This window comes from Rattus norvegicus, chromosome 12 (genome assembly GCF_021556685.1).
Source record: "Rattus norvegicus strain SHRSP/BbbUtx chromosome 12, alternate assembly SHRSP_T2T, whole genome shotgun sequence".
NCBI classification, from domain to species: domain Eukaryota; kingdom Metazoa; phylum Chordata; class Mammalia; order Rodentia; family Muridae; genus Rattus; species Rattus norvegicus.
Window position 1 is genome coordinate 4,669,446 of NC_141545.1, and position 144,179 is coordinate 4,813,624.

Below are 144,179 nucleotides of genomic sequence, written 5' to 3' on the forward strand. Positions count from 1 at the left end.
AGAACAGTCCCACAACAGTCACCTGGATAGTTAATACCTTAACCAGAGCACTAAGGTTTGGAGAATGCCCATCTTCTTGTTCTTTCCCCATTTTCCTCCCTGGAACCACAGGACTACAAGATACTTCCGAATATCCAGGAACCATCACCATCTTGGTAAGCTCGAGGCTTGTCCATGTAGCTCAGCAAAGAAGCAGTGAGTTTGTATCAGGCACGTGGTTTCCTTTAAAGGTTTCTCAAAGTCTCCTCTCTTAACTCACACAAATACACATGGGCTGTTACTGCTCTTTCCCCATTTTATGGAGAGAAATAAGGAGTCAGGATTATGAGTGTCCTGACAAAGAAGTAAGATCTCTCTTACACTCTGGAGTAGCTTAAACCTCACCCTACTCTACCAAAGACATCTCCAATCTCTGAACTCACAGAGAAGACTCAGCTGCCTCCTCCACTCCTCCTGTATTTAAAGGAGTGTGAGACTTGGACTTCCAGGATGATGGTGGGATGTAATTAAGGCAGAAGGATTCTGGAAGAAAAAGATTAAAACCAGAGCTTCCTTTTACTCCAGCTGCTCCAAACTAAAGAACTGGTGGGGCTTGAGCTCGGTCCCATCTGGTGGACACCTGACCTCAAGCTCCTCTGGAAGCAACAAGGGAACATTTGAGATTAAATGAAGGAGACACAGAGAGAACTGCTTGTACTAATTTCACCCTGTTCGGGGAGGAGGCTAACGAGAGAACTTTCCCCAAACTGCCTGCCAGAGTCCTATTTCATTTAGATGATGCAATGGCTTATCTAGGAAGTCCAACAAAGTATCTCCAATCAGCCTGTGACAAAATGTACCTCAGCAAGGCCATTGACTGCACAGGGTTGGCTACATGACTCAGGCAGGAGGGCTCTCTGCAAAGGGCAAGTGCTGAGATGACTAAGAATCCCAGGACACTGAGAGCAGATGATCAGCAAGAATTAAACTGAATGCTGAGAATAGGAACCTATGGGTGGGTCATAACATCCTGGAAGCTCCCTCTGTAAGCACATATGGGAACAGCAGGGGACCCTGAGAAATATGACTGCAGGTGAAGGCACTATAATATATGACAGAATCTTCAGACAAATTGAAAAGAAAGTCCACGGCTGACAGGGGAACAGGAGAAGTAAAGCAGACTACGCAACATATGGAGAGTATACAGAGAACAAAGGGTTAAAACATGCTCTTTAGTTACACAAACTAATTGTATATAGAAATAGACAAATGCCCTTCTGCTGAAACAAGAGCATGAATTCTATGACAGCATATTCTCCCATTACATTTACATTTAAATAAAAAGAATAGTGTTCTACAGAGACAAGGTCAGAAAAATAAAAGCCAATGTTCCACACTAGTCCTCTCAGAAGGAAACTGGAGTAACAACGAACACAGATTAACTCTGTACCCAAAATGCCTAGCACGGAAGTAATGAGCCAAAACACAGTAAGAAAGTAAAAACACAATCATATAAAGTAATCCAACACAAAAGTAGTATGCATTCTGACAAACCAGGACAAACTGGCAGACTATTAACCACTAAAAAACAGCAAAAAGGTACTGTGATCAGTGAAAGGTTAAATTGATTTTTATTACATTTTAAGAAACACTGTTCAGTGTTAGTTATTCAGCTTAGTGGTAAAGGGTTTGGCCTGGGTTTCATCCCCAGCCTGCAAACAAAGGAACCAACAAAAAGCCATTATTCTGAGCTGCAAGTGACTGACTAATTGATTTAATAATCATGCTTTCCTGACTTTGCACAGGCATGTAATAAAAACACAGAGTCAGAAACAGAAAACAGTTGGGTGAGCTAGGTGACATTTTCGCAGTACATTAGTTATAAGTTCTTTCAAAGCTTTTAAAAAATAAGTCATTCCTATACTACTTAAATTGCTCTAAGATAAAGTTTTAAGGTACAGCATGCTTTCTTCAAAACGGTATGAATTTTTGGAGCCCCAACTTCATCATAAAATTAAAAAAGCTGAGTAACATTTTACAAGTAAAGAAGAAGAGAAGGGAACCCATCCAACAGAGAAACAGTCGAGATTCTCCCTGGAGTAGAGTGTTTTTATCCGTGTACTTGACTATAAAAAATTAGCAACACAGGTATGGCTCCTTCTACACCAACTGCCACTAAGTACCATTTGGACATTCCATCACAATGTTCTCCAGAAGAAAGATTGCAAACAAACACAACAAAGAATGAAATTTAATATCAATATCTTTTTTATCAGGCTGGAGAGCCGGCTTGGCGGTTAAGAGCTCTACTTCTCCAGTGCTCCCAAGTTCAATTCCCAGCAACCACATGGTGACTGACAACTATCTTTAGAGGGATCTAATGCCCTCTTCTGTCTGGTGCTCTCTTCTGACATGCAAGCACACTCGCAAACAGAGTGCTCATGTACATAAATAAATAAATAAATCTTTAAAAACTAAAACCTTCTAATCAAGTTAATGTATCTACCTCTAGAAGCTAGAAAAGGGTCACAGCAATATTAAAAATAATTCAGAAATGGTAAAGGGATATAAGGGAGTCATAAAATTCACTGGGCAAGATGGTGTATGCCTGCAATCCCAACACTCACAAGGCTGATGGTGGTGAATTGCCTTGTGTTCAAGGCTAGCCTAGACTACAGTCTGAGACCTTATATTAGAAAACAAAACAATTGGGGAGGAGATGGAGAGAGAGACAGAGAGACAGAGAGACATAGAGACATAGAGACATAGGAGTGGGAGACAAAGACAGAGACAGAGAGAGACAGGGACAGAGAGACAGAGACACAGAGAGAGACCTCGATGTCATTTCTTGCACTGATGACAAGCTGCTGAAGAATGTGAATGTCTCCTACCAAACACTGAGATAATGCTAATGACAGAATGGGTTTCTTATTAAGATACCATGAAATGTAGATGGAAAAGTAAAGGAATGTATAATGAATAAGAGACAAATCAGACATTGGAAAGCCTAAATTTAGAAGACTATGTATGTTTAAGTCATAGGGGAAGGGATGAGATGATGTGGGGGAAAGAATAATCGGAATAAATTGTATATGTGTATGAAAATGTTAACTAAGAGCAACCAATGGACAGAGAAAAGCAGGTTTAATTTACAGTGAAATTGAGTTCCCATATGACACTATGTAACATTTTGTAAATTGATTATATTATCTGCAGTAAAAATCAATTGTTATTAAAGAGTGGTTGTGTTCATATGAATTTCAAATATTTTAGATTCTTTTTATTTATTTGCTTATTTATTGATTGATTTTTTAAGATAGGGTTTCACTATGTAGACCAGGTTGACCTCAAAAAAGAGATCCACCTGCCTATGCCACCCAAGAGCTAGGATCAAAAGTGTATACTCACCCATGAAATTTACATTCTGAAAGTGATAATAAAATTACAGCTATCAACTTGGTACAATTACTGGACAGTGATCAACTGAATAGAAATATCAGAAACACATTTAAGGCATTAGGTTACAGTTGTCAAAAGAATCTTGAACAGCACATATAATTCAAATCATCCAGGAGACATATTTTGAAGAAAAAACAAAATAGTGGGTAAAGATAATTGAAATATTTTTCATCTATTAAACATTTTAAAGTGCATTCGATATGAAGGCTGTAAGTGATATACTTCACATTTTTGCTTATATACCATCTTCAGTTTTATGTGTATTCTGCAAATATTGTCCATGTTTATTCAGGCTCTTACTATTTCCCCATGACTGATGACATTCACAGAAATCAGATTGAGCAAACTGTATATGTTGAGGTATAATAGAATTGGATTCTAACAGTATAGCATAAAAATATGTATATATAACTTCCCATTTATGTGTATATACATATGTAAATGCCTAAAGAAAATGAGTATCACTATATCATTGTGGTAATATTCTTGTCAAAATCCTGAGAACGTTGGAATGGCATCAAATAGTGACCAGATTGGCAAAAAAAGAAAAAAAATCCATAAAGTAAAACTCTTATAAAGAATCTAACAATACTAGCAAAAGATACAAAAATATTAAAGTCTCAATGAAATACTTTATAGTATTTTTTCAACTCTAGAATATGTATTTTTGTACAACTATCAATAAAAGGCATGAATTTTGAAGAATTCAAAAGTAGTGCAGTATAATTATGCAGTGGTCATTACTGTTGCATACTATTTTATATAGAGTTGCATGCACTCTCTTTCTTTTGTTCCGTGGTCTTGCGATGAACTTGGGTAGATTTATGAGGAACCATTGCATTGTAGACTTAAACTGGATTAATTTAGGGGATAGTAAGTCATATTTTGGTAGAGTTGTTTTAAAAATAAACCTTTGGATATTGGTACAACAAGTAATTCTCCCTGAAGGAAAATCCAGACAGCAGGAACCTAGACCACTGCTGTCCATGAGTAATTTCTAGATGATAGAAATATTCAATATCTGCTGTGCTTCTGGCTATGGATTCTGGCTGGCTGTTTGCCTCCTGCTTTGCCTGCTGTGACTAAAGAGGAAGATTTTAGTTCTAAGTTTAGTTCATCTCAAATAGCCATGTGTGAGCAGTGGGTACCATTTGGACAGTGTAGCCACAGAAAACTGAAGCAGTGTAACCAAGGACTCACCTAGGAGTCAGTTGACCTCCTAGAAGTGACTTGGGAAAAGGTTGGCAATGACAGCCTCTTGGGGAGCTTACCTTTACCAAAAGCAAACTGTGAATCCTTTACTCTTCTGCAATAGTCAGAATGTAACTGGTCTCACACCCACCCCAACCCTCACCAAAGACACTTGATAGGGAGCTTAATCCACTGTGTCCTTTAGTATTCAGTTTAGTAAGCACTTCCTTCAAAGTGGAGCAGACTGAGATTGCCAAGTCCAATGAAGAATGAGATTGGACACATATACTTGGGGAAGGCTGGGTCCAAGGGCTGGAGAAAATGCAGTATCCCAGAAGCTAAGCATGTTTATAATATAGTTGGCCAGGAAGCAGGATTGTTGCACACAGCAGCAAGGAGGTGGGCATTACTTGCAGATAAACAAGGAGGGGAGGACTATGTATATGTAAATGACAAGGGGCAGATTTAGCTAATCGCAGTAGGAGCAGTCTCTGCAGGGAGCAGTCTTCAGGCTGTAAATATCCAGATGGGGCCAGGGAGAAAGGTAGAGTAGACTTTTTCTGCACACACTATCAACACCATCCTGAGAAGGATTTAGCATGTGTCTGAGCCTCAAGGGGCATGGGGGCCTTTGCCTTTTCCCCATGGATAAATGGCTTTGTGTCCTTGGCATGGACATGCTCATGCTTACTGCACACATCCACTCAGGGCTTCACTTCCTTGGGGCTTCCTCTGCTCCCACAGTGAGATCTCAAAAGAAAAACAGAAACCAAAAAAAAAAAAAAAACAAAAAACAAAAAAAAAAATGCAGTGAAGTGGTTAATTCTCTAAGGTGTACAGATCCAGTGTCCTAAATCTAGGACTTCCTCACAGGCTACAGAAAATCCTGTGGACCTAAAATAAGAAAGAAAAATTAAATAAATAAAATAAAATACAACAACAACAAAATCACCACCTCCAACCACAACAAAAACAAAATACAAACAACAAAAAAATAAAAAAAAGACCCATGCTCCCCCCCAAAAAATGAAAGGGAGAAAAAAATTCTTAAAGTTTTTCATAGAAAATTGTTTAAGCAAAACACACAGGAATTGTACATAAAAGTGTTAGTGTGCTGAGATGTGAGGCCCACTCACAGCATGCAGCAATTGGAAGTCTCAGACAACTTAACAGAAGAAGACTCCTGATTATTCTTTGTGACCACTCTCCACATACTACTTACAGCTTAATACTAACCTTCATAATTGAGTTGGGGACAGTATTCACCATAGCAGCATATTGAAGCATTAATGCACAAAGACACACACACACACACACACACACACACACACACAAACACACACTCACACACATGCACACACATTCGAACACACACACACTCACATACACAGTCACACACACACACAAAACACACACACACACAAAACACACACACACACACACTCAGTAGCACACAGGAGAAATGTATATTCTATGAAGTTTCTTGGCATATTTTTATTTGTAAGCCTCAATGCTGGAGTAGTCTTGTTATTCCTTAAAGGGGGGGTGGGGTCAGGCTTCATTTTCCCCTTTTTGAAATGACAGATATCTGTGTGTTTAACTTACTCTGATGGCTGTTAAGGCTGCCTCAGCCGATTTGAAAGCATCCAGGTCACCTTGGTAAGGACAGTGGTTGTTCTTCTTATTGGCAACTGGTTTGTATCAGAAGAGTTTTTCGCATCCTTACCAATATTAGAAGTTTGGTGACACAAGCAGCTTGACAAACAGTAAAATTATTGTTGTTTTGCCTTTCTGGAGGACATTAAAATTTACATGTTTTGGATATCGCTTTTTTTTTTCTTAGCATTTAGTCCGGCTTTAGTGCTGTTCAAATGTGGCCATTCAGCCAGCATCCCTTTGCTCCAGGCACTCAGCACCCCTTTCTAGTCACTGATCTGGTGCATACTTGGTCCCAGAGATGGACAGCAGAGGGACTAGACACACAGCATCCACACTGCTCATTGCTTTGCTTTTTGTAAATTCTTTACAATGGCTATTTCTTGATTTATAATTACTATGACCATGACTTGTCTTGATATTTCGAGATAGGATCTTATTATGTGGCCCAGGCTAATGTTGATTTCCCAATTCTCTAGCCTTAGTCTTCCACCATTCCCTGATACTCAGTTTATTATTAGAGGTAGTTGTAAGGCCCTATTTGTTAATCAAATGTTCTTCTGGCCTTATTACTTTGCCCTTTCCACAGACTTTTATTAATTATGCAAAGTAGATGGTATTTAATATTTAAATACTGGTACATTAACTCATCAGTCCCAAGACAAGTCTGAATTATAGACTCGTTTTCATCCTCACCGTGCAGATAAGGGAATTGAGTCAAACACAGGTAAAATAACTTCTCCACAATTGAACATCTAACCGGTGTGAGAGCCAAGGTTTGAGTCTAGCTACAAAGTAGATTGGCATATAATGGGTTGGTCTGGTCCCGCTGTATATTCAAATGCTAAATTCTGTACCCTAAGGTCTGGTTGCTCCAGGACAAGGAGATCCTCAAGTATACCAGATTTTTGTTTGTTTGTTTTTGTCTCTCGAGTTATCCCTTACTGGTTAATAAAAATCCCTACAACATGGGCTGGGCAGAAGAGAGGGGACAGAGCAAAGTTTTCCAGGGCTTGGGGGCTCAGGCAGGGTCCACGAGGAGAAGAAAAGGACATGGGAGGAGAAGGAAGGAGATACCACCCCATAGGGTAGGTGGATCGTGAGTATATTTCCATGAGGGCCAGCCTGTTAGAACAGGTGTGGCCCAGGAAGGGCATGGTAAGCCATAACTCAGGGTTATTGACAGGGAAGCAGGAAAAATAGCACAGAGGGTTGATGTATGCCCAGTTCTAGTACTTTCAGGCTTCTTATAAATCTAAAAGATTTGTGTCTTTTATTTGGGAACTAAATGACCTATGGTGGGGGAGAAACCCCCTAATAATATTTACTGTGGCAATGGCCACTCAATTATTGTGGTTTTAAATATAACACACGTTGAATTTCACAGTTCAGATGAGAGGCTTTTTATACTTCCAATGTGACTGTACACCTGAGGTCATGTCTAGATATAGAGAAGTAACATGGCAGAAATACCTAGAACATGTTAAGGTCACCACACCGACCAAATGAAAGCTACAGGCAAAACAGACTATGATGGATGAGGAGAAGGCTTAGTACTCTCTAGGAGTCCCCTTCCCTAGATTTGGGATAATACTACCAGTAAGCCAAGACTATATTCCTCTTTCATTTCTCATGGAGCCAGTGGTAGACCCACATATATGATTTCTTTGCCTGCAGTGATTTTGTTTTCGAAGCGCTGCCCTGTTTGAGGACTTGGAAATGGTAAGCACCATCAGAGGAAGGCCAGCATATGAATTCTGTGTAACTCTGCTCTGACAGCATATAGTACAATCCTATCAAGTACTGGAAGCCTTTCGAGAAAGATTAATAAACCTCTAGGATCAAAAGGCAGCAACCCGAGGGCGACATGGCTATAAATCAAGTAGGAAACCATAGCCCAGTATGGAAGTTCAGCCTTGGATTTTATGTCAAACAGCATTAGCATCCAACAGAAAAACAAAAGTGAAATGGCATGGTGGCGGGTAATGACCTCATAGCAAGGATATCTAAGTCATGTAGAAAAATCCTACTGCAAAGACATCTAGGAAAGACACATATCCACAAAGCTTTCACTAAGAATCCCTATTCTGTGTTCTACAACATTATATATACATACACAGAGTGAATCCTCATTTATGGTCAGATATGGTGATTGATTCTCTGGGAACTTAACTTTGAGATAGAAATAGATGTATTTGACAAGTGCTCTTGAGGACCATGGCTGTGACAAAGAGGAGAGAAGAGGATTGGGCAGAGAGCACTCTGCCTCTATTGCAGTCACAAGAGTATGCCGGCAGCGCTGTGTGGGGCTCAGGAGAGTGGCCTGACCCTGAAGTCATAGCCTGAACTGGAACAAGCAGGAGACCCAGCCTTAAATTCCCCATTGGCTAAGGACTAGGAACCTGGTCAGAGGACATAAGCTCAGGAGAGGTGACTGCCCTTGGATCGCATTCCCAGCAGCTGAGAGAACATGTGCCCCAGTCCTGATAACAGAGTGAGTTATACATGATAGTATATTCCACTTCAGCTTTCACAGGCTATGTATGTAGAAGAAACACATGCTGCTCTTAATATAAACCTACAGAGAGAGGTCACTAGGTTATGGAGTTCTTCCCTATAATAAAAAGCATGGTGGAGTTATAAAACCAAGCATGGCCTTGCATGCAACTCAGGAAAAGCCACTTATGACCACATAGAAAAAGCCTTGTCCTTGGAAGCTAGGAGCTCGGGCTTGATCAAGAATGTTTTCCACATTAGAATGTAGAATTTTGATCTGGCATCAACATAGGTACAACCTGCCCCCACATACAAATCCACATTCAAACAGATACATAACCCATCCCACATGCATACACACATACAAATAAATAAGTCTAAAAACAAGGAGGAGTGTGATTGAGGACACCTGACTGACCTCTGACCTTTACACACATATGTACATCTATATATGAAGAAGAATGCACGCATACATCATACCACACATATTCATTAAAATAATCTTACAGCTTTTGTTCCCTTGCAGCGGGTTACAGGCTGAGTTCACCAAAAAGATTAAGCTCATTCTCTTCATTGCAATGTGCAAACCTGGGTATGTTGGCTGGCAAAACAAGGTTCTCTTGTAAACTTTCAGAGGGAAAGCAGGACTCATAGATGATCTATACTCACCAGTCTAATGTTGGAACCATAGCTGAGCTCACTACTAATCAGCAAACTGAAGAATTTAAATATCCTGATCAAAGCAGGCAAGATGGCTCAGTGTCTAGGGGCTTTCAGCCAAGTCTGGTATCCTTACATCAATCCCTGGACCCACACACAGGAAAGAGTTAACCAACCAACTCTTCTAACCTGCACATTCAGATGAAATGTAACACATGTGTACATATGATGTGCACATATATATGTATATATGGGCATATATCCATATACAGATAACATGTTACACACACATACACATACACATACTCACATTCAGAGCATATATAACACATATGTAACGTTCAGCTCTATAAAATTTTTGAGGACCAAAACAATTGGATTTAATTCAAGAAAATAAAAAAGAATAAAATAAAATTTAGAGACTTCTAAATCACACCGGAATGTACAAATTACAAAACAAAGTTCACCGTTTGTGGCCAGTGGAATATTTTCATTGACCTTTTTGGTCATGACAAAAAATTGAAACCCCCAGAAAAGTGACAATATGAATAACTACCTAGTGTGTTTTCATGCATATTCTGACCTGGAGTGAGGCAAGCCAACCTCGTTTCCTGCCAGCGGAGGATGTTGTCCACCTGTTCTGAGGTTACTGTAACCCTAGGTCCCCTCTGTAATTTTCACCCAGGTAAAAGTGAGATTGACAACAGTTCGCTGAATCAGAACAGTTCATCGAAGCTAGGTGCTTAACTGAGAAAGTACTGGCAATGAGATTGTTCATGTTCCCTTCAAAAGAGGGTGCTTAGGAGTTGACAGGCAAAGTAATAACTCACCACCTTATTAAAAAACAACTAGCCAGTCACCCCTTGTCAGTAAAGCATTTATAAAGCATAAAACATAGCCTCTCATTCCACTCTTCTGACTCAGGTACCTGCAGAGATCACCTCTAAACACCGTTGCCTTGAAAAACACAAAAAGCAGGGTGTTGTGGCATAGCTGCCCTCCTGTTTTGTTGGGTTATAAACCACATTTATCTGCATTTTCAATAGTCTTCATTTTGGGAGATGTCTCTGCACACATAAAAGTTATGCTATAAATGGACTCACCCTGTGGGTTCCTCTGAATTAAACAGTCTCTCGACAGCTACACATAGAGAAAAAGTTTCAGTACCTTACTGTTTTCTACCAGGAAAATACTTCGTGTTATTGGAGTAAAATAGACCTGTAATCACCTCTATTGAAGAGTCTGCCACTGTAGCTTTATGAGTAAATGTTCATAACACTGTTTCACTTTTGAATATGAAAAGAGAAACAATGTATAAATGTCCATGATTAGAACACCAGTGCCTGACATTAGTAGAAGTCTGTGTCTGTCACTCCAGCTCAAGGCTACCTACCTCCTTCTGGGAAACATTTCTAAACAGTTTTCTACTATGACTCTCCCTGTTTGAAGTTCAATGACAACTTCCTGTTGCTCCCTGCATCTAGGCTCTCAATTATACCTGTCTTCTCTGTGAAGTTGGAACCAATCAGAGCTGAGAATCTTAGCATGCTCTTCATCAATAAAATGAACATCAATCAAACTTCCCTCAAAAGATTACTGAAAGGCTTGGTGGGCTAACTGATCCAAAGTATTTATCACAGGGCTGGCCTCTTAGGCTGTCTAAACTGGAGAGTTATCACTAAAGTATTAAAACTGTGTTATAAAACCTAAGTTGTGGTGTCTGTGTGTGTGTGTGTGTGTGTGTGTGTGTGTGTGTGACATAGATCATACATATATGCATACATGAACATGTTAAGGATGAGGTGACACAGTGCCTATAACTGGTTCTTGCTTCCTTGTACTGGGTTTAGACCAGGCATCCAGACAAGTGCTCTACCACGATTACACTTCCAGCATCTGACTTCTAAATGGTTCATAGAAAAATATATATTAAAAAAATCACAAAATTAATAACTGGTAAATGAGATGAAACTGAAATAGTATTTGATTCTAATTTCTCACTTATTTGAATGTTTAAAAACAAAACAGTAGGGAAGAGGTAAACAAGCTTAAATGATTTCCTGCTTAAGTGTTAAACAGAACTTCTTTGTGCACACCCAGATTTTCATCTTTCTTCTGAGGATTCAAACACAGACACACCCAACTTGAGTGAGAACAGGACAGCTTGTCACCATGGTAGCACTCTCACAGGTGGCTTGCAAGGTTTCCCATTTTACTCAGGACTTCCTTCTCTTCAAACTTAAACTCCACCCCCACCCTCTTCAAACCTGCCTCTCCCCTGAACCCCTGCCTCTGGCTCTGGCTTGCCTGGATGCTGTTTTGTGATTATGCTGATGAGAAATATTTGAATGCAGCACTGGAATGCATAGTTTTCGTAAAATACAAATTGCAGTCTGCCCTGAAGCACATGAAGAAAACACAAGTCAAATTTCTCTTCACCTCAGGATCTGCTTTCTCAAGACAGCCCCATTTGATCATTTGATGTCTTTTTTTTTTTTTTTCCGGAGCTGGGGACCGAACCCAGGGCCTTGCGCATGCTAGGCAAGCGCTCTACCACTGAGCTAAATCCCCAACCCCTTGATGTCTTTTAAAAATGGTTTCCCATCCACATTCAACAAGCTTTATTTCTTTTTTGTGCATTTTAAAAGCACATTTTTTTAATCTTTTAAAGATTTATTTTAAGGGCGTGTGCGTGCTTGGTGCATGTGTAAGTGTGTATGCACTCACATGTCCACACGGGCACTCATTGGTCCGTGAGAAGGTAAATCAAGGGTGGTGGATTCCGTGGAACTGGAGTTACAGCCAGTTGTGAGCCACCAAGGTGGGTGCTGGGAATTGAAATCAGGTCCTCTTCCATAACAATACGTGCTCTTCATGACTGAGCCATCTCTCCACTCCATATTCTCTGATCTTGCTGCATTGGATGGGACTTCTACAACAATGAAAAAAATTGGTTGAGAAAAATCCTTAAGTTACTCCTGGTTCCCCGTTAAACTTTGTTTCCATTTATTTACTGATTGGTTGATTGATTGATTGTGCAGATACACATCACAGGTCACGGGCAGCCAGATGGTCAATCTTGGCAGCATGTGCTGCCAACAACCACCCCATTTTCTTTTCCCCTTAGAAATCACATTCTCAGAATTAAGTCCTGTGTCTTCGGACAGTCCTTGCCAAGATGAGTTCTCATCCGTTGCATTATATCCTCAGTTAGGTTTTTTTAATTCCTTAAAGTAAGGACTCTCCCTTCTGCTATATTTTTTGATGACTTAGTCACTGCATTTTTACTGTTTGTGCTTATTGGATGAAAGGGTTAATTAAAAATTACCTTTTCCAGGAAATGGATTCAATTTTTCTGCAGATCAGTCTGGGTGTGCTAGAAGTCCTCGTGATTGTTCTGGAATCATTGCTGTTGGAGGCCAAGGCAACAAAAGGAATATTCTTACTCACACAGCTTTGGGAACAGTAGGCTTGCTGTGGCTGATGATTCGGCAAGTGCTTTACTATAGATTTCCCAATTGAAGATGCACCTGAGAAGCAGGCACCATCCCTGTAGGCTTAAATGACTTCTCACCACCTAGGAACAGGTCCCACCTTAAATTCCTACCTGAGCCAAGTGCATATTCATTTATACAGTTGAAGGCCAGAGTTCACATAAGCCATGCCTTTAGGAAAGACCTACTGAGGCCATGCTAGGCCATAATGAATTTTCCTCAGGGACCTGTAAAGTACTGATTGCCGAATATGTTCATGCAACATTTAATGGTTACTCTGTACCAATCCCTATGGTATTGGTGACAATAAAATCATGAAGGCTACAACCCTTCCTGGCAAAGACTTTATATTCATGGCTTATGTTTGTGAATGATTTTAAAATTTAATTTCAATAACCTCTATTTTTATTGCACATCATTTTACAATGTGCTTACATTTTCAATGTCCTTATATCCTGACAAATCTAACCAGGCCTGAAGATATAAGTTAAAGGCACATCTAATCCAGATGCTGATCAGCGTAGCCTGTCTTTCCTTCTTCAGGCGTTCTTCTTTTTTCTACCCATTAATCCCTGTTTCAACCCCTAACACTAGAAAGGAGAGAAACACGGAGAGAGGAGAGAGAGAAATTAGGAAAATCTCTGCATCTAAATTGTTTCTTCTTGACCATGCTACTAAAAAACTTCAACCAACCTCATTAAATGAACAACAGCCACCCTCCCCGCCTAAAGGAGCTCTAGCATTTCTATACCCTCTGAAAACTTCCTAGAATTCCAAACATTACACAATTGTAGAAACTATCTACAGCAGGTAAAACCTTGCCTCTGCTAGAGCATGAGGCAAATCATAGTCAGCTGCTGTGGACAGTCCAAAGAGGTTCCACATCCCCACAACTGGAATTAAAATACAAACATAGTCTTATAATATTCCTGTTTTTAAAAAAGAAAACAAAACTGTCACTACAGATTACCATAGCTTATACAACAGTCTACTGTAGAATATCAGTTGCTTATCCTGGTGGTGCCACGGGTGACTGTGAGCTGCCCTGCCAACTGCCCAGCACTGGGAGAGAAGAGAGAAGAGCTCTGGGAGAGAAGATTTCATGTTATGAGTCAGAGAAAGTATCATCAGGAATCAAAGTTCAAAGCACAAGATGTATGGAGATCATTTCATTTCTGCTTTGTCTTGTTGAAATGATATTCCATGAACTATCTGAGGTTGTTGTCAAGTGTTCACAACTGAAAGGCACGAAGCAACAGTAAATTTTACCTTTGCTAAAATGCATTGAATCAGTCATAATGGAAGTGAGTCTTTCTAAAGAGCTTCCACAGTATGTCTATTCTGTTTCCTTTATTCCTACAAAAGATAAATGCTGTGACTTTATTAAATAGAGTGTGCTCAGTGTAAGATAAGTAACCCGTAACCCTTGGCTCACTGTGATTCACACAATCCAATGAATTAGGCAGCGGCAGCCATGAAAACTGAATGCATAGCCCCCAGGTTACTGTGAATGGAACCAAGTAATATAACCTGAGTAAACTGATGGTTGCAAATTTCATAAGGACATGAAGGCCCACTCCCACTTCTTTATAACAGTCTTGTGAAATGCTCTCAACTAAACATCAAAAGGTCGGGATGCACTGGGCTGAAGAAAATGCAACCTGGTTTGTTTATCCAATGCTTCAGGAACAAAACTCTACAAGATTCCCAAGGTGGGTTTGGTGTCGATTAACTGGCTGCTCTTAGCCACCTTGTTCTCCAAAGCCCATGTGGTTTAGGATGCGGTAGGGTAGACCATGAGCTGCATGTTACTTAAACATTATCTCAGAGGTTGTGGAGTTGACAACTGGGAATCTGTAGGGCAAACCATCAGGCTGATTTCTTCTCCAGGAAGGCGTGGTTTGGCTGTTAGTGTTAGCTGAGGACCAGCCAGATTTCAAGATGATTTTTCAACACTTAAAGTGACCTGATGTGTACATCTAGGAAAGACCCTCACAGCAAGACTTAGATGAATATCTGGGTATTATAGCCTACCCAAGTCAACAGATAAAATATACTGGATACAGCTACTTCAGGAACTGTGAGCTAAAACAAACCCTTCCTCCTCTAAGCTGCTTTCGCCAGTCTATTTTATAATAGAACAGGTATAAAACTAAAGCAATGAGTTTTAACCAGCTTACATCTTATTTAATTTAATCAGGTTAAAATCTTACATATGATGTCAAAGGACATCATAAAGAAAGTAAAAAGAAAATTGAAGGATAATATGCCTAAATTAAACATCTGGTAAGAAAATTGCATTCAGAATGTGTAAAGAATACATACCCCTTGATTTGACAAGATAACCCTGTTTTAAAATAGAAACTACCGTATGAAAATATGATCAACATTATTATTCATCAAGGAGAGGTAAATCAAAATCACAGTGAGATACGATCTCATCCCTGCCAAGGTGGCTGAGATAGAAACACAGACAATAACCGGTATTGGCAAGGATGTGGAGAAATAAAGTCCCATGAATTACTCAGAGATCCGTAAAGCGAAACAGTGATTTTGGAAAATGGTTTTTCCAATTTCCAAAACATCGAAATATAAGTTCACCCTGCAAATCACTTCCCCAAATCAAAACCACACACACACACACACACACACACACACACACACACACACACACAACTTATAAAAGTTTTTACTTACCATACTTCATAATAGCTAACCAGTGGAAACAGCCCAAAGGTTCGAAAGATGAATGGTAAAATGTGGTATACATGCAGTGTGGTAATAAGGAATGAAGTATAAACTAAACCATGGATGGACATTAACATGTCTGTGCTAAGATGCCGTCACAGTATATGATTGCATTTACATGAGAAATCCATGATGAAAACATCTTTAAAGACCAGAAGTGGGTTGGTATATCAGGGGCTGTAGGGATGTGGACTGATACTGCTAAGAGGTATGGGCTTTCTTTGGGAAAGATGAAAGTCTTTGAAATCAGTATTGAGCACATGGCTGTGAAAGAACTAATACCCACTGAATGGCTTATAAGAACAAATTTTGTAGACATGAATTATGACTCAAATCTGTTTGGGAAAAAATGAAGTCTGCATCCTGCTGCAGCTTTATTTTTGTGATGGTTTTCAAAAACGTCAGAAATCCACAAAATTTGAGATTTAAAGTTATTTATCTTTTCTTGAGACACATCTGCTCCTAACAGTTACCCTTTGGTTAGTTGAACGAAGACTTTGAACATCTCTACCTTCAGGCGAGGCAATACTTTGTGGCTAGACAGACACTGGACAAAACTGCCTGTTTCATCTCCAGACTGATACTGTCCAGAAAAGGACAAATTATGCAGAGGGGTTGACTGATAAGCCCTGCTGACAAGATGGGGTGATCAGCCCTTTCGAATCTGCATTTCAACAGTTGGTCAGTTGATTTTGGGCCAGAAGGCTGAAGACTTGAGCTCACATGTTGCGAACAGGGGCCTGTGCTAGTGGAGATTTGTCTCTACAACCTCTCAGTTGTGGAAGCCGTGTGAGGCTTCCTATGTGTATAGCTATTTGGTCGTTCTGAGATTTCTGACAGGGTTGAAGACTGACTATAGACTCATAGCCTGTCAGGCTGTTTAACTCTGAATATGCATACTTTATTGGATGGTTATCAGATAGTATACAAGCTATCCAAGATATAATATAGATTGTAAGCCTTTCTGAAGCTGGAATGGAAAACCAAAAGTTCTGTTAAACTGATAGAGTGTATATGTATATTTGTGTGTGTGCATATGTGTGTGTCTGTATGTGTGTGTGTCTACATATACATATATATATATGCATGTATATATATACATATACATATATATATATATATTGCAACCAAAATAGATAAGATTTATGTGGCTAAGGAGTGCATGAGGACAGGAGCCTGCTATAGAGATCTACTGGGAGGCACACACAAATCATGTCAATTACAGAGGCGAATGCTAGCAATAAATCTTTGAGGTGAGAACTGGACCCAATATGGAGGAATTAGAGAAAGGGTTAAAAGAGCTGAAGGGACTTGCAACCCCATTAGAACAACAATGCCAACCAACCAGAGCTCCCAGGGATTTAACCACTACCCAAGGACTATACATGTACCGACCCATGATCCAAATGCTTATGTAGTAAAGCATGGTCTTATTGTGCACAAATAGGAGAAATGATTGGTCTTGTTTAGGTTGGACCCCCAGTGTAGGGGAATGTCAGAGGTAGGGAAAGGGGGTCAATGGGAAGGGAACACGTTATAGAAGAAGGGGAGTGCCTGGTATAAGGGGACTTATTTCTGGGAAAACAGGAAAGTGAATGAAATTGAATAACATTTCAAATGGAAATGAAAAAATATCCAAGAACAAAACAAAACAACAAAATAAAACAAAAAACAAAAATCGCATTTACAGCTTTAAAAAAAAGCCACAATCAGGAAACATAGAATTCTATGACTTTGGATTTCTTCAAATAATTTCGGGATCCAGTTCAGATCTGGGTCCAGGCTGGACCAATTAGGTTCCTGCCTATGTATCCGGAGGCACTGTCCAGTTTCCTCTTGGGCCAGGAATGTGGGCAGAGGTAGGCAGAAGTGGCGTTCTGTCCTGTGGTAAGGATCGTCCAAACTTCTGGGTGTTCTGCTCTCTCCAAAACAAAATTTGGGTGCTGGATTCCTGATTGCTTTTAATCTCCCTTATCCCATGTTTTTATTTCCTGGGAAATATTACAGAAAACCTGATGTATATCCCATTAATTTATTCAACACTGTCATCCACAAAAGAGCATAATTAAGTGGTACCTAAATATTTGACAACAAGGATTGCATGATGAACATGGTATTCACAGAGTTGGCAACACAGTCTACAGAGAAAGAATAATTGCCTTTGTATCTCAGTCTGACTGAGAAGTAATTATGATGCCCAGTTCCCATGAGAATGCAGAGATCCATCCCTCTCTGACAGCTGTGGGACTTCAGATGGTGACACCACACCTCAATAAGGAGGTTCTTAAGAGTGAAGAGTTTGAGATCACTGTTTTATTTAAGAGAATACATCCAATATACTCAATTGTAACCAGATGCACATAGGAAATGTATACAGTTTATATCCTTATCAAAATAGTGAATCAACTGCAAGAATAAAACAAAAACAAATAAATAACAAAATTTCAAATGAATACAAGAAAAACCAAAGAACCAAAATAATCAAAACTCCAACCAAAATATAAACAGAGGAATTGTGCTAAACATTCTTTTGCTGCTCATTTTGCAGAACAGACTTATAGCCTGTGGTTGACCTTGGAACATAGTAGACAAGCAGTTACTGATGGTAATAATCTTTTCAAGTGGAATGTAAGGAGGTCTCTTCTGTTGGAGTGGGGTATGAAGGACAAGGCCATCCAATACCGAGTATAAAATACATTACAGTCTTGGTCTCAACGTATTTCCAAGGTTCTGGACTGATCTCCTTGAAATTCTTCTGGATGACCTATCAGGACAAGTACAAAATTGGATAGGTAGACTCTTCCTAGATGCCCACCATCTCTTAATTGATGTGCATCAGGTCTTCTCAGAGTCCCTCCAAATGTGCACTCTTTCTGGGGAGAGGTGAGATGAAAGGACAGTCTATTCAATCCAAAGAAATCAAACTAAAGGAGGAAAATGCAGGCCACTATTGCGATGGATAGTAGGGATGAGATGCAATAGTGGTGTATTTGCTGTGCACATTTAGTACTACTCATATAGCACTTCTCTCCAAGGGAGAACTTGTCCTGGTCTGTACCATGTTTGACTTTCTGCTGGAGAATTTCAGACCTAGCAGAGCAAGGGAAAAAGGGGTTACTGAGGGATTGTCTATTCAGCTCTCCCTAAAACAGCAGCTCTATTCAGTTGGACAATCCAGCATGACCTGTCAGCTGAGGTCATTCCCTGCATCCCCAAGTGTCATAGAGTACCTGGGCTTGGATTTATATCTCAGCTTTTAAAAACTGCTAGAAACTGGACTGTGAACTATACACTGTACTAGTATTAAAAGAAAAATTAGCATATTTTTCAAAGGTCCAGGTATATTATGTTGAATAATAACACTGTAACTATGCCTGAACCTGAGTTCAAGAGAGATATGACCAACCTAGAATACAGTTTGGATGCATTAGAGAGAACCTGACTAGAATTGAAGTGAAGATTACGATTATTTTGGCAGTGAAGGAACCTGCGTACATCCCATTTGTAACCGCTCTATCTGCAAATACACAGGAAAACCATCTCACATCAAATCCATGGGCACTGCATAGATCCTGATATCACTGAGAATGTTCTCCATGCATATCTTCCAAGCATACACATGGAACATTAAAGGTGATTGTGATGTAGAAACATAACAGCACACCTGTAAGACTATCATTATTGTAATGCAATTTGTCAGAGGACAGAGGAGAAAATATCCCCAGATCTTATCAGAGAGTTCACAGGAAGAAAGAAGTACAAAATACGAAGAAATCCTGAGGATCATACATATTGTTCCATGAACAAAATTCACATAAACTGTTCCAGAATAATACTCTGAGTAGTTCTTTAGCTGCCTGAGGGTGAAAACCATGTCAGTGGTCAGCCACCCAAAAAGGATAGTTGTATAGGGACAGGAAATCCAATTGGCTACTTTCTGCCAGCCTGTGTTCCTACCTGATCTCAAAGATATCTGAATGCTTCTGCATTGTTTCTCCCAAGTCACTTTCCTGGGTGATCAGTTCTTTCTGCTTCAGAGTGTCCTGCATTCTTTCCTCTAATCCTTCCTTATTCTGGTCATCAGATGAGTGTACTGTCAATGGAACCATGCATGCATGTGTGCACACACAAACACATGCACAGACACACTAATACCAACTCTCAAACACACAAGACAGTTGTGTTCACACAATATAAGCATAGTACAATGCAGTCAAGTGTTTACTTTCCCAGTTAATCTTTAATGTAATGATTCCCCAGGATACTCTGGAAGCATAAAAACAAATATTGAGTGAGATATGTACATAGCGGCCGTAGCCTATACACAGCTCAGTCAGTGATGTATTGTCATCTCATAAAATGACATAGAATTCAGGTTCTTGCATATTGCCCAATCTGGCTTATCAAGTTCCCAAGGCTGTGTAGAGCAGGTTGTTTCCCAGCAAAGAATCATATATTCGTGGACTAGACTTTTGTTTTTGTTCACTGTTTCAGACTTTCCCCAAAGTGTGCAGCTTCTTTTAATAGGAGCTCTCATTACCACAGCCTGACTGACTTCATGCCCAAAGCTATGCCCCCAGAATCATAGGAAATCTCCATATCCAGAATCCAAATGAACAATTTTTCTCCCTATAATGTGATTGTGTCACAGATATTTGGGTTAAGTAAGTAAATGCTTACATGGATTTTTCTTACACTGAATCATAATCCATTGAAGGGCTCCAACCTATGTTGCATTTTCCCTCCTTGACTGACGGACATCTGGAGAGTTTCTCCTTCAGGGCTACACTAGGGATCACTACAACCCTGATGTGCCCTAGTTGCAATGGCAACACCTCCTCCTTGACGTGGAATCTCTGTGTCAACTAAAACTTCTGTTCCACTTTATGAACATGGCTTCTCATAGGCCTACCTGTTCTTACACTCCCAGACCCATCTGAAGGTCCTCATTTCTCCTAACCCCATTGAGGCTGAACTTTACTCAGAAAAAATGATTTTGATTAACAGCACTTGCAGAATGCTACACAGATAACATAGGGGAGTGCTTTAGATTATTTGTGCACCTAAAGGGGCTCCTGAAACTGCCCTGTTCTTGTACCATAGCATAGCTATGGAACTTTTGCTGGATGACCCATACAACTCCAAGCAACTGAAATTCTCAATGAATAAAGTCCAAGCCAAACTCCCAGCTGAAGTTGTAACTGTGCCAAGATAGCTGGAAAGAAATGGTAACAGGCAATTTGGAAACCAACCTTGGAGAAGACACAGTGAGTGACATAAACTTCCAGTCACCTTTCACAATTAGTGAAGAAAAGAGAAGCAACATAAACTCATGGACTTTATAGAGAAGTCTTGCCCTTACCTCCCTGTATTCCATTCCTTTGATGTGCTCCAAAGGATTTCAATACAAATCAGTAGTTTTGCCCCTAATCACTTGAAAATCTAAATTTACAGGTGTTTTTGTGCCATTTCGGGGGGGTTGCTTTCTAAAGGACTTTATTGTCCTACTTCTATACCATAATAAAAAGGGACCTGCAAGTTCCAGGACTGTACCATTTGTTAACACTGTGAAACACGACTCACTTGAACATATTTTCCACCCTCCCCCAGACTTCACAAGATAAACATGTTACAATTTTTTGAAAACTGAATAAATTACTAACTTAAGGGTCCTTTTGCTGTACAGAGCTAGATGGAGATGTCAAATGATTAGGTAGCTGCATTTCATGTTTCATGGATGTAAAGTGAACACTTAGAGTACTTTTCTCATTAAACGTGGAAATAGAGGGAAACACACGTTCACTACTGCACAAACACACAAACATGAACAAGCATTCACACACTTACACACGCACACAAAAACACACAAACACAAACACACACACATCCACACACACTGACAAATGAAAACTTTGCTTTTATGCAGCATATTTCTGTTGAGTGAGGAATTAGTGGGAGCTACGCTGTGTACAAGTCTTTTAGACTTAAGCAGGCTGTGCTGCCCTGGCCTGTACTCATTTCCACTTCAGGAAACCTTTCTATGCAGATACTTGGCTGGTCCTACAAGTAAGTTACATGTTCTGCGCAGATAGCCTAAACAACACAACATCAACTTCCCAAGAGAGAGATTTCTAGGAAAAGACTCCATCAAGCTCTATGTTGACTCTTCGTAGGCCCCTCACTAACACTACCCTGTTTCCTTCATAGAAGACTTTGAAAACATCAGAAGAAAACAGTGACTTATAGTCACTTACCAGGAACTTTTCATCACATTAGAGTTCAGGTGATATTAAAACAACCTCAATGGCAGTCAGAAAAAGGCTAGAGAAATAACCTACACTGACTTTTCTTAAATGCAGCACTGTGTAAAATATTGTGAGGGAATCTATTCCTAAAAGAATGCCATGCCCATGACATAGTCAGCAAAGCAATGTCAGCTGAGGGATGCACTACAGGATTCCATGCATGATTGTCAGCGCCAGCACCAACACAGTACCGAAAATTGGGCGAAAGCCTACGGGATGAAAGAAACACACATACACACACACAGGTTATCGTGTCAAGCCAGGAGAGGAAGAGAGAGGAAGAGAGATAGAGATAGAGAGAGAGACAGAGACAGAGGAAGAGTGGAAGAGCGAGAGTGAGGAAGAAGAGTGAGAATCTCCTGTAGCTTTATTCACCACTTATATACCCAAGTCTCCAGGTAGAAAATAACTGGGAAGCACAGTGGGAAACCCTGGCTCGTGACTACCTGGCTCGTGACTTCGGTAACAAAAGACCAACTAGGAGACCTGAATTAATTAGGGAGAAATCCAAGAAGATCAGCCTAAATCTCAAGGATAAAGGCTGAGGAAGCAAAAGGCAGAAGTAAATTGACCACCACCCAGGTGTGGTCCAGGTGTGTCAGTTCCACATGCATCAGCCGGGCTCAGCAGAGGTCATGCAGTGGAGACACCGGGTGTTTACTACTTGGTCTTTTCTTCCTGTGTCATAAACACATGGGAGAGGCCTCTGTCCAACAATCCCATGACTTTTACTGTGGCCATGCAGTTACAAAGCAGCCAGGCCCAAATCCAATATGGCTCACTGCATCTCCCCCGTTATTCTTTTATAAAAGACCATTAGGTGGAAGTAGTGGTCTGAGAGAGATCAGACATGCCTCACAGAGTGCCCAGCTCGGCCATGGCGAGCCACTCTTGCAGTTAGGACTGCAACCCAATGGCTATGAATGAACTTATGCTGTAACACACCGTTCTGGGCTATACGTGTGTGTTTATTGGGGGAGAAACTGGGCAGAGGAGCATTTGACTGGCCCGTACATTTAAACGGGATGTAGCCACCTCTGTCTTAGGATCGACCTCTCAAACCCCAGCCTTATCCGTCATAGGATCACCTTGTCACCCCCAAGGTTCCTGTCTTAGATTAGTCAAGGGTCAGAGGAAGTTGCTCTTCCCTGAGGATAGCTACATTGGATCATCCTCTCATTCCTCTTACTTTACCCCAGGGGCGAAAGAGCAGGGGCCAGATGGCATTAATTTAAGAGATTGTGGAAGTTGAGCCTCTCCCGATAAGTACTGGGCACCTCATCTGGTTCTCCTCAGCTGCTACCACCAAGGGCTGTAGTCAAGCTGCTCCTATAATAAAATTTAGAATTCCCAATTGTTAGCAACTACTCCAGAAAGTTCACCCACTGTGCTTGCCTAACAATAGATTGGGGGAGGGTAACTCCAGACACTGCAGACACAATGGCTGCAGCAGTAATGGCTGCTACAATAGCAGCGAAAATGCCAAGGTCTTTCCCAGGACAGTTCAGGATCGGTCATTCTTCTCTGGAACAACCAGCAGACAATGGAACCATTTCTGAGATCTGCACAACCAGGGCAGAGTTCCCCAGTCCACAGCAGCTTCACACAGATGGCATTCCTGTGAAGCTACAGACTGCAAGATAACAACACCAGTCAAGGCAGCAAGAGTCACCAGGGGAATGAGGGGGGCAGGGGTAACAGCTGGAGTCCAGTCTTCTCCAGCAATCAGCAGTGCACAGAGGGTTGGAGCGCAGGCCGCAGTGGGACGGGACACAATGACTGCAGCAACGCCAGAATTTCTGTGATGACAAAAGATGAGGGGGAATCCTCCGTCTTCCTCTAAGGGCACAGGAATGACTCCAGGAACCCGAACCATGAGAGCTGAATCTTCATGCTCCCAGGATCAGCATGTCTCACCAGCCACTCAGGCAGCTGGCACACTCCTGTAGCATCCTGTAGAAAAAACACAAAGATTCCCTCTTCCCCATATAAAATACCTGGACAGGATCATGCCAATATGTGGATCTTTCTATTTCACCTAGGCAGAAGTATGCCTAGTTGTAGGGTGCCATAAACCTTGGCATTCAAATTTTAAAATTGAAATAAAAAGAGTATTATTTAGCATACAGGGATAACTCCCCCTTTTTATTTATTGAAATTTTGTTAAAATATTATTTATTAAAATAAGTCCTCGAGGATTAAATTGAGGACACTGAGTATTTATAAATTGACTTGTTTACCAAATTATTGTTTTGGTGATATAAAGAATGAGATTTTTTGACTAATTGTTTCTATGTAAGACCTATAATCTGCCTGGTATCATTGTCCTCCCTTGCTAAGGGGTCCAGGCAATCCAGTTTGAGTTCTTAAATGGCCTATAAAGGAACAGTACTTAGTGCTCTTAACCACTAAGCCATCTCTCCAGCCCCTCACCAGCTTTATTTGCCTAAACATAAGCATTAATTAGAAATGTCAAATCCTGTAAAAAAGGTCCAGATTTAGCCTTATTTAGAAATCCCTGAGTTGGCAGGGTGAGGCTGGGCATTGAAAGTAAGCAAATGGAGTCTTCCTCTTTTCGTGAGGGTGTGTTATCAACTCCATTACCATTTTCAAAGAGCTGGGTCTATGGTTTTGTTTAGTTCTCTGAGCCAGACCACTGAAAGGACAGTGAGTTGTCAGACAATTTACACTGAAATCATCACTCACTGATTTCATGTAGAAAACTTGCCTCTAGCAAAGTATTAAGTAATTGAAATCAATTGTAAACCACAAGCCACACATTGGCTATCTGTATATGAATTGAAAGCTTGATTTTTTAACATTTAAAAACAGTGGCTACAGGACATAATCTAATAATCTGTGCTGAAGCAGCAGAAACTCAAGAGAATAAACAAGTGATCCAATCATAAATGTAGCCTTTTCATTAGATGAAACACCTATAAATACAGTAAGCGCATTTTCTATGGGTTGCATGAACAATTTACAGTAAATCCAAAAGCATGCAAAGAGTAAAATTATCAATTTTGCCTGAAAAATTTGTATAAGTGATAGGCCAAATATCAGTATTTTGTAATAACCAATTTGATTGATGTTTGGAATAAGGTATGTTTCACCAGGTTTCTTTTTAAAATACTTCCATGACTCTAGCCTACAATTCTGTATTAACACAACTGAAGCTATATCTCCAATGAGGAAAACAAAGTTAAGTCCTCTGGTAAGGTGAGGTACTTTGGCAATTAACATATCCTTAGAAGCTTAAAATTAGTTTTAAATATTCTTTTCTGGAGTAGTGTAACAGCTATTCCCCAAATATTAAAGCTCATTTTGAGAGCAAAGATTTGTAGTAAAAATTTCCATATACACTGAAAGATTTAAAGTTCTAACTATTTACATTGAAGAAGCGACAAAATTACATAATACAAGGCTGTTAGCAATCCTCTAAATCTATCTTGAAATGGCGGTTGAAGTAAGCAAACAGGCTGTAATGCTCTCACAAGTTCTAAAACCTCATCAATCCTTCGTAAATCCTGTAACAATCTCTACCTGTTTGATTTTTTTCTCAACTATAAATAAGTTTGAGTTAGTCAATGTAACACTGGCAATCCTTAATCACAATCCTTAAATTCTCCTTGAAACACCAGAGCACAACCACAACTTTGGGAAGTCACCAGAGTTCTGAGTATGTGACTAGGCAGCTGTCCTTGGGGCAGTGGAATTAGCATTAAAATACAGATAACTTCAGGGCAAACCACAACTTTAGAAAGCAAAACTCAACCTCTAACAATCTAGTCTCCAAAATCCAGTCTCCAAAACACCGAGTCTATCCTTCATGCTACAAAGTTTGACTGCCAATTCCTACATATGAATGCACGATGGTGTGATCTCCAATACCTCAACAAAGAGACATTGTCCTAAATTCTTTTAGAAGCCTGGTTTCTAGAATAAGAGTTCCATAAAAATATTTTCTCAATTTAGACCTATTTCCCTAGGTTGGCTCAGGCTGCATGTTGTCTAGAATGACTTATCCAAATTACCAGCTTTATGTCAACTTTTTGGTACTGACATTATACCTTTTTAACCATATCCTATAACTTAAAAGCCAATAGTCCATAACCAAGGCATGTAGAGCATATTTAAACATTTAAAACCAATAAGAAACAAAATTGAAGTGGCTACACATATCTTTAATATTTAGACCAAGCACCATTTTTACTTTTTCTAGCTGTAATATTAAGAGATGCACCTTGTCACCTGCTAAGAATAAGTCAGGGATTTTTCTAAGAGAAACAACCATCCGCTCCCTTAACATAGAAGCTGAGGAGCTGCTGGCGCCTTTAAGATCAGCTCATGTAGACGCTCACCCCCGGGCAGCTTCTCCAGCTGACCTATGCTCCTAGCTACAGGTGCAGGGCTCTAAAGGCCGATTGAAACTGCTCTTTATTCATTTTTTCCTTTTTGAAACGAGTTAAAACCAAATCAAGATGTGAACGATTGACAGATAAAGTTTTTACCATTTTTTCTTTTGAACATGAAACATAAAACATTTAAACAAGAGAAACAAAAACCACAGACATAAACTGACAGACATGGACAGCTTGGTACACCAAGGACAGACAATAGACATAAAGGGAAAAAACTAGATGGTGTCCCACCGAAGGGACACACATATCCTACCTATGGAACCCAGAACCAGAAATAAGCATTTCTCCAATAGGAGCCAGCAGAGAGGTAGGACGTCTCCTGCTTTCCCTCTGTTCCTAGGAGAGCTCTGAAAAGGTTTTTCTCTTTCTCCAAAGCAACCTCGGAGAGTCCGGGAGGACTGTTTTTCCCAAACCCATTCTCTCTCATGTCTAGGGTGTAAACTATCTCTAGTCAGGGTCCAAAGACCAAAATATAACTCTAACAGAACGCATATGCAAAAACACTTTACCGTTACCTTGTGCCTTTTTTATGACAAGATTTACTGAGGCTAGCCCAAATCATCCTGGCCTTTTCTGGCCCATCTTACCCCAATCCGTCCCTTCTCCTATGCCGGCCGTGCTCCAGGGACGTCCCGTAGGTGGTACCCCCTTTCTTCTCCGATCTCGGTGGGACCTCCATTTGTCGGCGCCAGCACTGACACTGTACCGAGAATCGGGCGAAAGCCTACGGGATGAAAGAAACACACACACACACACACACACAGGTTATCGTGTCAAGCCAGGAGAGGAAGAGAGAGGAAGATATATATATATACACACACATATATATATATATATATATATATATATATATATATATATATATATATTAGAGACAGAGACAGAGACAGAGACAGAGGAAGGGTTGAAGAGTGAGAGTGAGGAAGAAGAGTGAGAGTCTCTTGTAGCTTTATTCACCACTTATATACCCAAGTCTCCAGGTAGAAAATAACTGGGAAGCACAGTGGGAAACCCTGGCTCGTGACTACCTGGCTCATGACTTAGGTAACAAAAGACCAACTAGGAGACCTGAATTAATTAGGGAGAAATCCGAGAAGACCAGCCTAAATCTCCAGGATAAAGGCTGAGGAAGCAAAAGGCAGAAGTAAATTGACCACCACCCAGGTGTGGTCCTGGTGTGTTAGTTCCACATGCATCAGCCGGGCTCAGCAGAGGTCATGCAGTGGAGACACCGGGTTTACTACTTGGTCTTTTCTTCCTGTGTCGTAAATACATGGGAGAGGCCTCTGTCCAACAATCCCATGACTTTTACTGTGGCAGTTACAAAGCAGCCAGGCCCAAATCCAATATGGCTCACTACACATGATCATGGTGAAGCCAATGAGACACACCAGAATCTTCCAGGGGGATACCTCTATTCAGGTAAAGTGAAGGAATCTAATCCATATTTTTAAAATAGCTGGATGGTTTAAGGGTGTGTTGAGACAAATAAGAGAAGGGGCTCCTCCTGGAACAGGACAAGTGATGCAAAGATTGCTTTCCGGCACAAAACAGAAAGCTTCATGTTTGTGGAGAGATCTAGCTCAAATGACTAAGGTAGAGAATGACTGGACAAAATCACATGTCATTAACTGGCCTCCCCACATGCCCCTGAAGATGCAGGTCCTCACAGCAATGCACCTTTCTTAGTGAGAATTGGGGGTATATATGAATAACTTTTTTCTTGAAGTCACAACTCTAATGCCAACCCTCAGCCTTTGAGAAACCTTTTCCACATCCCTGCTCTTCTAACCAGCTTCAGGTTGTAAGGCCCAGATATAAACTCTCCAGGAGCCCTCAAATGAGATAGAAATGACAGGCTGCTACTCAGACTCTGTCAGTTATCCAAGATCTATGAAGCATGAAGGCACCATCTTCATATACGGGGAAAAAGGGGGAGGAAGAACAAAATCACAATAAACACCATCTCTTTGGCATTTCCACCATTCTCTCCTCCTTACAAACTACTTAATTCCTGGATTCTCACACGATCTCTGTTAAGAAAATGAGCTCTGGGCTTTTTCTTCATCCCTCAAAGCCCTGTGAAAGTCTAAAGAGAAGCTCCCACATAGCACCCTCCACACATAATGACATGTAGTGTTGTGATGTGTGATCAACCTATCTTCCTAATAAACTGCAGATTCTCAAAGAGCAGGAGCATTTGCTTTACAAACATGCAGTTTCTTGAAAAAGGGCTATCTCCACAGAAAGCCTTGTAAATTTTCATATAAATGAACACTTGGATGCGACCTAGGTCAGTCAATAGACGGTTATAATCGTTTGTCAATGTTTATGGTGAACACGAGGACAACCTGACCCTGAGACCTAACCCTACCTGCTGTTGCTTGGCACTGTGGACACAGATGTTCATTCTGGACTCTTCACAGAACCCCTTTGCCTCCAAATAGGATGCTGGCAGTTCAGACTGCTCCACCAGCAGTTCTCTGTTCTCATTCAGCAAAATCTGTATATGGTTCTTCAATTGAGTTTGTTCACACAGGAGCTGGGAGTGCCTGATGCTGAACCAGAAACAAAAAATGGTAAATCCCAGCCAGCTTCTATGTACCTATCACTCTTGCCAGTACAATCATTACTTCAAGGATCCTCATCCCCAGATATCCCCAGAATAACAGTATACAAGTTAGCACCAATTACAGGAGGTCAAGTCCAGAATCCACATTCCACATGAATCAAAGTACTTCTGAAAATCCTGACACTAAGAGAGTTTATATGAATCAAGGAAGAAGAAATGGTCCATATGGGTGCTTATATGTCCATGGTATGCTAAAACCATCTTCACATAGTGGGGAAATCACCTCTGAGGGGTAATTGAAGACCCAATAGCTATACAATCTTTCCATGTGTTTCTCATGGATCACAGATCTTTAAATCTCCTGTCAGAGACCTAGAGGTTCACAGTTGATTGATATTCCCATCATGGTGCGAACCTCTTCTATGTAGAGGATCATTAATGTGGAAAACAATTGGAGGGTCTTAAACACTCTTCACAGGTAGGACAACTGAGTCCAAGAGCTACAAATCTAAGACCCTTGCCAGGAGGCAGGTTTCTTGTTAAGAGTCAGACACTACAGAACCAGAGCCCTGACTTTTGTTCAAAGTCATACAGGACAGAAGCATTCCCTGCCTAGTGCTGGGTTCTCATCTCTGTCAGTGACTCACCGGTAGGAACTGTTCACTCATATGAGCTCCTTGTACCTCTCCATAGCATCACTTATTGAGTTGGTTATCATTTGCAAAGCCATCATTCTCATCGCATGTTCAGATTGAAGTATTGGCAATTCAACATCCAGACTGTGTTAGGGCATGGCCCAAGGAACAAATAACCATTTGAACCCATGATTTCAGAATTAGGTGAAATGTAAAAAAAAAAAAAATTCCAATAAAAAATTCAAATTTAAGAAATGAGAGGGGAGGGAAGAATGCGACAAACACAAAGACTGGAGTAAAAACACAACAGTGAGACTCCAACAACAATTCTTTCAAGGAAATATTTCTGCGCAAATCAGCAAACATTTATTTTGAAATAAGGACTCCTAAAAAGGCTATGGAGATGTGGTTCTGCAAAGACCCTCTGTACTGGAATGGGTGGAACCTGTGAAATGCCTGTTTGGGAACAACAAATGTTCAGAATTTGTTACCACAATCACCATTTCTAGGTCCGTTGATAGCTTAAAAAAAAAAAAAAAAACTATAGAGTCAAAAAAATAATGAAGTTCAAATCAGTCAAAAAAGATTACGTGAAATCAGACTATTGACTGGATTACTTAAACCCAGTTTATACCACATACTTGCTCCTTTGAACTGGGTCCTATTTGTGCTGATTAAACTTATTATCCTGAGCACAGGACAACAGAGCCAGGTTACCAATTCCAAGGAACTGACTTTCAAGAGTTGGCCAGGTAAGCATGAAGGCATTGACTAATTCTGTAAGAAGTTTCCTCCAGTCTGTGTCACAGCCTTGGGTCCAGCAGATAATTATGATGAGATTTCTTTTGTTTGAAAACAGGGATTCTCAAACCTTGTTTCCTATTCTTACCTGAATTCCCAGAGGGCATAACTACTTTGACAGGGAAGAGGATTTGTAACCCCTCCTTCCCTCAGGAGAGTCCTATCTACCACCAAAGTAAATAGAAGATGCAAAGAGTTCTGTTGATCCATGTGGGCTTCCACACTATCATGACCTGCAAACTGTCCATCAGACAGATCCTTAGATCCCATCAAACTCCCCACACTCCCTGACCGTAAGCATAAAACCCACAAATACTTTCACATACATATATACCATCCCATATACAAACACAATTAGGATGCCAATTACATCAATGGAGGTGCCATAGAATCTGTGTATAATGAACAAAATCAGAGTAAAAGAGTGATGGCATACAGAAATCTCATTCCCTCACTTAGATGCATCAAGTGTGACCAGGTCCTTCCGTCTGTTGACAGAATCTACCTTAATACAAGCTCAGGGACAAGTGCAAAGGAGGTTGACCCAAAACACAGCACCTAGGTTATCTCACAAGCCAATGCCTGCCAAAGCTCCTTAAGATCCAGGATGAGAGGTGAAACTCTCTCGTGATATGAGGTAATGTGGTGTTAGCAGAGAGAGAGAGAGAGAGCACAAGACAGTGAACAGGTTACTGGGCATAATGACTACCTGTAGTCCCAATCATCATAGATATAAAGGTCCAGGATTTGATAAAGTTCATGCCTCTCGAATTTACACTTCTGGATTTCAAATTTGAGTTCCTCCAGTTCTGATGACATTTTGGGATGATGCCTTCCTACCAAAACCTGTAGATAGAAAAACCCAAGTGAATTTGCATACTTGATGGCCCATAGGAGGAAAAGACAAATGTAAATCCCAAAAGGCAGTTGAGGAAGAGGAAATGGTAGAGACTGGGTGAATCCCTCCAGCTAGGCAAGTCCCGGGCAGTGGCTGCTCAGTGTGTGGAAGTCAGATCCACAAAGGCATAAAGCAAAGAAAGAAATAAGCATGGTTTCCTATAACCCAATTCCACTTTGGGGTTGTTGTCTGGAACACAGTGTGACTGTTGATCTTACTTGGAACTGGAAGAGATTGCAATATGACACTAACCTCAAAAGAGACATTTGTGCTTTGGGTCCCTTAATTCACAAACTCAGTTCCACAGAAGGCTAAGGTTTTTGCCAGGGGCTGATCATATTTAGCAGGAGAAAAAAAGGCTACTCCTCAATTTCTTAAGTACCAAACATACACACACACACGCACACAGGCACACAGGCATGCATGCACGCACAAACCCAAATCCCATGGTTGCTATTCGTTTCATCAGATAATCTATCCCCAAGTAGCCTGATGTTCCCAAGAACATTCCATGCTGCAACATCTCAACAGGTATTTTCTTTAATCTTTTACCTTCTACTCCAAAGTTCTGCTCAGTTTGAGAAAGTTCTGTGGATCGCTGCTCAGAAACTTTCTTCTTCAATGTTTGAATCACCATTAAAACAGCAAGAAGCAGCTGGTGGAATTAAATTCAGTAATGTCATTTACTTAAACCAATTTATCCTAAACATTAGTTCAACATGGAGCCATAAAACTATTTCGGTATTCATTTCTTCTGTTGTGCTAAATACTTTGAATATAAGACATATTTTATTCTTCCAGCATAGCTCACTCTGAGCTAGCCACATTGCAAGTACTGGGTAGCCACAGGGCTGGTGGCCATGGGGTTGGTAGTGAAGCCCCAGTGTTTGTAGTTCATTAATGTGGTTCATTATACTACCACAAGTGTGAGATCTCCTTGAATAGTTTGTTTTAATTTTTAAAGATTTCGTGTATAATTTAGTGTAAAATGATTTTGCTTCAATTCCTACTGTATTATTTCCTTCTCTAGAAAATTAGTTATTACTGTATTACTTGTTTGGAAAAGGAATGATGTTAGCCCCATGGCTCTGATTATTGCTAGTATATTATCTTGAACTCAAGAAGAACTGAGCCAGGACCTGGAAATTTCTGTTTAAACTTGAGGAGAGTAGATGAGTTAGAAACCTGTAAGTTATGTGTCTTAGTGATCTTCATTTCCAGAGATGAGTCTCTCCCCAATTTTCCTTTGAAAACTCTGAGTTCTAAAACTCCTGTTAGGATGAGTTTTCCTTTCGGGGGGGGGGGGGTTGCGCTGAATTTTATTATTGTTGATTTTTATATGTGTGTGGGGGTGTCGTGAGCACACACACACACATGCACACATTTGTGTGCACATGCATTTGCCAGAGCACACAATGTAGATGTTAGAAGAATGTTGAAGAAGTCATTCTCACCTTCTGCCATACAGAATCTGGGAATGGAACTCAGGCTGTCAGGCCTGATGACAAGTGCCTTTACTTCCTGAGCCATCTCACTAGCCCCACCAGTGTGATATGCTAAGAAAACATAGCCTTTTGTGTTGTTGCCTGTCAAGTAATCTGCCAAGTATTTGGAGCCACTGTTTCCAGGGCAGAGAATAGATCTTCTCTGTCCCACACCCTGCCCCCATGGCTGGCCATCTAAACTCCCTGTGCTAGTTTTGCCAACTTGATACAAACTAGAGTCATCTGGAAGCAGGAACATCAGTTGAGGAAATGTTTCCATCTTACTGGCCTGTAGGAATGTCTCGGTAGATTGTCTTGATTGCTGACTGGTGTGGGAGGCCCCCTGTCCGCTCTGGGCAGTGAAGTGCCTGGGCATGTGTTTCTGGGAGGTATAAGGAAGGCAGCTGAATGTGATCCTGGAGAGAAGCCAGCAAGCAGCACTCCTCTACAGTCCCCAACTCTGCTCCTGCCTGAGTGCCTGCTTGGCTTCCCTCAATGATCAGACCTGTAAGTCAAATAAATCCCTCCTCCCAGAGTTTACATGGTGTTTAACATAGCACTACAAAGCAAACTAGGCCCGCCATCATGACTGAACAGCAACTAGCAGATGTTCGCTGGTTGAGCTGCTCAGTGGACTCTAAGACACCCATGGCATGTGTGCTAATAAAGGGTTGTCTGAGTTTTAGAGATCCAAAGTCAAGAACTTGTTGGCCATGGCTGTTTGTGAAAAGGATTCTGAGAGATTCCCTCTTTGCGATTCATGTTGGAATCTCACTGTTTACCTCAAAGCAGGAATAAAGTCTAGAGCTCACCACCTGTGAGTGAGTGGTAGGGTCCTTCAGAGTCCAGAGTAATTATTTGAACACGAGAAGGGGAAGGGAGAGGAAATGTCTCGCTTTTATCCAGTGCTCAGTGAAGTCAGCCCTGGACAAATGTATATATAAAAAGCACTAAGTGAGATCAGCAGGTTGGGTGTGTGTGTGTCTGGGTGTGTGCTCACGTGCATGTGTGTGTGCCCGTGAGTGTGTGTACATATATACTTGTACAGGAGGTTATGAGTTTGAGAGGAGTGTTAATGGAGACATGGGAGGGGTTGGAGGAAGAGAGGGAGTGGAAGAAATGATGCAAATACAATGTGAAATTTTCAAAAATTAAAAAAGTATTTGAAATTAAAATTTTAAATGGCGGAGAAATACATATTTAAAAATATTTAAATTAGACAAGAATATTATATGGCTAGCAAAATTCCTGAATTTTCCAGCTACCCCAGCATTTATAGAAAGAATCATTTCTCAATCAAAATAGTGTGGTCTAGAAAGAAGAGTCATAAAATATCAACAACTTCAAATGTGTAGCCATATATACCCTTGTGAAAAATTTTACGTGTTTTATATAATGAAAATAATATAAACCCATTAAATACACTAAGAAAAGCAGAGATAGTTTTAGAGACATGTTTAGCAAGGAAACTGATTAAAGTGAATGAATATATATCAAGAATAGTTATTCTACTGGGATGACACCATAATATCTAGGCAATATGAAAACGTTTACACTTTACATAAATGTATATAGTGATGTTATTTTTAATTTTGGGAAGTTATTTTTGAGGTTTTATTTTTTTCTTATTTCATTTTAATGTAGCTATTTTGTGTGGGCGAGTGGAGCACATAGGCACAAGGAGGACAGAAGATAACTTGTTAGAATCAGCTCTGGTCTCCTACCATGTGGATCTTAGGGAATTAAACTCAAGTTGTCATATGCCTGTGGCCAACCCTGGCCTTCACCTACTAAATCATTTTAGCAGACTTGTTTTTGAGATAAGTTTTAAGTGAGAGGATTTCAAAGGTTCCTAAATATAATGAAAACCAAACAAACACTTAAAATAATTGATGCAATTACTTAATTTGAATTCACTTGCATCTCTTTTCATACTTAAAGCCATAAATTATGGAGTCTCTCTGAGTTTATCTCCAACCTGGAAGCAGGGCCCCAATGCCCGTAACACAGTGAAGGACAGAGGTTGCCCGTTCTGCCTCTGTGAGAAGCAAGAGAGGGCTGTACTCCCTTACTGTCTTCTTTGGCATCTCCTAGAAGTGACTTATGAGGCTTTCTAAATTGAAATGCACCATGTGCCACCATGATGTCTGAAGTACCTAACCCTACAGGGTAACCCTGTGATGGATGAAGAAACAGGCTCAGCTGAAGCAAAGTTTCTGGAAACCGTCGGTTCTAAAGCAGGAGAACTTTTTTTGTTAACCAGCATTATGTTTTCCTTTGCCGTCCTGCTCTGACCATCAGATTTCTACAAGCACTTAGGGTCACTCAAGTATTTGGTCAGTTGCTCTCTTGTTCTGAGTCGGTGCCTTTGTTGATGGGGCTGGAGAAGATGCTTCAGTGCCCAGATTCCAAGTGGAAAGAGCCGAGCCGGTGTAGCATAGGGAACTCTGGAAACAACTTTGAGCTCTGTGGTTGGGTGAGCCATTGGCTAAGCCTTGCTGTTTGGTTGAAGGTGAATAGAATTCTGGGAAGAGCAGTATTGGAAATTTCTGATGTTGTACTGATAGACAGGTTAAAAAAAAAAAAAACCTTTACAAATGGAGCAGGGTTTGCGGGGCACTGCCTCAGGAGTTGAGAGTTCTTGCTGATTTTACAGAGGACCTGAGTTCAGTTCCTAGCATACAAATCAGGTGGATCAAAACCATTCCATTTCCAGAAGACCCAGTACCATCTTCTGTCCTGTATGGGCACATGCATATATGTCATATATGCTCAAAAAGGAGCACTTGAACCAGTGCATATGTATGTACTGGTGCACATTTTGAGAATACACATGCACACACAAACACACACACACACACACGCACACACACATACACAAACACATGTACACACACATGCCCAAACATATACATACACATACACAAACACATGTACACACACATGCCCAAACATATACACACACATACACAAAACTGTACACACACACACAGAGAGCTTTAAAAAGAATATAGCATGTGTTTGTACATTTCATATAATTATTTTAAGTACCAAATTAAAGTGTTTAAAAATATATCAGCACTTCTCACAATAGACACTCTTTTAAGTAGATGTTATGGTGTTTCCTACCCACTTCACTCACTCCTGGGGAGAGCCACTCTCAAATTTCCTTCCTGGGAGTGGTTTCGTTATAAAAGTCCCTAGCAACAGAGCCTGTGTTTTTCTCACACAGGATTTTAGGAGTTAGCAAAGGTCTTCTGGTTTTATGGAACAAAATAACCTCAGATTGCTTAAAATTTTATTTGTTTTTTGTTTGCTTTTTTAGTTAATGAGTGCTCTGCTGCATGTACACCGGCATGCCAGAAGAGGGCCCCAGATCCCCTCATAGACAGATGGTCCTGAGCCACCAAGTGCTTGCTGAGAGTTGAACTCAGGACCTCGGGAAGAGCAGCCAGTGCTCTTAACCATCTCTCCAGCCCCCAGAGAATATTATTATCCTAGAAAAAATGAACTTGGTAGAAATTGAAGTTTTTCCCATTTACTTACATATTTAATAATATTTGAAATTTTAAACTTCTTTATGATCGCCCGGGAGGGCCTGAGCATTTTTGTTCAATCCTTTGTAGGAAGCAAGGAGGAAATTATAGTTGTTTTCTTGGCTATTTTCAGTTCACGGAGTTTTTGCCTCCAGCAGAGCACAGGGAAAGCACCTTGCTTGGACCAAACCAGCTACCAGGTTCCTCTCTTCTTCCTGCAGAGGAGAAAGTTCAACCTCAGAATGTACTATTTTGCTGCTGAATTTATGTGGTTTGAAGGTTGGGGTCCCAGAGATCTGATTAAAAGTAGGGTATTAGCTCTTAGAAGTTTATCTCCATGTAAAACACCTGCAATCTTTTGTTTCTGCTACACCCACTGCTCAGTCTGTGAGGTCATTTTCAGAGGATTTGCTGACATAGGAGGGTCCACCTGAGTGTGAGCAGCAGCATCCCATAGGCTGGGGTCTCATCAGAGTAAGGGGGAGCAAGGACAGCATGCCTAATCCCCTTTTTATTCTGTTCCTGTGTGCTGACACGGGCTGAGCTGTTGAAAAAATGCCTGCAGCTAGATCCTTCCCAGTTGAGAGCCACCTGACATTAGTGCTAAGAATCAAACATGGGTCACCTGGAAGAGTCACAAACGCTCTGAACTGCTGAGCCATCTCCCCATCACCCAAGACTCCAGCTTTTATACTAAGGCAAATGACATTACAAGGAACACTCTCTGACTGACATCTTACAGGAGCTACTTTGACTGTTGTAATCGACTACTATGGAACAACGCAAGGAGCAGGGAGATACTCAGGAAGCCATCACAGCTGAGGTCAGCTAATGAGGACCTGGTGGGGCTGAGCAAGAGCAGAGAGGGTGAAAAGTGGACGGAGGCTCAGCACACTTGGATCACAAACACTGTGGACCGTGGTGCATTGCCTGGGACATGAGAGAAAGAAGGAGGGGGAGTCAGGTAAGACATTGACCTAGTAAACAAGAGGCTGGACTTGTCATAGACTCATAAATAGAAGACAGAGTCGTTCAAGTTTCAGGAATGTCCCTGGCTAGTTTGGGACAAGCTAAGTTTTGAGAGATCTACCAGACACTGGAATTCCCAGGGGAAATGAGCAACTGGCTATGAGTCTGGGGACACTGCCTTTGGATTACACAGGGCAGCATGCCAGCATGTAGCTAAAGCCATGAAAATGCATGGGAATGGGAGAAGAGAAGAGATGACGAACAAGAGTCTGTGTGGCTCTTCAATCCAGGGGAGAACAGTGGGGAAACTGAGGATTCCTCAGCAAAGCAGGGTTCCTGAAGACCAAATGGAGAGCAGATACAAGACAATGGAGCGGCCAGTATCAAAACAGAAAACAGGACTAAGAGCCACTGGATTTCCGGATGTAGCAGTCACTGCTAATTTGAACAAAAGCAGTTTGTTACACAGTGAGTCAACTGAGAATTGCAAAAGGGGATAGGACACAGAAAGGGATCTTCCAGGGAGTTCTGCTCTAGAAGATAGGAGAAGAAGGGTTATTAGCTGTGGCAGTGGGGTTGACAGAGGTGTTTGTTTGTATAAGAAGGTAAGTAGCACATAGTGTTTAAAATGGGAATTGTGACGACTGCTCTTGCTTATGGAATTGATGGTATTAAGCACCTAGGAGATTAGTAAAGCATGCCTCTGAGTGGCTGGGATGCGGTCTTAGAAAGGAACAGCTCACCATGGATGTGGGTGGCTCTCCAGAGGCTGTGGGTTCCAAGTGAAATAAAGGATGTTGGGAGATAGGTCAAGATTACACTCTGGTTCCTGGCCCCCATGTCAATTGGCTGTTCCTCGATTGGAGCTTTCCTCCCACCCTAGTTTCCTCCCAGGATATTCTGCCTCTCCAAAGGAACCAGCTGACCTGGACTGAAACCACAAGCAAGGAAACAAAAGCAAAAGATTTCCCTCCTTTACATGATTTCTAACAGACAGTTTGTCCCACCAGTAAGTCTGACAAACACAAGACTAACCCTGGCACTCATGGGCTGGGAGTTTAACAGAAGAGAAAGAAATAGCTTCAGATAAAGGCAGCACTGTTCACAGATGGGGACACGGGGTCCATGGGACAGTTGTCCGAAGGACTTTGGAAAGCTTCTTTTCTTTTCTAGCCATTTCTGTTTTCTCTGAGAAATAGGCCAATGGCTGAAGGCACAGATAGGAAAGGAGAGTGAGGAAGATGGAGAGCAGCCACTGTCATGTAGGAAAGTGTAGGATAGAGTCAGAATGTCTAGACTAGGGAACAACATATATACACTCGAAAGACAACTTAAAGGTCGTATGTATTGGTTAGTTTCCTCTGGCCATTTCTCCAGTAGCATGTGTGCAGGTTTAGAGAACACTCAGGGAGTCAGCTTTTGAAAAAGTATACCTTATGCATGTGTTAGTTCAGGGAGTAACCAGGTCAAGGGCATGGCCCTGAGGCTTGGATAGAGTAGTCACCTACATTGTTGGAAGAACATATCTTTCAGAGCTGTGGTAACTGAGCACTGTTTACATTTCCTCACGTGATCCCCATTCCGCATGCTCTTCAAATTATTGTGGAAATGAAATGCAAGATAGAAACAAGGACGGAGTCTACTCTTCATTAATGTGAAATTATGAAGTGCTGGGCTCCCCTACAGGTAGAGGAGAGCCTGATGGGTGGGCTGGATTCCTTGTTGCTATGAACTACAGTGATGACTTAGTATGTTCACAGTTTTAGCAAGAGCTGAGTGAAATGAAGGCTATGAATATCATCTGTGCCCCTTCACAGAACCATAATGAGAGGTTGGCATGTGGGTGGAAGTGTTTGTGCTGCAAAATTAGAGTCCCAATGCCCCTCTCACACTTCCATTTTTAATACGCTCAATAATTTAATGAATGATGTAGAATTCAGTTTTGCTTTGTGATTTGAATCCACCTAGTCTTTTGTGTGTGTACAGCATTGATGTGTACAAGAAGCAGTGTTGGCAAGAGATGCTCTTAAATGATCTTTCATCTATTTTAAGAATATCTGGGATCTTGGTGTGGGAAGGGAAGTGATATGGCACATGCGGCCTGTCCCTGGGACCACATAAACTTTTAGCGTCTTGGGTCTGCTGTTGCCAAGTAGTGCTCTTGGAACCTCACTTTCTGCATCTGGGAAATGGGGTGATGACAGCCTTAGGGATTGTGCCCATGAGACTGATGATGACCATGCTTGCAGAGGAGCATGGGTATTATTTATTGTCATTGCTGTGGTTGGCAGTGAAGAGAAGAAAAGAGACGGGGATCTGCCCTGCCTTGTTTCAGAGTACTGACCATCTTGGTTTAATTAAAAGCTTTATGTCTGCTGATAATTTTATTCTCAACCAGTTATTTCTTCTGCAAAACCTTCACATATTCGAGATTGGAGGTGATTTTAACCGGTATCCTTGCACTTAAATAAGAAGGAGATTGTCGGCCAGTTTGGTAACAAAACAGCTTATATACAGTATTTAAGGATGGAGTTGCTCTCTCCCATATATAAGCCATTAGTCATGCAGCCATTGAAATGCAAACCCGTCACAGTGAAATAATATAAAAAAATTCTCCTTCTCACTTGCACGAGCTACATGGTGTATTCGAGTATTTGGTCACCACACATTGCCTGGTGGCTGCAGCACTCAACAATGAGGACAAAGAACACATTTGTCATTTTTCTGTTGCCCTCAGGCTAATGCCCTAAATAAAATTCCTTAAACATATAGCAGAAAACCAAAGACATCAGGGCACCTTGTCAAGAAAGACAAATTTTCCCACAAGATTGAATAAAATTGGCCATAAGTTTTTTATGGAAGGTGTGGGGAAAAAATAAATATTTTAAAACTATTTTAGAAGTTTTAACAGTATACTTCATTTTTCATAGCAGAAATTCATGCAGTCAATAAATATTCATCAGGTTTATACCATGTACTATCCTCTAAGTGAGGGAATGGGTGTGGATAGATGAGAGAGGAGTGTTCAGGGACATGTGGGGGAAAGTAGCCTGGATAACACTGGGAATATAGAGAAGGAAGTAGACTTAGGAGAGCAGAATTAAGCAGGTCCCCTTAGATAGGAGTTTCGAGCAAAATATGATGAGTGGTCACGGTGGGGCTCTCTGAGGAAGAGTGTCTTCAGAGGGTATTATGTCCCTGAAACTGGAGTTAAGGTATTTGGAAGTCACCATGTGAGTTCTGGGTACCAAACCTGTGTTATTATAAAAAATAAAAATGGTTTCTTTTATTCCCCACTAGTATCAACACACGTGTCATCTGTGGGTTATTTTCATCTCAGTCAGCAAATATGTCACCTGCTAAGCTCCCTCCCATCTCACACTGCTGATGGCTACTCTCTGAAACCGGCAGCAATCTATTTACCCATTAAGTCCCCAAGGCAGGTTGTTTCCAAACCAAGCATACACACCCCAATTTCGTGGCAGGCTTTGTGCTTCCTGCCATCACACCTTCTCTTGAACTCAATTAAGTCACCACATGAAAGAACACATCACATAATAACCTCTGATCCAATTGATAAGATAATTTGCCCATCTAGACAACACAAAGTCCTGTACATACCCATCCCTTGGAAATATTCACTATTACCTGTATCTATACACAGAAAAGAATCTTAACATCTGCTGCCATGTTCTCCCAGGTCCTTTCCCTCCCTCTGACTCCTTCTCTCCTGATTCTCCTTCACTTCTAAAGAGAGTTCCCACTTCCCTTCCTTTTTGTCCAATGACAAGCCTTGTTTTTTCTGGCCTACCTTCACCTGCATAATACCATCAACCTACAGACCTGCATGCTCTGTAATTGTACCAAGCATTCTTAACTACTTAGCCAACTCTCCTGTCCTGACTTGTGCAGTTTCGTGCTCAGTCTTAAGGAAGAGTGGTCTGTCATAGAGAAATAGCATTGGAGGCCAACTTTTAGAGTTGAGAGCTAAATTACCTAAACTGTTGTTCATAAATTACATAATCTATGGCTTTTTAGTACAAGGAAGAGATTAAGATTAAAAGAGTAGAGTGCTCTTGTCACCTGAGTACAGGAAAGTCGCCTCTTAAAATGAGGGTCATATTATCTGGTATGGGGAAGGAAAATGGGAAATCTAGGAAATTTTTCCTAGATGTTATAGTTTGTGATAGGAAGAAGGGAAGGTGAGAATTACTTTTCTTATGCTGCTGTTTTTACTAATACTAAGGGGTCCTGTGTTGGATAGTATGTCCTGAACCAACCCAAGAAGGCTGATGTGAAACAAAAACAGACATTTAAAGTTCATAAACTTACAAGAGCTCTTCAAGGTAAAACTATCAAGACTGGGAGTGATGGCATCCACCTACAATCCCAGCACATGAGAGCATGAGAGGCTTAGATAGGGAGTACAAGGTCAGACTGGGCTATGGAAGGAAGGAAGGAAAAGCAGAGCAAGTCTTTCTTTGATTATATATATGTATATATATGTATATATATATATGTATATGTATATATATCCATATATATATGGATATATATATGGATATGGATATATATTAGTATTGGCTTTATTATATGGGGTGCACCTTCGCCTGGAGTTGTATAGATGGTTGGATACAAATGTATAGAGATCACTTCAAAAATAAGACATTTAAAATAGAATAGCATAAAAACTAGCAGACTAGCCAGGCCTGGTGGCACATGCATGCCCTGTAATACTAAAAGCACATTACAATACTTGCAAGCATGTAGAAGTTGGGCAGAAGCAGAAGTAGAAAGATCAGGAGTTCAAATCCAGCCATGGATTCCCCATGTCTTCTCTTAGAAAAATTAAAAGAAAAACAAATAATATGAAAGACTAGTAAGTAGTATTTATATAAACCCTACAGAAAGATAAATCACCCACTAAATTCTAAACACTGCTTTCAAACATAGGAATAATTCAGATCAGACTGCAAATTATCACCACCATCGTAGCATCAGATGTTCTAAGGAGAGACATCCTTGTGCCTTTTGCCCCTGGGAATACAGGTTCCAAGGAATTGTATTTTTCCAAGGAGTCTCCTTGGGGAAAAAAGAAGTAGAAGAAGAAAAGAAAGGAACTTGTTCCCTAGAAAGAGATTTCACAAGGAGAGAGTGCCACTGAGACAGTGCCAGGATCAACAATGGGTGGAATGGACCACATCCTGACCACTTTGTATTCAAGCCTAATCCTGTGCAGGAGCCTGAAGATGGACTTGGCTGGATGAGTCAGTGGGTCTCATTATTTGGTTTCCTCCTAATGTGGCTAGTTGTATATGTACAAACACACACACACACACACACACACACACACACACACACACACACACACACACACACACAGGCACAGACACACACACATTTGGTGGTCATTTATCCAAACTTGTTAGAGCGCCCAGGGCCCAGACATTGACTGTAGGACTTGGGTTAAGGGATGACTCTGTACTGAAGGTGTTTGCTATTTACTTGAGCAAAAGCTGAAGTAATGTGGAATTACATGTCATGCTCCTAGAAATCCTGGATCTTATTCTTAAGAGCTGAGTAAAGCAATGTGTTGGAACTCAGAAAACACAAATACTTCAAAGTGAAGCCTGATGTTTTTGTTTGTTTGTCTGTTTTTTGTTTGTTTTTTAAATTAACAAACCAGCTTTAGGAGTTCTGGCTTGCAGTCAGTCCTCCTTTGCACCTGAAATAAAAGCTAGGTATCATTTCTGAAGCTCCTTTATCTGTGTAAAGGTCCTAAGGATGAACTTCCTGAAGGATAACAAGCAGGAGACAAGAAGAGAACTCACGCCCATAGATCCCAGGCAGACTGTGTTCCCAGATGCTGTCACTTCTATGTGCCTGGCCCATGTCCCCTATAAAGCACTGACTCCTCCTCTGAAATTGGTGTGGCCTCACTTCTGTCCTCCTCATAAAGAATCCTTAAGCCACAATCGTCAGGGCTCGTCTCTGAGTTTAATGCTCAGCGTGACAGCTGTCTACTTGCACATTAATAATTCTGTTCCTTTATTTCTGCCAATCGTTGATTTGTTTCTGCAAACTCAATTACCAAAGCCCCAAAGAGTGGATGGAAGGAAGGTCAGTTTCTGGAGATGCACACCTGCAAGGACCTTAATCGGCATCTGTTTCTGCTCTGTCTCAGCACAACAGGAGCCACTGTAGAGCATAAGCCACATCTGAGTTAAAGATCACAGTCTGATTAGAATGTGGAAATTGTTAAGCAATGAAATGTTCTAGATCTTGTCCTATATTTACTTCCTTCATAGTTACTTATTATCAATGCCTATATGTTCCCTGATATCACTGTTGAGAAAGGTAGGCTGATTCCACAACAGGCTTCAACTTGACAATTAAGGAGACTAGGCCTAAATATCTGTTTCCATGAACTGGGCAATTCCAGGCCTCAGCAGTTAGCCTGAGGCAAGGACTAAGGGTCACCAGCAGTTTTCAGACCTGCCTGACAAATTTCCAGTCCTGACACTCCCATATAGTTGAGATGGACCTGACATTATCATAGAGGTCACTCTCTTAGTCAGATTCCTATTCCTCCACAAACATCAAGACCAAGAAGCAAGTTGGGGAGGAAAGAGTTTATTCGGCTTAAACTTCCACATTGCTGTTCATCACCAAAGGAAGCCAGGACTGAAACTCAAGCAGGTCAAGAAACAGGAGCTAGTGCAGAGGTCATGGAGGGATGTTACTTACTGCCTTCCCTCCCCTGGCTTGCTCAGCTTGCTCTCTTATAGAACCCAAGAACTCCTGCTGAGGGACAGCACCACCCACAATGGGCTGGATCCTCCCATCTTGATCACTAGTTGAGATCACTGCCCTGCATATTGGTCTCATGGAGACATTTCCTCAACTGATTCTCCTTTCTCTGTGATAACTTCAGCTTGTGTCAAGTTGACACACAAACCAGCCAGTACAGTCACCTACCCCAGGATTCCCTAATGTACTTTAAATCATGCCTGCAAACTCATTGGTAGTCTCTCTGACTTGCTAATGGGGGACTCCAGCATGCTGGATTTCTGCAGAATAACACACTCAATGAGTCTAGGTATCATTCTTTGGCAAGCCATGGGCCCTCATTCTTGTGACTATTATGTAAAATGTTTGAGATGTTGTAACTTAGATCACAACAACCCTAAAGGTGCAAATGTCATCTGACAGCATCTGAAACCTATACCAGAGATTTCCCTTCTGGGGTATTAGCCAACTTATCCTATATTTCCCTATTAATTCACTTAGTAAATTGATTCTAGACTGTCTTTTGTTTTATTATTATAAAAGATCATGTTACTATCCCCCTGGTGTCAGGTCCATAGGAAACTTCAGTTCCCCGAATCCCAAGGGGAAGTCCAATGAGCTCAGCCTGTGGCAGTTAGGTAAGAGTCAGCATTCCTCTGGAACTTGTGAAACTACCTTCTGTTCCTCTTACCCAGGAGAAGGGACACATGGGTACCTGTGGTTCACATTACCCTGTGAGAGATCCAGGCTTCTTCAATGTTACAGGTAACCAGGTATTATTGCACATTTCAGAGTCCATGCCAGCATACCAGCCTCCTGCGTTCACAGGCTCCCTGCCCCCAGCCAGTCAAATTCCTTACAACCCTGCTATTCTCCCTCTTTTCTCTGTTCTCTATGCTCCTGCAGAGAGTCTGGCCCTGTCCAGTCTGTTGGCAATGTTCAGTTTACAGCTTTCTTTTTCTGCTCTGGACTCTTCTAGATTCCTCTGTCTGCGCTCTTGCTCTCTCTCTCTCTCTCTCTCTCTCTCTCTCTCTCTCTCTCTTTCTCTCTCTCTCATCTTATATCCAGCAAGTTGAATCCACCTTTCTGGTCACATTTATTTGACTCTTAGCCCCTTGGATGCAAGACCTTTGCTTTGTGCCAACATGTGTTAAATGCATTATCTGAATACAGAGCTTAATACGAAATACATCAGTGTTAATGACATCATTGGTAATGTCTATACTGATCATATGTTAAATGATAATGCATTGACTAGAACCATGATGTATTCCTCAAATTTCGCTCATTTCTTTTGACCTATTATTTTTAAAATATAGGACTATTAGAAAATTTGAAATCACAAATGTGATTTGTATTTTATTTCCATTATGCATTGCTGGTCTAATATTTTCTTTTGCTTAACCTTTAAAAAAATGCCTTTTCATAGAAGAAAGTTATGTTTCTCCCCAGTGTCTTTCTGTTGTGGAGGAAAGGGATCCATGAAGCACTGGTGACATGGTTCCTTCCTCCAGTAGGCTTCTCTGCTTTAACAAGTGGCTCCCAAGCTGGTCCTGTTGCAGAGCCCTACTCATAAGGTTTTTGACTGGAGACTTACCCTAAAGCCACCAGCTAGCTAGCACACTGAATTAATGTCTCCATCTCCTGGCTCAGTGTTGCTGATGCATGCCATTTCTGCTGACTCTGGAGAGCAGAGCTGTCGGCGCCAGCACCGACACGGTACCGAGAATCGGGCGAAAGCCTACAGGATGAAAGAAACACACATACACACACACAGGTTATCGTGTCAATCCAGGAGTGGAAGAGAGGAAAAGAGAGAGAGAGAGAGTGGAAGAGCGGAAGGAAGAGTCAGACAATTCACACTGAAATCATCACTCACTGATTTCATGTAGAAAACCTGCCTTTAATAAAGCATTAAGTGATTGTAAAATTTGAGGACTAGTAGTATCTAAAAAAAAAAACGAAAACTTTTAATCAATTGTAAAACCACAAGCCACACATTGGCTATCAGTATAGGAATTGAAAGCTTGATTTTTAACATTTAAAAACAGTGGCAACAACACGTAATTTAATAGTCTGTGTTGAAGCTTGGGGAACTGAAGAGAATAAACAAGTGATCCAATCGTACATGTAGCCTTTTCATTAGATGAAACACCTATAAATACACTAAGCGCATTTTCTATGGGTTGCATGCACAAATGTACAGGAAATACAAAAGAATGCAAGGAGTAAAATTATCAATTTTGCCTGAAATTTGTATATGTAATAGGCCAAATATTAGTATTTTGTAATAACCAATTTGATTGCTGTTTGGAATAAGGTATGTTTCACCAGGTTTCTTTTTAAAATACTTCCATGACTCTAGCCTACAATTTTGTACTAATGACAAAAGCTTTATCTCCAATGAGGATAACAAAGTTAAGTCCTCTGGTAAGGTGAGGTACTTTGGCAATTAACATATCCTTAGAAGCTTAAAATTAGTTTCAAATATTCTTTTCTGGAGTAGTGTAACAGCTACTCCCCAAATATTAAAGCTCATTTTGAGAGCAAAGATTTGTAGTAAAAATTTCCATATACACTGAAAGATTCAAAGTTCTAACTTCTTACATTGAAGAAGCAAAAAAATTACATAATAAGGCTATTAGCCATTCTTTTGTAAAAATTTTTAATGATATCACTTTATGGGCTCTCTAAAATTATAAGCAAGCTCACAAAATAAAAACAATCGCCAGGATGTAAACAAACTGCATAAAAACAATCCTCTAAATCTGTCTTGAAATGGCGGTTGAAGTAAGCAAACAAGCTCTAATGCTCTCACAAGTTCTAAAACCTCATCAATCCTTCGTAAATCTTGTAACAATCTCTACCTGTTTGATTTTTTCTCAATTATAAATAAGTTTGAGTTAGTCAATGAAACACTGGCAATCCTTAATCACAATCCTTAAATTCTCCTTGTAACACCAGAGCACAACCACAAGGTCACCTGAGTTCTGAGTAGTGACTAGGCAGCTGTCCTTGGGGCAGTGGAATTAGCATTAAAATACAGATAACTTCAGGGCAAACCACAACTTTGGAAAGCAAAACTTAACCTCTAACAAACTAGTCTCCAAAATTCAGTCTCCAAAACACCGAGTCTATCCTTCATGCTACAAAGTTTTGAAAAGCTCTCAGGGAGAACTTTCCCTCGGGATGGAGACCCTCCAACTCCAAAGACCAGACCGAGACACCACAGGATGCAATCAGCAAGAGGATTTGGTTTATTGTCGGGATACACAGGCACAGGCACCTGCGGGCGCCTCAGTCACTAGGGGAACTGGCGCGCCCCACGGAACCAAGGATGGGCTTTTATAGGATTTTGGGGAGCAGAAGCAAGCATACAGAAGCAGATGCATGGTTACAGGGATATAATTGGTGGATTCTAATATGGCAAGGATTTAGCCCGGGAGCAAGTTTCCTAGCTACCTTCTTGAAACATAACGGCTGACTCGGCCCCCCAAGGGTTCAGCCCGGGGGCAAGTTTCTTAGCTACCTTTCTGGAACATAACAACTGACTCAGCCCCCCACCAGGGTGTGGGACCTCTCCCGGGGCTTTTTTTTCATTGTCAGGTGCTCAACCGCAGTCGTCCTGTTGCCAGGCCTTCAACCAAACACATCCTGCTTGGCAGCCGCTGTGTACTCAGTGTTCTAACCCTTTTCTGAACCAGTCATCTTAAATATAGCCTTGCAAAATGGCGTTACTGCTGCTAAGCTGGGGTCTTTCATTCCCCCATTTTTTTTTTGTTAACTTTGAGTGAAATCTTTCACTCGACTTGGTCAAGAAATTTCTGTCTGGTGGGGGCTTATTCCCCCACTGACTCTAGGCCACAAAAGGGCTAGGAGGAGCCACGTAGGAGTTTTAACTTTAAGGGGTTTGGAGTGCCATGTCTGGGGTGTAGTGTTGTGATTAGTCAATTCCTCAGACCGGACTGTCTTGACGTGTGGTGCGTGGATCTAAGTCGAGACTCCGTCTACCTTTAGGGCGGTCGGGGTAGTCAGGAGGACGGTGTAGGGTCCTTTCACCGTGGCTCGAGATTCTTGGTCTGGTGTCTGTGCACCCACACGGTGTCTCCAATCTGGAACGGGTGTGGCACCACCGGATGCTCAAGCTTGTCCTGGTAAGCAGCGGCCAAAGGTCTCCAGACGTCTCTCTGTACAATCTGTAGGGCCTGTAAATGGGCCCTCAGAGAAGGGCTGTCAGCAAAATCAGCAATGTTTGAATCAAAGAAATGGACAAATGGGGGTGGTGTTCCATATATTATTTCAAAAGGAGTTAGACCATGGGGGCCCGGGGTATTCCGGGCCCGATATAGAACTAGGGGAAGGAGGGCCACCCAATCCTTTGAGCCAGTTGCAAGCGTAAGTTTGGATAAAGTCTCCTTAATTGTTCTATTTATGTGTTCTACCTGACCTGAACTCTGGGGTCTATAGGCACAATGTAATTTCCAATCAATCCCCAGCAATTTGGCCACCAACTGACTTACTTGGGAGACGAAAGCGGGCCCGTTGTCCGACCCCAACGCTTGAGGCATGTCATACCTGGGAAAGATTTCCTCGAGGAGCTTCTTGGTGACCATTTTTGTAGTCTCGTGTTTTGTGGGGAAGGCTTCGACCCATCCTGAGAAGGTGTCTACAAACACTAGGAGATACTTGTACCTGGTTTAATTTCAGTAAAATCAATTTCTCAATGGATGTCGGGACGGTGTCCCCTAGGACGAACTCCTTGTCCAATCATGGTCTTTTCCGGGTTAACCTGAGTGCACGCTTTGTAACTCTCAGTCACCTTTTGTATCGCTTTGTCCCGATTCAAAAAACACAGATTTATCTCTTCCCAATCTAGTAAGGTTTTTATCTTCTTAAACCCCAATTGGGTTAATTTATGTAAAAAGGAGATCAATTCAAAAGTCCTTTGTAGACCCACTGTTTTAGTTGAGGGTGGTAGATGGCCCCCATTTTTTTTTTAGGAGCTCTATGTCCTCATGGGCGTAAACCCAACTGGTTTGTCCCACTGGTGGGGGCGTGGGTTGGTCTGGGCTATTTAAGGACAAGATTTGTTTGCTCATGGCCGCTTCTCGAGCCGTGGCATCGGCCAGCCGGTTTCTTCGTGCCTCTGGGTTGTGCCCTTTCTGGTGTCCTGGACAATGTACTCAGTCTTTTGGGCAAGAATAGGGCTTCTAAGAGGGCCAGAATTTTATCCTTATTTTTAATATCTTTATCTTTAGATGTGAGCAGCCCCCGCCTCCGGTAGATCTCCCCATGGATGTGTGCCGTGGCAAAGGCATAACGGCTGTCTGTATATATATTTAGCCTCTTACCTTTTGTCATCTTGAGCGCCTGAGTCAAGGCGATGAGTTCAGCCCGTTGTGCGGAGGTACCAGCAGGCAGGGCTTTCGCCCAAATCACTTTGTCCTTCGTAGTGACCGCAGCTCCAGCCTTTCGCTCTCCCTCTGTCAAGAAGCTGTTGTCATCCGTGTACCATGTGTGGTCAGCATTCTGAAGAGGCTGGTCCGATAGGTCCGGCCTGGTTCCATGTACTTCTGCGAGGATTTGTAGGCAGTCATGCTGTTCTGCCTCCTCTGGTAGAGGAAGCAAGGTGGCAGGATTGAGGGCGACTACGGGCCCAAACTGAACCCGTTCTGCATCCAGTAACAAGTCTTGGTGTGAGAATTAGAGAGCCAGCGGTCTGGGGGCTGTTTTACCAAGGCCTCCACTGCATGGGGTGCTAGGATGGTGAGTGGCTGTCCCAAAGTCAATTTTCTAGCATCCTTGATCAGGACAGCAATAGCAGCCACCATCCTTAGGCACGGTGGCCAGCCGGAGGCCACAGGGTCCAATTTCTTAGACAGGTAGGCCACAGGGCGTTTCCAGGGTCCCAACCTTTGTGTTAGGACCCCTTTAGCATACCCCTGTTTCTCATCGATGAACAGTTACTGAGCAAATTGTAAGGGTTTGGAACAGTCAGATGAATATCTTCTATCCTCTTGTTGACCTTTCTCAAGTCTTGTACTGGCCTATAATCTCCAGTGCCGGGTTTCTTAACAGGCAGAAGAGGCGTATTCTAAGGCGACCAGCAGGGGATTAGGATGCCTTGATCTAGAAGCCTCGTAATGTGAGGCCTTATACCTTGATAAGCTTCATGTGACAGGGGGTATTGTTTTATGGAGACTGGAGTTGTAATTAAGGGGGGCTGTTGGAGCGCCAACCCCATCCCACCAGTCTCTGCCCAAGCCAGTGTCCTGTCCCGGTTCATAGGGTTAGAACTTGAAGGGGAGTTCCGTGGGGGCCAGTTATTTGGGCCCCTCCTTCCTCAAAAGGAATTTGTGCTTTTAGTTTGGTGAGCAGATCACGGCCCAGCAGAGGGTACGGGCAGTCCGGAACATGTAAGAAGGAATGGGTCACCTTACCAGTAGCCAGCTGAACCCGGCGGTCCGTAGTCCATCGGTATTGTTTCTCACCAGTAGCTCTTTGTACCCAGGCTGTCCGGTCGCTGAGTTGTCCTGAAGCTCGGGTGAGGACTGAATGCTGGGCTCCTGTGTCTACCAGGAAAGTAACCGGCTGCCCCCCAACTTTAAGCGTTACCCTGGGCTCAGGGGGGGCTCCTGGTCCTGACCTCCCTAATCTTTATCTAGAGCCAAGAGGGAGGTTCGTGGTCGAGGCTTTCGGGGTCCGCCAGGCTTCTTGGGGCACTCTCTGGCCCAGTGCCCTTTCTCTTTGTAATAGGCACATTGATCTTTATCCAGCTTCAGCCCCTTTCGAGCTCCCCCCTATCTCCCTTCCTTTCTTAGCCCTGAACTACGGCGGCCAAGATTCGACTCAATTCTCTCTCTTATTAAAAATCTTTTCAGCTTCTTTAAGTAAATCCTGTAATGTATAGCCCTGCAAATTTTCTAACCTCTGTAACTTAGTCCTGATATCTGGAGCAGCCTGCCAGATGAAGGACATAGAGACACTCGTCATTTGTCATGGGTCATCTGGGTCATAGGGAGTGTACATACGGTAGGCCTCCTTAAGTCTCTCTAGAAAGGCGGAGGGAGTTTCCCCTGCTTCCTGTAATACCTGTTTTACCTGAGCCAAATTAGTAGGGCGTCGTATAGCCCCTCGGAGACCCGCTAGAAGCAACTGGCGTTAAAGGCGTAGGTGTCCCTTACCTTCAGCTGTATTAAAATCCCAGTTTGGTCCTCAGGCAGCTGGGTGGGACGCCCATCATCTCCCAGAACATGCTTTCTGGCCTCTAGGAACACTCTTTGTTTTTTTTTTTTTTTTTTGAGGTTAAGAGGGCCTGTAAGAGCTGTTGGCAGTCATCCCAAGTAGGCTGGTGGGTAAGTAAAACAGATTCTATTAGGTCGGTGAGTGCCACCGGATCTTTGGAGAAAGAAGGGTTGTGTTGTTTCCAATTGTAAATGTCAGCTGCTGAAAACGGCCAGTATTGGGTCTGGCCACCGGTTAAAGTCTGGGAGGTTGAATCTGGCATCACCTCGCGCTTATTGCGCAATCTCCCTGCGACAGGGGAAAAACCTTTATCAGACTGTGGCCCGGCAACTGATCTGGCCGGCGGCTCTGTCTCCTCCGTTTTAGCCGGGCCTGTCAGAGAGAAGATCTATGAGAGGGGAGTTTGGGTCTGCCGGGAGGACAGGTTTCTTAGAAGGCTCTGATTTCACAAAGGTAGAGAGAGGAAGACGTGGCCGGCAGACCGGGCGGGGCCGAGGGGACAGGCTGGGGCTTGAGGGGAGGCCAATTCAGGTCCACGAAGGGTTCCGCCCAGGAGGGGGGGTTTAAGGCGATACTCTCTCAAGTGATAATATAAGAAACCTGGTCAGGATGTCCGTGGACGACCCGATCTTTAACCTGTAAAATAATGATCTTATTAAATGTGCCATTCACTGGCCATCCCGCTCCAAAAGTGGGCCACTCGGATGTGCAGAGAGTCTGTCATTTTCCTTTTTTAACCTCGACGGACTGGTTGTGTGCCCGACCGTGGACGTCTTTCCAATGATCAAGACTGAGACTTAGGGGCGTTGTTAGGGACTGTCCCATGTTAGTTCTAAGGAAGATTAGAACACAGAGAAAACAAACAACACCAACAGTCAAACAAACAACAGACAGGCGTGCTGCACGGCTTTGGTACCAAACTGAAAGCAAAAAGTCAGATGGAGGTGGCAAAGGTCCGGGGCCCTCTGAAAGCCAAAAATACAGACAGAGGTGCCGTTAGTCCGGATCTTTCTCCTCTCCCAGATTGGGCCCCGAAAAGTCGGGCCCCAACACCCTTGGAACGTCTTCCAGGGCTGCGGGGCGAGAAGTCCGAGCTCGTCAGCTCCTTCTTCGTCCCGCCCAAATTCCAAACAACCTGGCTGAGCGCTCACAGAACAGACCTGGCTGAGCGCTCACAGAACAGACCTGGCTGAGCGCTCACAGAACCTGGCTGAGCGCTCAAAGAACAGACCTGGCTGAGCGCTCACAGAACCTGGCTGAGCGCTCACAGAACAGACCCGGCTGAGCGCTCACAGAACAGACCCGACTGAGCGCTCACAGAACCCGGCTGAGCGCTCACAGAACAGACCCGGCTGAGCGCCCACAGAACCTGGCTGAGCACTCACAGAACAGACCTGGCTGAGCGCTCACAGAACAGACAGAATAAGGCAGAAGGAGACAGAATCAGACAGACGCCGGCCGGCTTACCTCCCAGTGGGTGGTCGGTGGTCCCTGGGTGGAGGATCTCCTTTCCCGGCCAATGCACCAAATGAAAAGCTCTCAGGGAGAACTTTCCCTCGGGATGGAGACCCTCCAACTCCAAAGACCAGACCGAGACACCACAGGATGCAATCAGCAAGAGGATTTGGTTTATTGTCGGGATACACAGGCACAGGCACCTGCGGGCGCCTCAGTCACTCGGGGAACTGGCGCGCCCCACGGAACCAAGGATGGGCTTTTATAGGATTTTGGGGAGCAGAAGCAAGCATACAGAAGCAGATGCATGGTTACAGGGATATAATTGGTGGATTCTAATATGGCAAGGGTTTAGCCCGGGAGCAAGTTTCCTAGCTACCTTCTTGAAACATAACGGCTGACTCGGCCCCCCAAGGGTTCAGCCCGGGGGCAAGTTTCTTAGCTACCTTTCTGGAACATAACAACTGACTCAGCCCCCCACCAGGGTGTGGGACCTCTCCCGGGGCTTTTTTTTTCATTGTCAGGTGCTCAACCGAAGTCGTCCTGTTGCCAGGTCTTCAACCAAACACATCCTGCTTGGCAGCCGCTGTGTACTCAGTGTTCTAACCTTTTTCTGAACCAGTCATCTTAAATATAGCCTTGCAAAATGGCGTTACTGCTGCTAAGCTGGGGTCTTTCAGTTTGACTGCCAATTCCTACATATGAACGCACGATGGTGCGGTCTCCAATACCTCAACAAAGAGACATTGTCCTAAATTCTTTTAGAAGCCTGGTTTCTAGAGTACGAATTCTATAAAAATATTATCTCAATTTAGACCTGTTTCCCTAGGTTGGCTCATGCCACATGTTGTCCAGAATGACTCCATCCAAATTACCAGCTTTATGTCAACTTTCTGTCACCAATATTATACCTTTTTAATCATATCCAATAACTTAAAAGCCAATAGTCCATAACCAAGGCATGTAGAGCACATTTATACATTTAAAACCAATCAGAAACAAAATTGAAGTTGCTACACCTATCTTTAATATTTAGACCAAGCACCATTTTTACTTTTCTAGCTATGATTTTAAGAGAAGCACCTTGTCACCTGCTAAGTCTCATAATAAGTCAGGGATTTTTCTAAAAGAAACAACCATCCGCTCCCTTAACATAGAAGCTGAGGAGCTGTTGGTGCCTTTAAGATCAGCTCGTGGAGACGCTTAGCCCCCGGGCAGCTTCTCCAGCTGACCTATGCTCCAAGCTACAGGTGCAGGGCTCTAAAGGTCGATTGAAACTGCTTTTCACTCATTTGTTCCTTCTCAAAAGGAGTTAAAACCAAAACAAGGTGTGAACGATTGACAGATAAAGTTTTTACCATTTTTCCTTTTGAACATGAAACATAAAACATCTAAACAACGAGAAACAAAAACCACAGACATAAACTGACAGACATGGACAGCTTGGTGCACCAAGGACAGACAATAGACATAAAGGGAAAAAACTAGATGGTGTCCCACCGAAGGGACACACATATCCTACCTATGGAACCCAGAACCAGAAATAAGCATTTCTCCAATAGGAGCCAGCAGAGAGGCAGGACGTCTCCTGCTTTCCCTCTATTCGTAGGAGAGCTCTGAAAAGATTTTTCTCTTTCTCCAAAGCATCTGCGGAGAGTCCGGGAGGACTGTTTTTCCCAAACCCGTTCTCTCTCATGTCTAGGGTGTAAACTATCTCTAGTCAGGGTCCAAAGACTAAAATATAACTCTAACAGAACGCATATGCAAAAACACTTTACCATGACCTTGTCCCTTTTTTATGACAAGTTTTACTCAGGCTAGCCCAAATCATCCAGGCCTTTTCTGGCCCATCTTACCTCCAATCTGTCCCTTCTCCTATGCCGGCCAGGCTCCAGGGACGTCCCGTAGGTGGTACCCCCTTTCTTCTCCGATCTCGGTGGGACCTCCATTTGTCAGCGCCAGCACCGACACGGTACCGAGAATCGGGCGAAAGCCTACAGGATGAAAGAAACACACATACACACACACAGGTTATCGTGTCAAACCAGGAGAGGAAGAGAGGAAGAGAGAGAGAGAGAGAGAGAGAGAGAGGGGGGGGGGAGGAAGAGCGGAAGGAAGAGTGAGAGTGAGGAAAAAGAGTGAGAGACTCCTGTAGCTTTATTCACCACTTATATACCCAAGTCTCCAGGTAGAAAATAACTGGGAAGCACAGTGGGAAACCCTGGCTCGTGACTACCTGGCTCGTGACTTCGGTAACAAAAGACCAACTAGGAGACCTGAATTAATTAGGGAGAAATCCAAGAAGATCAGCCTAAATCTCAAGGATAAAGGCTGAGGAAGCAAAAGGCAGAAGTAAATTGACCACCACCCAGGTGTGGTCCAGGTGTGTCAGTTCCACATGCATCAGCCGGGCTCAGCAGAGGTCATGCAGTGGAGACACCGGGTGTTTACTACTTGGTCTTTTCTTCCTGTGTCATAAACACATGGGAGAGGCCTCTGTCCAACAATCCCATGACTTTTACTGTGGCCATGCAGTTACAAAGCAGCCAGGCCCAAATCCAATATGGCTCACTGCATCTCCCCCGTTATTCTTTTATAAAAGACCATTAGGTGGAAGTAGTGGTCTGAGAGAGATCAGACATGCCTCACAGAGTGCCCAGCTCGGCCATGGCGAGCCACTCTTGCAGTTAGGACTGCAACCCAATGGCTATGAATGAACTTATGCTGTAACACACCGTTCTGGGCTATACGTGTGTGTTTATTGGGGGAGAAACTGGGCAGAGGAGCATTTGACTGGCCCGTACATTTAAACGGGATGTAGCCACCTCTGTCTTAGGATCGACCTCTCAAACCCCAGCCTTATCCGTCATAGGATCACCTTGTCACCCCCAAGGTTCCTGTCTTAGATTAGTCAAGGGTCAGAGGAAGTTGCTCTTCCCTGAGGATAGCTACATTGGATCATCCTCTCATTCCTCTTACTTTACCCCAGGGGCGAAAGAGCAGGGGCCAGATGGCATTAATTTAAGAGATTGTGGAAGTTGAGCCTCTCCCGATAAGTACTGGGCACCTCATCTGGTTCTCCTCAGCTGCTACCACCAAGGGCTGTAGTCAAGCTGCTCCTATAATAAAATTTAGAATTCCCAATTGTTAGCAACTACTCCAGAAAGTTCACCCACTGTGCTTGCCTAACAATAGATTGGGGGAGGGTAACTCCAGACACTGCAGACACAATGGCTGCAGCAGTAATGGCTGCTACAATAGCAGCGAAAATGCCAAGGTCTTTCCCAGGACAGTTCAGGATCGGTCATTCTTCTCTGGAACAACCAGCAGACAATGGAACCATTTCTGAGATCTGCACAACCAGGGCAGAGTTCCCCAGTCCACAGCAGCTTCACACAGATGGCATTCCTGTGAAGCTACAGACTGCAAGATAACAACACCAGTCAAGGCAGCAAGAGTCACCAGGGGAATGAGGGGGGCAGGGGTAACAGCTGGAGTCCAGTCTTCTCCAGCAATCAGCAGTGCACAGAGGGTTGGAGCGCAGGCCGCAGTGGGACGGGACACAATGACTGCAGCAACGCCAGAATTTCTGTGATGACAAAAGATGAGGGGGAATCCTCCGTCTTCCTCTAAGGGCACAGGAATGACTCCAGGAACCCGAACCATGAGAGCTGAATCTTCATGCTCCCAGGATCAGCATGTCTCACCAGCCACTCAGGCAGCTGGCACACTCCTGTAGCATCCTGTAGAAAAAACACAAAGATTCCCTCTTCCCCATATAAAATACCTGGACAGGATCATGCCAATATGTGGATCTTTCTATTTCACCTAGGCAGAAGTATGCCTAGTTGTAGGGTGCCATAAACCTTGGCATTCAAATTTTAAAATTGAAATAAAAAGAGTATTATTTAGCATACAGGGATAACTCCCCCTTTTTATTTATTGAAATTTTGTTAAAATATTATTTATTAAAATAAGTCCTCGAGGATTAAATTGAGGACACTGAGTATTTATAAATTGACTTGTTTACCAAATTATTGTTTTGGTGATATAAAGAATGAGATTTTTTGACTAATTGTTTCTATGTAAGACCTATAATCTGCCTGGTATCATTGTCCTCCCTTGCTAAGGGGTCCAGGCAATCCAGTTTGAGTTCTTAAATGGCCTATAAAGGAACAGTACTTAGTGCTCTTAACCACTAAGCCATCTCTCCAGCCCCTCACCAGCTTTATTTGCCTAAACATAAGCATTAATTAGAAATGTCAAATCCTGTAAAAAAGGTCCAGATTTAGCCTTATTTAGAAATCCCTGAGTTGGCAGGGTGAGGCTGGGCATTGAAAGTAAGCAAATGGAGTCTTCCTCTTTTCGTGAGGGTGTGTTATCAACTCCATTACCATTTTCAAAGAGCTGGGTCTATGGTTTTGTTTAGTTCTCTGAGCCAGACCACTGAAAGGACAGTGAGTTGTCAGACAATTTACACTGAAATCATCACTCACTGATTTCATGTAGAAAACTTGCCTCTAGCAAAGTATTAAGTAATTGAAATCAATTGTAAACCACAAGCCACACATTGGCTATCTGTATATGAATTGAAAGCTTGATTTTTTAACATTTAAAAACAGTGGCTACAGGACATAATCTAATAATCTGTGCTGAAGCAGCAGAAACTCAAGAGAATAAACAAGTGATCCAATCATAAATGTAGCCTTTTCATTAGATGAAACACCTATAAATACAGTAAGCGCATTTTCTATGGGTTGCATGAACAATTTACAGTAAATCCAAAAGCATGCAAAGAGTAAAATTATCAATTTTGCCTGAAAAATTTGTATAAGTGATAGGCCAAATATCAGTATTTTGTAATAACCAATTTGATTGATGTTTGGAATAAGGTATGTTTCACCAGGTTTCTTTTTAAAATACTTCCATGACTCTAGCCTACAATTCTGTATTAACACAACTGAAGCTATATCTCCAATGAGGAAAACAAAGTTAAGTCCTCTGGTAAGGTGAGGTACTTTGGCAATTAACATATCCTTAGAAGCTTAAAATTAGTTTTAAATATTCTTTTCTGGAGTAGTGTAACAGCTATTCCCCAAATATTAAAGCTCATTTTGAGAGCAAAGATTTGTAGTAAAAATTTCCATATACACTGAAAGATTTAAAGTTCTAACTATTTACATTGAAGAAGCGACAAAATTACATAATACAAGGCTGTTAGCAATCCTCTAAATCTATCTTGAAATGGCGGTTGAAGTAAGCAAACAGGCTGTAATGCTCTCACAAGTTCTAAAACCTCATCAATCCTTCGTAAATCCTGTAACAATCTCTACCTGTTTGATTTTTTTCTCAACTATAAATAAGTTTGAGTTAGTCAATGTAACACTGGCAATCCTTAATCACAATCCTTAAATTCTCCTTGAAACACCAGAGCACAACCACAACTTTGGGAAGTCACCAGAGTTCTGAGTATGTGACTAGGCAGCTGTCCTTGGGGCAGTGGAATTAGCATTAAAATACAGATAACTTCAGGGCAAACCACAACTTTAGAAAGCAAAACTCAACCTCTAACAATCTAGTCTCCAAAATCCAGTCTCCAAAACACCGAGTCTATCCTTCATGCTACAAAGTTTGACTGCCAATTCCTACATATGAATGCACGATGGTGTGATCTCCAATACCTCAACAAAGAGACATTGTCCTAAATTCTTTTAGAAGCCTGGTTTCTAGAATAAGAGTTCCATAAAAATATTTTCTCAATTTAGACCTATTTCCCTAGGTTGGCTCAGGCTGCATGTTGTCTAGAATGACTTATCCAAATTACCAGCTTTATGTCAACTTTTTGGTACTGACATTATACCTTTTTAACCATATCCTATAACTTAAAAGCCAATAGTCCATAACCAAGGCATGTAGAGCATATTTAAACATTTAAAACCAATAAGAAACAAAATTGAAGTGGCTACACATATCTTTAATATTTAGACCAAGCACCATTTTTACTTTTTCTAGCTGTAATATTAAGAGATGCACCTTGTCACCTGCTAAGAATAAGTCAGGGATTTTTCTAAGAGAAACAACCATCCGCTCCCTTAACATAGAAGCTGAGGAGCTGCTGGCGCCTTTAAGATCAGCTCATGTAGACGCTCACCCCCGGGCAGCTTCTCCAGCTGACCTATGCTCCTAGCTACAGGTGCAGGGCTCTAAAGGCCGATTGAAACTGCTCTTTATTCATTTTTTCCTTTTTGAAACGAGTTAAAACCAAATCAAGATGTGAACGATTGACAGATAAAGTTTTTACCATTTTTTCTTTTGAACATGAAACATAAAACATTTAAACAAGAGAAACAAAAACCACAGACATAAACTGACAGACATGGACAGCTTGGTACACCAAGGACAGACAATAGACATAAAGGGAAAAAACTAGATGGTGTCCCACCGAAGGGACACACATATCCTACCTATGGAACCCAGAACCAGAAATAAGCATTTCTCCAATAGGAGCCAGCAGAGAGGTAGGACGTCTCCTGCTTTCCCTCTGTTCCTAGGAGAGCTCTGAAAAGGTTTTTCTCTTTCTCCAAAGCAACCTCGGAGAGTCCGGGAGGACTGTTTTTCCCAAACCCATTCTCTCTCATGTCTAGGGTGTAAACTATCTCTAGTCAGGGTCCAAAGACCAAAATATAACTCTAACAGAACGCATATGCAAAAACACTTTACCGTTACCTTGTGCCTTTTTTATGACAAGATTTACTGAGGCTAGCCCAAATCATCCTGGCCTTTTCTGGCCCATCTTACCCCAATCCGTCCCTTCTCCTATGCCGGCCGTGCTCCAGGGACGTCCCGTAGGTGGTACCCCCTTTCTTCTCCGATCTCGGTGGGACCTCCATTTGTCGGCGCCAGCACTGACACTGTACCGAGAATCGGGCGAAAGCCTACGGGATGAAAGAAACACACACACACACACACACAGGTTATCGTGTCAAGCCAGGAGAGGAAGAGAGAGGAAGATATATATATATACACACACACATATATATATATATATATATATATATATATATATATATATATATATTAGAGACAGAGACAGAGACAGAGACAGAGGAAGGGTTGAAGAGTGAGAGTGAGGAAGAAGAGTGAGAGTCTCTTGTAGCTTTATTCACCACTTATATACCCAAGTCTCCAGGTAGAAAATAACTGGGAAGCACAGTGGGAAACCCTGGCTCGTGACTACCTGGCTCATGACTTAGGTAACAAAAGACCAACTAGGAGACCTGAATTAATTAGGGAGAAATCCCAGAAGACCAGCCTAAATCTCAAGGATAAAGGCTGAGGAAGTAAAAGGCAGAAGTAAATTGACCACCACCAAGGTGTGGTCCAGGTGTGTCAGTTCCACATGCATCAGCCGGGCTCAGCAGAGGTCATGCAGTGGAGACACCGGGTGTTACTACTTGGTCTTTTCTTCCCGTGCCGTAAATACACGGGAGAGGCCTTGAAAGACCCCAGCTTAGCAGCAGTAATGCCATTTTGCAAGGCTGTACTTAAGATGACTGGTTCAGAGAAAGGTTAGAACACTGAGTACACAGCGGCTGCCAAGCAGGATGTGTTTGGTTGAAGGCCTGGCAACAGGACGACTGCGGTTGAGCACCTGACAATGAGAAAAGCCCCGGGAGAGGTCCCACACCCTGGTGGGGGGGCCGAGTCAGCCGTTATGTTTCAGGAAGGTAGCTAAGAAACTTGCCCCTGGGCTGAACCCTTGCCACATTAGAATCCACCAATTATATCCCTGTAACCATGCATCTGCTTCTGTATGCTTGCTTCTGCTCCCCAAAATCCTATAAAAAGCCCATCCTTGGTTCCGTGGGGCGCGCCAGTCCCCCGAGTGACTGAGGCGCCCTCAGGTGCCTGTGCCTGTGTATCCCGACAATAAACCAAATCCTCTTGCTGATTGCATCCTGTGGTGTCTCGGTCTGGTCATTAGAGTTGGAGGGTCTCCATCCCGAGGGAAAGTTCTCCCTGAGAGCTTTTCATTTGGTGCGTTGGCCAGGAAAGGAGATCCTCCACCCAGGGACCACCGACCACCCACTGGGAGGTAAGCCGGCCGGCGTCTGTCTGATTCTGTCTCGTTCTGCCTTATTCTGACTGTTCTGTGAGCACTCAGCCAGGTCTGTTCTGTGAGCGCTCAGCCAGGTTGTTTGGAATTTGGGCGGGACGAAGAAGGAGCTGAAGAGCTCGGACTTCTCGCCCCGCAGCCCTGGAAGACATTCCAAGGGTGTTAGGGGCCCGACTTTTCGGGGCCCAATCTGGGACTCTGGTTAGAGGAGGAGGATCCGGACTTACGGCACCTCTGTCTGTATTTTTGGCTTTCAGAGGGCCCCGGACCTTTGCCACCTCCATCTGACTTTTTGCTTTCAGTTTGGTACCAAAGCTGTGCAGCACGCCTGTCTGTTGTTTGTTTGACTGTTGGTGTTGTTTGTTTTCTCTGTGTCCTAATCTTCCTTAGAACTAACATGGGACAGTCTCTACCTTTGTGAAATCAGAGCCTTCTAAGAAACCTCTCCTCCCGGCAGATCCAAACTCCCCTCTCATAGATCTTCTCTCTGACAGGCCCGGCTGAAACGGAGGAGACAGAGCCGCCGGCGGGCCACAGTCTGATAAGGGTTTCTCCCCTGTCGCAGGGAGATTGCGCAATAAACGCTAGGTGATGCCAGATTCAACCTCCCAGACTTTCCCACTTAGACAGGGAACCGGTGGCCAGACCCAATACTGGCCGTTTTCAGCAGCTGACATTTACAATTGGAAACAACACAACCCTTCTTTCTCCAATGATCCGGTGGCACTCACCGACCTAATAGAATCTGTTTTACTTACCCACCAGCCTACTTGGGATGACTGCCAACAGCTCTTACAGGCCCTCTTAACCTCAGAAGAAAAACAAAGAGTGTTCCTAGAGGCCAGAAAGCATGTTCTGGGAGATGATGGGTGTCCCACCCAGCTGCCTGAGGAAATTGATGCTACATTCCCACTTAAGAGACCAAACTGGGATTTTAATACAGCTGAAGGTAAGGGACACCTACGCCTTTATCGCCAGTTGCTTCTAGCGGGTCTCCGAGGGGCTATACAACGCCCTACTAATTTGGCTCAGGTAAAACAGGTATTACAGGAAGACTAAGTTACAGAGGTTAAAAAATTTACAGGGCTATACATTACAGGATTTACTTAAAGAAGCTGAAAGAAAAAGAAGATAGAGTTCGCAGAGAGAGGGAAGAGAGAGAATTGAGTCGAATCTTGGCCGCCGTAGTTCAGGGCCAAGAAAGGAAGGGAGATAGGGGGGAGCTCGAAAGGGGCTGAAGCTGGATAAAGATCAATGTGCCTATTGCAAAGAGAAAGGGCACTGGGCCAGAGAGTGCCCCAAGAAGCCTGGCGGACCCCGAAAGCCTCGACCACGAACCTCCCTCTTGGCTCTAGATAAAGATTAGGGAGGTCAGGGCCAGGAGCCCCCCCCCCTGAGCCCAGGGTAACGCTTAAAGTTGGGGGGCAGCCGGTTACTTTCCTGGTAGACACAGGAGCCCAGCATTCAGTCCTCACCCGAGCTTCAGGACAACTCAGCGACCGGACAGCCTGGGTACAAGGAGCTACTGGTGAGAAACAATACCGATGGACTACGGACCGCCGGGTTCAGCTGGCTAACGGTAAGGTGACCCATTCCTTTTTACATGTTCCGGACTGCCCGTACCCTCTGCTGGGCCGTGACCTGCTCACCAAACTAAAAGCACAAATTCATTTTGAGGAAGGAGGGGCCCAAATAACTGGCCCCCACAGAACTCCCCTTCAAGTTCTAACCCTACAATTAGAGGATGAATATAGACTATATGAACCGGGACAGGACAAGCCACAATCCCTAGAAATAGACACTTGGGTCACGAATTTTCCACTGGCTTGGGCAGAGACTGGTGGGATGGGGTTGGCGCTCCAACAGCCCCCCTTAATTCCAGTCTCCATAAAACAATACCCCCTGTCACATGAAGCTTATCAAGGTATAAGGCCTCACATTACGAGGCTTCTGGATCAAGGCATCCTAGTCCCCTGCCGGTCGCCTTGGAATACGCCTCTTCTGCCTGTTAAGAAACACGGCACTGGAGATTATAGGCCAGTACAAGACTTGAGAGAGGTCAACAAGAGGGTAGAAGATATTCATCCGACTGTTCCAAAACCCTTACAATTTGCTCAGTAACTGTTCATCGATGAGAAACAGGGGTATGCTAAAGGGGTCCTAACACAAAGGTTGGGACCCTGGAAACGCCCTGTGGCCTACCTGTCTAAGAAATTAGACCCTGTGGCTTCCGGCTGGCCACCGTGCCTAAAGATGGTGGCTGCTATTGCTGTCCTGATCAAGGACACTAGAAAATTGACTTTGGGACAGCCACTCACCATCCTAACACCCCACGCAGTGGAGGCCTTGGTAAAGCAGCCCCCAGACCGCTGGCTCTCTAATTCTCGCATGACCCACTACCAAGCCTTGTTACTGGATGCAGAACGGGTTCAGTTTGGGCCCGTAGTCGCCCTCAATCCTGCCACCTTGCTTCCTCTACCAGAGGAGGCAGAACAGCATGACTGCCTACAAATCCTCGCAGAAGTACATGGAACCAGGCCGGACCTATCGGACCAGCCTCTTCAGAATGCTGACCACACATGGTACACGGATGGCAACAGCTTCTTGGCAGAGGGAGAGCAAAAGGTTGGAGCTGCGGTCACTACGGAGGACAAAGTGATTTGGGCGAAAGCCCTGCCTGCTGGTACCTCCGCACAACGGGCTGAACTCATCGCCTTGACTCAGGCGCTCAAGACGGCAAAAGGTAAGAGGCTAAATATATATACAGACAGCCGTTATGCCTTTGCCACGGCACACATCCACGGGGAGATCTACCGGAGGCGGGGGCTGCTCACATCTGAGGATAAAGATATTAAAAATAAGGCTGAAATTCTGGCCCTCTTAGAAGCCCTATTCTTGCCCAAAAGACTGAGTATTATGCATTGTCCAGGACACCAGAAAGGGCATAACCCAGAGGCACGAGGAAACCGGCTGGCCGATGCCACGGCGCGAGAAGCGGCCATGAGCAAACAAATCTTGTCCTTAAATAGCCCAGACCAACCCACGCCCCCACCAGTGGGACAAACCAGTTGGGTTTATGCCCATGAGGACATAGAGCTCCTAAAAAAAATGGGGGCCATCTACCACCCTCAACTAAAACAGTGGGTCTACAAAGAAAAGACAGTTATGCCAATAAAAATGACTTTTGAATTGATCTCCTTTCTACATAAATTAACCCATTTGGGGTTTAAGAAGATGAAAACCTTACTAGATCGAGAAGAGATAAATCTGTGTTTTTTAAATCGGGACAAAGAGATACAAAAGGTGACTGAGAGTTGCAAAGCGTGCGCTCAGGTTAACCCGAGAAGGACCATGATTGGACAAGGAGTTCGTCCTAGGGGACACCGTCCCGACATCCATTGAGAAATTGATTTTACTGAAATTAAACCAGGTATATATGGATACAAGTATCTCCTACTGTTTGTAGACACCTTCTCAGGATGGGTCGAAGCCTTCCCCACAAAGCACGAGACTGCAAAAATGGTCACCAAGAAGCTCCTCGAGGAAATCTTTCTCAGGTATGGCATGCCTCAAGCATTGGGGTCGGACAACGGGCCCGCTTTCGTCTCCCAAGTAAGTCAGTTGGTGGCCAAATTGCTGGGGATTGAATGGAAATTACATTGTGCCTATAGACCCCAGAGTTCAGGTCAGGTAGAACGCATGAATAAAACAATTAAGGAGACTTTATCCAAACTTACGCTTGCAACTGGCTCAAAGGATTGGGTGGCCCTCCTTCCCCTAGTTCTATATCGGGCCCGGAATACCCCGGGCCCCCATGGTCTAACTCCTTTTGAAATAATGTATGGAGCACCACCCCCATTTGTCCATTTCTTTGATTCAAACATTGCTGATTTTGCTGACAGCCCTTCTCTGAGGGCCCATTTACAGGCCCTACAGATTGTGCAGAGAGACGTCTGGAGACCTTTGGCCGCTGCTTACCAGGACAAGCTTGAGCATCCGGTGGTGCCACACCCGTTCCAGATTGGAGACACCGTGTGGGTACGCAGACACCAGACCCTCTACAACACCACTCAGAAGATTCCCATCGGGAACTACTTCCTGCAAGCCCCAAAAGGCACATACTGGGCCTACAATACCGGACTAACACCCTGCATCTCAGCCACAGTCCTCAACCAATCCTCTGACTATTGTGTATTAATAGAAATTTGGCCCAAAGTCACCTACCATGAATCCGAGTATATATACTCGTTTTTCGAGAGACAGACTCGTTTCCGACAAGAGCCTGCCACCCTGACTTTAGCTTTACTCCTAGGAGGAATCACCTTGGGGGGAGTGGCCGCGGGTATAGGGACCGGGACCACTGCACTCATTGAAACTGGCCATTTCCGTCAGTTACAAGCAGCCATGAATGCAGATCTTAAAGCTATAGAAGAGTCTGTGAATACATTAGAAAAGTCCTTAACATCGTTGTCTGAAGTGGTCCTCCAAAATAGACGAGGGCTAGATATGTTGTTCCTCCGCGAGGGTAGATTATGTGCTGCTCTAAAAGAAGAGTGCTGTTTCTATACAGACCATACTAAAATAGTAAGAGATAATATGGCTAAGCTTCGAGAACGCCTGGCCCAAAGACAAAAACTGTTTGATTCCCAACAGGGATGGTTCGAGGGGTGGTTTAACCGATCCCCTTGGTTTCCTACCCTCCTGTCTACCCTGATGGGACCCCTACTTATTCTTCTCCTCATTCTTCTTTTTGGACCCTGCATCCTTAATAGGCTGGTACAGTTCATGAGGGATAGACTTTCAATCATTCAGACCCTCGTACTGACGCAGCAATACCATAGGCTGAGACAACAAGAGACAGAAATTTCTTGACCAAGTCGAGTGAAAGATTTCACTCAAAGTTAACAAAAAAAAAATGGGGGAATGAAAGACCCCAGCTTAGCAGCAGTAACGCCATTTTGCAAGGCTGTACTTAAGATGACTGGTTCAGAGAAAGGTTAGAACACTGATTACACAGCGGCTGCCAAGCAGGATGTGTTTGGTTGAAGGCCTGGCAACAGGACGACTGCGGTTGAGCACCTGACAATGAGAAAAGCCCCGGGAGAGGTCCCACACCCTGGTGGGGGGGCCGAGTCAGCCGTTATGTTTCAGGAAGGTAGCTAAGAAACTTGCCCCTGGGCTGAACCCTTGCCACATTAGAATCCACCAATTATATCCCTGTAACCATGCATCTGCTTCTGTATGCTTGCTTCTGCTCCCCAAAATCCTATAAAAGCCCATCCTTGGTTCCGTGGGGCGCGCCAGTCCCCCGAGTGACTGAAGCGCCCTCAGGTGCCTGTGCCTGTGTATCCCGACAATAAACCAAATCCTCTTGCTGATTGCATCCTGTGGTGTCTCGGTCTGGTCATTAGAGTTAGAGGGTCTCCATCCCGAGGGAAAGTTCTCCCTGAGAGCTTTTCAGCCTCTGTCCAACAATCCCATGACTTCTTAACTGTGGCCAAGCAGTTACAAAGCGGCCAGACCCAAATCCAATATGGCACTACATGTTCCCACACCTCGGTACATTTTGCTCTCTTTTACAAACCCATATTTGTAATCTCCCGTGTATCTTACTTTCTTCTGAGCATGTCTCTTTCTCTTAAGCTTCATGATTATATCTATAATAAAAAATATCTTTAATAAAAGGCTCCAACTCTTCTGATAAACTGTTTAATCCCAAAATTCTTTTCAATATTGAAGCTGGGAATCCTGGATTGTCCTTAGTCAAAGTTCCTAAAATTCCCAGGGAACTCATCAAGTTGCCAAGGTCAGCAGAATGGAGTTGTGTCTCTTTTCCTTCAATGCTGAGGTGTGCTGGCATTTGAGAAGCGGCTTTCGTTGAGAAGTTAGTTCCCTTAGTATACCTGAGGAAAAGGACCAACCTCATCCTGTCAGACACAGGGACACAGAGGAGAAAACTACTTACTAAATTTGATACAATCCTTCCTAAATTCCCCATTGGATCCCACTTATTCCTTTATCATCTGATGTAAGCTGACCTCATGCCTGTCCACTCTTTATCAAAATGGTGTCTACAAAACAATACAAGCAAAACAAAAAAAAAAAAAAAAAACAACAACAACACATTTGCTGGGGCCTCCTGCATTAGCCCTTATTCAAGAAAATTCCTCCACAGACTTCTGTATAGCCACGTTTAAGGGGAGAATTTTTCAACAGAAGTTCCTTCTTACCTGTTGATCCTGGTTTTTGCCAAGGTGACCAAAAAGAAAAAATAAATCTAACCGGACAATCTGTAAGCAGCTGCATCAAGGGAGGGGTTCCTAGAATGTATAAGTACATCAATTCATCGAAGGGATAGTTATTTCTTGTATCCTTTTAAGGTCTTTAGATGACTTATGTTTCAAGGTTATAGTTTTTGAAGTTTGTTTTCTGTCCATTTGATTGACAAATCCATCTGAATTAATTTGATGGGAGGAGCCTATGCTATGTATCTATATTATAGGCCTTGAATAATTCAGACTGTCATGTTTCCACTCAGAGACAGAAATATAATTCATATCTTATTCTTTTGACCAAAAACCATGTAATGGACTGGAGCGATAGCTTGGTGATTAAGAGGCCCAGTTGCTCATCCACAGCACCCAAGTTGAAGTCTCAGCACCCACTTCATGACTCATAACCATTTGCAGGGTATAAAAACACCTAAATGAAATGTAAAAAACAATGTTATTGATCTTGGTGACACACATACCTTAATCTCAGCATTTGGAAGGCAGAAGCCCAAAGATCTCTGTGAGATTTAGGTCAGCCTAGTCTACAGAGTGAGTCCCTGGATAGCCAGGGCTGCACAGTAAAACCTTGTTCCAAATATATACCTTTAAAAAGCAATGATATTGAAGCTGTAGTAAAAAAAAAAGTGTCCAACTTCTTCAACAAGGATAAGATGGGACAGATGCACTGCTGAATTATACCAGATATTTTAAGACTTTACACGTGTGTGTGTGTGTGTGTGTGTGTGTGTGTGTGTGTGTGTGTGTGTGTGTGTGTGATGTACTTGTTATGGAGAGAGTCAATTTATACCTTCGGGAGAGTGAGGTCAAGTGTGTGGGTGTGTGTAGAGTAACGTTTTGTAATTTGTGGATTGCAACCACTTTGTAAGGTTATAGTTAGGGGTCACCAAAGCACAAGGACTCTATTAAAGGGCTACAGCTTTAGGAAGAGTGAGAAGCACTGATATACAGGCTAGAGGTCAATATTAAAGGACTTTTTTTATTGTTAAAAAAGATTCTTTTGAATAGCCAGAGGAATCCTGATCAAAACCACAAATGCTCCCAGTATCACATTACCTAATTTCAAAATTAGACTGAGTCAGGATAATAAAAGGCAGGATTTTATTTAAACGCATGCATTATGTGTCAATGGAATAGAAGAGAGGACTGAGAAATAACTCATGTAGTTACAGCCATCTGATCCTTACTTAATAAAGGTGTGTTGGAGAACAGGTATTCTTAAACAGGTGATGTCAGGCAAATTGAGTAGCTACACATTGAAGAGTAACACTAGATCCCCGTCTCTCCTGCTCTATGCAAATCAACTCAAAATGGATCAAACTGAGTAACTTAAGACCCCAAAGTATTCTGGAGAGGATATCTTTGCTCAATCATTCATCTAACCCAGAATAAATCTCCATCCTATAAAGAAGTAAAGTAGGGAAAGACAGTGTGGCACATTCCAATCCTAACCAGTGTCTGCATAAACAGGCAAACTCTGTGAAGTCTAGGCCATCCCCTTTACATAGCTTGTTTTAGACCATATAGGGCTTTACAGTAAGATCTTATCTAAAAACAAAACCAAAATAAAACAATGATAGCTAATAAACAATATAATTAGATGGGCAAATGATCTGAATAAAAATTTCTGTCTCTCTATCAGTTTCTGTTTCTCTGTGTCTTTGTGACTCTGTCTCTCATATGTGTGCATGTGTGTGTTTCTGTGTGTGTGTGTGTTTCTGTGTGTGTGTGTGTGTGTGATTGTGTGTGTGTGTGTGTGTGTGTGTGTGTGTGAGGGTGTGTGTATGAATCGGGCCTGCAGCCAGAACTGGATGCTGGGTAAATATTCTACCACTAAGCCACAATTCCAGCCTTAAACTCCTAAACAGATATACAGAAAACCAATAAATATGATTTTAGCCACCAAGGGAATACAAACAGAAACTCCACTGAAATTCCATGTCGCCTCATGCAAAAGGATGATTCGGTATGTAAAGAAATTTAGATCCTGGCCTGTTGACCCAGGTTCAATTCTTCGAACCAATGTAAAGGTGGAAGAAGGAACCGATTCCATACAGACTCTCTCCAACCCTCAGCTCTGCCCTGTGGTACACATATCCCCTGACATATATATCAGTCACACATCCAAATAGTATTTGTGGTTTTAGTTTTTAATACAGAAATAAATGACTATAGGTTTACATAGCTGGTAGGAATGTGAATTATCATAATGGCTGTAGAGACTAATATGGAGGCTACTGAAGGAATTAAAAACAAAACCACTATCATAATCCATATATACCACTCCTGGTGGATACTCAAGGAAAAATATGGGGTCAGCCTCAGAGTTTATCAGCACATGAACCGATGAAAAATTATTTTTTTTTGCAGAAATGCCTGATGTCTAGAGTGTGCCTGTGACTGAGCCTCCAGCTTATGTGGGACTTTGTCCGGGATCCAGACTTCCAATTCCTACAGGACCAGAGAGTACCTTGCAACCACATTTCCAGACCAGGTCAGTACAGGGCCTGAGGTTTGGTTCCAGTTTGCTCAGGTTTCCCTCGAAATACTGCAATTTTGCTTCCAGTGGTATCTGACATCAATATGGGTATGAAATCCTGAAGTCTGAGGTGCCAAAGGTTACTGTCAGGCCTCAAGTCTTCCTTTCTATGTTTCTAGAGGTTACTTTGGGCCTGTAGCTCTGTGTTTAGTCACCTGATTGTAGACAGGCTATCTGGTCTGCAATTGGGTATCCAGTCTCCAACAGGTTTGTAGAATCTGGGGGTGACCAAACTTTTGACTCCATCTGGTCACCTTGGTGCTTAAGGTGTTGCCCCATGCTTGATCCTGTTGGCACATAGCGAGGACTAGATTGCCTCAGTCACTCATCTGAAATCAAAGTCAAATTCCCCCAGTCATCATAGCTGGACTGCATGCAGATCTAAGTTACAGAAACCAAAGTATCCAATACAGAAATAATTGAAATGTCCAAGAAAGAATTTACAGCCTTACTATTCAAAAGAATTGATGATCATAAGGAGTCAAATACATTCATGAATTAAGGAAATATATCTAAAACCTTGTCCAGATAGCCTCAAAAGTAAACGTAATAGTTAACAGAACAGTAGTAGAATTTCAAAATATAGAGGAAAAACTTTGGAAGGAGATTGAATCTTTGAAAACTAAACTAATAAAAATATTTGAAGAGGATGGTCAAACTGGTAGAAACCACAACAAAGACTGTCATTAAGAGATAAGATTACTGGATTCAGTCCCCACCTCCAAAATAAAAGAAAGGAAAATAAAAAAAAAAAGAGATAAGATCATGCACAAGAACAAATCTCAGGCATAGAGGACAAGAGGGAAAATAAGAAGCATAAACAATATTCCAAAGATCCTGGGACACATTAAAGAGTCCAAACCTAAGAATTCATGGGGTATAGCAGGGAACAGCCGAAGTAACATTGATTGGATGAGACAGACTTATATTTCAGTGAAATTCTAGCAGAAATCATCACAAATTTATAGAAATAATTAAGCTTGCAAGTATAACATCCATGTAGAAATCCAAACAGACAGAACCAGAGAAGAAATTCTCTGTGACATACAATCAGGATGTCAAAAATACAAAATAAATAAATAATTCTAGCCAGGCAGTGATGGTGTATGCCTTGTGTTTAATCCTACCATTTGTGGGACAGAGGCAGGCAGATCCCTATGAGTTCAAGGCCATACTGGTCAAAAGATCGAGTTCCAGGAAAACTAGAGCTCCACAGTAAAACCCTGTCTTAAAAAAGAAAGGAAGGAAGGAAGGAAGGGAGAAAAGAGAAGGAAAGAAAACTAAAAGAAATAATCCTAAAAGCAGCATACAAGAAAACAACAGCTAACAAAGAACTGAACCTTGAAGCTGTGTTATGCTCTGGGAGCTAGAGATCTGAGATTAATGTCCTAACTTCCATCTCATCTCCAGCCAGGAGTGTGTGGGAGCAAAGTCCTTCACTTCAAAGCTCAAGCTTGCTCCTCTGGTTAGGCAGCTGCCTTGTTCCTGAGATTCATGCTAGGGGCTTCTGTATTTAATATTCCTGTAACTCTCCCTCCTTGGTATTTCTGCAGCTGGGTTTGAATACGCAAAGGCCGTCAAACCTTGTATTCCTCTTGAAATATTCCTGGATTAGAAGTTAACTCAGAGCACACCAAGCAATTAGTAGTAATCAGCTGAGCTATTTACAGGTATACATGTAGAGTCTTTCCTGAATTATGAAGTGCATATGGGCTCTCAAATGTTGAATAGAGAAGTGGCCATCTGTCTATCCACCCTGTCTTCCCCATTGGTTATCAGGATCATATGCAATCTGAGTGCCCTGGCTTCTTAGATGTTTTCCTGACTCTAGAGTCTCCATTGTCTGGTGTTATTCCCATATGCTGGGAAGAACTCAACTGTGTTCTGAAGGATACACAGGGTTTGTGGAAGGAGATGAATATGAATGAGCCTTCTAGATATAGAACAAGGGGGCACCTGGGAAGAAGCAGATCTGGCTGAAGAAAAGTGTTCTTCAGGCATCCGTCATGTCAGTGACATAAGGTGGTGGAAATTAAGAAGGTAGCCTGAGCAAGGTTTCCCTGTAGAGACAGTGGGTTATCTAGAAGACAGCTAGAATTTTTAACCCAGAGGCCAGGGAGTTGTTCTAAGTATATCCTCTCCAAACTCACTCTATGGTGCCTGCATTAGGTTTAAAATGGACCTAACTCATCCACTAGACAGCAACAATGATGCATATAAAAGGCCTAGTCTACTTGAGTTCTGAAACTCAAAACGAGCCAACACAATTCCAGATCCAACCCAGGTCACCTAAAAAGCAATTTTAAAAAGGAATGAATGCTGCCATTTATCAAGAGCTTAAAAGCAGGACAATTCCACTTATTACCCCTAGAAATTCATTTTTTTGGGTTCGATGGCAACTCTCTATGTAACTGACGAGACCAGCGGCAACTACACTGCCTCAACACAGAGACCGGATCGGACAAGGCACAAGCAGCGGAGGGTCAAAGAAGGATACGTGCTCCAAGAATCCCAGCCTATGAAAACAAGTATGTGAAGTTTTTCAAGAATAAACCAGAACTTCCCCCAGGGCAGTGCCCTGACGCCACCACACAGGTCACCCCATCCAGACCTGACAGTGGTGAAGCAGGCCTCTCCAAGACAGACAAATGCAACCTGAAGGAGAAGAGGAGCCAGCCACAGGAGAAAGATGCAGAGGCCTTGAGCAGGACCCTTGATAAGGTGTCTGTGGGACACTCAGCCCAGACACCCAGTGCTCACCATGGCCCCCAAGCCACATCTCTAGCTGCCTTCCATGCACCCGATTCTGCTGCTACCACAGAGAAAGCCAAGAAGATCAAGCACCTAAGGAAGAATCTGATAGGTGGAGGAGCTGCAGTAGCACTTCCAGGCCGGGAAGTTCAGCAGAGAACAGCTGAAGAAGCTGACATGGCACAGGGTTCTGGAGGAGGAGCTGGAGGACTTGGAGTTGGGCCTCTGAGGCTTCAGGAATAGGGGAGTGGACTGAAGAACAAACCATGGGGTGCTCTGGGGTCCAGGGAGCATGGGCCACAACAGTCAGGAGGGGCACTCCCATACTGGCTCACTTTCCCCTCCTGTGGCCTGACTCTGTCCGCTAGAGGCTAGGATCTCTCTTCTTCATCCCTTCTCCTTCTCAGCTCCCATTTTTGAACTTTTCCCTTCTATCCCATTGTTCACAATCTCAGTGATGACCCCAGATACCTCTGCTGCTGATATAGGTGTCTTGTTGAAAAGGAACCCTGAGAGGGTGGGAGTCTGTCAGGGATCTGAGACTGAGGGTACAAGGAGTACCCAAGATTTGGAGTCTTAGTTCCTGTTCAGTGTTTATGAATAACTTCTTTGGCCACCAAAACCACCACCATCTCCACCAACTCCTCCTCCTCCTCCTCCTCCTCCTCCTCCTCCTCCTCCTCCTCCTCCTCCTCCTCCTCCTCTTCTTTCTCCTCCTCCTTTTCATCTTTTATTTAAGAATGTAAGAATAAATTCAAGTAGATGACAAAAAAAAGTTCACTTACTGTTTGTAGCAAACCTATGTCCTGTTGAGATATAGTGGTTTCCATAGATTTATTTATTCGCTTGTATTTGTTTGTTTCTTTGTTATTATGTCCACAGGTGTTTTGCTTGCATGTATATCTGTGCACTAGTGTGTGTGCCTGGTGTGTAGAAAGATCAGAAGAGGGCATGAGATCCCTGGGACTAGAGTTATGGAGTGTTGAGAGCTGCCATGTGGGTACTAGGGATCCAAACCAGGTCTTCTGAAAGAGCAGCCACTGTGCTTAACTGCTGATTCATTTCTCCAGCTCATTTCCATATTTCAAATACAGAAAAGAGGAACTCTTTTGATTAACCATCCAGGTAGACAAGGCCAAACAACGACCACACCCAGATTCCTTTTTCCAGTGTATAGGCTCTGAACTTTTGTTTTGTTTTGTTTTGTTCTGTCTCCAATGACATGTGAAGGGACAGCCTGTATCTCTTAAGCTGAGAAGGGCCTGAATACATAGCCCTATTTTTATTGAAGCAGGGAATTTTGGGCGCTCCTGCCCTAGAAATCTGTCAATCTGAGCTTCTTCAAGATCTGATCAACTTGTGAGGAATTAACCCAGCACCATTGGTCACAAATTCATTTTTTCAGTATTTTTTTCATTTATTGAATATTTTTACTTACATTTCAAGTGTTATTTCCTGTCCTGGTTCCTGGACATAAGCCCTCTATCCCATCCCCCTTCTTCTATAATGGCGTTCTCCACCCAATCCCCCCCCCAATACACCTACACTGGGGGATCCAGCCTTGGCAGGACCAAGGGCCTCTCCTTCCATTGGTGCCCAACAAGGCCATCCTTTGGTACATATGCAGCTGGAGCCATGGATCAGTCCATGTATAGTCCTTGGGTAATGGTTTAGTCCCTGGGAGCTCTAGTTGGTTGGCATTGTTATTCTTATGGGGTTGCAAACCCCTTCAGCTCTTCCAATACTTTCACTATTTCCTCCAATGGGAAGGCCAGTCTCAGTTCAATGTTTGCTGCTAGCATTCACCTCTCAAGAGGCAGGACCACCGAAATGCAGATGCTTCATTCCTTGTTAAAAGGGAGAACAAATATATTCATAGGTGGGGATATGGAAGCAAGAGGTTGGAACAGACACTGAAAAAATGATCATTCAGAGACTGCCCCACATGAGTATATAGGTGTGTGTGTGTGTGTGTGTGTGTGTGTGTGTATATATGTGTGTGTGTGTGTGACACACACACACACATATATATATATATATATATATATATATATATATATATATATATACACATATATATTGCAACCAAAAGTAGATAAGATTGATGAAGCTAAGGAGTGCATGAAGACAGGAGCCTGCTATAGGGATCTACTGGGAGGCACAGATGAACCATGTCAATTATAGAGGTGAATGCTAGACACACAGACACACACACACAAACACACACATACACACATACACACAAACGAACACACACTCATACAAACCCATAAACACACACATACATATTTACACATAAACACACACACATACTCACACACATACCCACACACCCTCTCAGACACCAACACAAACACACATGCACACTCACACAGACAGAGACACACATATACACTGACACACACACACACATACACAAACACTCACTCACACACTCATACACTCATTCACACACAGACAGACACACACACACACATACACACATACACATGCACAGACACTCTCACACATACAAACACACAAACACTCACACATACACACACAGACATAGACACACAAACACACACACTCGCATACATCCACAAAAACACACACACACACAAACTCACACACTCACTCACACACACATAGACACACACACAAACGAACACACACACATACACACACATAAACACACACACATACACACATACATATACACATGTAAACACACACACATACTCACACACAAACACTCTCTCACACACCCACACATGAACCCTTACACACAGATTCACACACACACATATACTGACACACTCGCACACAAATACAAACACACACATGCATACACACACACACCCTCACACACAAAGGAAACTAAGTTTTTATCCAGCAGGTTTCCTGTTCAGTGAGGAATTAGTGGGAGCTATGATGTGTACAAGTCTCTTAGACTCCAGCAGGCTGTGCTGTCCTGGCCTGTACTTATTTCCACTTCAGAAAATCTTTCTAAGCAGATACTTGCTGGTCCTACCTGAGTTACAAACTTTGCACAGATAACCTAAACAACACAACACCAAATTCCCCAGAGAGAGGATTTGAAGAAAAGCCTTCAGTAAGCTTTATGTTGACTCATCATAGGCCCCTCACTAAAACTACCCTGCTGCCTTCATAGAAGACCTTGGAAGCATCAGAGGAAGACAGTGACTCAATGCCAGTTTTCAGGAACTTTTCGTAACATTATAGTTCACGTGATATTAAAACAACCTCAATATCAGTCAGAAGGAGAATAATGAAATAAACGACAGTGACTTTTCTGAACTACAACTTTCTGTACAGGACTGACAGGGAATCTATGCTGAAAGAATGCCAGGCCAACGATATAGTCAGGAAAACAATGTCAACAGAGGGATGCACACTATAAGATTCCATGTAAGATCATGGTGAAGCCAATAAGACAAACCAGGATCTTCAAGGGGGATACCTCTACTCAGGTAAAGTGAAGAAATCTAAGCCTTATTTTTAAAATAGTTGAATGGCTAAAGAATGTGTTGAGACAAATAAGAGAGGGGGCTCTACCTGGAACTGGACAAGTAATGCAAAGACTGCTGGCCAGCACAAAATAGGAAGCTGAAGGTTTGCTGAGAGACCTAGGCTAAAAGGTCTAAGTTAGAGAATGACTGGACAAAATCAGATGTCATTATCTGGTGTCCCCAAATACCCACAAATTATAGGTCACCACAGCAATGTACACACACACAAACACACACACACACACACACACACACACACACACACACACACACACACACAAACACACACACACACCAAAAATCAGAAGTTGGCAGAAAACAATGAAGTTTGCATCATGCTGGAGGAACAACATAAAATAGACTACTCAAAGGAGGTATTTTAAGAATATCTACTCAGCTCTTTTTCCCTAGAGGAATAAAAGGGCCTAGATAGCACTCTTCTTGATGAGAATGGGGGTATATATGGATAACTTTGTTCTTGAAGTCTCAAATCTCTCATGCCAATTCTCTGCGTTTGAGAACCCCTTTCCACATCCCTGCTCTTCCAACCAGCTTCAGAGTATAAGGACAAGATATGAACTCTCTAGCAACACCCAAACAAAACAGGACTGACATGCTGCTACTCAGGCACTGTCTGGTACCCAAGATTTAGGAAGCATGAAGAGATGGTCTTGATATACAGGGAAAACGGGGGAGAAAGTACAAATCCACCAAAAGAGGACAATGAGAACCATTTCTTTAGCATTTCCACCAGGCTCTCCTCCTCGCAAACTACTATCTTCCTGGAATCTCACAGGATCCCTGTAAAGAAAATGAGCTCCAGGCTTTTGCTTCATCCCTCAAAGCCCTGTGCAAGTCTAAAGAGGGGCTCCCACATAGCACCCTCCACACATAATGGCATGTAGTGCTGTGATGTGTGATCAACCTATCTCCCTTAATAAATTGCAGATTTTCAAAGAGCAGGAGCATTTGCTTTCCAAACATGAAGTTTCTTGAAAAAGGGCTATCTCCACAGAAAGCCTTGTAAATGATTACATAAATGAACACTTGGATGGGACACAGGTCAGTACATGTAACAGTAATGGACAGTTACATTGGTTTGTCTATGTTTATGATAAGACATGAGGACAACCTGTCCCTGAGGCCTAACCCTACCTGCTGTTGCTTGGCTCTGGGGACACAGATGTAATTGCTGGCCTCCTCACTGAACTTCTTTGCTTTCTCATAGGATGCTGGCAGTTTAGTCTGCTCCACCAGCAGTTGTCTGTTCTCATTCAGCAAAATCCTTATATTGTTCTTCAATTGAGTCCATTCACGCAGGAGCTGGAAGTGCGTGTTGCTGAACCACAAACAATAAATGTCAAATCCCAGGCAGCTTCTATTTGCCTGTCACTCCTGCAAGTACAATAATCCCTTCAAGGGCCCTCATCTACAGACATCAACAGGCTAGAGCCACAGTATACAAGTTAGCACCAATTAGAGGAGCCAAATCCAGAGGCCACATTCACTGTGAATCAAAGTACTCCTGAAAATCCTGATACTAAGATGTTTTATATACATCAAGGTAGAAGAATTGGACCATATGGGTGCTCATATGTCCATAGTATGCTAAAACCATCTGCAAGTAGAGGGCAAATCCCCTCTGATGGATGATAGAAGACCCAATAGCTATACAATCTTTGCATGTGTATCTCATGGACCACAGAGAACCTGTCAGTGTCCTAGAAGTTCAGAGTTGATTGATATTCCCATCATGGTGCAAATCTTTTCTATGTAGAGGAGCGAACGTTAATGGGGAAAATAACAATTGGAGGGTCTTCTAAACTCTTCACATATAGGACCACTGAGTCCTAAAGTTACAAATCCAAGACCCTGTGCCAGGAGGCAGGCTTTCCTGTTAAGAGTCAGACACTATAGAGCCAGAGCCCTGATTTTGTTCAAAGTCATATAGGACAGAAGCACTCCCTGCCTAGTGCTGGGTTCTCATCTCTCTCAGGGACTCACCGGTAGGAACTATTCACTTGTATGAGCTCCTTGTACCTCTCCATGGCATAACTTATTGAGTTGGTCACCATTTGCATAGCCATCATTCTCATCTCATGTTCAGATTGAAGTATTAGCAATTCGAGATCTAGCCTGTCTTAGGGCATGGCCCAAGGAACAAATAACTGTCTGAATTCATGATTTCAGAATTAGTTGAAATGTAAATAAGAAATATCCATTAAAAAATTCAAATTCAAGAGTGGGGAGGGAAGAATGTGGCAAACACAAAGACCAGAGTAAAACCACAACAGTGAGACAACAACAACAATTATTTCAAGGAAATATTTCTACGTGAATCAGCAAACATTTCTTTTGAAATAAGGACTCTTTAAAAGGCTGTGGAGATATGGTTCTGCAAAGACTCCTCTGTACTAGAGTGGGTGGAGCCTGTAAAATGCCTGTTAAGGAATAACAAATGTCCAGAATTTATTACCACAATCACCATTTCTAGGTCACAATAAACGGTCCCTGATAGCTAAAAAAAAAAAGTAAAGTCAAAAAAATAAATGAAGTTCAAATCAGGCAAAAAAAGATTACCTGAAATCAGACTATTGACTTGATTACTTAAAACCAATTTATGGCACATACTTGCTCCTTTGAACTGTGTCCTATTTGTGCTGATTAAACTTATTATCCTGAGCACAGGACAACAGAGCCAGGTTACCAGGTCCAAGGAGCTGACTGTCAAGAGTTGGCCAGGTAAGCATGAAGGCATTGACTAATTCTGTAAGAAGTTTCCTCCAGTCTGTGCCACAGCCTTGGGTCCAACAGATAGTTATGATGACATTTCTTTTGTTTTGAAAGCAGGGATTCTCAAACCTTGCTTCCTATTCTTACCTGAATTCCCAGAGGGCATAACTACTTAGACAGGGAAGAGGATTTGTAACCCCTCCTTCCCTCAGGAGAGTCCTATCTACCACCAAAGTAAATAGAAGGTGCAAAGAGTTCTGTTGGTCCATGTGGGCTTCCACGCTATCATGACCTGCAAACTGTCCATCAGACAGATCCTCAGATCCCATCAAAGGTCCCAGTCTCCAGGTCCTGAGCAAAACACCCAGAAATACGTTCATATAAATACATACCAACCCATATACAAACACAATTAGAATGCCAACTACTTCCATGGAGATGCCATAGAATCAGTGTATAGTGAACAAAATCAGAGTAAATGAGTGATGGCATGCAGGAAATTCATTCCCTCACTTAGATGCATCAAGTCTAACCAGGTCCTTCCAGCTATTGACAGAACTTATGCTTATCCAAGGAGCTCAGGGTCAAGTAAAAAGGAGGTTGACCCTAAACACACAGCACCTAGCTTATCTCACAAGCCAATGCCTGCCAAGTCTCCTCAAAATCCAGGATGAGAGGTGAAACTCTCTCGTGATATGAGGAAATCTTGGGTTAGCAGAGACAGAGCACAAGACAGCGAACAGGTTACTGGGCATAATGACTACCTGTAGTCCCAATCATCATAGATATAAAGGTCCAGGATTTGATAAAGTTCATGCCTCTCGAATTTACACTTCTGGATTTCAAATTTGAGTTCCTCCAGTTCCTTTAGACGCTTCTCTTGCTTACTGATGACATTTGGGGATGATGCCCTCCTACCAAAACCTGTAGATAGATAAACCCAAGTGAATTTGCATATTTGATGGCCCATGGGAGGAAAAGAGCATTCTGAATCCCAAAAGGAGGTTGAGGAAGAGGAAACGGTAGAGACTAGGTGAATGCCTGAAACAGCAGAAAAGCTTTCTTCGAGCTGGATTCCTTTTTTTTTTTTTAAGATTTATTTATTTATTTTGTATATGAGTACACTGTTGCTGTCTTCAGACACACCAGAAGAAGGCATCAGATCCCTTTACAGATGGTTGTGAGTCACCATGTGGTTGCTGGGATTTGAATTCAGGACCTCTGGAAGAGCAGTTGGTGCTCTTAACCACGGAGCCATCTCTCCAGCCCTCGAGCTGGATTCTTAAGCTACGTCCCTCTTTCCAACCTCTAATGCCATACATGTGCCAAGCTCACTATTATAGAATCCCTCGCCCTGAAACGTATAACCTGACTCAGACATAAACATGTGGGACATTGTTATCTCATATCAGATGTGGTGCAGGTAAATCCTGGAGTTCATAATGTTTAGCACCATCAAGCTCTAGTCATATGTGTTCCAGCCCAAAGTGTCTAAGACCTAAACTCATGACTAGGGGTGCATCTTTCCTTGTTCTTGTCATCAGAGACTTATGTAACCTACAGTAATCTAGAGGATGAAGTGCTTTAACTCCCAACCATGGATGGTCACATTGTTAATCTCACAGTGCCTTCCTCTGGCATTCATTGACACAATTAAAAAGCTTCTAGAAAAGAAACTGAAGGCTTACCAATTTCTGACTTTCTCTCAAATTAATAATCAGGAACTCCTGACTCTTGGTTTGCCTTTGAGAAATCCTAAGGCTCATGCTTGTAAGGCCTAGTCTTAGAAGGCACATCTCAAACCTACCTCCTCAAGGAAGTTCCCCAACTCTGCCCAGGACTCACCAAGCCTTCCCCAGAATGATTTCATCCTTCCTGTTTTACTAGACAGGAGGTCAGCTTCCTTCTGCCTTGGTGTGGTCTCTCCTTGATCTCCACTCTCCTTCCAAAATAGCCTGAGCAGCTGGCAAAACATGCCTGTTTGTGAGCCCAAAGGGAACTGAAGGAATTTCCCAAAGGCAGTTGGTGTCACCACAACACAATCACAGAAGATTCTAGGGATCTCTTAGATACAATAGATTTTCCAATGAAGGGCTTACTGATGATGTCACTGGGAAGTTCTATGGCCTACCTGCTAACTAGCTTTCCCCAAATTGATCAATTTCTGTGGGGGCCCTTTCCTGCAGTCTCTAATGTGTCACCGGAAATACCGTTTGGCAACAACTATTCCAAAGCTAGATATTTCTCTCTCTTTCAAAAGTCATCAATGCTTTTGCTGGGGAGAATGGGTTACATCCCTGAATTGGATAAGAGATTTTTCTTAGCACCCAAATCTCTAGGGACCATGGATGAGGGAGATTTTTCTACCACCTTAGACAATGGATGTGATATACATTTCTATTCCCAAGGGTTTCCCTTTTTCTGGAGGCCAATATCTTTCTTCTATACTTTGATTGTGTAAAACCTGGAAATATTTGCTTACTGTGCAGTCCTTGACACCTTGACATTGTTTCATTTAGACATCCATGTATTCCACAAAATCAATGGTCTATAATCCTATTTTTTTGTAATAAAACTCCCTTTTCTTGGGAATATAGGGATCAACTACAGGGCATATATAAAATTATAAATTTCTGTGCCTTTTATTTACTAAGTTGGACATCCTCACTTTTTGAAACACAACAAGACAATTAAATTGGACATCAGTGAGCAAACGTCAACCTGGACCTTGTGTTACTACATTGTAACGACATAGCCATCACTTCTCCAATACCATTCTTCCTGAATTTCCAAGTCCTATCATAAGGATATTGGGGGCTGCACTGTGATCTTTTACTCATATCACACATAAAAATCAGGAGGATGGGCATGGACTGGAAAGGCCTAAGGTCAGGTTAAACCTCAATTTTAATGGGTCCATAAGTTCAGGAGGGAGTCCATTTGGCATTGTCATATATGGATTCTGTGTTCTTATCCTAGGTGTTGTAATGCCACCTGAATGTGTGCTATAATGCCACCTAACCTCACTAATGTCAGAGTGAAGCTCATGTATGACTTTTGTGGGAAGAGCAATGCCTTTTACTACCATCTCCATTTGTACAACATCACTATGCAAAGCTAAAAACAGAGGGGTGGAGATTGTGGAGTCCTTAGAAGTTGAGGGTCTTTTCTTTTGATTAAGGCACATATTTTTCCTATGTAATTTTTTCCCTTGCTTTTTCACTAGTGATGGGTGACATCGTTCCTGGCCTGAGATATACTGGGGTCCAATTTTTGGATTACCAGAGCTTCTATTTTAGATATGACAGGCCCACCAAGGATCCTACTGCATACAGAAGGTATGAATAAGTCCCAGTTGCTAGAGTAAGTTCAAAAAGTCTGTGACAACAAAGACCTGATTGAGAAAACAAGGCACAAGCTGTTCATCAAGATCATAGTTGTATGATAGTAAAAAAATGTGAATAAGGCATCAGGTGAAAAGATCAATTAGGAGGTCATAGGCCCAGAAGGGGTAGCCTTTGCTCTCAGCGGAGCTGCCATTCTTTCACCCATTCCTTGACCCCTGCCACAAGACCAGAGATTTCCCCAAACAACTGGCTGGCCTTACTCAAAGACCTGGCAGGGCTTCTCCCTGTAGAATAGGAACTGCAGAGTCCTTGAGGATCCACCAAGAGGTCTCCTCCACACAAGTTCCTTGTTGTCAAAGGAAAATATTCCTGCAGAATCCTGCCATGGCAGTAAGAATTTCAACTAGGCTGCTCTTAGGTCCAGCTCACTGGATGCAGGCCTGAGGCCCAGAGGTATCTGGGGAAAGAAGCAGCACACACTACCTCACAGCTCTCTCTTTGTTGTTTGCAACTGCTAGAACTGTAATAGGATTTTTGTTTCTTCGTTTGTTTAATAGAAATACCTACAAAGCTGGTTAAAGTTGCAACATGCCTTTAATACCAGCGTACAGAATTTTTTTAAATCACTGTTTTATGTCTGGATATTGTTTTTACTCCCCTCAGCAAATATCTCTGTGCTTAGAATGTTAAGCACATGCTCTGGAGAGACCTATTATTCAAGTTAGGCAAAGCTTTTGTTCTTACCAACCAGTCCACAGATGATGCCATTACTTACTTTCAAATAAGAAAACAATAATAGAGAGGTGAGTTAATCTGTAAGCTATCACAGAAGAAACACATCATGACTGTGGAATGGCACCCCAATCTTTTGCATTTTCTAAGTTCTTTTATTTCTTCTTTTTGTTTTTGACATTTTTATTGGATTTTTTTTGGGTATATTTCATTTTTTTTCAATCCTCACAGGTATCCTTTATTCCTCTCCTCCCATTTACAAGTAGGAATTTCACCTGTAATTGTTAGTCCAGATAGTTCGGTCTCTGGCTTAGATGTCCCCTTGGCCTGTTGCCTTAGCATAAGCTGTGTTAGAGGCAGGCTCAATGGTTCAGGACTGAACAAATAATAAATTCCACTACATCTGGATTCCTAGCCTTACAGTCAGAAAGGGACTATATTTCTATTCACTATGGAAAAAAAAAACAAAAAAACAAAAAGCAGACCCAGTTCATTAACAAGTAAAAAAAATTTCTCAAGTATATTAAAGGGTTTACCATGGTCATACAGTTTTTCAAATACCTGGCATTCATCGTTTTTCAAATCCAAAAATTTCTTTCTTGTTCACATTTTCTTTTTTTGATTATTTCTTAGTTTTTTTTAAATTTGATTTTTAATTGATATATTTCTTTATTTACATTTCAAATGTTATTCCCTTTCCAGGTTTCCAGTCCATAAGTCCCCCTCCAGCGCCCCCCCCCCCCCGACCCCATGTGAGTCTTTCACTTGTTTCGTTAAAGTAACTGAAAGATAATTTATATTATTTGGGCCTATTGTGAAGGGTATCATTTCCCTAATTTCTTTCTCAGCCTGTTTACCCATTGAATAGAGGAAGGATACTTAATTCTTTGAGTTAATTTTATACTCCAACAGTTTGCTGAATTTGTTGATCAGATTAAGTAATGCTCTGGTGGAAGTTTCGTGTCACGTAAGTATACTATCATATCATCTTCAAATATTAGTATTTTCACTTCTTCCCTTCTAATTTGTATCCCTTTGACCTACTTTCATTGTCTGATTGCTATAGCTAGGACTTCAAGTGCCATATTGAAAAAGTAGGGAGAGAGTGGGCAGCCTTGTCTAGTCCCTGATTTTAGAAAACCTGATTTTCCTTCAAGTTTTCTCAATTTAGTTTGATGTGAGTTACTGGATTGCTGTATTTTGCTTTTACTATGTTAAGATATAGGCCTTGAATTCCTGATCTATCCAGGACTTTATTCATGAAAGGGTATTGAATTTTGTCAAATGATTTCTCAGCATCTAATGAAATGATCATGGGTTTTTTTCCATTGAGTTTGTTTACATGGTGTATTTCGTTGATGGATTTCCGTATATTAAAACATTCCTGCATCCCTGTGATGAGGCCTACTTGATCAAGATGGATGATTGTTTTGATGTGTACTTGGATTCAGTTTGCAAGAAATTTATTGAGCATTTTTGCATCAATATTCATAAAGGAAATTGGTCTGAAGTTCTCTATCTTTGTTGTATCTTTGTGTGGTTTAGGTGTAAGAGTAGTTGTGGCTTCATAGAAGGGACTTGGTAGTACTCTGTCTGTTTCTGTTTTGTGGAATAGTTTGCACAGTATTGGTATGAAGTCTTCCATGAAGGTCTAATAGAATTCTGCACTAAACCCATCAGGTCCTGGGCTCTTTTTGGATGGGAGACTTTTAATAACTGCTTCTATTTCTTTAGGAGTTATGGGGTTTTTCCATGGTTTATTTGTTCCTGATTTAACTTTGGTATCTGGTATCGGTCTAGAAAATTGTCCATCTCTTACACAATTTCGAGTTGTGTTGAATATAGGTTTTTGTAGTACAATCTGATGAGTTTATTTAATTTCCTCAGATTCTGTTATTGTGACTCCCTCTTCAGACCTCATTTTGCTAATTGGCATACACTCTCTGTGACCTCAGGTTAGTCTGCCTAAGGGTTTATCTATCTTATTGATTTTCTCAAAGAACCAGCTCCTGGTTTTGTTGACTCTTTGTAGAGACCTTTTTGTTTCTTCTTGGTTGATTTCATCCCTGAGTTTGATTATTTCCTGCCTTCTACTGCTCTTGGGTTTATTTAATGCTTGTTCTAGAGCTTTTAGGTGTGCTGTCAAGCTGCTGACATATGCTTTCTCCTGTTTCTTTTTGCAGGCACTCAGAGCTATGAGTGTTCCTCTCAGTGCTGCTTTCATTGTGTCCCATAAGTTTGGGTATATTGTATCTTCATTTTCACTAAATTCTAAGAAGTCTTTAATTTCTTTCTTATTTCTTCCATGACTAAGTTGACATTGAATTCATCTTCCATGTATATATGGGCTTTCTGTCATTTTTGTTGTTATTGATGACCAGCCTTAGTCCATTGTTATCCAATAGGATGAATGAGATTACTTTTATCTTCCTGTATCAGTTGAGGCCTGTTTTGTGACTGATTATATGGTCAATTTTGGAGAAGGTACCATGAGGTGATGAGAAGAAGGTATATCCTTTGGTTTTAGGGTGGAATATTCTATAAATATCTGTTCAATCCATTTGTTTCATAACTTCTGTTAGTTTCTCTATGTCTCTGGTTAATTTCTGTTTCCCCGAACTGTCCATTGATGAAAGTGGGGTGTAGAACTATTATTGTTTGAGGTGCAATGTGTGATTTGAGCTTTAGTAAGGTTTCTCATGGTTTAGGGACACAACTGCTATACAACTGACAACTATAGTAATCACCCAGAACATCTGCACAAAGCCCATGACGGTAGGCCACATGAGGATGAGTGGCTTTCAAAGTTCATCACGATTTTTGGTAAGATCTTCCTTGTAATTGATGGCTTGACTTCCCACAAACATGTTCCAGTTTTGTAGAATCTCCTCCTTGGTTAGCATCTCATCCTTTCAGTGGCGAATCTCATCCTTGTCCAGCTTCCCATCCTTGTTCAGATCTGGGAAATCATTGAACTGCTCCCATTTGGACAAAACCCAGTCTGGCTCAGGGCCATTGTCCTCATGGGAAAAACATGTCCACAATATACTCATCCTGGTCCACAAGTCCTTCCCTGTTCTTGTCGATATCCTCCAGGGTTTCCAGAACTACAATCTCCTTCATATGTTTCAACTGCTCTGGGTTCAGAAAGGCAATGAATCCCTCCCGAGTACCTGTCAGGTTGCTGTCAATGTCTGAAGCCTTAAACCTCCTCTCATCTCATGGAGGCATTTTTTTAAAGGTGTGATGATCAGAGCTATCTTGGAATTCAGCAAGGTTTCCCAGGTAGTAGCCATAAGTGGACTGCTTGTATTCTTCCCAGGAGATCTTTTCGTCTATGTCCCTATCATAATCCTTCCAGAGTTTAGCCACATTATGGTAGATGTATCTTTTTGGTACCTGTTTGATCCAAATTTTCAGCTGCTCAGTAGTAACAAGGCCGCCTCCATCACTGTCTATTGGATCAACAATTTTCCCCAGCCTCTCCTTGCTCTCATCCAGGCTTAGCTATCAAAGGTCTTGGAGTCCTCCTTGCCCAGGAAGACCTCATGATCATACAGGAAGGTGTGCTTGTCCTCTGGTGGCCACTGGCCCAGCTCTGAATCGGGACAAACTATGTGCTCCTTGCTCATCATGCTCTTGGACCTGAACGCCAGCACCAGTGCCAGCAGCAGCCCATGGAGAGTCCCAGGCTGACACCTGGCACCAGAGTCACGAACAAAGGGAGGCAGCAGGGAAGTAGGGGGCTAGCAGCACCTTATCCGCTGTCCCCTCCCCAGAGAGGGATTTTGTTACATTTCAAATGTTATCCCTTTTGCTGGTTTCCCATCCATAAAACCCCTTATACTCCCCCTCCCCCTTCTACTATGAGGGTGTTACCACACCCACCCAACCACCCAGGCCTACCTGCCTCCCTGTTCTGACTTTCCCCTACACTGGGGCATCAAGCCTTGATAAGATTAAGGGCTTCTCCTCCCATTGGTGCCCAACAAGGCCATCCTCTTCTACATATGCAGCTATAGTCATGGGTCTGTCCATGTGTACTCTTTGGATGATAGTGTCAGCCCTGGGAGCTCTGGGTGTTCCTTATTGTTGTTCTTATGGGGCTGTAAACCCCTTCAGCTCCCTCAATCCTTTCTCTTACTCCTCCATTGAGGATCCTGTTCTCAGCTAAGTGGTCGGCTGTAAGCATCTGCCTCTGTATTTTTCATGCTCTTTAGTCTACTTATTGAACAGATCACCACAGAAGAACAAAGATGTATTGTCTTGGAGTGATGTTGTATCGACAAATAGATGATTTCTTACTTCTTAATGATGATTGTAAAAGAATTCCTAAAATTAGATTAGTAATTCAAAGCCCGTTTATAATAGGACTGCTCTTATGTTCTCTCTGATAATCAAAATTGCATTGAAAACTCTGCCATTCTTAAAGTGTCATGAGTAAATTACTTCTGCAATACCAAGCGGGCATCTCCAAATTAGAGCCCATTCTAAGAGCGTATAAACCAATTAACCAAAATTCATAAAAAGAGAATTAATGACTTAATATAGGTGCAAGGACCAAACATAAAAAATTGACTGGATTTGCCTATAGGTAATTTCACTTACTCTTTTCTCACAAAAATTACAGTTTTTACTCTCCACGAACCTGTAGAGCCAGTGACAGATGATGACAGTTTATCCTGATAATTACTCTTAATGGATATGCATGTAAATATTCTCTGTTGTAAACTTATTATTCAACTTATGATTTGAATTCGTGTGCAAACTTGTGGTGAACTTTTTATCATGTGATGATGTATTCAGAAAGATATACAAATGCTGAGGACAAAGCAAGAGAAAGCTTTTTACACAGAACTGAACCGAAGAGGACAAAACTCAAGAAGAACTTAGAAGTAAAGGCATAGTGTTGAGAATAAGGCCTTGAGAGTAAGGAAATTATTGTGACATAAGAGCAAGAGGAAAGGAGATAAGAAGAGTGCAAAGAGAACTTTTTAAGCAATCTTTTTGGAGGCAAACTTTTGTACAAACTTTTAGGAAAACTGAAGAACTTATATATAAATGTTAAAATCACTGTTCATTAGCCTTCAGCATGGCTCACTGGCTAGCCTCTGCTCTTCAGTCAGGCTCACTGGCTAGCCTCTGCTCTTCAGTCAGCCTCATGGGCTAGACTCTGCTCTTCAGCCTTCAGCGAGGCTCACTGGCTAGCCTCTACTCTTCAGTCAGCCTCATGGGCTAGCCTCTGCATTTCAGTCATGCTCACTGGCTAGCCTCTGCTCTTCAGTCAGGCTCAATGGCTAGACTCTGCTCTTCAGTCAGGCTCACTGGCTAGCCTTTGCTCTTCAGCTAGGCTCACTGGCTAGCCTTTGCTCTTCAGCTGGGCTCACTGCCTAGCCTCTCCTCTTCAGCTGGGCTCACTGGTCTATGGGGTCCTAGCACATTGCTTAACCATCTGCTCATGACTGCCTGGCCACACTGACCACCTGACCGCACTTATTTCTTAAAGCCATTCTCTAGAAAGAGCACAAGAAACCAAAGAGAAACACCACCGGGACCTTTTCCCATGGGCTCCGCTTAACCTTAAGTACTTTTGTTACTGCTTTAAAAAAGTGAAATACAATTTCTGCTATTCATATGGCCAAGAGAGCTGTGCAGTAGTCGTTGCTTTATGGAATTTGGTGCTAAATCAAAAGATTCCTTTATTCTATTACAATGTTATCTGTATGTTGTACGATGTATCTTTAGAAAACACAACACTAAATTCCTAAAATTTACATGTTTTAAGACATCAGCTCATGGAGAAACATAACTGCTTACCTATCTAGACTGACCTTTTTTGCTATATTGCAGGTACAATCAAGTTTCTACACTACTTCCATGATTTTCAAGAAGGCTTAAGACAAAAATAACTTGAACATAATGGCCAGAAAGGGGATTCTGTCAAGTTGTCTTATGTGGGACAAGATACCAAGATATGACTGGTAAACCTAAAACCACCTGTTCCCAAAACTAACAGAATGTATAGAAAATACATACTTTCTTACCATTCCTCTGCCCTGATGGTTAAGTGATTTATTGAGCACCTACTATGATCTTAGCACTGTGCATCTAAGGGTGAAATGGTGAATAAAAAACTTAATAAAAAGCTTCATTAAGGAATAAAGAAAAATGAAACATAACTTTGAAACTCAGATTCCATTTAAGCAACACTACGATTTCTTAACTGGTGATTTCTGAAAATTTCATCATTTTTACATGGGCTTCAACAGTAATGATACTCAGTCTCGATTTTGTTAGTCGCAAATATGCAAGTCACACTTCTTTCTTGGCTCCCACAACTGTCAACGGGAACAACACTGTCACTGTCCATTGTGCTTCCCTATCAATCCTGCTATGGATGGTATAAATTCGAGTCTTTTAAACGCGAATACAGGCCACCAAAAATCCTTGAGGGCAAATTACACAAACCGGTATATTCTCTAAAACATTCACATAGGATTTTACTGATATCACAATGCAAATTCACCAAAAATATTTAACCAATAAAAGCAGAAATATTGAATAGGTCTACAAACAGGATCGGTAATCATATATACTTGAAAACAACTATCATGGAAACAAAGGATGTACTAGGAGATAAGATACATCACTAAAAGCTACACAAGCAGCAAAAAAGACACTACATTTCTTGGTTTAAAAGTTAGGTGATGGGGGTTGGGGATTTAGCTCAGTGGTAGAGCACTTGCCTAGCAAGCGCAAGGCCCTGGGTTCGGTCCCCAGCTCCGGAAAAAAAAAAAGAAAAAAAAAGTTAGGTGATACACTTGATCTTTAAAGACAGGCAATGAACTTGATCTTGAAGCTCTCCAACTGAGCCCTGTCTGCATAGAAACTAAAGCAGTAGATGACAAGGCTAGATGCAGTTTTACAATGGCCTCTTTTTTTTTTTTTTTTTTTTTGTACAATATACTTACTTATACGTTAGACAATGCAGCTGTCTTCAAACACACCAGAAGAGGGCATCAGATCTCATTACAGATGGTTGTGAGCCACCATGTGGTTGCTGGGATTTGAACTCAGGACCTCTGGAAGAACACTTAGTGCTCTTAACCACTGAGCCATCTCTCCAGCCCTCACAACGGCCTCTTACACGGAATCAAAGTGCTCTACTTCACTAGATGGATCCAGGGTGATAACAGAGAAACGTTCACAGTTCCTGAGCACTTCTGAGTTCAAATACCTCCAGCGCCAACTCTGTGCTGTTGGCACATTCTGACCTGTATCCTAATTGTTGTCAGCCACAAAAAGGACGGGTTAGCACCACACAGTATTCACTGCCCTATTCTAAAAACCCTTTCGATTCTGAAAAAGCAACATTCCATGCTTGCTCCATATTTGAGGAAGCCAAATGGTTGGTCTGGCTCAAGGCTTTACTTTTCTTAGCTTATCAACTTTCTTTTTCCACTTCTTGTCACAGGAAATATTTTTTATGCTGCAACTACACTGCAATATTTGAACGAAACCACCATAAACTCTGGGTGTCACCTCCTGAAATTTAAAATTCACCTAGCAATTCGTGGCCTTCTAAACAGCACCATGGAAAATAAACGAAAACAAGCAAAACCATTCCAAAGGCACTTGCTGATCTGGAGGCCTGCTCAGAGCAGGTAGGGGAAGAATTAAATTATGCGGAGCTGTAATCTCTCAGAGCTTTGCAGGCTAAAAAAGAGGGAATCTCTGTTTCTGTTCCCTTTCTCCAAGTAATTGAAGGAGGGGTATTTTACATCCTCCCAATACAATCCCTTGCAAGGGGCAACCAATTACAAATAGATTAGAAGAAATCTATTAAATAATATATATATTCATTGCCTGAGGTTTTAAGAAAATATATTCCCACGATCCCCGATTCCCGTTCTTTAACATACAATAGAAACATTACAGGGAGCGCGCCACCAGGCTAAGCTGCCTCTGAAAAGCCTGTCCTGCCCTGGGAGGTACAAGGCCATTTAATTCAAGTCAATCTAGAGAGAGGTGAGAGCCCCAAGTTGCTCTGGGGATGTCAGAGCACAGCTCTCATGCACACTCCAAATCACCTGTCCAATCTTTCTCAATGCCATGGGCTTTGCAATCCCTGCTTCAGCTCTCCAAACATCCCTGAATCCTCGCTTCCCCTACCCAATGGGCTCACTTTGCAACGCCTCCTTTTGGCACTGCTTCCCCAGGGCTGGGAGAGTGAGTTCAAGAATGCCCGCGGGTCTCCTACCTACATTGATGCTGCTGCTCTGGCAGCTTGCTGTCCCTGGGGACCAGACCTGCGGCAAGGCTAGGGGTCTGTGCGAATGCCATGCCTCGAGGTACCCTGGCAGGACTGGCCCGGGTTATGTCCCTGGACACTCCGAGGCTGAGGTCACCACTGGAAACCCCGCCACTGTCAAAGCACGCCGGACCGTGGCCCAGGTGACCCCAGCGCCGCTACTGCCCCCTTACCTGGCTGCTTCTTCCACGTTTTCTTTTCTTTTTTTCTTCCTCTTTTTGATCGCGATGTGGCGCCTGCAAAGAGCTCGCCTCCAGCAAGGAGGACATCATGCAGGCAGAATCACCTCTTTGGCCTGCGGCGGTCGGAGAGGGAGAGAGAGTTTAGTCACTCTCAGCGGCGGCCCCACTGCTGGCACTTGTGAAAGAAAACCACGCCCAAGCACACGCGCCACTGCAGTCGCCAAAAAAGTCGTGCGCGCTGCTTCCCGTCAGGCCCTGCGCTCACCTACGAATTCCCAGTGCCTTAAGGTCCCACGCTCACTGAAGAGCTCTGTGTGCCCTCAGTCCAGGCTCATGCTCGGTGGAGCCGAGGTGGGGAGGATACATGCAGCCACTCCGCAACACGGGCAACGCGGGGAGGCGCGTAATGCGGAGGTCCGGGCTCCAACAAGGCCCCTAAGTCCCCTCTCGTGGCTCTGTGGAGGCCCAGGGCTGCTTCTGAGCGCCCCAAGGCACACCATGATCTGCCCACGGCCATCGCCTGCTGAGCTGCACGCTGCCCCCTACAGGCCGCGGGGATCTGTTCAGGCGCCAGTGCGAGCATTGGGATTGTGTTTGAAACTCTCCTAAACCGGCTCAGCAGGGCACAAGCCACCCCCACCTGTCCTCACCTGAAGGCATCCTTAGGGGGCAGCTAGCTCACATCCCACAGGTAGGCCGCTGGGCACCTGGCCATGGTCTTGGTTCTGCACCTTGTTGCCAGCCCCCCACTCACAATCCTGTCCCTTCCATCCTGCTCCCACCGAACTTCCTCAGTGGAGCAAACCCATTTCACATACAGAAATCAATTCCTTATATGTCCCTGGACTGCTAAACCCAACAGGACAGAATGAAGGGGTCTTCCTGTAGGAGTTCTCTAAAAGTGATGTTTTCACTAATCACCTAAATGATCCTGCCATTCCTGTAGTAGACTCTAATCTTCTGCATTTACATGTCAATAAAAAAAATTGATGTAGCCAACAAAGATTCTTCAACCCTTTCACTGAGAGCTCTGAAGTGAGTAGGGGCATCCTGAGAGTCATACACCCAGAATGGGTTGTTGTTTTAGTTGTTTGTTTGGCTGTTGTTTATGGACCTACTGTCTAATTCACAAATGCCCTCCAAAATGAACACTTGTCTAGTTCACTCTAAATTCCCAACAGATCGTATCAGGGAGATTTCGTTGAAATAAACTTGGGATTTAAATTAAAACCTTCCCCAAAGCATTTTGGCAGATCTGTAACTAATGATGCCAGACACCCAAGGCCTGTACCAGGTTCTGATTGATCCCTGACCTAAGTACTTGTCTCCCACAAACTCCTGCTCACACATGGGTTAGAAAGATACCGGCTCCACAAGCAGCCAACGGTCTGGTACCTTGATATGGTGACAGGAAGAGGCGTGTTCCTGGAACATGCAATTCTTGGCTCGCAACCGGATTTTTAAGCTCAGTTAAGAGGTTTTTTTCCTTACAAACAATACAGTAAGCAAGTATTTCTCCTCCTTCATGCCTATGCCTCTTCAGTTACTAAGGGATTTCCATCACGCCTGTTCTGTGAGGAATGGTGTTCAAGACATTGTAAATAGTATGCCAAAATCTTTGCTGAAGTGTTTTCATGGCATTGTAAATTTCATAGAAGTTAGAGTTCTTTGCACATGCACTTATCCATCCATATTGACCTATAAAACATTTTAGTCTTCTACTACAGAGTCAACTAACTGGGACTCACAGGGGCTCACAGAGATTGAACCATCAAACAAAGAGCATACAGGGAGCTAGACCTAGGCCTCCTACACATAGTAGCAGATGTGCTAATTGGTCTTCATGTGAGTCCCCTAACAATTGGAGTAGAGATTGTTGCCAACTCTGTTGCCTGCTATTGGATCTTCTTCCCCTAACTGGACGGCCTGTTTGTGCCTCGGTGGGAGAGGATGCGCTTAGTCTTGCTATGAATGGGAGGTTCCAGGGTGTGGCAGTACCCAAGTGGTACTTCCCCTTCTCTAAGAAGAAGGGAGGAGGAGGAGGTAGTGGGGGAAGGATTTGTAAGTGTTGAACTGGGAGGAGAAGAGGGATGAGGGGCTTATTAGGATGTAAGGTAAAAAAAAAAAAAGAAACAAGGAAAAAAAACAATAATCCCTAAAAAATAAAAACTGCTTTAGTCTTCTAAATCTAAGCTGCTGATTCCAAAGAGAGAGAACTAGAACCCTGAGAGAAACAGATGATCTCTTTGAAAAAGAAAGGTGCCTGCTTAGCAAACAGAGACTGTCTCAGAGAAGTGCACTCATCAATTCTGAAAGGCAGGTTGGTGTAACGAGGATCACAGGTTGGGAATATTCCCAGGATGAAAATGAAAGAACATATGAGAACTAGGGCCTTGCTTGTGCAGCCAGGTCAGTCATCGAATGCAGGCAAGAATAGAACAGCAGAGAGGACTGAAAGGTGTATTAGTGGTCCTCCTGGCATGTGCGGCTGATTCCAATCCTCAGGTAAGAGGCATGAATTCTAAGAATTCAAGAATTCTAAGAACATCTAAGATTTCTGGGGTGAGTAGGACATCAGAGAGTAGTTCACATCCAGGTTGTCCGCAAAGCATGCTTACATCCCTATGAGCTGACACCACTCCCTTGTGACAGAAGGAAAAACAGCATAGCAAGAGCAGGCACACATTTGTTCCCATTTCACAGACAAGATGCTAAGGCATAACTGAAATTATGCAGCTCTTCTAGAGCCAACCACGTTTATGTCACAACTGATCAATTTCAAGGACGCCATCCACTAAAGTACAGGTCAATAGAATGGGTAGTTGTAGACAGGACCATTGTTTCCAGAACAGTCCCACGACAGTCACCTGGATAGTTAATACCTTAACCAGAGCACTGAGGTTTGGAGAATGCCCATCTTCTTGTTCTTTCCCCATTTTCCTCCCTGGAACCACAGGACTAAGAGATACTTCCGAATATCCAGGAACCATCACCATCTTGGTAAGCTTGAGGCTCGTCCATGTAGCTCAGCAAAGAAGCAGTGAGTTTGTATCAGGCACGTGGTTTCCTTTAAAGGTTTCTCAAAGTCTCCTCTCTTAACTCACACAAATACACATGGGCTGTTACTGCTCTTTCCCCATTTTATGGAGAGAAATAAGGAGTCAGGATGATGAGTGTCCTGACAAAGAAGTGAGATCTCTCTTACACTCCGGAGTAGCTTAAACCCCACCCTACTCTACCAAAGACATCTCCAATCTCTGAACTGCACAGAGAAGACTCAGCTGCCTCCTCCACTCCTCCTGTATTTAAAGGAGTGTGAGTCTTGAACCTCCAGGATGGTGGTGGGATGTAATTAAGGCAGAAGGATTCTGGAAGAAAAAGATTAAAACCAGAGCTTCCTTTTACTCCAGCTGCTCCAAACTAAAGAACTGGTGGGGCTTGAGCTCGGTCCCATCTGGTGGACATCTGACCTCAAGCTCCTCTGGAAGCAACAAGGGAACATTTGAGATTAAATGAAGGAGACACAGAGAGAACTGCTTGTACTAATTTCACCCTGGTCGGGGAGGAGGCTAACGAGAGAACTTTCCCCAAACTGCCTGCCAGAGTCCTATTTCATTTAGATGATGCAATGGCTTATCTAGGAAGTCCAACAAAGTATCTCCAATCAGCCTGTGACAAAATGTACCTCAGCAAGGCCATTGACTGCACAGGGTTGGCTACATGACTCAGGCAGGAGGGCTCTCTGCAAAGGGCAAGTGCTGAGATGACTAAGAATCCCAGGACACTGAGAGCAGATGATCAGCAAGAATTAAACTGAATGCTGAGAATAGGAACCTATGGGTGGGTCATAACATCCTGGAAGCTCCCTCTGTAAGCACATATGGGAACAGCAGGGGACCCTGAGAAATATGACTGCAGGTGAAGGCACTATAATATATGACAGAATCTTCAGACAAATTGAAAAGAAAGTCCACGGCTGACAGGGGCACAGGAGAAGTAAAGCAGACTACGCAACATATGGAGAGTATACAGAGAACAAAGGGTTAAAACATGCTCTTTAGTTACACAAACTAATTGTATATAGAAATAGACAAATGCCCTTCTGCTGAAAGAAGAAACAAGAGCATGAATTCTATGACAGCATATTCTCCCATTACATTTACATTTAAATAAAAAGAATAGTGTTCTACAGAGACAAGGTCAGAAAAATAAAAGCCAATGTTCCACACTAGTCCTCTCAGAAGGAAACTAGAGTAACAACGAACACATATTAACTCTGTACCCAAAATGCCTAGCACGGAAGTAATGAGCCAAAACACAGTAAGAAAGTAAAAACACAATCGTATAAAGTAATCCAACACAAAAGTAGTATGCATTCTGACAAATCAGGACAAACTGGCAGACTATTAACCACTAAAAAACAGCAAAAAGGTTTCGCTGTGGTCAGCGAAAGGTTAAATTGATTTTTATTACATTTTAAGAAACACTGTTCAGTGTTAGTTATTCAGCTTAGTGGTAAAGGGTTTGGCCTGGGTTTCATCCCTAGCCTGCAAACAAAGGAACCAACAAAAAGCCATTATTCTGAGCTGCAAGTGAATGACTAATTGATTTAATAGTCATGCTTTCCTGACTTTGCACAGGCATGTAATAAAAACACAGAGTCAGAAACAGAAAACAGTTGGGTGAGCTAGGTGATATTTTCGCAGTACATTAGTTATGAGTTCTTTCAAAGCTTTTAAAAAATAAGTCATTCCTATACTACTTAAATTGCTCTAAGATAAAGTTTTAAGGTACAGCATGCTTTCTTCAAAACAGTATGAATTTTTTGAGCCCCAACTTCATCATTAAATTACAAAACCTGAGTAACATTTTACAATTAAAGAAAAAGAGGAGGGAACCCATCCAACAGAGAAACAGTCAAGATTCTCCCTGGAGTAGACTGTTTGTATCCGTGTACTTGACTATAAAAAATTAGCAACACAGGTATGGCTCCTTCTACACCAACTGCCACTAAGTACCATTTGGACATTCCATCACAATGTTCTCCAGAAGAAAGATTGCAAACAAACACAAAAAAGAATGAAATTTAATATCTTTTTTATCAGGCTGGAGAGCCAGCTTGGTGGTTAAGAGCTCTACTTCTCCTTTGCTCCCAAGTTCAATTCCCAGCAACCACATGGTGACTGACAACTATCTTTAGCGGGATCCAATGCCCTCTTCTGTCTGGTGCTCTCTTCTATCATGCAGGCACACTTGCAAACGAATGCTCATGTACATAAATAAATAAATCTTTAAAAACTAAAACCTTCTAATCAAGTTAATGTATCTACATCTAGAAGCTAGAAAAGGGTCACAGCAATATTAAAAATTAAAATAATTCAGAAATGGCAAAGGGATGTAAGAGAGTCATAAAATTCACTGGACAAGATAGTGTATGCCTGGAATCCCAACACTCACAAGGCTGAGGGTGGTGGATTGCCTTGTGTTCAAGGCTAGCCTAGACTACAGTCTGAGACCTTATATTAGAAAACAAAACAATTGGGGAGGAGATGGAGAGAGAGACAGAGAGACAGAGAGACATAGAGACATAGAGGGAGTGGGAGACACAGACAGAGAGAGAGACAGGGACAGAGAGAGACAGAGACACAGAGAGAGACCTCGATGTCATTTCTTGCACTGATGACAAGCTACTGAAGAATGTGAATGTCTCCTACCAAACACTGAGATAAAGCTAATGACAGAATGGGTTTCTTATTAAGGTACCATAAAATGTAGATGGAAAAGTAAAGGAATGTATAATAAATAAAAGAGAAATCACACATTGGAAAGCCTAAATTTAGAAGACTATGTATGTTTAAGTCATAGGGGAAGGGATGAGATGATGTGGGGGAGAGAATAATCGGAATAAATTGTATAGTGTATGAAAATGTTAACTAAGAGCAACCAATGAAAAGAGAAAAGCAGGTTTAATTTACAATGAAATTGAGTTCCCATAGGACACTATGTAACATTTTGTAAATATTAATTATATTAATTATCTGCAATAAAAATCAATTGTTATTAATGATGTGGTTGTGTTCATACAAATTTCAAATATTTTAGATTCTTTTTATTTATTTGCTTATTTATTGATTGATTTTTTAAGATAGGGTTTTGCTATGTAGACCAGATTAACCTCAAAAAGGAGATCCACCTGCCTATGCCACCCAAGAGCTAGGATCAAAAGTGTATACTCACCCATGAAATTTACATTCTGAAAGTGATAATAAAATTACAGCTATCAACTTGGTACAATTACTGAACAGTGATCAACTGAATAGAAATATCAGAAACACATTTAAGGCATTAGATTACAGTTGTCAAAAGAATCTTGAACAGCATATATAATTCAAAACACCCAGGAGACACATTTTGAAGAAAAAAACAAAAAAGTGGGAAAGATAGTTGAAATATTTTTCATCTATTAAACATTTTAAAGTGCATTCGATATGAAGGCTGTAAGTGATATACTTCACATTTTTGCTTATATACCACCTTCAATTTTATGTGCATTCTGCAAATATTGTCCATGTTTATTCAGGCTCTTACTATTTCCCTATGACTGATGACATTCACAGAAATCAGATTGAGCAAACTGTATATGTTGAGGTATAATAGAATTGGATTCTAACAGTATAGCATAAAAATATGTATATATAACTTCCCATATATGTGTATATGCATATGTAAATGCCTAAAGAAAATGAGTATCACTATATCATTGTGGTAATATTTTCGTCAAAATCCTGAGAACGTTGAAATGGCATCAATAGTAACCAGATTGGCAAAAAAAAAAAAAAAAAGTAAAACTCTTATAAAAAATCTAACAATACTAGCAAAAGATACAAAAATATTAAAGTCTCAATGAAATACTGTATAATATTTTTCAACTCTAGAATATGTATTTTTGTACAACTATCAATAAAAGGCATGAATTTTGAAGAATTCAAAAGTAGTGCAGTATAATTATGCAGTGGTCATTACTGTTGCATACTATTTTACATAACTGCATACACTCTCTTTCTTTTGTTCCATGGTCTACCGATGAACTTGGGTAGATTTATGGGGAACCATTGCATTGTAGACTTGAACTGGATTAATTTGGGGGATAGTAAGTCATATATTGGTAAAGTTGCTTTAAAAATAAATCTTTGGATATTGGTAACAGCAAGTAATTCTCCCTGAAGGAAAAACCAGACAGCAGGAACCTAGACCACTGCTGTCCATGAGTAATTTCTAGATGATAGAAATATTCAATATCTGCTGTGCTTCTGGCTATGGATTCTGGCTGGCTGTTTGCCTCCTGCTTTGCCTGCTGTGACTAAAGAGGAAGATTTTAGTTCTAAGTTTAGTTCATCTCAAATAGCCATGTGTGACCAGTGGGTGCCATTTGGACAGTGTAGCCACAGAAAACTGAAGCAGTATAACCAAAGACTCACCTAGGAGTCAGTTGACCTCCTAGAAGTGACTTGGGAAAACGTTGGCAATGTAGCCTCTTGTGGGGCTTACCTTTACCAAAAGCAAACTGTGAATCCTTTACTCTTCTGCAATAGTCAGAATGTAACTGGTCTCACACCCACCCCAACCCTCACCAAAGACACTTGATAGGGAGCTTAATCCACTGTGTCCTTTAGATTTCAGTTTAGTAAGCACTTCCTTCAAAGTGGAGCAGACTGAGATTGCCAAGTCCAATGAAGAATGAGATTGGACACACATACTTGGGGAAGGCTGGGTCCAAGGGCTGGAGAAAATGCAGTATCCCAGAAGCTGAGCATGTTTATTATATAGTTGGCAAGGAGCAGGGTTGTTGCACACAGCAGCAAGGAGGTGGGCATTACATGCAGATAAACAAGGAGTGGAGGACTATGTATATGTAAATGACAAGAGGCAGATTTAGCTAATCTCAGTAGGAGCAGTCTCTGCAGGGAGCAGTCTTCAGGCTGTAAATATCCAGATGGGGCCAGGGAGAAAGGTAGAGTAGACTTTTTCTGCACACACTATCAACACCATCCTGAGAAGGATTTGCCATGTGTCTGAGCCTCAAGGGCATGGGGGCCTTTGCCTTTTCCCCATGGATAAATGGCTTTGTGTCCTTGGCATGGACATGCTCATGGTTACTGCACACATCCACTCAGGGCTTCACTTCCTTGGGGCTTCCTCTGCTCCCACAGTGAGATCTCCAAAGAAAAACAGAAACCAAAAAAAAAAAAAAAAAACAAAAACAAAAATTGTGCAGTGAAGTGGTTAATTCTCTAAGGTGTACAGATCCAGTGTCCTAAATCTAGGACTTCCTCACAGGCTACAGAAAATCCTGTGGACCTAAAATAAGAAAGAAAAATTAAATAAATAATATAAAATACAACAACAACAACAACAACAAAATCACCACCTCCAACCACAACAAAAACAAAATACAAACAACAAAAAAATAAAAAAAAGACCCATGCTCCCCCCCAAAAAATGAAAGGGAGAAAAAAATTCTAAAAGTTTTTCATAGAAAATTGTTTAAGCAAAACACACGGGAATTGTACATAAAAGTGTTAGTGTGCTGAGATGTGAGGCCCACTCACAGCATGCAGCAATTGGAAGTCTCAGACAACTTAACAGAAGAAGACTCCTGATTATTCTTTGTGACCACTCTCCACATACTACTTACAGCTTAATACTAACCTTCATAATTGAGTTGGGGACAGTATTCACCATAGCAGCATATTGAAGCATTAGTGCACAAAGACACACACACACACACACACACACACACAAACACACACTCACACACATGCACACACATTCGAACACACACACACTCACATACACAGTCACACACACACACAAAACACACACACACAAAACACACACACACACAAAACACACACACACAAAACACACACACACACAAAACACACACACACAAAACACACACACACACACTCAGTAGCACACAGGAGAAATGTATATTCTATGAAGTTTCTTGGCATATTTTTATTTGTAAGCCTCAATGCTGGAGTAGTCTTGGTATTCCTTAAAGGGGGTGGGGTGGAGTCAGGCTTCATTTTCCCCTTTTTGAAATGACAGATATCTGTGTGTTTAACTTACTCTGATGGCTTTTAAGGCTGCCTCAGCCTATTTGAAAGCATCCAGGTCACCTTGGTAAGGACAGTGGTTGTTCTTCTTATTGGCAACTGGTTTGTATCAGAAGAGTTTTTCGCATCCTTACCAATATTAGAAGTTTGCTGACACAAGCAGCTTTACAAACAGTAAAATTATTGTGGTTGTGCCTTTCTGGAGGACATTAAAATTTACATGTTTTCGATATCGCTTTTTTTTCTTATCACTTAGTCCTACTTTAGTGCTGTTCAAATGTGGCCATTCAGCCAGCATCCCTTTGCTCCAGGCACTCAGCACCCCATTCCAGTCACTGATCTGGTGTATACTTGGTCCCAGAGATGGACAGCAGAGGGACTTGACACACAGCATCCACACTGCTCCATTGCTTTGCTTTTTGTAAATTCTTTACAATGGCTATTTCTTGATTTATAATTACTACGACCATGACTTGTCTTGATATTTCGAGATAGGATCTTATTACGTGGCCCAGGCTTGCCTTGATTTCCCAATTCTCTGGCCTTAGTCTTCCACCATTTCCTGATTCTCAGTTTATTATTAGAGGTAGTTGTATGGCTCTATTTTCTAATCAAATGTTCTTCTGGCTTTATTATTTTGCCCTTTCCACAGACTTTTATTAATTATGCAAAGTAGATGGTATTTAATATTTAAATACTGGTACATTAACTCATCAGTCCCCAAGACAAGTCTGAATTAAACACTCGTTTTCATCCTCACCGTGCAGATACGGGAATTGAGTCAAACACAGGTAAAATAACTTCTCCACAGTTGAACATTTAACCGGTGTGAGAGCCAAGGTTTGAGTCCAGCTACAAAGTAGATTGGCATATAATGGGTTGGTCTGGTCCTGCTGTATATTCAAATGGTAAATTCTGTTCCCTAAGGTCTGGTTGCTCCAGGACAAGGAGATCCTCATTTGTACCAGATTTTTTTTCTTTGTTTGTTTGTTTTTGTCTCTCGAGTTATCCCTTACTGGTTAATAAAAATCCCTACAACATGGGCTGGGCAGAAGAGAGGGGACAGAGCAAAGTTTTCCAGGGCTTGGGGGCTCAGGCAGGGTCCACGAGGAAAAGGAAAGGACATGGGAGGAGAAGGAAGGAGACACCACCCCATAGGGTAGGTGGATCGTGAGTATATTTCCATGAGGGCCAGCCTGTTAGAACAGGTGTGGCCCAGGCAGGGCATGGCAAGCCATACCTCAGGGTTATTGACAGGGAAGCAGGAAAATTGCACAGAGGGTTGATGCCTGCCCAGTTCTAGTACTTGGAGGCTTATTATAAATCTAAAAGTTTTGTGTTTTTTATTTGGGAACTAAATGATCTATGGTGGGGTAGAAACCCCCTAATAATATTTATTGTTGCAATGGACACTCAATTATTGTGGTTTTAAATATAACACACATTGAATTTCACAGTTCAGATGAGAGGCTTTTTATATTTCCAATGTGACTGTACACCTGAGGTCATGTCTACATATAGAGAAGTAACATGGCAGAAATACCTAGAACATGTTAAGGTCACCACACCGACCAAATGAAAGCTACAGGCAAAACAGACTATGATGGATGAGGAGAAGGCTAAGTACTCTCTAGGAGTCCCCTTCCCTAGACTTGGGATAATACTACCAGTAAGCCAAGACTATATTCCTCTTTCATTTCTCATGGAGCCAGTGGTAGACCCACATGTATGATTTCTTTGACTGCAGTGATTTTGTTTTCCAAGCGCTGCCCTGTTTGAGGACTTGGAAATGGTAAGCACCATCAGAGAGAGGAAGGCCAGCATATGAATTCTGTGTAACTCTGCTCTGACAGCATATAGCACAATCCTATCAAGTACTGGAGGCCTTTCGAGAAAGATTAATAAACCTCTAGGATCAAAAGGAAGCAACCCGAGGGCCACATGGCTATAAATCAAGTCTGAAACCATAGCCGAGTATGAAAGTTCAGCCTTGGATTTTATGTCAAACAGCATTAGCATCCAAAAGAAAAACAAAACTGAAATGGCAAGATGGCGGGGATATCTAAGTCGTATAGAAAAATCCCAGTGCAAAGACATCTAGGAAAGAGACATATCCACAAAGCTTTCACCAAGAATCCCTATTCTGTGTTCTATAACATTATATATACATACACAGAGTGAATCCTCATTTATGGTCAGTTATGGGGATTGATTCTTGGAACTTACCTTTGAGATAGAAATAGATGTATTTGACAAGTGCTCTTGGGGACCATGGCTGTGACAAAGAGGAGAGAAGAAGATTGGGCAGAGAGCACTCTGCCTCTATTGCAGTCACAAGAGTCTGCAGGCAGCCGTGTGTGGGGCTCAGGAGTGTGGCCTGACCCTGAAGTCTTAGCCTGAACTGGAACAAACAGGAGGCCCAGCCTTAAATTCACCATTGACTAAGGACTAGGATCCTGGTCAGAGGACATAAGCTCAGGAGAGTTGAACACCCTTGGATTGAATTCCAGGCAGCTGAGAGAACATGTGCCTCAATCCTGATAGCAGAGTGAGTTATACATGATAGATTGTATTCCATTTCAGCTTTCACAGCTCTAGGGGATGGGCTGGGGACAGGGGAGGGCAGGGAGAGGGGAAACAGGCAGACTTAGGTATTCTAGTTTTGTTTATTCAAGATTCCACTTCTCTGTTGTATCCCTGATAGACAGACAGGTAGGCAGGAATATTTGTTTGTTTGGCTTGGGGTTTCGGTTTGGTCCATTTGTTGGTGGATTTTGTTTTGTTTTGTTTCATTTTGTTTTTTGTGAAGTGTGGTGACTTGGTGCCTACACGAGCCATGGCAGGAAAAATAAATAAGTAAAGATCTCTGAAACACAAATCTGGGGTGGGCTCTAGCATGTCCCTGGGCACGAACGCACGCACACTTTGTAGACACGCACTCAAGGACACACTGGCTTCTACAATGTTTGGTTTCTGAGTGTGTGTCATACAGAACCTAACAGAATATATAATGAACTCTGGCAGTGACAGCAGAAACAACCTATGAGAAGGCGTCCTTGCAATATTAGTAACTGTAAAAAAGGGCAGGCTAGCCAGGTGAGAGTTATCTTAACCAATCTGATGTAGGCCTCCTTCACATCGCATCTAGGCCTTAACGGTTCCCTTAGGCCATCACATTGTTTTACCTAGACCTTTAACAGCCAGCAGCTTTGCCCTCTGAGCCACCAGTCTACAGAGGACTTCATAGAGAAACCCTGTCTGAAAAACTAGGGGAGGGAGACAAACAGATTAACAGATCTCTCTCTCTCTCTCTCTCTCTCTCTCTCTCTCTCTCTCTCTCTCTCTCTCTCTCTCTCTCTCTCTCTGCGCGTGTGTTTGTGTGTTCAACCGAGGAGGCAATGGCAGATAAATGTTTGCCCTTCCTCTGTAAGCCAGGCCATTCCATTACTGCCTTTCCTTTTTCTTAGTTTGTTTGGTTCATTCCAAGTTAATTGTATCTGTCTCTTTATTTTCCTCTTCATTTCTTTAGTGGAGTCAGGGGTATTTGCACAAAAGCCCTGGAAATCAGTACCTGGATCAGGTCTGCAGCCTGCTCACAGAGTTCTACCCACCTCCACCTCTCAAGTGATGCAATTAAAGACCTGCAGCACCACACCTGGCTTATTTTCACATGTGCATTTACTTTAGTTCCAATGTTCATTCAGGTCTGTTAGAGGGGGGAGGGAAGGAGGGAAGAGAGACAAAGAGTGACAGAGAAACAGTGACAGAGAGGGAGAATTGTAGGTTATTGTTCCATCTCTTCAATTACTGTCTATTGGTCGCCATCGTGACAACCATGCCCTGCAACCCTACCTTGGGTAAGATCAAGCATAATGGCGGCAACCATATAATTCATGCTTAGTCGCACTGAACACTCCGGTCATCACTACCTGTGGAGAATTGTAAGGGGGCTCCTCTGATCTAGAGAGTAGTACCCTTGAATGAAATGAGGATCACAACAAGCATTATTTGTTTTGAAATGTAAGACGTGGAAAGAACTATATGTGTGGATTTACAGAGAGACAGACAGGACAGGACAGGACAGGACAGGACAGGACAGGACAGGACAGGACAGGAGAAAAAAACAAGAACACAAACAAAACTCAAAATGGAAGTCTGATTCCAAATAGTCTCTGTCTGCACTGTCCCTCTAGTGTTTGTGGTCCAGCTTATAAAAGCTTATACATGGGTGGGTGCGGAAAATGCTGCTGGGTGTTCAGTTCAGTCCAAGATTATTGCGGATAACTAGACAACAAATAAAGCAGTTAGACTGACTTCTACAGTGTTTGGTTTCTGAGTGTGTTATCACACAGAAGAGCCTAACAGAATATGTAATGAATTCTGGCAGTAACAGCAGAAACAACCAATGACAAAGTGTCCTTATAATATTAGCAACTGCAACAAAATGTCAGACTAGCCAGGTAACAGTTCCCTAGCCATTAACTCATCTGACATAGGCCTTCTTCACATTGCATCTAGATAAGCCTTCCTATCTTCCTCTCCAGTGCTGAGACCAAAGTGAGATCAAAGTCATGCATCACCATGGGTGCCTTCCTTTTCATTTGTTTCTTTCATCCTAGGAAGTGTGTGTGTGTGTGTGTGTGTGTGTGTGTGTGTGTGTGTGTGTGTGTAGGGGGGAGAAAGGAGAGGGAGAGAGAGAGAGCTTTAGAGAGAGAGAGAGAGAGCTTTAGAGAGAGAGAGAGAGAGAACTTTAAAATCAGCACTCAAGCCTTTTTTCTTCCTATACCTATCCTAATACCCCCAAACCAGCAATAAAACCACCAGCACCAGAGCAGTAGAAGATGAAATCTCTAGTCTGAAAAACTAGAGGGAGATAAACAGATCTCTCTGTCTCTGTCTCTGTCTCTGTCTCTGTCTCTCTCTCTCTCTCTCTTCCTCATAATTTGTTAAAGTGTTCCCTTTGTGCTGTGTGGATTCTACTTTATTAAGCAAGTTTCACATCGTACTAGCTACAAAGAGGAGTCAACAGTCTCTTGGCGGGCAGGCAGTTGTTGCCTGCTTTAAATATTTTTTGGTGTGTTTGTTTGTTGGTTTGTTTCAAAACCCAGGGCCTGTCTTCGTTCAACAGATCCAAACCCAGTTCTCCAAGGGGAAAATGGAGTCAAGTCCAAACTCACTGGCATTTAAGTCATCTGCCATTGACAGTCATATGAGATGGGAATATCGTGCTTTCTCCGATGGAGACTCACCTGGGTATGCATCAACCACATATAAGGGCAGGCCTTGGGTAGAACGGGGTGGTGGATGGGGAGGAAGGATCTGGAAAGAGCTTTGAGATGGGAAACTATGATCAGAATGTTGCACAGAAAACAATATTTGTACTTAAAAAAAAAAAACAGCTCCCAATATCTATCCAAAAAGGAAAGGAAAAAAAAAAAAAAAACCAATAGCAGAACTTTACTAACTGCAAGTGCTCCATGTATCCAACCACCCCACTCCCAGATAGGTAGATGATAGTTTGCACTTCTGTCCCAGTTGGGCTATCGAGGTTAAGAAAAGGGGAACCACCTCTGTGGTTATGTGATCCACCCACGAAATAAAATAAAAGGAGTGGGTAGACATGCCTGGCATCTTAAGATGCTCAATTTCTTTGCAAGCTTCATTTTGTTTTATTCTTTTAAAAGTTTATTTATTTATTTTCATTTATATGAGTACACTAAAGCCCTTTAAATATACACACGGCAGTAGAGTACATGGGATATCCCTTTGCAGAGGGTTGTGAGCCACTATATGGTTTCTGTGGAATGGAACTCGGGACCTCTGGAAGAGCAGAGCAGTGAGTGCTCTTAACCTCGGAGCCATCTCTCCAGCCCTTCACAAGCTTTATTTAAGTAAACATTAAACATGAATCAGAAACGCCAAATCCTGTAGATATGGTCCAGATTCAGCCTTACTTAGAAATCCAGAGTTGGCTGGGTGTTGAGAGTGAGCACATCTGAGGGTGTGCTATCAACTCCATTACACTTTCCAAACAGCTGGGTGTGAGTCTAACTAAGGTTTTCTTCAGTCATTTGCCATGAGCCAGAGCACTGAGAGGACATTGAGGTATCAGACATTCATACTGAAATCATCACTCACTGATTTCAGGCAGAAAACTTGCCCCTCCCCACCCCCCTGTAAAGAGGCACAGCCTGGCTCAGCACTGAAGCAAAGGATGCTAGGGCAGCAGCAGTATTTCCCGGACAGACCTTCAGGGACATGCATATACTCCAGGCCCACCCCACCCCCTCTCAGCTACCTCCAGTCCACCCCTCCCCCTCCCCACATACAGGGAGGAGGCCTTGTGTGTGTGTGTGTGTTGGGGGAGATGGAAATATATCTTCAGTGAGAGTTCGGGTCTCCCAAACAAATAAATAACTAGAAACTTCATTTATTTACTTTATTTCATCGAGCATATCGTGGAAGAGGGAAAATGAACAGGGAAACTAGGCCAACTGGTAGAGCTCCTTTCAGTTTGTTTCAAAAAGGAAGAGCCAAAGAAACAACACTCCCTGGTTTTCGTGAAAGGAACAGAATGGGAAAAGTTGAAACATCTGCTCGCCACTTAATACTTTGGCTTTTAATAAAAGGGCCAACAGATCTACCTCCTATTTGGTAAAAAGGAGAATAAAAAAACCACAAAAACGTTCTGTCAGCCAACTTCCCTTTAAACCTCTGTTAAACAGGAAGACTGTTTTTTTAAACATCATTGTAAATATTTAAATATGTATTTGTGTGTGTGGGTCTGTGTGTGTGTGTGACCGTGTGTGTGTGTGTGTGTGTGTGTGTGTGTGTCTGTGTGTGTCTGTGTGTCTGTCTGTCTGTCTGTCTGTCAGTGTCTTCTGTATGGAGAGGATGTGCTGTAACACTTGGGATGGGGTGTTCTGGGGCCCACGGGTGATGCTGCACACCCCCCCCCCCCCCAGTCAACATCCCCGCAGGTCCTTCCCAGTGGTCCCGTAGCCGGTTTCTGCGCACCGCCACAGTGGAAGTGCGCCCAGTGGAGGCCAGTTGCTAACCCAGGAGGGGGGGGAGGAGGGGCGGTCAACCACCAACCCCAACCCCGGCCCCACCCGCACGCGCCCACCACACCCCGTGCCCGCCGCCTGAGCGCGCGCAGAACCCCCTGTTGGGAGGAGCGGGGACGGCGAAGGCGGGACGCGTGGAGGGAGGAGAAAAACGCATGGGTGGAGGGGTCGGGAGGAACGGGGAGCTGGAAAGATCCGCTGGGATCACCGGCACAGCCGAACACGCGCCGGAGGGTTGAATCCTCCGAGCAGACTGCGAGGACCCCACTCGTTTACCTCATAACGGTTTCACGCCCTCTTGAACTCTCTCTTCAAAGTTCTTTTCAACTTTTCCTTACTGTACTTGTTGGCTATCGGTCTTGTGCCGGTATTTAGCCTTAAATGGAGTTTACCACCCGCTTTGAGCTGCATTCCCAAGCAACCCGACTCCAGGAAGACCCGGGCATGGCGCTACCGGCCTCACACTGTCCACGGGCTGGGCCTCGATCAGAAGGACTTGGGACCCCCACGAGCGGCTCTGGGGAGTGGGTCTTCCATACGCCACATTTGCCGCGCTACGGCACGCGGCGGGGTTTCGGCGCTGGGCTCTTCCCTGTTCACTCGCCACTACTGAGGGAATCCTGGTTAGTTTCTTTTCCTCCGCTGACTAATATGCTTAAATTCAGTGGGTCCCCACAGCTGATCTGAGGTCGCGGTCGAGAGGAGAAAGAGGAAAGGAGGGCGCTGGCGGCCGAGGGCGGACGGATGGAGAGGAGAGCGAGAGGGCGCCAGGGTCCCAGGCCGGGGCCTGCGACCTCTCTACCCCGGCCAGCTCCCACATCCCGGGGGCAAGTCGCATTAGCGCGCGGACGCCACGGCGTCCCGCCGGCTGGCACCCGACCGGTCTGTCCCCGGCAGAGGGAGGAGGGGAGGAGAGGTACTAGAGACCGGCCCCGGCGGGTGCGGTATGCCCCTCCACCCCCATCCGACCCTCGCAGGTCGCTCTCTCTGTGCGCACAGGCCGGTGCACGGCGGCAGCGGATGCACTGAGCCAGTGGGCGGGGCCCGCCTCCCACCAGACCAGAGGCGTGATGACCGACCCCGGCGACAGGGCCTGTCTCGCGCCCAGGCACCCGACCAGCAAACGCCGACTCGTTCCCACTGTTGGGGAGAGCGGGCAAGGATGGGAGCGGGAGCGGCTGAGCGAGCAGGAAGGAGCCAGGAGGAGGGTGGCCGGCGCGTGGCGACACGTCCACCGCTAAGAGTCGTATCGGTATCTGGGGTGTGAGCGAACTCGTATGGGTGCTAACAACGGCACCAGCTCACCCGTCCGCCCCTGCCTCATGGGAAGAGAGGGGCCAAGGCGAGGCAGCTCCACCTCAGGCCAGCCAGCGGGAAACTAAAGGATACATGTGAAATGAAAAAAAAAAAGACAGGGTCGGCAACGGAAAGGCGGGACACACGGGACAAGGGACGCTGCCAACCCAGCACCCAGCGGCGACCGGCCAATGGGCGGGCAAGTCGGGTGCTAGGGCTGGGACCCCACAGGCGCCCAGAGGGGGCTCGCGACACGGCCCCCCGACCGCCGCCTCTGGAAGCGCCGGCGGCCGGAGGGGGCCCGCTGAGTCTGAAGGAGCACCAGGTGGGAGGAGGAACCGGGAAGCCCTCCCACGGACGACCGACGGGCGGTAGGGCGACCCTCCCCCACCCCAGGGTTTTAACAGCGCTGGAACAGGACAGGTAGGTACCCGGAGAGGAGCGGGGCGGGCACGCGAGGCCCAGAAGGCGGGTTGGGTGTGTGAGCCCACCCGCGGCACAGGCACCCCCCGCACACGACAGAGCCACCCCAGCACCGTCAGAGCGGGAGAGCTGTGGTGGAGGGGCGGCGGGTGCCATGAGGAGAGCGAGCGTGTCCCGGCCACAGCCCGGGAAGAGATCATGTACTCCCCCACCCCCTCACCCCCCCCCCCGTGCACACGAGATGAGATTACGGAGCCGGTCCAGAAAGAGGCAAAATGACCTCGGTCCGCCTAGGGCCGTGGCTGGCTGGCGGGCAAGGGAGGAGCAGGCGGAGGCAACAGAGGCAGCAGTGGCAGAGGCGGGCACACGGAGGCGAGGACGGAAGCAGAGGAGGGAGGGAGAGAGAGAGAACAGAGGAGGTCCCTCGACAGACCAGACCCGACCCCCCACCGCACAGCTCCTTAACGACCCCCGCCTTTCCCGAAACGCTCACTTGGCCGACCGTCAGCGGCATGCACAAGAAAGCGACTGGGACCCAGGGACGCGCCTCCTGGTGAGAGGAGGGACTCACACGGGCCTGAGAAAGGACCGGACACCCCCTCGGCCTTCTCCGTTAATGATCCTTTCGCCGGTTCACAGAAACCTCATTACGACTTTTACTTCCTCTAGATAGTCAAGTTCGACGCGCTCCACCAGGGCCGTGGGCCGACCCCGGCGGGGCCGATGCAAGGGCCTCACTAAACCATCCACTGGGTAGTAGCCAAGGGCGGTGTGTACAAAGGACAGGGACTTAATCAGCGCAAGCTTCTGACCCGCACTTACTGGGAATTCCTCGTTCCTGGGGAATAATTGCAATCCCTGATCTCCATCACGAATGAGGTTCAATAGGTTACCCGCGCCACCTGTGTAAGTCAGTGTAGCACGCGTGCAGCCCTGGACATGTAAGGGCATCCCAGACCTGTTATTGCTCCATCATGGGTGGCTGAACGCCACTTGTCCCTCTAAGAAGTTGGGGGACACAGACCGCTCGGGGGGCGCGTAACTAGTTAGCATACCAGCGTCTCGTTCGTTATCAGAATTAACCAGATATATCGCTCCACCAAATAAGAACGGCCATGCACCACCATCCACAGAATCGAGAAAGAGCTATCAATCTGTCAATCCTGTCTGTATCCTGGCCAGGTGAAGTTTCCCATGTTGAGTCAAATTAATCTACAGGCTCCACTCCTGGTGGTGCCCTTCTGTCAATTCCGTTAAGTTTCATCTTTGCAACCATACTCCCCTGGAACCCAAAGACTTTGGTTTCCCGGAAGCTGCTTGACTATCATGGGAATAACGCTGCCACATCGCCAGTCTGCTTCTGTTTAGTTATGTACCCCCATTTATTTTTCTTTTTCTTTCTCTCTTTCTCTTTCTTTTCCTTTCATTGGGGGAGGGGATTTTTTTTAATTCACATTTTAAATATGATTTTCCTGATTTGCCCTCTAGAAACCAGCTACTATTTCCCCTCATGCCTCCTGTTCTATGAGGGCAGTTCCTCACTCACCCACTCACTCCTTCCAACCTGCCCATTCTGACAGTTCCCCACACTGGGGCATGAAGCCTTGACAGGACCAAGGGCATTTGCTCCCATTGGTGCCTGAAAAGGATATCTTCTGCTTCATATGCAGATGGAGCCATAGGCTCATCCTGTGTATTCTTGGGATGGTTGTTTAGTCCATGGAAGATGGAGGGCAGGATGGAGGATGGTGGTTGATATTGTTCTTCTTATGGGGTGGCAAACCCCTTCAACTACTTCAGTTCTTTCTCTAACTCCTCTTTTTGGAACCTAGTTCTCAGATCAATACTTGACTGCAAGCATTCTCTCTCCCTTCTTCCCTCCCTCTCTTCTTCCCTCCCTCCCCACACCGTTCTATGTTTCTATGTTTGTGTGTTTGTCTGTCTCTGTGTGTTTATGTGTCTGTCTGTCTGTCTGTGTGCCTGTCTGTATGTCTTTCTAAGTGAATGTCACTTTTCTTTTTTAGATAAAGTGATGAGATAAGAGTCTTACACAAGCTATGCAAATACGTCCTTTAGGCTGAGGCCAGAGTATTTTTTCCCTCTGTTCTACTATTTATAGACCTAATACTAGGAGCTTCTAGCCTCCATGTAATCCAACCTTCCAAGCTGACTGATTCAATATGGTTTCTCTTGGCATCTTCATGAGTTGTTCTACTTGTACTCACATTAACTTGGACAATGTGTTACAATCTTCTGGATCCTTCTAATTCTCCAGCTTTTTCTGTTTTCCCCAGTGAATAGTTTGTTCTCTCAGAACCTGAATCTGTAAAATCATGTCCAGAAAGCTTCCGTAAACACATGCCACACACCACAACTTCTCTTTCTTGTTCTACTTGTCTCTGTCTTTCTATTATCTATTTTTGTCTCTCTTTCTCTACTCTTGTGTATTCTCTTATTCCTAAGCTGTTCTCATGTGAATTGGGCATATTTTATCTGTGATACATTCTGTCACTTTTTCTTTGAATTACTACTTTATCTGGCCCTCAATTATATGACACTTTCAAACATGGCTACTTCCTTATATGAACTAACCTTACAATAGTCCAATCATTTTGCTAATATTTATCTACCTAGTTCTTACCTGGACCTATTGGTTGTAAAGAATTAACCTTTCAGGATGCCTATATTTATGGCAGAATCTTTCTGACCTTTCATATATGATGTCCTGTGTCTCAAAGATGAGGGTACTAGAATAAAATTATTCTACACATTTACTAGAACGTTGGAAGATTCAACTTAAGTCTTATTTTATGATCCCATTAGCAGCCATCAGTCCAAAACACAAAATCACTAAAACAAATCCTAGTTGCATCAGGTAGGGTGGGAAGATATCCCAGTGATTACACAGGCATGAAATGTTAGAGAGACATGGGAAGAAGATTGCTTATTCGTCTATATTTATGGATTGCTCAGCCTGTGTTTTTATAAAAGCTAGAACAATAAACCCAGGAGTGGGACAATCTACAGGGAGCTAGGCCCTCCAACAAAATTATTGATCAAGAAAGTGCCCACAGGCTTTTTCATTGGACAATCTTATGAAGAATTTTTTTCTTAGTTAAGATTTCTTCTTCCGGGATTGGGGATTTAGCTCAGTGGTAGACTGCTTGCCTAGTAAGCGCAAGGCCCTGGGTTCCTTCCCCAGCTCCGGAAAAAAAGAAAAAAGAAAAAGAAAAAAAAAAAGATTTCTTCTTCCTCTTCCAAGTTATCTCTAGTTTTATATCACATTGATAAAAAAACTTTCCTATATAGTTTGTAGGTGAGAGTTTGTGGGTGTATATCTCTAAGCATGTGTATTGAAGTGATATTAAAAATTTTACAAAAAAAAATGGCTAATAATAACCTGTGTGTGTGTTTCTTTAATTCCGCAGGGTTTCGCCCGATTCTCGGTACCGTCTCGGTGCGGGCATGGGGCACCGACAGTGCATGTCAGTGAAATTATGTGTGTATATGTGTTTCTGCATGCCCACAGATATTATATGTATCATACTAGGGTATTAAAGAGGACAATGACTTAATCTAAAGAAATGCTTTAGATTATAGCGTACATCAGCAAGAAAACATTCCTTTTTTTGGCATGGGGTAGCAATTGGGCTTGCAACAATAAATTATGAAATATACTAGGAAGAGTGAAATAGCTCAGTAGCTAAAGATATTTGTTGCCAAGGCTGTTAACCTTGGTTTGTTCCTTGGGACATACACAATGGAAGGAGGAAATGGATGCCATAAATTGTACTCCGTCATCCACATGTGTGCTATCACATGCAGAAACAAGCAAATACTCAACTAAAAGAATCAGAAAATTAGAATTCTATAAATATAGGACTTAAAATATATGCATAAATTAAAGTAAGGAAATAGATTGACATGAGATATGGTAAGAATTCTGTAAAGCTGATACATACCCAGACTTAGAGAAAGTATCTCTATACATATGTGTGTTCCGTTTCTCCAGTTTCTGGAGGAAGAAAAAAATTACATACATGGAATTTCTGCCTAGTATTACAGAGCAACAGAACATAATATTGAGAATTTAAAAAAGAATACATATATAGTTCATATGAAGGCAACTTGGTCTTGCAGAGATAAGCTAAACAACTCCTGGATACTATAAGTTCAGACTCATGAACATGTATTACTCAGATTGGTGAATCAAAAAACTTAAATATGGGACATGTAGATTCCAGAGACTTTTCCACAGTGGAATTGTGTAACCAGTGTGACCAGACAATAGCACTTGCATTTGTATTACTTAGATTTATACGGACTTTTCCTTCCATGGTGGAGGAATAGGCATCTACACTGAAATGTACTATATGTAACTAGAGAAATAAAACAAAATGTTCTCCTTTATAACCAAATCAGGAATACTATTAGGAGATTCCAGGTTTCTTAGTCACATCGTGAAATAGAATCAAGTGACCTTGTTCAAATATGACTTTCTTCATTCTTTCTGAGATATGAGGTAGAGGATGAAAGAAAATACCCCAACAACCTGGGTTTAGGGTAATATATTAGTTTAAAATCTCAAGTGTACGGAGTTCAAGGGGATCTGACATCCATCAGGAGTCATGGAGCACTTCCACTGGACTCTCCACAGTGGTTGCCTGTGCAGGATTTAGTTGCTGAATCAGCACTCATTTTTCAAATTTATAAGACATCAAAATGTAGACAAGAGGGATCATCCTCATATTCATTTACAAAGCACCCCCACAAGTTTTCTATTGTCTTACTTGGAAAGGATAAATTTAAAAGAGTAAAACAATATTATTATACTCAAGGAAAAAGCTCGAGTCAAAGAAACAAAACAACAATTAAAGGCAAAAGTCTATGTTTTTCAATACAGTGACTATAAGGAAAAGAAGTACACTTTAAGCAGAAATTGTTGTTATCTTCTTCAAATTTATGGAGCATGGATGTTATAAAATGAATGATAAGATAGAAAAACAATGTAGGCTGAGAAGCTAATTGAGAGAGGAGCAGAAATTAAAATCAAAACAGCTCAGAGCATCAAAGAAACCTGTGGTAATACCAAATCTACAGCAACACAATTGTAAGCAATACCCATTATGGAAAAGTAAAAGACAATTCAAAAGGAACATTAATGTATATGATGGACACTTGTGTCAACTTGGATTTAGATTCCTCTAAATCTGGAGGGGTTTGTCTCCTATTGAGAAGGCAAAATGTTGTTCCCCTTCAGAAATTTGAAGAAGATTGAATAATTTTACCCTCTTCGTCCTAGTAAAAAAAATAAGGCCAGAAAATAATTTAAATTGTAAACGTGTGTGTGGGGTGTGTGTGTGTCTTTATTAAATTATGTGTGAGTATTTGCATGCATAGGGTTGCCTGTGGAGGCTAGAAAAGGAAGGGTATTGGGTCCCTGAAACTGAAATTACCAGTGATTATGAGTCATCTAGTTCTTTGAATCTAACATGGGTCTTCTTCAAAAGTAGTACATGTTCTTAACTTCTCCGTCATCTCTCCAGTCTCCTGTAAAAATAAGTTTAAAAAAAATGATTTCTTTTGCCTAAAGACAAGGAGGCTGAATGAATATAATGATTCTGAGGTTATTTTTAAAGATGAAATTCATTATATTAGACAATGGGCATAATATATCTAAAACTTAGAAAAGATAAAGTGCAAACAATAAGGAACAGTGTGCTGTATGAGAGATGTTGCAGGGAAAATATTTGTCATGAAACTTTCTAAAGAGGCTTGAGTCTGCTTATAAGGTCGCAGTAATTTGTGTGTACATGTTTGTGTGGGGGTACATGTGTCTGCAGGTGCATGTCCACAGGTGGGAATAAGGAGGTCAAAGGTCAATACTGGGTATCATTCTCAGTCACTCTCTACTGTATTGATTTTGTGACATGGTCTCAAGCTGACCATGGAATTACCAATTTAGCTAGACTGGGGCTCTGTCAAGCAACAGGGTTTCTTTCTTCTCCATTTCACAGGCACCAGGATGATTAGCTTGGAGCACAGTCCCATGACTTTTTACATGTTCTCTGGAGACTGCACTCAGATCCTCATGCATGTATCAGAAATAATTTAGCAGAGGTGCTACCTCTTTCTGGCAGTGGCCATGTAGCTGCTGCAAGGAATAACATATGAGTGATTCAGTGACAGGATTCTAATGTGGCAAGTCCATTTAAACCACTTCTCAGTTGACAAGGGAAATTTGGTGGCCTTTATATTTAGTACCAAGTTTGCATGCCCTACAAGCTCTCCTTTCCTTCATTGTACTGCATATAGTCATTATAAAAATTGTATCACTTCATCAGTCATGGACAAGGCCATCTGGGGTCACACAGGCTATGTCACTGTGGATGATTCTACATCTTTCTCAAAACTCTTTCAAGGGATAAAATGTTCTTCACCTCTTTTTGTATCTATCAATCCTCCAGATGTTACCAAAAATCCTGGGAATTTGAGACTTATAATCATATCTTTAGAGAAGTACCCAGTCACACTGAGCAAGTCTGTGTCAGTTGTGGAGAGAGGTATGTCCTGCTTACATAACTATATGTAAGAAGCTATATCTGATCAATGGAGACATGGGAAATGTAGAGATTATGTTGGATTGATAGAGACTTGAAAATGGCTCTTAGAATGGTTACATCTCACAAAGATCTATATATTAGAAAGATGTCTAGAAGATCTGCTTTGTAAAATGAACTTGTCTGTCTGCAATTAAAAGGGAATTATGATGGGAGATAATGACTAGAGATAGTTTCCCAACAAATGTTTAATTCGGCCTCTCACCATGCATAACTATGTAACCATGTTTGCTACCAGACTGGTTATGTCTTCCTGTTTACATGGCTGGCCAGACATCTCTTTTGTCTTGCTGAAATTGTGCTTTTTAATGCAAAATAAGTTTAGGTGGTGATTGATCCAAGGAATGGGAGAAGGAGGAGGAGGAACTATCGGGGACTTTGTGTAAAGATAGAGCTTTTGAAATGTGGATATTATGGTTTTTTTTAATAATGTAAGCAATGATATCACTGCTTGGGTAAGCACATTTGTCATTGTATAAATATAGAAGGCTCAAGTTATTTGTGGCCACTTGCCTGAAAATCAAAGGTGGTCAGTGTCTTCACTTTTATTAACTCCCTTTCTCCATTTCAGGACCTAAACATTATAGCTAGAACTGGCATTGGCATCTTCTTGGTTCCTAAATTTTAATTTTTTAAAAATTTTATTAGATATATTTCTTTACTTCCATTTCAAACATTATTCCCCTTCCCAATTTCCTGTATATAAGCCCCCATTTCCTCCCCTCCCCCTCCCCCACACAGGTATTCCCCCTAAACATCCACTTTATCCCCCCCCATATTCCCCTGCATTGGTGGTCCAACCTTGGCAAGACCAGGGGCATCCCCTAACCCTGGTGCCCCAACAAGTCTGTTCTCTGCTATATATGCAGTTGGAGCCCTGAATTATTCCATGTATAGTCTTTCGGAACTTTTTTAGGCCCTGGAAGCTCTGTTTGGTTGGCATTGTTGTTTTGATGGGGTTGCATGCTCCTTCAACTCTTTCAATATTTCGTCTAATTCCCTCCAAGGCTCTTGCTCTCAGATCAGTGGTTTGCTGCTAGCATTGACTTCTGTATTGGACATGATCTGGATGTGTCTCTCAGGAGAGATCTATATCTGGTTCCTTTCAAGATGCATTTTATAACTTCATCAATCTTATCTAGTATACATACATATACATATACATACACATACACACACACACACACACACACACACACACACACACACACACACATATATATATATATACCTTTTAAGAAGGAGTGGGAGCATCCATTGCATCTTGGGTAATTCGAGCTTTTTGGCTAATATCCACTTATAAATGAGTGCATACCAAGTGTGCTTTCCTGTGATTGAGTAACCTCACTCAGGATGATATTTTCTAGTTCATTCCATTTGCCTATGAATTTCATGACCTCATTGTTTTTGATAGCTGAGTAGTACTCCACTGTGTAGATGTACCACTTTTTGGTATCCATTCCCCTGTTGAAGGGCATATGGGTTCATTCCAGCTTCTGGCTATTATAAATAAGGCTGATGTGAACAGACTGGAGCATGAGTCTTTGTTGTATGTTGGAGCATCTTTTGGGTATATGCCCAAAAGAGGTATACTGGGTTCTCAGGTAGTGCAATCTCCAACTCCAGACTGATTTCCAAAGTGGTTGCACCAGTTTGCAAACCCACCAACAATGGAAGAGTGTTCCTCTTTCTCCACATCCTCCTCAGCATCTGCTGTCAACTGAGTTTTTTATTTTAGCTTTTCTGAATGGTGTGAGGTAGAATTTCAGGGTTGTTTTGATTTGCATTTCCCTGATGACTAAGGATGTTGAACATTTCTTTAGCTGTTTTTGGCCATTCGATAATCTTCAGCTGAGAATGATTTGTTTAGCTCTGTACCCCATTTTTAATAGGGTTATTTCACTCTCTGGATTCTAACTTCTTGAGTTCTTTGTATGTTTTAGATATTAACCCTGTATCAGATGTAGGATTGGTAAAGATCTTTTCCCAATCTGTTGGTTGCCATTTCATCCTATTGACAGTGTCTTTTGCTTTACAAAAGCTTTGCAGCTTTATGAGGTCCCATTTGTCAATTCTTGATATTAGAGCATGAGCCATTGGCGTTTTGTTCAGGAAATTTTGCCCAATGCCCATGTGTTCGAGACACTTCCCCATTTTTTCTTCTCTTAGTGTGAGTGTATCTGGTTTGATATGGAGGGCCTTGATCCACTTGGACTTAAGCTTTGTACATGGTAATAAGAATGGATCAATTTGCATTCTTCTACATGCTGACCTCCAATTGTACCAGCACCATTTGTTGAAAATGTTATCTTTCTGCCATTGGATGGTTTTAGCTCCTTTGTCAAAGATCAAGTGACTATAGGTGTGTGGGTTTATTTCTGGGTCTTCAATTCTATTCCACTGATCTATCTGTCTGTCTCTGTACCAATCCCATACAGTTTTTATGATGATTCCTTTGTAATAGTGCTTGAAGTCAGGGACGGTGATTCTCACAGAAGTTCTTTTAATATTGAGTATAGTTTTCGCTATCCTGGGTTTTGCAAATTGCTCTTTTTATCTCTATAAAGAATTGAGTAGGGATATTGATGGAGATTGTATTGAATCTATAGATTGCTTTTGGCAAAATGGCCATCTTTACTATATTAATCCTGCCAATCCATGAGCATGGAAGATCTTTCCATCTTCTCAGTTCTTCCTCAAATTTCTCTTAAGAGACTTGAAGTTCTTGTCATACAGATCTTTCGTTTGCTTGGTTAAAGTCACACCAAGATATTTTATATTACTTGGGAATATTGTGAAGGGTGTCATTTCCTTAATTTTTTTCTCAGCCTGTTTATCCTTTGAGTAGAAGAAGGCTACTGAATTGTTTGAGTTAATTTTATACCCCGGCACTTTGCTGAAGTTGTTTATCAGGTTAAGTAGTTCTCTGCTGGAACTTTTGGGGGTCAATTAACTATACTATCATATCATCTGCAAATAGTGATAATTTGATTTCTTCCTTTCAAATTTGTATCCCTTTGACCTCTTTTCACTCTCTAATTGCTCTGGCTATGACTTCGACTATTAGATTGAATAAGTAGGGAAAGAGTGGGCAGTCTTGTTTACTTCCTGATTTTAGTTGGGTTGCTTCAATTTTCTCTCCATTTAGTTTGATGTTAGCTACTGGTTTGCTGTATATTGCTTTTACTATGTACAGATATAGGCCTTGAATTCCTGATTTTTCCAGGACTTTTATCATGAAGGGGTGTTGAACTTTGTCAAATGCTTTTTCAGCATCTAATCAAATGACCATGTCATTCTTATCTTTGGGTTAGTTTATATATTGGATTTCATTGATGGGTTTTCATATATTAAACAATCCCTGCATCCCTGGAATGAAGCCTACTTGATTATGATGGATGATCATTTCAATGTGTTCTTGGATTCCGTTTGTAAGACATTTGTGAGTATTTTTACATCAATAATAATAAGGGAAATTGGTCTGAACTTCTTTTTCTTTGTTGGGTCTTTGTGCGGTTTCAGTATAAGATTAATTGTATAATCTTATTATACAATTATTAATTCATAGACGGAATTTAGATGTGTTCCATCTGTTCCAATTCTGTAGAATAGTTTGAACAGCATTAGTATGAGGTCTTCTGTGAAGGTCTGGTAGAATTCAGACCTGAATCCATCTGGACCTGGGCTCTTTTTGGTTGGGAGACTCTTAATAATAATAAATGCTTCTATTTCTTTAGGAGTTATGCGGGTATTTAGATGGTTTATTTGTTCCTGATGTAGCTTTGGTACATGATATCTGTCTAGAATATTGCCCATTTCCTCCAGATTTTCCAGTTTTGTTGAATATACGCTTTTGTAGTAGGATCTAATTTTTTTTTTAATTTCTTCAGATGCTGCTGGTATGCCTCCCTATTCGTTTCTGATTTTGTTAATTTGGATACACTCTCTGTGACCTCTGGTTAGTTTAGGGTTTATCTATCATGTTGATTTTCATAAAGAACCAGCTACTGGTTTTGCTGATTCTTTGTATACTCATTTTTGTTTGTACTTGGTTGATTTCAGCTCTGAATTTGATTATTTCCTGCCTTCTACTCCTCTTGGGTTTATTTATTTCTTTTTGTTCTAGAGCTTTTAGGTGTGCTGTCAACAGTGGCCCTTAGAATTGGGGGTGATTTGGAGGTGGGGTTCTGTGTTTCCTTGGGTATTCCATTGTCTTTATAGGTGATGGCTTCTGTCCTAATGTGATCTTTATCTGGTTGGCTGTTTTAAGAACTAGCTCTAAGGAGAGATCTCCTTAGTTGGATGGGGGGAGGTGGAGTAAGGGGAGAGGCAAGTGGAAGCTCCTTTGTTTTTTTTAATGGAGTCCTGCACTGGGGGGAGACTGAGGAGCAGACAGTCGGCTTAGTGTCTCCTTTGAAGCCTTGGGGGTTTTTTGCATCAGCTCTGCCACAGGGCACATCCCCTAGGTGATACAGGACTTAGAAGTTTGACCACACTTACCCCACACTGCCACAGGGTGGGTGTTGGGCTGTGGAAAGCTGCAACAACACTGCCAGCAGCGTGGGGGGGGGCAGGAACTGAGGAATTTTTTTTTAATGTTGTGTTTTTGTGTGTGTCAGTGAACTGTCACAGAAAAGAGGAGAAACGGTTTGTCCAATGGGAACATTCCCTCGGCATATCAGCTTTGGGGGATTCCACAGAAGTCCAAAACGTTAAGCCTTTCTGCAGATTAAAGAACTAGGTGCCCTGTAGCTTTAAGTGTCTGCTGCGTTACCAGGTTAGATAGGGAGTCTGCCAAAACCGATTGCAGGCTGTTTTGCAGGCTGTCTGGATTTAGACAGGGGCTAGAGGGACCTTCAGCCAACCCCAGAGAGTAGCTCTGGCCAGGAGCCTTCAGGTGCCCCTTCAGCTTGACCTAAGCTTGAGATGGTGCTGACTGAAAACTCAGCAGGAAAAGATAGGTTGTTAGTCTCCAGAGTTGGGGGAGGTGACTCACCTTCCCGCACTGCAGTTTTGTTGATCATTGTTCGAGCACTACATTTTAGGGCTCTGGTGCCCGAGTGCTCTCCACAGTGATCTCTGACCAGGCTGGCTAGTTGTGTGGGTACAGGTAAAGGGAGAAAGATCTCAGGCAGGGAGGGGGACCATTTATTTGCCACCCCAACTGCCGGTCCTTCTCCTTACCCTGACTGCCTGCCACTTTGGTTACCTGGGCTGGGCTGAACCAGCAGGGGACTGACTAGCCAGTGAGGAGTGCAAGGGAGATTCTGGAAGTGATGATTTCCGGAGAGCAGATCTCATGTCCAAGTGGCAGAGTAACAGCTCTTATAACAAGCTCGTAGACGATAATTCCTGCACGCCTTTCATTGTGCTTAATTAAATAGTTTTGTGAATGGGTCAGTGTCTGACAGAAGGTACTTCCTATTGGTTTGTCCTGAGAGCTTGGGAAGACCTCCTCATATACTTATTTGTAGGTGTGATCCTTCTTCTACCTCTGATCTGTCTTGAGCCTACATGACCTGTGGTCAAGGGGCTTGCAGCATTGCCCTACATGACTGGTCTGTCTCAAATCTCTGTAAAGGGGTCTTTGGGGGGAACTGATATCCTGGGAAATTGGGAAGGCACCGGCAGTCCCCTTTAAGTGTCCTGGGGTTTCAACCTATCTCCAGCAGGAATCAGGGTACCTTTCACTGCCTGCCCCTCTAGTGAATTACATTGATGGATTTCCATATATTGAACCATCTCTGCATCCTTGGGATGAAATCTACTTCATAATGAAGGACTGTCATTTTGATGGTTGCTTGGATTTGGTTTGTAAGAATTTTATTGAGTGTATTTGCTTTGATATTCATAAGGGAAATTGCTCTGAAGTTCTCTTTCTTTCTTGTTTTTTTTGTGTGGTTTAGGTATAAGCATTGTTGGTATCAAGTGTTGCCTTTAGCAGTAACACCATACATTCCCAGAAGACGTTTTGGCTCAAGTCTCACCTCCACCTGGGCATCTTTACCTCACAGTACAAATAAAAGCAGACTCCCTCCACCCTCACTCTCTTTTCTGTTCTTTCTCTGGCCCCTTCCCTTTGTATTTAATAAGGGAATTATTAAATCTCACCACATGGAACCGTGTTGGTATTGGTTTGGTGTGCTCTTTCTGGACGGGCGCAGCCAATATTGAATAGCAACAAGCATAATTATGGTTTCATGGAAGGTATTGGCTAGTGTTCCTTCTTTTTCTATTTTGTGGAATAGTTTGCACCATATTGGTATGACATCTTCTATGAAGGTCTGATAGAATTCTGCACTAAACACATCTGGTCCTGGGCTTTATTTGGCTGGGAGACTTTTAATAACTGCTTCTATTTCTTTAGTAGTTATGGGACTGTTTAGATGCTTTGTGTGATCCTGACTTAACTTTGGTACCTGGTATCTGTCTAGAAAATTATCCATTCAATACATATTTTCCTGTATTGTGGAATATAAGCTTTTGTAGTAGGATCTGATTATTTTCTGAATTTCCTCAGATTCTCTTGTTATGTCTTACTTTTCAATTCTGATTTGTTAATTTGGATACCCTGTGCCCTCTGGTTAGCCAGGCTAAGGGTTTATTATCTATCTTGTTCATTTTCTCAAAAAACCTGCTCCCACTTTTGTTGATTCTTTGTATATTCCTTTTTTATTTCTACTTGGTTGATTTCAGCCCTGAGTTTAATAGAATTTCCTGCCTTCTACTCTTCTTGGGTGCATTTGCTTCTTTTAGTTCTAGAGGTTTTAGGTGTTCTGTCAAGGTGCTAATGTATGCTCTCTCCAATTTCTTTTTGAGCTGTGAGTTTTCCTCTTAGCACTGCTTTCATGGTGTTCCATAAGTTTGGGTACGTTGTACCTTTATTTTCATTAAATCCTAAAAAGTCTTTAATTTATTTCTTCCATGAGCAAGTTATCATTGAGTAGAGTGTTATTCAGCTTCCAGGTATATGTGAGCTTTTTCTCACTATTGTTGTTATTGAAAACAAGCCTTAGTCCATGGTAATCTGATAGGATGCATGCAATTATTTCAATATTATATCTGTTGAGGTCTGTTTTGTGATCAATTATATGGTCAGTTCTGGAGAAGGTACCATGTGGTTTTAAGAAGAAGGTATATTCTTTTGTTTTAGGATGAAATGTTCTATTAATATCTGTTAAGTCCATTTGGTTCATAACTGAGGTTAGTTTCTCTATGTCTCTGTTTAATTTCTATGAGCTGTCCATTGATGAGAGTGGGGTGTTGAAATCTCCCACTGTTATTGTGTGACATGCAATATATGCTTTGAGCTTTAGTAAGGTTTCTTTTATGAATACAAGTGCCCTTGCATTTGGAGCATAGATATTCAGGACTCAAAGTTTATCTTGTTGGACTTTTCCTTCGATGAATATGAAGTGTCCTTCCTTATCTTTTCTGAAAACTTTTAGTTGAAAGTTGATTTTATTTGATATTAGAATGGCTAGTCCAGATTTTTTCTTTGGACCATTTGCTTGGGAAATTATTTTCCAGCAATTTACTCTGAGGTAATGTCTGTCATTGTCACTTACGTGGGTTTCCTGTTTGCAGCAAATACTGAGTCCTCTTTAAGTATCCACTCTGTTTGTCCATGTCATTTTATTAGAGAAGTGAGTCCATTGATATTAAGAGATATTAAAGAATAGGATTGTTGTTTCCTGTTATTTTTTTGTTGTTAGAGATGGAATTATATTTGTGTATTTCTCTTCCTTTGGCTTTGTTGCAAGAAGACTACTTTTGTGCTTTTTCTAGGGTTAGATTTCCTCCTTGTGTTTGAGTTTTCGATCTATTATTCTTTGTAGGACATAAATACCTATCTTAAAGGAATACAGCACAACACAGGTAAGGAATAGTAGCCTTTGAAAAGGAAACACAGAAATCTCCTGAAGAACTACAGGAAAGCACAAACTAACAGGTAAAGGAATTGAACAAAGTTATCCAGGAATTAAAAATGGAAATAGAGACAATAAAGAAAGCACAAAGAGTGACAACCCTGGAGATGGAAAAAGAAGGAAGGAGATCAGGAGTCGGAAACACAAGTATTTTCAATCAGAAATCAAGAGAGAGAGGAGAGAATCTCATCGGCAGAAGATAACAGAAAACACTGACACAACCATCAAAGATAATGTAAAACGCAAAAAGCTCCTAACCCAAAACATTGAGGAAATCCAAGACACAATGTAAAGATCAACCCTAAGGATAGTAGGTATAGAAGAGAGCTAAGATTTCCAAAATAAATGTCCAGTAAATATCTTCAACAAAATTATAGAAGGAAACTTCCCTAAAGAAAATAAAGTCATGCCCATAAACATACAAGAGGTTTACAGAACTCCAAATAGATTGACCAGAAAGGAAATCTGTGCCATCACATAATAGTAAAAAAAACACCAAATGCACAAAACAAAGAAAGAATATTAAAAGCAGTAAGGGAAAATATCAAGTAACACATAAAGGCAGACCTATCAGAATTACACCAGACTTCTCACCAGAGACTATTAAAGCCAGAAGATCCTTGGCAGATGTCATACAGACCCTAAGAGAACACAAATCCAGGTTACTCTATCCAGCAAAACTGTCAATTAACAACGATGGAGAAACCAATATACTCCATGACAAAACCAAATATACAAAGAACCTATGACACACAGTGTATCTAACTGTGTGTCAGACAGATATCTATATACACATGTAAATAAATTACATATTTACTAAATTACTCAAAAACATTTTACAAGGGCTGGAGAGATGGCTCAGCGGTTAAGAGCACCCGACTGCTCTTCCAGAGGTCATAGGTTCAATTCCCAGCAACCACATGGTGGCTCACAACCATCTGTAAAGATATCCGATGCCTTCTTCTGGTGTATCTGAAGACAGATACAGTGTACTTATATATAATAAATAAATAAATCTTTAAAAAAACATTTTACAATATTCAAGTAGACATATGTACACACATGCCTACATATATACACATATACAGGTGTGGCTGTTATATACCCATGGGTTAGGTGTCTTTTTTGCACATCTGTCTTTATTAATGTATGTGGTCTGTATGTGTGTGTATGTGTGTGTGTGTGTGTGTGTGTGTGTGGCATGTGTGTGATGTGTATATATTTATGGGTAAATGCACACCCTTTTGTGGAAACACATGTGAAAGTCAGAGGAAAAGGTCATGTGTAGGTTCTCACTCCTTACCTTGTCCTGGGCAGGCTCTATTGCTACTACCACTGAGTAGTCAAGGCTACCTTGATCAGAAGCATACAAGACTTATCTTCTTTTCTCTTTCCACCTTACCATATGACCTGTGGTATACAATCAACCATGCCCATGCTTATTTCATATGGATTAGTCTTTGATATGGTGGGTGTTTGCGGCAAGGTCTTTTCCTTACTGAATAAAGGTTTCAGGGCACCAATCACTGGACATATACTTCCAGGTTAGACTTCCAGGTTGGAGGGAGAAAGAGAGGAGGAGAATAGGGGCTTGTGGATTGTTGGATTGTGGGAGAACTTGGGGTAGGTGATAGAATGAACTAGAGCCTCCCACTTAGATTTCCGATCAGTCAGGATCAGCCACTGAGGGATTTCATTTACTATGGCTTACTAGTAAGGATGTTAGTAGTTGTACCCAGTGATTGAATTAACTGTTGATTCTAAACTGAGTTTGTGTGGTGTTTGCCTTCACACAGCTTCTCAACTGATTTCCAGAGATAGGTACAGCCCCACTCCCACCCCCACCCCCAGGCAGCCGATAAATTTGGATGCTCGAATCTGAGGTTTGTCATGGTAGTAACTTTCTAAAGAGACTTAGCAAATTGGTTGAAGAGGTTTCTAGTGCTACAGGCCAGAAAGTCTGTCAAGATGAGAACAGCCCACCAGGGCCAAATGACCCATTGGTGCCATGTGACCTGCTGGTACATGGGGTAATATGGGATGGTGCCCTCTTCGGTATTTCATGCTGCAGGAGTTCAAATTCAGTTTGAACCAAAATGAGTACTTTGGTATTAAAGCCTAAGTTTTAACCAATAACAATATTCCAGCACTGACATTATATTTCTTAGCATAAAGCATCCTATGGAATCTGTATGGTTCAGAATGAGTTCTCTGTATTTGATCTTTTCACAAGATTCAACCCAACTCCCAGCTCCTTTGGAGGTCACCAACTATACTATAGGCTGTTCTCCTAAGGCACCAAACCTGGGCATAAAATGTAAAATGTTATCTGGTTGATTGAACTCCCATGAATCCATTTCCTTTCACTTTCCTCTTTGTTCAGCCACTGATGGCTTTTGGTTGTCTTTTTAAGTAGCCATACACATACCACCTTTTACATTGTCTTTTACAGAGAGGCTCTATGGCTCACGTCTGGACAAACCACACCAGGCCAACAAGGCTCCACATGGAGAGGTTTATTGGAATTGGTAGAGACAAAGGCCAAGGGGTGAAGAGAGGTAGGAGAGAAAGAGAGGAGAAAAAGGGAAGAGAGGAGAGAGAAGAGGAAGAGGGCAGAAAGGATCTGCCTCTTATGTGAAATGTGGTGTAACTGTAACATGAAATGTATGCTGGAAATGGATGACCGTTGCCTTGACAACAGATGCTCAGGTGACAAGATGACATCATTGCTGGAGGCAAAAGCAGTTCCTGATACCAACATTTGGAAATTTAGGTCACCAACTGGGACCCTCCTTTGTACCTGTAGCATACCTGTCAAAAAAAACTAGATGTAACCATGCAGGGATGGCACCTTGTGTTTGTACCTTAGCAGCTGCTGAACTCCTTATTCAAGAATAAGAAAAACTAACATTTGGGTTGCCTATAATGGTCTTCTCCTCTTATAACACGTCACAGCTCCTACCTTTCAAAGGTTTACAGAATCTACCTCCCTCCAAGGTTCTTTTCCTTCAGGTAGCACTAATAGAAGACTCCACACTAACCTTTCAATCACACCTGCCTTTCCAATCTTCTTTCTCCACCAAATACTAACCACTCCTTATCTCACGCCTGCATTAAAACCTTAGAAGAATTATTACCTCACCCTTCACACATACAGGAGGGCAATTTGCCTAAGACCATCTATACCTGGTATAGAGATGGAAGCTCCTTTCTACATGAAGGAGCCATAAGAGCCAGCTGCCCCATAGTGTCAGACACTGAGGCACAGGCCCTTCCTGCTCATACCACCAATCAACAGGCTGAAGTAGTAGTCTTTACTCATGCCTTTAAACTGGCACAGGGACAATCCCTCAACATCTACACAGATTCTAAACATGCTTTCCGTATCATCCTGACCCTGCCACTAACTGGAAGGAGCATGGGGTACTTATGACTAAAGGAGGGTCAGTAACTAATGCAAACCAAATTATGGCCATGCTAGAGCCTCCCATCTCCACACAGCTATAGGGTTTGTTTACTGCAGTTCCCACCTGACGAATGACTCTATTGTCTCCAAGGGAAAGACGGAGCTGAAGAGGCAGCCAGAGCTGAGGCCCTTAGGGGCCTACACATGTCTCACCCTCCCCAGGACATTCTTACACTGCAACCCACATCCCCACTCTCACTCCCTAACACTCATCAAACTCTGTCCTATCTTCGCCACAGCTTTCATCCTAACAGCACGGCATTGTCTTATTTTGTTAAAAATCCACCTGAAGCCTACTCCTAAGGACTTAAGTTTCTTAAAATCCATCACTGCCTCTTCCAAAGTCTGTCAAGTGTCAGACTTCAACCTCTGGTATTGTAGCACCCCTTTTTCTACCCATCAGGCCAGAGGTTCCCTTCCTGGAGCTGACTGGCCACTTGTCTTTACCCACATGCCAAATGTGCTAAGTACCTCCTAGTTTTGATTGACACATTCTCGGGGTGGGTGGAGGCATATCCCACAACTAACAAAAGGGTTCAGACAGTTTCTGAGCCCCTCTTCCAAGAGATCATCCCCAATTTAGTGTCTCAGCCTCCCTCCAGTGAGACAATGGTCCCTAATTTACTTCCCAAATTTCTCAAATTCTGTCTAAGGCCCTAGATGTCACCTGGCATTTTCATATTCCATACCACCCTCAATCTTCAGGTAAGGTAGAAAGAACCAACTGCTCCCTAAAATCCACTTTTGTCAAACTGTCACAGGAACTTTGATTGGGCAAAACTCCTACCTCTGGCTCATTTTAGGCTACAAGCTCTCCCCAAGTGACCTCTTTGTCTCACCTTTCAAACTCATGTACGGATGTCAGTACTAACTCCTGGTCTTTCAACTAAATGTGCTCCCCTCCTAGACCATTCACTTACCCCATTACTTTGTCACCCCCTTTCTCTCCTATGGAACTTTACTGACCACCACTGACTAAGGCCACACGCTGTCTCCTGTCCACTACCTATCAACATTGAGACCAAGTTCTTCTGTCCCCTCCAGATCAGCAGCTCTTAGCTGTCTCTCCTAAATGGTAGGGCCCTTCATGGACTCTGCTCTCTTAAGCTCCACAAGATGTTGAGACCACCCACCTTGTCCCCAATCCCAGAAGAATGAGACTCCACTCTAGCATCTGCGCTCCACTCCACTGGATTAGACCTGGGCTTCTCCTCTGATCGTTTCCATCCATGGTATCACTTACATCTAGAGATTCGTGGTTCAAGGAATCCCCACTGATAACAAACAGACTTTCCCAATAGGATCAGGAAACCGCTCCATGCTGGAGCCAATCCGAATTGCTGTCATCCCTATATCTGTCATTCCTCCTGCATACTATGTTCTCTTTGTCTGCTTCCTCTTTGACCAGACAAAAGATGATTGCAAAAAATGGCCAGACAAATATGGGGGCGGCCCATATTGGTCGTTCCAGATACATATGTTAGGATCAAGGACCAATCACTTCTGTCAGCAATGCCAGACCCTGTTCTTCTGTATACAAGACCCATGGAATGCCAGGTAGAAAACAGTTGTTGGTAAGCTCTAATGTAAAAACAAAGCAGGGCCTCCAGTGAGTACTATCCACATCCAGAGAAATTTGTCCAATTTCCCAAACTCTAGATATCGAAAAAATAGGAGAAATAATCAAACACTCCTCCAAGGTCCTTACGTCCTTGACATCCTCCCTCACAAATGGTAATAACTTGTCATTTAGCCTTTTGATTCAGACCCTGACTTTGGTGTACCAACTCCTTATGGCACCCAACCTGGTCACCCCATCTCTGCCTCAGTGCCCTGCAGTCCAAAACACGTCAATTCTCTGTGGCACTGGTATATATCATCACCTACCTGCCAGCTGGGCAAGAGGAGTTTGCACACTGGTGTTCCTTCCCTGAACTAGGAGTAATACATGGCAAAGAATCTCTACCAATTCCAGTTTTTGACATATACCTGTCCAGCATAAGAGGGCACTGCAGGTTGTGCTATTCCTGGTTGCTGCAGAAGTAGCTACAGGTGCTGGCAGTGGAACAGCAGGGCCGACGATTTCCGTAACCCTATACATGAAGTTCTTATCCCAGCTTGACAATGGTTTCCAAGGAATGTATGAAACCATGCTCATAATCCAGAAAAAGATCGATTCTTTGGCACCATTTGTGCTTCAGAACTGACAGGGACTAGATGTTCTGACAGCTAAAGAAGGTGGTCTTTGTCTGTTTCTCCAGGAAGAATGCTGTTTCTATGTCAATGAATCTGGGGCAGTAATAAATAAATTCCATCAGCTGCAACCAGACATCTAGAAATTTAGGGAACAGCATGAGGCCTCCAATTCCTGGGTTTTTCAAAACCCTACATGGAAATAGGATACTGCCCTTCTTAATGCCTCTTCTCCCCATTTTCCTGGAGCTACTATTTCCTCCCTGCCTCATTAATCTTGTTTCCACATTCCTTCAAAGAAAAAGTCAAAATTTTCTAACTGAAAACTCAAACAGTTCCTTTTACACAACTATCAAGTGGACCTGAATGGTGAAAGTCAGCTACACCCCAAAACTGATAATGCTCCTAGACAGCAGGGAGCAGTTTAAGATGTCTAAAGCCCCTATTTCCCTTTTAGCATCGGCTTCCCCTATATCCCTTTTTTCTCCTCTGTATGATAAGAAAAAGGGAGGTATGTTATCATCAGAAGTGGTTTATAGCTAGCCTCTGACTCCAGCAATGACATCATCTTTAGGTAACAAAGACCTGCTTGCTTCTGTTGCCATGGGAACCACCACACTCTCAAGGCACATGCCTCACCCACGTTAAAAGTACACACACACACACACACACACACACACGCACACACAAATGAGTATTTACAAACTGATAAGTAAGATAGAGTACACTATTCTTTGTATTATTTTATACTATCATGTGTGTTTATAACTATGCTCACATAAAGAAAACTATTATAAGTAACTAAACATCATTTAAAAGATGGTAAGAAGAAGCAATAAGTATCTATATAAGCAATGGAAATGGAGAAAAGTACACAATTACAGTGAGAAATTATCTCTTTTTAAATTGTTTTTAATGAGTTTTTAAATAACCATACCACTAACTTTCAATTTAAGTTCCCAGGAATTAAATTTCTAAAGCATATTGTACTATAACTGACATGGATAAATCCTACCTCATAGTATTTAGTACTTTTTAAAATAGGCAAAGACATATTTGTATCCATGAAAATACATTGTTTCAGGTAGCATAATTTAAAATTTCAATCTCCTCCTTCCTCTCCAGCCTGTCAACAGCCTTATTTTCAAATGTTTTCCTATTTCCCATCCTTTTCTTTTCACTTCCTCAGACAGGTTCTTCCAATGAAATTTAGGTCTTATACACAGTATTGCTGCTTGGCATAAGCTTCTGTAAATATGTAAGAGATATACTCCTTTCCAAGGTCCTTCCTCTAATGTTCATTAATGGACCTGGTGAAATTCAATAAAAACACACAAAGAAGTGAAATAAATGGTCTAGTGACTTGTTTTCATATAAATCAAGGATGTAATTACAAAATATTAATTTTAAATTATAGGCTAAATAACACTTTTGTGCTACAACAAATAAAATCAGTTTTCCAAAAAACAAAACAAAACAAACAAACAGAAAGCAAAAACAGGGTATGTTGCAAAACAAAGCAGGTGAGCCCTAAACTATGACATTTAGGAAGCAGATTTTGTTCTGAAAATATTTCCGCCTATAGTAATGGAACCAAGATCATACATGGTTCAGAACCAAGAAGTATACCTTTTGAGTATGCACAGTATTGTAATCTGTATTGACAATAAGTCAATAGTACTTCCTGAATTCTATTTGAGCCAATATAAAGGTAGGGGAAGAAAAGTATGAAAATGGCAGCCACCACATTCTCAAAGCTGAAAAGGTAAGATAGTCCAAAAACAGTTAGAAAACATTTACTGGGAGTCTAATCCTATGCTGAAACCAAACAACCAAAAAAGAAAGTCATACACCAACATCTCTGATAACCGTATGTGCACAAGGCATTAATAAAATACGTGTAAACCAAATGCAGTAACACAAACAGATTTCCCATTAGGCTTAAGGCCACTTCATCCCAGAGATGGAGGAAAGCATCAATACATGAGAATTAACATAATCTACCACATAAGTACAAGTACCACCCTATGGCAGACATAAAAGACCTTTGATAAAATACAGCCTCCATTTGTGATGAAAGTCTCGCAGAGAATAGAGATACGAGTGATTTATCTCAACTTGATAAAGGCAGTATACAGCAAAAGTCATCCAAAAGAGAGAAGAATTCAAAGTGTTTGTGTTGAAATCAGGACCAAGACAAGGATGTCCACTCTTCTCACTTCTCAACATACTTCTTACAGTGTTATGTCAAGCAATTAAACAAGTCAAGTTAATGAAGCAAATACAAATGAGAAGGGAAGAAATCAATATATGTTTATTTTCAGGTTTTAAAATTCTATACATAAAAACTAAATCATAAAAAAAAACTCCTAGAGCTGATAAATATTGATAAAAGTTGAAAAACACAAAGTTAAAGCACAGGAATCAGTATCCTTTTTATATACAAAAGACAAACACGAAAGCAAGGGGACAATAGTATTCTCAATAAACTAAAACAAAACAACAACAAAATACTTGAAATTAATATGACAAAGGAATGTGTGCCATGAAAACTGTAAAACACTAAAGAAATTCACTGAACATGTTCCTGCTTAAGAAACAGCTACCGGTGTTTCTTGCCCTCTTGCTAAGAGCAGAAGAATAAATAATACTCTGTTAGTACTCAGTGGCTTCTGGGATTTTCCTAACATTCACATCACCACAGAGAACTCCAAACAACTAAGAAACCTCTTAAGTTATTGAGAAGCAAATCCCAAGCTTCATGCATTTATCATGTAAATAAAATAAACCATTTAAGTATCAAGTTTAAAATGGAGATAGGATCTAGTATGTACCCCCCCCCATTACCACAGTCGTTTGGGTGCGACTCAGTGTGTCAGCTCCAAGGACTATGTGTCCTGAGAGCTATGTGTCCTGAGGACTTGAGGCTGTTATACTCTTATGGAGTTCTGTTCTGTTCACTGCCAGCATGTTCCTCATTATCTAAGAATTATGGGAAAACTCTAAGGGGCCTCAAATCACTCACTGGCCAACATCTCTGGCACTAACAATTGATTTCTTATACACATTTTTGCCCTCAGCTTCCTGATGAGATTTATTAAGAATTGCTCTTGAGTAGATACTCATTCTGAGGATTTAAAGTAGATATGACTGATTTTTATATAAGTGGTTAGATCTGTGAGTCTTTTAAGAATACTTTTTAAGGATAAATGATGAAATAATTACTCCTGTCTTTGTCTAGAAGAAAACTAAAACAATTACATTGCAATTTAATGCTGCTTGAGAGATTTGGCTGGCATATATAAGTGATTAAAAAGCACAAGGGTTAGGGCATCCATCAACTATGTGTATCTGTTTAGGCTTGTGTATGATGGGCTGGAACACTGTTCCTTCTACCATCAACTCTGTGTGTGTGTGTGTGTGTGTGTGTGTGTGTGTGTGTGTGTGTGTGTGTGAATTTTCTCTCTTCCCTGGTCTTTCTCACTGACCCCAAGGAGTTAAGAGTTCATAGGTTTTTCGCTGATCATAGAGAGTGCCAACCCCCCAGTAACTTAAGCTTTGCTCCCTCAGAAAACTGTCTGTTGAGTAACATCTCTAGTCGCTGGCTCCCTGGGGCAGCATCCCTATAGGTGTCTGGATCCACCCCCATCAATAGCTTTAAGCAATGACATCCAACGACTGCCTGCCTCATTTTACCCACCACACAGATGCCAACATTGGTCATCAGCAATGGTAGAAAATAGTTTACTTTTAATTTAGAAGGATATCGAGTTGCAGCTTAATTTTCTGTGTGTTTTTTTTGAATATACGTGACTGTGTCCGTGAAGGACGCACTGCCCAGAACTGCAGTTATGAACAGTTGTGAGGCGAGTTTTTCTTATTTGTAAAGACTGACAAATAAGGCCCCGCCAATGCCATTCAAATAAAAAAAGAAAAAGAAAAAGAAAAATGTAACTTTTAATTTTTTACCATTTTATACCTGAAGGAAGATAAACATGACAATGCCTATTATTATTATTATTATTATTATTATTATTATTATTTTGGTTTTCAATGGAGGATCACTAGTGACTATTATGTTATTTAAAATTCTTTACATGGTAGTATAGATGAAGGACTCAGACTAAAATATTTCCTTTGTAATATATATTTCATATGTGGAAACTGTAGAACTGACTTGCGAGGGTTAATCTTCTAAAAATATAAAAAAATCAACTATCCCTTAAGAAATAGAACTCACTTAGCTTCTCCATACCTGCCTTCATAGCTACAAGAAGCAATTTCATCTCTTGAAAAAAACAGAATCAATTCAATTTCGTTGCATAGAATCAGGATTCTTACTCACTGATGAATCTGATATTAGGTCTGCATTAAAATAAGATTTAATCATTATGTTAAAATATATTTTCCTTAAGGTTTATTAAGGAAATATGGTTTCTATTATTTTCAGGTGCAAATATTTAGGTTCCAAACACCTGCATGAATGGCCGTTATTTCTATACTTAGTACAAAAACTAGTAAAATTGTTTTTTTTATTCTTCAGCAGTGCTCAGACAAAAACACGTCACAATAAACTCACGGTATCATGTTTTAATAAATGTAAACCATTCTGTTACCTTGTCACACAGTCCCTGGGGTAGGCAAGGATGAAAGTGGTAAGGAGGATGAAGTCCACCTCCTTGCTTTGGAGAACTGTGCAGCTCACTATAATAGGAAAAACAGAAAAGAAGTTTCTTGGAATGGTTATTTTTTCTTTCCTAAAAGAACTTTCTATAGAACTTAAAACTAATATGTTAAAGAAATTTAAGTTTCTGCCAGCCATTTGATTAAACACAAACTTACTAATCATTTTTAGAAAGTTTGGTTTCCTGTTTCCCATATCCAGAAACTAAGTCAGTGTAACAAGATGATCTCATCTATACACTACATCCACACATACATGGGTGCGTGCACGCGTGCACACATACATACATACACACACACACACATACACAAATATACCCACATTATATAAATATTTTTATATAATATAATGACACTTTATCTTAAACATTAAAGTTTTTCTTTTACGTACAGGTAAAAACAGTCTAACAGCATTATTTTCTACTTGTCATGAAACAAGTACACCTTCAACTAAAAAACCTGAGTTCAATTTTAGTCAGTAGTAACTGCTTTACAGAACATAATTCCAGTTTCGATAGAAAAACAGCTTACCAGCATTTGTAATATCCAAACAAAATTTGCAATCTCACCCAGATGTATAAATGTGCCCGGCACCTGAACCATAAAGAAGTCCATTAATAATGGATAAGTATATTAAAGAAATTGGTCATTCTCTGGATAATACTAATTGGTTAATCATGATGTGTGCTTTTATAGAACTTTTTCTGCTACAAACAACACTGTTAGTAAAGCAAGACCCAAACCTATCACTTTAGCTAATTCCAAACAAAGCTATTCTGTGTACACTTCAGTAGCACATAGTTAAAAAAAAAAACTACTCACTGCCTCTTTTTCACACATATTGAAACACTTCAATGATCTATGAAAAACAGCAAAGTTATTGCACCACGAGAAACACAAAGTACAATAACTAACTTCATTTCAGTAGAGCATGAGACTTAATCTCAGGGTCAAAGGCACCAATTATAAAAGGAATTAAACACTCTAACTAGTCCAAATAAAAGACACACAATCCAGGTACTTTATTTACAAGTCATAAGCCTAATTGGGCAGGTTTACAGCTACACTAACCTATATCCATGCCATAATGTCCCTTGTTACTTGCTCTTTTTCCAGGCCATATGCTCAGGGTCCATCTCCTCACATGGCGGTTTCCTCTTCCCTTGGTCTCCTCTCTTGTTCCCCCTTCTCCTGTCTCTTGAGACCCTCCACTCCATCATCAATCCCACCTTTCTTCTTCTGTTGCCTAATCACAGACTCTATCCATTTTTGATGAGTTAAACTAAGAAGCAAAGTTTACAAAGCATCACTTGGGGTACTTGAGGATCTTTTCCTCAGGGCTTCCAGATCTTGGGAGCCAGTATGTAGGGAGCATTTAAATACAAGCAGCCCCACACCAACCCCACCAATAACTTTTCCTTATCTGACCAATAACCATCAACATCTTTACCTAGTACACAGCCCATACATATATTTTCAGATCCTAGCACCCATAGCTATGGCTTCTGGTAAAATGTAAGTACGTGTCACATTCTTACAAACTCAAGACAAAGTAAGCAGATTATCCAGTGTTTCCACAACTGTCCACTATTTATTCTGGAAGAATTTAAGGGTCATCAATAACAAACCAACAGAAAATGCCACTAAACAAAGACCACAGCAATGATATATCATATTCCAAAGTTACAACCATGAATTAAGCTTTAAAAGGAAGTTGCATAACCTTTATATTTTAAGGACTTTTAAAATAAGAGTCTCACTTGGAAATTATGCAAAGTTCATCTTTGACCACTGAGTGTGGGCCATGCACCCCCACTGCCCTGGCCTGAGAGGCAACACCATAGTGTTCTTCTTCACTGAGCTAGCTGACCTGTTCCACAGTGCAGCAGAGTGCATGGGTCTCTCCACAAGCAGAGTGAGCTACTCCATGTGAGCTTCATGGAAATGCAAGGATACATGGTCCTCACTGGAGGGCAAACTAGACAAGCACATGGAGAAAGGATGTGGAGGAATAGTTGGAGAAATCAGAGACCAGGACACAAGATAGTGAAAGAGAAATCGCTGAGAGTCAGTCTGTGACTAATAGAATTTTTAAACTGTTGCTCCTGTAGAATGAAAAGTAAAGTTGCTAACAGGACAGAAAACATCTGCATCCTGGGAATCCAGGAAGGGTTTGTAAAAGGCCCCAAACATGTGCAGAGATTAAATAGCTCTAAACGGAATCATCATAGAGATGATTCATGAAACAGCACACAAAGAAAGTCACGCCACCTTAATTCATGAATTTCCATTTCTCCAGTTTTCTGATAGAATGTTAAATCACTTCTAACAATGGCATAGCATTATTTCCTATTCTACATTCTAACCTTCTTCCTTTAAGATTATAATTTTATAAGATAAATCTGATTATACAATTTAGTTATGTGTAGTTTCACCTTTTTAGCTTTGATAAACTCCATTCTGCACATCTCTACACACTTTATTTAATGAAACAATTACAATGGCTACTACTACCCAATGTTCCTGATAAGTAATAAAACACAAGAGGTTTACAAGGAGTTAAATTGATTCTCATAACACTATAGGGAAAAATTACTATCACCCACAACTTTTATATTAATAATATAAGTTCAACAGCTGGTGAGTGCCCAAATTGGAATTTATTTCCAGTCAGTTTGATTTCCAAGCTCTTAAATTATCATACTTGTTGTTATTAAAATCTCGTTTTAATAAAATACCTACCACACCCATCCAAATAGAGCACACAAAACTAACACAGTTAACACTTGGTGAGATTCAATGGGAGAACAAGACAAGGGAAAGGGGTGAGAGGAAGAAGAGAAAAGAATGAAGAGAAGAGAGAGCATGAGGGCAGAAAAAGTCTGCCTTTCATTTGGAATATGACATAACTACTCCCACGTGGAGTTGGGATTTGGACCAAAGGAATACTGGGAATGTAGGGCTGTTGCCATGTCAACAGTTACCAAATGGTGTCGCTGCTCAAGGCAATTCCTGATACCAACAATACTGCTGTTATAATTCAACATATTTCAAAAAGTAGTTCACACAAAAAAACCAAAGTCTATATACACAGGGAATTGTTCTTTCATCATTAGCTGTTACTAGTTCTGCCGCATGACTATTATATTTTATGGAGATGAAAGTATATATTATCTCATAAGGAAAATTGGTGACTTAGAATAACCAGAGATTGTTAATAAGGATTATTATAACCCAACTATTAGGATAACACAACTTTATAATAATATTACTTCTAATAATCCCCCTGGTGTTCTGAAATATGATAGTACAGGTCCTAAAACTGCCACCCATTTCTACTTGTCTCAAGCTCTGGCCAAACCTTTCGTGCACTGTTACAGCCAATTCTGTGAATAACTGACTCATAAAAGGCCAGTGAAAGAAGAACACAGACTGGAAACAATTAAAAAAAAGTCTATACAGTCCCAAATCAAAGGACACCTGCCTGTTAAGATAAAGGACAGAGGAAGCAGTGAAGTTCTAGGTAAATATATTTAAAATGCAAATTATACCAGCCCTCAACAAACACCGAGAAGTCAACAAAATGATCTAAGTATTAAAAAGAAAAAGCAAAACAAACAAACAAAAAAACCCCAAAAACCCCAAACCACTCTTTCTCTTCAACAAGGTGCCATGTGGCAGATGCCAACATGCAGATTTTTATGAAGAGCCAAATGGGCAAGACCATTACTCTTGAGATCAAGCCCAGTGACACCATCAATAATGATCCAAGACAAGGAAGGCATCCCACCGAACAGCAGAGCTGATATTCACTGGCAAACATTGGGAGGATGGCCACACCCTGTCCAACTACAACATCCAGAAAGAGTCCACCTTGCACCTGCTGCTATGTCTGCACAGTGGCATCATCGAGTCATCACTTTGTCACCTTGTCCAGAATTACAATTGTGACAAGATGATCTGCCACAAGTGCTATTCATGCCTGCACAGAGTGTAGTCAACTGCTACAAGAAGTTTGGCAACACCAAAAACCTGAGACCCAGAGAAGAAGGTCAAATAAAGCTGGGGCCATACCTGGCTTGTGACCCTGTGACCAAATAAAATCCATTGATAGGGGCAAAAAAAAAAAAGAGAGAGAGAGAGAGAGAATGAAAGAAAGAAAGAAAAATATCAAGCTGGGCACAGGACTTAAACCCTAGCACTCAGAGACGGAGGGCAGGCACATCTCTGTAAGTCTGAAGGCAGCCTGGTCTACAAAGTGAGTTCCAGGACAGCCAGGGCTATACAGAAAACCGTGACTCAAAAACAAAACAAAATTCTGACAATTAGCTTTCCTGTGTAACACCATTATGAATCTGTAGCATATCCAACAAAAATTCATGTATTGGTGGCAAGAAAATACACTGTTAATTATGAATACTCTATGCCGGTAAAACACACCAGACATACCCACATTTGGAAAACAGCTGTATAAGAAATATAGTAAGACACACATTTAAACAACTGAAATTATTGGATTTTGTACTAAAAACAGATCTTACGAGTAAACTGTAGTGGTTTGGCTTGATGCTGCTTGTATATTATTGTTCATATTGGTTCCTCAAGAGGGGTTGCCCCCACCCCACAAGCAGAGCATCATGTACTTAGGTGATGCTATGTGAACCTTCTCTCCACTTTAATAAGTCAATAAAAGGTTAGAGCCTATGATTGGGTAGTGGATAGGGAAGGTGGGACTGGAGGCTCAGGAGGGGGTGGCAGATAGGAGAAAAAGAGAGAAGGAAGAGAAGAAAAGGAAGCCACTATGCACCAGAATCATGTGGCTGGGAGAAACCAGAAGCAATAAGGAGTCTTAGAATTGGGAAATAAGTTAGTATTGTATTACATATGCCCAATCTAGAAATATAACTTATAATTAAAATATTTGGATTGTGTGTCTTTTACATGGACTGTTAGGGTTGGAAATTTTAGTAACAAATTGACAAACCCATGTCTGGCTTAGAACCGAAGTAACCCGATACGGAAATCCACCCCCATCCACTCAAAATTAACAACTAGGCTTCACTCTAAAGCTGCTTCAGGGTAGAAATTAAGCATGAGTCTAAAGGGTGTACAGAGAGCTAACTGAGAGGCTCCCTGCCCAAGCCCCAAGCAAACCTAGGCAACCAGAGGGAGCACACCAGCCCTGAGCTGGGACACAAGGTGACGCCAATGCCACAACATAGTTGGGGTTCCCTGAGTCTGAGAGAAAAAAAGAAGGACAGGAAGTCAAGGTTGCCTGAGATGAGGCCTTCACAACTGAAAATTAGCAAATGACAACACAGCAGGTATCTTTCCAAAGCTTTCTCACAGATAACAATGGGCTGATCTAGGCATCTCTCTCCCAAGTCAACCTTCCCGTGCACACTTTGATTTCCAATATCCCTCCACTTCTAAACAGGGCACCGGACACAGGCAGCAAGACCAGCTCTCTCAACTGCTTACACTGCAGGTGTGTAAGATCAATACACAGGCTGAAGGCTATACAGGACAGTCAAAAGACCTAAAGGGCTCAAAACACAAAAGCCAGGGGTCTGGGTACAGTCAGCCCCTCCCTACTAGTGAAAGAATCTGAAAGGACCTTAATGTCCTAAATCAAACACCAGAAGGAAACAAAGATAAAAGAAACTTCAGACCAAATATAAGAATTAAAATAGTACTACTGCACTCTTTTCCTCCTTCGCTTTTTCCCACATAAGGTGCTATAGAGAATTGAGGAGTTTCTTAAGTAGTGAATATAAAAAGCAGTGATTTTGTTTTTAACATTCTTAACTTCTCAGAGTATATATGACCAAAGTCTAAGAAATTAAATTTGCCAAGGTATGTTGAAGAAAATTTTTGCATTTTCTATAGGCTAACTCTAAAAGCTGTACCAGGATCCACTCTGAAGTAACACTTTACCAGCAAAACTTGTAATTATAAACAGTATGATCTGCTCTCGTTAAGCAAATATCTTGATTGATTAGTACTTAACTTTAACTCAACGAATAAATAAAATAGTTAGATTCAGTCATCACAGAGACAACAACAGTACAATTATACAGTAATGAAAATGTAACTCTACCTTGTGTCTATATAACAAGGAACTATAATAAGGTCTAAAGAGGGGTAATATTGCACATACCTTAAGAGGCATGGACCTGGGCTGGAGAGATAGCTCAGTGGATAAGAGGTCCTGAGTTCAATTCTCAACAACCACATGGTGGCTCACAACCATCTGTAATGGGATCTGATGATATATCCTGATGTGTCTGAATACAGCTACAGTGTACTCATGTTAATTAATTAATTAATTAATTAGCCATGGACCCAGAGAAACAAGGTGAAATCATCTATACCTGTATGAAGACAACCAGGAATCAAGCACAGTGATATATGAAGAGATCTCAAATGACAAATATGTATCAGTCAACTGCACAGGTTAAAAAAAATTGACACTGACATACATATTGACAGCAATTTGCTGTCAATTGGGGCAAACATACACAACTATGACCATCAAGAAGACTCAATTAAGAATAAATTGGGTAGTAATACTCAATAAAGAAAGACAAGTGCTAAAATGATCAGAAAGATATAAACCTAGATTGGGTAAATGAAAACTCAGAAATTATTTGGTACAAAAAAAAGGAAAATAAAATTAAATAAATAAATAAATAATTGGGGGCCTGAAACAGATGGAACAATTTCACTGGGCAAAAAAAAAGGAGGTGAATAGGTGTCTTACAGTTTTATTGCTGTGAAGAGACACCGTTACTGAGTCAACTTTGATAAGGAAATCTGACTTTGGCCTGGCTTACACTCTCAGAAGTTTAGTCCATTATCGCCATGGTGGGAAGCATGGTAGCATTCAGGGAGGCATCGTGATGGAGAAGGAGCTGAGAGTTCTACATCTTCATCTGAAGGCAGGAGCAGGAGACTGTGTCGACACTGGTCATAGCTTGAATATAAAGATCTCACAGCCCACTTTCCCAGTGACCCACATCCTCCAACATGGCCACACATACTCCAACAAGGCCCCACCTCCTAATAGTGCTACTCCTTATAGGACAAGCATTCAAGCATATGAGCCTATGGTGATCATTCTTATTCAAATCATCACAGCAGATAAGTCTTCAGACAGGGAGTTCATAGCTAAAGCTATGCAAAAATTAAAATTTCCAGATATCTTCACCAACTCACAAGACAAACTACTCATTCATTCCAGAGACTAGACCCAGGAGGAGTAGATAGAACTGGTAGAAGAGGCAACTAATACAAAGGGGTAACTCGGTGATACCCTTTCTAGACTGACAATTATGGCCCTTTCCTGACCTTTCACAAATCCAAAAATGTTCTCTGCTACGTATGTACCCTTTCTCAAGCAAGAAAAAAACAGATCTTTCTCTAGGAAATCACAAGCATGCACCCCAAAGGACCTCAGGGCCAACCCTAATCCTGAGTTCCTGCATGAAGACCCTGAGAGATGAAGTGAAGCCTGGGATACTTGTACAGACTCCAAGGTGTTGGAGCGCCAAAGCTGTGATTTCTGCCAGGGAGAGTTGCTTACATGGGATAGAACCAGCCTGGAAGAGATATATTTTAAAGGCAGAAGATGGAGGGATGCTGCCATCTAAGCCTCTGATATCAGATATTAAGCTATAGCCCTGGTTCTCAACCTTCCTAATGCTGTGACCCTTTAATGTAATACCTTGTGTTGTTGTGAACCCCAACCTTGAAATTATCTTTGTTGCTACTTCATAATTGTAACTTTGCTACTGTCATGAATCATAATGTAAACATAGGTTTACAGATGGTCTTAGGGAGCCCCTGTAAATGGGTCATGACCCACAGGTGGGAAGTCTGACCTAGGGGACTTGATGTTTACATGCTGCCTTATCAGTCTTGCTTGGTCCAGCATTTTCTGACTATGCCCCCATTTCTTCTTTTAGGAAATAGTAATATATATCTTTTCCATTGTATGTTGAAATTAATTCACTTTTCGAATTCACGGGGTTTTAACGAGACTGTGGGAGACCATGGGAGACCGTGGGGACTTCTGAAGTAGGATTAAATATACTTCGCATCATAACAATGGCCTTTGGAGCCTGGGAGGGAAATGTGGTTTGAATGAGAATATGTCCCATAGGCTCTAATGTCTGAACCCTGGTGGTGACTTTACAGACTCTACCTTGCTAGGGACTAGCTCTGAGGCTAGTATATAGACTAGCCCCAATTCCTGTTCACTCTCTTTGCTTCATATTTGGGGTTTACCATGTGATCTCTCAGCACCCTGCCATGATGATCTCATGGAAGCTCACCTAAAATAAACTCTTCCATAAACTGACTTGGTCATGGTATTTCATCATAGCAACAGAAAAGCAAATAAGTCAGACTATAAGTAATTGAAGATTAAAACATTTTTTTCTTAATCTTAAAAAGTTCATGATAAAATTGGGCACAAAACAGTAAAAAGCACTCAACATCTCTAACCATTAATATAGATAGCAATTCCTCTAAATATTGCAGTTTCCCATCCTCCTGATAACAGAATAAACGGTTCCTCCAGCTTCTGGAACAAGGCAGCGAGGTGCTCATCCTACAACCAAGAAAAGACATTCCAATAAACAGCAGGTACAGCTCCCTGACACAAAAATAACTTTAAAATCCCAACACACTTACAAATACAATTTCATGTTTTTTTTTTACACTGTTTTGAACAGGTTGCTTTTTTTCTCCATCTTTATTAACTTGGGTATTTCTTATTTACATTTCTTTTTTTTTTTTTAAGATTTATTTATTTATTATATATAAGTACACTGTAGCTGTCTTCAGATACACCAGAAGAGGGCATCGGATCTCTTTACAGATGGTTGTGAGCCACCATGTGGTTGCTGGGAATTGAACTCATGACCTCTGGAAGAGCAGTCAGTGCTCTTAACAGCTGAGCCATCTCTCCAGCCCAATTCCCCCCCCCCCTTATTTACATTTCAATTGTTAATCCCTTTCCCAGTTTCCAGGACAAAATCCCCCTAACCCCTCCCCCTCACCTTCTATATGGGTGTTCCGTTCCCCATCCTCCCCCCATTACCACCCTCCCCCAAACAATCAGATTCACTGGGCATTCAGACTTGGCAGGACCAAGGGCTTCCCCTTCCACTGGTGCTCTTACTAGACTATTCATTGCTACCTATGCAGTTGGAGCACAGGGTCAATCCATGTATACTCTTTGCGTACTGGCTTAGTCCCTGGAAGCTGTGGTTATTTGGCATTGTTGTTCATATGGGATCTCAAGCCCCTTCAAGCTTTTTAAGTCCTTTCTAAGATTCCTTCAATGGGGATACCATTCTCAGTTCAGTGGTTTGCTGCTGGCATTCGTCTATGTATTTGCTGTATTCTGGGTATGTCTCTCAGCAGAGATCTACATCCAGTTCCTGTCAGCCTGCACTTCTTTGCTTCATCCATCTTATCTAGTTTGGTGGCTGTATATGTATGGGCCACATGTGTTGCAGGCTCTGAAAGGGTGTTCCTTCTGCCTCTGTTCTAAATTTTGCCTCCCTATTCCCTCCCAAGGGTATTCTTATTCCCCTTTTAAGAAGGAGTGATGCATTCGTATTTTGGTCATCCTTCCTGGGTTTCATGTGTTCTGTGCATCTAGGGTAAATCGAACATTTCGGTTAATATCCACTTATCAATGAGTGCATACCAAGTGTGTTTTTCTGTGATTGGCTTACCTCACTCAGGATGATATTTTCCAGTTCCATCCATTTGCCTATGAATTTCATAAAGACATTGTTTTTGATAGCTGAGTAGTATTCTATGTTGTAGATGTACTACTTTTTTTGTATCCATTCCTCTGTTGAAAGGCATCTGGGTTCTTTCCAGCTTCTGGCTATTATAAATAAGGCTGCTTTAAACAGAGTGGAGCATGTGTCTTTGTTATATGTTAGGGAATATTTTGGGTATCTGCCAAAGAGAGGTATAGCTGGGTCCACAGGTATTTCAATGTCTAATTTTCTGAGGAACCTCCAGACTGATTTCCAGAATGGTTGTACCAGTC

General features: G+C 42.1%; 1 non-coding gene and 2 pseudogenes across 1 annotated transcript; 1 reads left to right on the forward strand and 2 right to left on the reverse strand.

The window, feature by feature from the left end:
* Positions 1–24,711: 24,711 nt before the first annotated feature.
* On the reverse strand, positions 24,712–91,424 carry LOC148001990 (uncharacterized). Its single transcript, XR_015634182.1, has 9 exons — positions 91,298–91,424; positions 54,650–54,787; positions 45,691–45,834; positions 36,346–36,550; positions 31,868–31,970; positions 31,127–31,263; positions 29,629–29,760; positions 28,784–28,967; positions 24,712–27,133 (listed from the first exon to the last, which is right to left on the reverse strand). It is a non-coding gene; the product is annotated as an uncharacterized LOC148001990 (transcript).
* On the forward strand, positions 72,131–72,718 carry LOC148001991 (partner of Y14 and mago pseudogene; annotated as a pseudogene).
* Positions 91,425–109,828: 18,404 nt separating the features above from the next.
* LOC148001992 (18S ribosomal RNA) lies at positions 109,829–110,834 on the reverse strand (annotated as a pseudogene).
* Between the last annotated feature and the right edge of the window lie 33,345 nt (positions 110,835–144,179).